Source organism: Schistocerca serialis, chromosome 7 (assembly GCF_023864345.2).
Source record: "Schistocerca serialis cubense isolate TAMUIC-IGC-003099 chromosome 7, iqSchSeri2.2, whole genome shotgun sequence".
In the NCBI taxonomy this organism is placed as follows: domain Eukaryota; kingdom Metazoa; phylum Arthropoda; class Insecta; order Orthoptera; family Acrididae; genus Schistocerca; species Schistocerca serialis.
In genome coordinates, this window is record NC_064644.1 from 194,809,311 (window position 1) to 194,953,489 (window position 144,179).

At 42.1% G+C, this 144,179-nt stretch overlaps 1 protein-coding gene across 1 annotated transcript; it reads right to left on the reverse strand.

Annotated features, from left to right (window-relative positions):
• Positions 1-283: 283 nt before the first annotated feature.
• Positions 284-76,433, reverse strand: LOC126412967 (lipase 3-like). The gene is made up of 8 exons (XM_050082859.1): positions 76,314-76,433; positions 66,754-66,949; positions 62,511-62,625; positions 55,663-55,909; positions 48,513-48,671; positions 38,361-38,445; positions 19,616-19,758; positions 284-436 (listed from the first exon to the last, which is right to left on the reverse strand). Exons 1-8 carry the CDS (start codon positions 76,431-76,433, stop codon positions 284-286), a joined length of 1,218 nt encoding a protein of 405 aa, XP_049938816.1.
• Positions 76,434-144,179: the final 67,746 nt, after the last annotated feature.

The window sequence follows — 144,179 nt, forward strand, 5'->3', positions numbered from 1 at the left end:
TAAAAATATATAAAATATATATGTAGTAATTTCTTTTGTATACGACGTAACGTGTGACACAAGACGTCACAGCACGTTACCACCCAGCTAAGCAGGCGGACAATCAAATGGATAAAACCAGTAGATGAAATGTAGAAATGAATTTAAATTCATTATGAATATTCGAACGGTAGAGGTTAAGACTTTATAATATTTATTGATACAGTTGGTTTACTCTTTTGACATATTTTTTTTAACACAGTATTTCCATCTTGATGAATTTGAAGAGAACACCCGCTACAGGTCACACGTAGCGGCTCATCAGACTGACAACTTTGTTGTACACCAGGTCCCTGGCGTGAATGGCCCACATGAAATCGAGGTGGCTAAACGTGTCCTGTGTAACGAGGAAGCGGCCGATGCAGTTTGGCAGCTGCTTGTACAGTCTGTCGACGTCCTGTAACAGAGGTAATAGGATTTCAGCAAGCGCGTAAAACCATGATACTGAAATGAGCGTCATAGCCTCCAGTTTTGGTCTGCTCTCAGGTTATCAGCTTCTTCTGTTGTGCATAATATATTTAAGAGTACTTTCTGTTTTGTTATAAATCAGAGGAATAAATAATGGTAATGTGATACATACTACTATGTTCATGTATTTATCTATCAGGTTCTATATGGCCATTACATTTGGCCATAGAACAAATCAGATCGCTGATTAGAAAATTTGTATAAGAAAGATTAACAACAAACGAAAAGGGGGTTGGGTTGTTGGGGGGAGGAGACCAGACAGCGAGGTCATCGGTCTCATTGGATTAGGGAAGGACGGGGAAGGAAGTCCGCCATGCCTCTCAAAAGAACCATCCCGGCATTTGCCTGGAGCGGTTTAGGGAAATCACGGAAAACCTAAATCAGGATGGCCGGGCGCGGGATTGAACCGTCGTCCTCCCGAATGCGAGTACAGTGTGCTAGCCACTGGGCCACCTCGCTCGGTAATAACAAACCAACACATTGTGATGGTGTATAAGAATAAATATCACATTACTGAAAAAAATTCTGCATCTATAGCTACACTCTGTGAAACACTGTGAAGTGTTTTTGAAAGATATAGCCGCCATTTTACTGTACAGCAGGTTTTATTCCACAATCTAGATTTCGGTCTTAAGCCATGATGAATTGTTACGGGTATTAAAAATCATTAAACTTGAGCAGAGCACAAGTCATCGTCACAACATGTATCTTCGGTTATATAAACGAATTTTGTCAAAAGTAAATGTCCACTGTGAAGTGCATGGCAGAGGGTATGTCCCACTGTAACAGTTATTAGGGTTTCTTCCCTCCCATTCACGTATGGAGCACGGGAAAAATGATTCTTAAAATGCCTCTGTGCGTACTATAATTAAACTTATCTTGTCCTCACGATCCCTACTGGAGCGATATGTATAGGGTTGCAGTATATTTCTGGAGTCATCAATTAAAGCCACTCCTTGAAGCTTTGTTAGTAGACTTTCTCGAGACAGTTTCCGCCTATCTTGAAGACTCTGCCAGTTCCGTTCTTTCAGCATCTCAGTGCCACTCTCCCGCGGGCCAAACAAACCTGTGGCTATTCGTGCAGCCCTCATTGTATACGTACAACATTCTCTGCTAGGCCTGTTTGGTATGGGTCCCAAACTCTTAAGCAGCATTATAGGATGGGTTGCACAAGTAATTTTTAAGCAATCTCGTTTGCAGACTGATTGCATTTCCCCAATATTCTACCAATAAACAGAAGTCACCTACCTGCTTTACTGACGACAGAGCCTATGTGATCGTTCCACTTCATGTCCCTACCAAGCGTTACACCTTAGTACTTGTGAGAGATGGCCGATTTCAACTGTGACTCACAAATATTATTAGGATGGTGCATAAGTTCGTAGTGTTTTTATTTTGCATGTTGGTATTTCGGTTGCTGTGGGTTCATTTATCGATTGACGTTTTTATTTGTAATTCACTATTGCTGTTTGAGTTAACATTACGTCATTTTGTCATTTCGAGCCTGTTGGTGGACCCGTAGACGCTACAAAATGGAGTGCCAAGTGGAGAAATCGACATATTCTTCTGACTGAGTTCAATAGAGGGGTGACAGCAGCGGAGAGCTAGAAACATTTGCGCCATGAAGGGGGATAATGCTTTTACACAGAGCACGGCAATAAAATGGTTTTCTCCTTTTAAGGGGAATCGTTTTGAAGTTAGTGACCTTAGGGATATGATGGAGCTCGTTTAAACGCATTAATCCACAATAATAGCGTCAGTGTGCTCGATAACTGGCAAATGTGATGAACTGTGATCATTCCCACTTCGTTCGACGTTTGAGTGCAATGGAGAAGATTCAGAAATCGAGTGTATGGGTACCACATACTCCACGCCAAAATCACAAAAATAAAATACTGAAAATTGCCATAATGAACGGTAAACCATTTTATTCGACAATGATTTCGGAGTTTTCACCAAATACAGACATAATCTCTTTACTTACGAGTGCTGTATTTTGACAAACCACTAAGAAGCAATCACGTTCCATTCTCATCTTCTTTCAGTCTGAATTTGAGCTGAGAAAGTGATCAGGAATGGCCGAATGCGAATTTTTCGGGAGAGCGCGATTATTACCTACAGGATTTTGAAATAAAGGGAGCTCTGTTCGACAGAGAACCTAAAACAATTTTTGCTGGGGAAAATGCAAAGGATCCTGAATCATTCAGCCTTACACTTTCCCAAATTTCCTCATTTAGGTAGACATCTGTCACTTCTTGCAATGTAAAAAGATCATTTCCCGCATTAAAGAATCTTCCGGAAGGCCAATGCAAGAGCCTGAATGAGGAGAACTTGGATTATTATTTATTTATGCTGTGGCTTTTAGTGCCGGGAGTCTCTGAAAATTTGTTCAGCTCGCCTTCGATCTAGCTTTCTTCATTTAAGCAGAGGTGCTGCACCTTTAAGGGAACTGGGTCAGTCACGGAAAAAAGGAATTCGGAAGGAACTGGCTGTGGCCTAGGGTAAGGGACAGACCTCGGCATTTGCCTAACTGAAATGGAAAAACCACACAAAGCCGTTTTCATGGTTGCTGGCGGATGGTTTCAAACCATCTCGATTCCCTAATCCATGGACTCCTAGCTCAACGGCTCAACGTGCAGGGCTACCCCGCTCAGTAAAGATTCTGGGAAAACTGGTTGTTGTACATTATTTTAAAATAAGATTAAGTGCATCGTAACAAAAGACTGAATTCTGACACTGCATGTTTTTCCATTAATTGTGAATGTTTAGTCATTTGATAGTAAATGAATACAGGCAATTTTAAAGTTGAATTGTACAGTTATTATAGCATTACAAGAGCGTAAATACATTTTCGACATGGAGGGGGGAATTCAGGGGGCAGCTGATCCGAACACATTCAAACAACCCGCTGAAAAAACCTTTTAGAAAGGAACGAACTGTAGAATGTGATGTCATCACATACCCCTTCCGCTCTTCACAAACCTCTCGCCATCTTTTCGTATCAGAAATGGTTTTCGTTGTAAGTAGGCTGTTTATATTTTCTTATTGGCAACGTTACGTAGCGCTCTGTATGAAAATCAATGGCTGTGCTGTGTGCAGTCTGTGGTTAGTTAGCATTGTTGTCTGCCATTGTAGTGTTGGGCAGCTGGATGTTAACAGCGCGTAGCGTTGCGCAGTTGGAGGTGAGCCGCCAGCAGTGGTGGATGTGCACGTGTGTTAACAATTCAGCAAGCGACTGGTTAACAGCATTGCTGGTTCTAAGGACAATTAAAAAAAAACTTTGTGAGTGCACAAGTGGTGGTTTATGGACTTGCTATAATGTCCGCAAGACTCTTCGATGGTGATTGTGCACCTGCACAGTTGCAACAGATGGCTGCTGGCCATCTCTACAAGGACTACAGTGGGTCTGCATCTTTGATGGCCCACCAATACCATTATTTCTACAAGGACTACAGTGGGTCTGCACTTTTGATGGCCCACCAATACCATTATTTCTACAAGGACTGCAGTGGGTCTGCACCTCTGGTGGCCCACCAATACCGTAATCTGTACCAGGACTACAGTGGGTCTGCTCTGTGATGACCTACATACCAATATTCTTCAAAACTTCGACTGACTCTGCTGTGGGTTTGCTCTGTTGTGGCCCATTACCTGTCTGCATGTCAAGAGTCAGCACTGTCTTTCCGTTGGAAGGACAACACTACTTCTTCAAGACTGCATGGAAATCCACTACTTCCGTGTGCATTCTCTTTTACTGCTCAGACTTTGAGAAAAAAAAACACTGCAATTTTACTGTGATGAATGATCAGGACTGTCTTTATGGATTGTGAGAAAATTTTAGCTCTTCACCAACATTGTATCAATAAGTGTGTGCATTTGATATCTTTGTTATTGTAATTATGAAAAATTTTATCAAATCATTATTGGCCACTGCCCAAAACAATTTGTAAAATTTTTTGTGGGGAGCATGGGAGCTATGTAAGTAGGCTGTTTATACACTCCTGGAAATGGAAAAAAGAACACATTGACACCGGTGTGTCAGACCCACCATACTTGCTCCGGACACTGCGAGAGGGCTGTACAAGCAATGATCACACGCACGGCACAGCGGACACACCAGGAACCGCGGTGTTGGCCGTCGAATGGCGCTAGCTGCGCAGCATTTGTGCACCGCCGCCGTCAGTGTCAGCCAGTTTGCCGTGGCATACGGAGCTCCATCGCGGTCTTTAACACTGGTAGCATGCCGCAACAGCGTGGACGTGAACCGTATGTGCAGTTGACGGACTTTGAGCGATGGCGTATAGTGGGCATGCGGGAGGCCGGGTGGACGTACCGCCGAATTGCTCAACACGTGGGGCGTGAGGTCTCCACAGTACATCGATGTTGTCGCCAGTGCTCGGTGGAAGGTGCACGTGCCCGTCGACCTGGGACCGGACCGCAGCGACGCACGGATGCACGCCAAGACCGTAGGATCCTACGCAGTGCCGTAGGGGACCGCACCGCCACTTCCCAGCAAATTAGGGACACTGTTGCTCCTGGGGTATCGGCGAGGACCATTCGCAACCGTCTCCATGAAGCTGGGCTACGGTCCCGCACACCGTTAGGCCGTCTTCCGCTCACGCCCCAACATCGTGCAGCCCACCTTCAGTGGTGTCGCGACAGGCGTGAATGGAGGGACGAATGGAGACGTGTCGTCTTCAGCGATGAGAGTCGCTTCTGCCTTGGTGCCAATGATGGTCGTATGCGTGTTTGGCGCCGTGCAGGTGAGCGCCACAATCAGGACTGCATACGACCGAGGCACACAGGGCCAACACCCGGCATCATGGTGTGGGGAGCGATCTCCTACACTGGCCGTACACCACTGGTGATCGTCGAGGGGACACTGAATAGTGCACGGTACATCCAAACCGTCATCGAACCCATCGTTCTACCATTCCTAGACCGGCAAGGGAACTTGCTGTTCCAACAGGACAATGCACGTCCGCATGTATCTCGTGCCACCCAACGTGCTCTAGAAGGTGTAAGTCAACTACCCTGGCCAGCAAGATCTCCGGATCTGTCCCCCATTGAGCATGTTTGGAACTGGATGAAGCGTCATCTCACGCGGTCTGCACGTCCAGCACGAACGCTGGTCCAACTGAGGCGCCAGGTGGAAATGGCATGGCAAACCGTTCCACAGGACTACATCCAGCATCTCTACGATCGTCTCCATGGGAGAATAGCAGCCTGCATTGCTGCGAAAGGTGGATATACACTGTACTAGTGCCGACATTGTGCATGCTCTGTTGCCCGTGTCTATGTGCCTGTGGTTCTGTCAGTGTGATCATGTGATGTATCTGACCCCAGGAATGTGTCAATAAAGTTTCCCCTTCCTGGGACAATGAATTCACGGTGTTCTTATTTCAATTTCCAGGAGTGTATTTTCTTATTGGCAACGTTACGTAGCGCTCTGTATGAAAATCAATGGCTGTGCTGTGTGCAGTCTGTGCTAGTTAGCATTGTTGTCTGCCATTGTAGTGTTGGGCAGCTGGATGTTAACAGCGCGTAGCGTTGCGCAGGTGGAGGTGAGCCGCCAGCAGTGGTGGATGTGGGGAGAGAGATGGCGGAGTTTGGAAATTTCTAAGACTGGATGTCATGAAATGTTATGTATATTATGATTTTACAACACTATTAAGGTAAATACATTGTTTGTTCGCTACTAAAATCTTTCATTTCCTGACTATGCCTATCAGTAGTTAGTGCCTTCCGTAGTTTGAATCTTTTATTTAGCTCGCAGTAGTGGCGCTCGCTGTATTGCAGTAGTTCCAGTAACGAAGATTTTTGTGAGGTAAGTGATTTGTGAAAGGTATAGGTTAATGTTAGTCAGGGCCATTCTCTCGTAGGGATTTTTTTGAAAGATTGCGTTGCGCTAACAAAATATTGTGTGTCAGTTTAAGCACAGTCATGTATAATTTTTCTAAGGGGATGTTTCATCGTAACTGAATACCGCATAGGTCACCAGATTGGCGATATTTTGCCATTTGAGCGACTAATGATAGAATATTTAGCAACTTTTTAAGGAAATACAGTTATTAACGTTTGGGCGATAGTTTTGTCGTTCAACGCGATTTTTGAGCTTCGCAGGCAAGTCCAAGTTTATTTTTATGCTCTGATACGTCCTTGAACGACCGCACCTTAATGAACATAGAACGTGATTTGCTTAGGGTCATTGATGTGACTAGTGTTATCTATAAATCTACCCAAATTAAATCGAGAAAAGTAATTTCGGAACGTGCTGTTTAATTTTATATCCTAAAGTTCGAGGCCTTAAGCAAATTAAGGGTTTCTTATTAGCAATCTGGCACTGCTACTCGTGGTTTCAATAAGATGACGCTGCCGCGCAAACAGGTAACAACATAATGAGTCTTCTCGAAGGGTTTTTGGAGAAAGTGTCATCTCAAAAAAAAACTATGGTCCCTTCGTCTACCGGACCTTATTCCACCAGATGTTTTTATCTGAGGAGCAGCAAACGCACTCTTTGTGAACTGAAAACTGAAATAACTGAGATACAAATCGTACTCAGATCTGCAGAAAGTGTTTTCCAATAAAATTAAGCGTGTTCCGATTTCCATAGCCGACCGTGGACGTTATTTCCAACATACGTTTCAACTGCACAGCAACGTTCCTGACACCTTGTATAAGTACAATAATTATCTTATTACACTGTTCGACATGGGTTCTATTTCTGATATTAAAGTATGTGCTTCTAGACCATTTTACCGTGGGAAATTCAAATATGTAAACAAAATATCGTTGTCAGGGATACTTTTTATGTAATATGTATATATATGTATATTCACAATTCATGGCAAACACAGAGACGTTATAGAGAAATACGGGTATGTTGCCACATCCAGTAGTGATATAACGTGATAATTTCTTTTGCAACAGCAGGTGGGAAGAATCAGACATCATTAGGTTGTCCCCCGCCACACCTATGTCATTAAGACCACCTGAAACATCTCATTAACTCGAACGGCGACAGCAGTAAAGCTTCACGCCTCCTAGGGGCAGGTGTATCGAGTTTACAACAGTGGTGTTAGCCGCAATTGTGTCAGTATTAACGAGTGGGTGTTTTGGCTGACAAGTAACTGTCTGTCATATTTCCGAGCACGGTTGAATTTTTTAGTTCCTGTGTGTAAACTGATTGAGCCTGGTGCTGAAGGTAAAACGACTACTTGTTTTTACACATCAGTGTTCCTCTAGTTCCCTACTATTAATTTAATACAGGTGTATTACCAAAGTGGTATTTTTAAATTTGCAGAAATGCCACGTCGTCGTGGATGTCTATATAAGCCGGACAACTTCTGCTACATCTGTGGGAAGTTCACTTTTGCCAGAAATAAGAAGAAAATTTCTTCAGTCATAAAGAGAGCATACAAACATTACTTTGGAGTAGAGGTAGGAGACCAAGATAAAGAATAGACACCACATTTCTGTTGTGCTACATGTTACTGCAAACTAATTCAGTGGTGGAAAAATAAAGAGAATGAGAATGTGGCGTTGTTTGCTGTTCCCATGGTGTGGAGAGAGCCTAAGGACCATGTTACTGATTGTTATTTCTGTCTAACAAAAATTCAGCGTTTTACAAACAAAGAGTCGAAGAGGCACATTGTTTACCCAGATCTGCCTTCAGCGAGAATACCAGTGCAGCATTCCGACAACCTTCCAGTACCTTCAAGAGCTCGAGGTCAAATTCCGAGTGACAGTGAAATAAGCAGTACTGAAGAAATCACAGATGATGATTCTTTATATCACTGCACAAGTGAGTCATCGCCACATTTGTTAACACAGGCAGATTTGAATGATTTAGTACGTGATCTAGGACTAAGTAAACAAAAGGCGCAGCTGCTTGGTTCAAGATTATAAGAGTGTAATCTACTGCACCGAAATACTAAAATCAGTGTGTTCAGGCACAGAGAACATGCCTTTATTTCTTATTTTTCAACTGACGAAGCACTGACATTTTGCAATGACGTTGCTGGCCTGATGAAAGTGCTGATCTTCCCTTATATTTCACAGGAGTGGAGACTTTTCATAGATGCATCGAAAACAAGTCTGAAGGGTGTTTTGCTCCATAACGGAAACAAAATACCCTCTGTTCCAGTAGCTTACGCTAGTTTGACAAAAGAGAATTACGAATTCATACAAAGGATGCTAAATTCATTAAAATACAATGAACACAAATGGAAAATATGTGCAGATTTCAAGGTAATTGCTGTGGTACTGGGAATGCAACAAGGCTACACAAAGTATGCCTGTTTCCTTTGCGTGTGGGATAGTCGAGACCGAAATTCTCACTACGTGAAAAAGAAATGGCCTAGGCGAAGATGGGAAGTTGGCGAAAAGAATGTACAACGTGAAAGTCTGGTAGCTCCTGAATATATACTACTTCCACCGCTTCACATCAAACTTGGCCTGATGAAACAATTCGTGAAGGCCATGGATCCAACAGGCTGTGGGTTTTCATATCTAGCTACCAAATTCCCCCGTCTTTCAGCTGCAAAAATAAAGGAAGGTGTTTTTGTGGGCCCACAAATCAGGGAGCTGCAGAAAGATACAAATTTTGAAGCATATTTGATAAAGAAAAAACCGCATGGGACTGTTTCAAGATGGTGTCGGAAAACTTCCTCGGAAGAAGAAGAACTACTGACTACAAAGCAATGGTGAAGGATATGATCAAAGCATATCAGGATTTGGGGTGCAATATGTCTTTGAAGGTACATATGATGGACTCTCATCTGGACTACTTCACAGAGAGTTGTAGTGACGTATCGGATGAACATGGGGAAAGATTCCATAAAGACATTTCTACCATAGAAAGGCGTTATGAAAGGAAGTGGGTACCTTCTATGTTAGCAGATTAGTGCTGGAATATCATTCGAGAGAAGAAAGATTCACAATACAAGAGAAAAAAGTGATGTGCATTACAAGGCAGTGGCTCATTGTTTGTCAATTTTCTGTAATTTCTCATGTCAAATAAATGCTTCAAAGTGTATACACAAAGGTTACTGTGTTATACGTTAGATCCCACCCTCCATTAATGGTATGAACTTATAACATCATAAAGATGTGCATTTGTTTGTCGAATTTCACCTCACGTTTGCTGCACTATATCAGAAACTGAAAAGAGAAATAAAATTGCGATTACTCATAAACTATCCCTGACAGAAAAAAACCAAGAACAGTTTTCAATTCAGCACTCAAAATACAACTAGGATCACAATATTTTTTTATCAGAAATAGAAAAAAAGTTTTTCTTGTAGAACAGTGTTATAAATCGACTTCAGATTCCTCTGAAGTAAATTCCTTCTCAGTTACTGTAAAAGTTGAGAAGATGTTTAATATGAACATTAGTGTCGATCAGAATTTATATCTGTGATTCTAAATACACTGATAAATTACAGAAGAAGTGACTAATAATGTGTTTTTTACTTTGTTGTACAACATGAATTTCCAATTTACTGTTTGTTGTCAAGCAGAGACCTATTACAGACTTCTACGCCAGAATAAAAAACTCGTTCCTGAACCGCAGACAGAGATGCATATGCTAAACGGAAATTATTTTTACGTCTGATATTGTTGTTATGGTTTTTACAGTTGGTTTTGAAGTCAGTCTTACTCTGAACCACAAAATCACTAAGGAGTAGGGTCTATATATTTTGGCGCTTAAGTGTAAGAAATCCTAGGTTTCGGAAGAGGGTTCTGCAAGATTTTCGGGTAAAAAATTTACACAATAGTCTTTCTACATGCTTCTGTAGAATAAATACTATTTCGACCTCAGATTAGCTGTGCCTAAGGATAGTACTCACTGTGAGTCAGAGTATGTAAAGTATGCCTGCAATCCTGAGTGCAAGTCAATGCAGTGAGACATACTCGTATTTCTAAGTAAAATGCATGCAGAATTGAGCGTTTTGATTGTTTTCAATGTGCTAGTGCCAGCTCAGTTTGTTATCTATATAGACGCCAACTTCACACATGTCAACCAACCCATGTTCACTATTTCTACTTCAGCTGCCTGTATATCATTTTTAGCTTTAGATCGAGAGGTGTATGGGGGACTCCCAAGTGTAAACATGTCTGTATCTGATGTCAGCCAGCGTATGCTCATTGATCTCTACTTCAGCTACCTGTCCATCATTTTTATTTGTTTCGGATTGGACGATATTAGTGTTTGTAACAGTAAGAGTTAAGCTATCTGCTTCCTACTAGTTGTGAGCCTGTTCCATTAGTTTTCCGGCTGAATCTTGTACAGCGAAAGATTTAAACAGAGTAAATTACTTCAAGTTTTGTAAGAAAATATTATATTGAACCAGAGATGGTCAAATGTAGTATCGATTGTGTAGCAGCGTCTCTGTTCAACAGCAATAGCTAATTCAAGGTGTTATGGGTAATGTGTTAGAGTAACAGTTAGAGTAACTTTAGATGGAGAGATGTATGGAGGACTCTCGAGTGTAAAGACGTGTTGTATCTGATGTTTCTGGGTCTATACTTACTCGCTATGGGCAATTATGATTCTTTTATTTGTAGGATCCTATGATGTTTGCTAACTGTAAATTTGCTAATTTTCATGTTCTACGGAGAACAACGAAGTATAAACTTGAGGGTAACATCCGTGTACTACAAACTCATTTATATGCTGTCACTAATCAATTCTTTCTCACCGTGCTGCATGAGTCTATGATTTTTCTACGTATGCTAGATACAAGTTTCAATTTGATTAGATAATATTTTATGAAGTGATAATAATGAAGACACAATGATGTTCAACTAATGATAATAATGATTATATTTGAATGATAAGGTAAAGAAAAGTGATGGCACAGAGGTCACACTGTTATAATGAGAAATGTTTTATGATAATTTGAAGTTAATGAAAATACAATAATGGATTAACAGAAGTACAAATACTATTTTAACTATTGTGTAAGAACATGAAATAACTTGGTGTACACATATATTAGTCCCTGTATTACAAAGAAAAGATTTGGTTTTGAGTGGTAGAGTAATCATGCCCATTCCGCTTGATATACTGCATTTTCATGAACTAATGATGCTTTTACATGATGTGTACATTGGCATTTAGCACTTGCTTATATTACTTTTGTTTGCAATAACTATGCCATTAACAATTCCAGCATAATAATTCCATCATGCTTTACAGGTACAATGAGCTATTTTCGATCACCCATTTTCTTTCTTTTACATGATTTGCAATCTACGCTTATACTGTATGCTTCTAGTTGTTAAGTCATTCTGATTTCTTTAACATTATCATGCCTATGCTTAGAGTAGTCTTGTTATCACACATGTTTATCTTGCTTTATTTTGACTGACAAGTTTGACGACTATGGACGATAATGATTTTCTTTTGCAGCAAAAGTTCTCTTTCCCTTGCCTTATTCCCACTTTTCCCAGTAGTTATGCGCATTCCTTACATCTGCTGTTATTATTTTATTTTCACTTCCCTATATGAGATATATTACTTATGTATAGCCAATATTTGCAACAAACGTCATTTTTAAATCTCATGTACTATAAAGGTATTCCACTATACTGGTCTTTCTTATGAGCTCTGACAGCATATAGACTGATTAATTATGAACTATGTATTTTGTCATTTATTACTGTCAATCTTTATGTACTATTTTCTGGAATTATTGCCTGTTTACGTTAAGTTTCCAAGTCTACAGGCACAGCCACAGCCACTGTTATTCTACATGTAACAACTACTATTCTGTGGACAGTCACTACCAGTAAATGTATTTATCACTAACTTACTTCTAGAATAGCTCAACTATAAGTCTGAAACGTACTCTATATATCATATTCTTAGATAATGAGCTATTATCACAATTTCTCACTTAAATATTGATGGTGCTCCCATAAATAATGCAGTTGTTATCTGCATAAGTTTAGGATTTTATGTTAATGTCCACTGCTGTCATACTTAGCAATCTTAAAAGCATTTAATGTCTTTTTAAGTCCCATTTTTCTTTATGCTATTGCTCTTCTCTATCTTATCCACTGAGATGATCGTGAAACATACAGTTATTTACTTGTCTGCAGCAATATAAATATATGAAAGCTTACTGATGTCGATGATAAGGCACTACAAATGAGAGAGCTATAATGGCACCTTTCAGTGCACTAACAACTGTACTAGGCAGCATTAAATATATAATTGGCTGAGTTGTCATTAGGTACCATATCTACTGCTGCCACCAATGAGTCTGCTCAGTGCCAAATCTCTCTACTTTGACGTAACTAGTGACGTTCAAAAATATTCGAGATAACATGACTCAAAAAGATAATACTCTCAGGAAGAAATATGAACCAATGTCCATGGATCCTCGATTTGCAGACCATCCAGGCTCTAACTTTGCCTCAACAATGCCATTATCCTTGCCTTTTTCACTTTTTATATTTTATACTCATGATGTAGTTACACTATGCTTCATGTAACAATACCTATGATTAGTCATAACTATGGAAATGAGCGTTATATTTGATCTCACATATTAGTGCACATAAGCACTATATTTCTTAACAAGTTTATAAATAATTAGTAATGTTTTTCTATAACTCTGTGTCGTGTAACTCAGGTTGTTTAATTCCCATGTACTTTGTAAAGAGCGATTTGCTCATACTATTGTGTTTTTCTTAGACATTAGGCTACATTTCAAAGTTTCATAGTGCACTTGAGCACTATCATGCCTCACTATCTGTACATTCATGATTCCTAACCACAGACGTTAGATGGTTAAAGAAAATGCTTCACAAATTACATTTATGCTATTCAGCCAGATGCTCACGTAGATTTGTATTTATTTATTAATTATCTCTTTTATGCTACATTCCCGAAATTTTATCAGCCTATGTGTATGTAATGTTAAGAATTTTGTTGTGTTATTATGGCCAATTGCCATAACAGCCCTGCCAAATTCTTAAGAAGGAGGCAGCAGGGTTATGAAAGGTATATATGAGGTGCAACAATAAAGTAATGAGACTGATTTTCTTTGCTAGATGTGGCAACCCTGTAGGCTTGCATAGGCACAATATCTTTGACCTTGGCCTATAAGCTGCTTCTAGTCCAAGCGGTACATCGATGCAACTGCTCAGTTGTGAGTTGTGCTGTAATAAGTTAACACATGTTTGTGTCTCTCGTCACGGAAATGGAACCACATAATATTGCACAACGGTATGCCATTTCTTTTTGCGTTAAATTGGGTGAAAACATGACGACAACTTATGGAAAGCTTCAGAAGGCTTTTGGAGCGGAGGTTATGCCAAGAGCTCAAGTTTTTTGTTGGCATAAAATGTTTAGTGAAGGCTGAACGAATGTTGAAGATGAAGACCGCAGTTGACGACCATCAACTTCACGGACATATGTCAGCTTGGCCAGGGTGTGTGAATTCATACGATCTGATTGAAGATTATCTGGGAAAAGGATTGCAGAAGAGCTGAACTTCATAAAGGAGTTCTTTGTGTCTGTGCCACTTTTCTGATAATTGGATTCTGCATCATGATAATGTGCCATCCCATACTGCTCTGTCAGTACAGCAATTTTTAACCTTGAAACAAATTTCAGTACTACCACAGCCATCTAATTCACCAGACATCGCTCCATGCTACTTTTTTCTATTTCCATGAGTCAAAACAACGGTCAAGGGACACCATTTTCAAACAGCACAAGACATCCAGAAAGCTGTGACGAGGGTCTTGGAGGATATTACAGAATATGAATTCCAGAAATGTTACTATAAATGGCAGAAACGCTGGAAAAAGTGTGTGCAGTCAGAAGGTAACTACTTTGAAGGAGACAACACTAAACTTGACTAAAACGGTAAGCAACATTTTTTTCGCATCAGTCTCATTGCTTTATTGTCGCACCTTGTATATAGGGTAAATTAATTCAAGTTCTGTAAGAAAATATTATACTGAACCAGAGATGTGCTAATGTAGTATCGATTGCGTAGTAGCTTCTCTGCTGAACAGCGGTTGCTGATTCAAGGTTTATGGATAATGTGTTAGAGTAACTTTAGATCGAGAGATATATGGAGGACTCTCGAGTGTAAAGACCTGCTGTTTCTGATGTATGCTGGATATACACTTACTCGCTACAGACACTAATGATTATTTTATTTGCAAGATACTATGGTGTTTGCTAACTGTAAAAGGAATATCAGCAGAAGTTGGCAATAATTAAGGTAAAGAAAGTTGTTTTGTTACTAACGCCATGAGCGTAGTCATAAGTGATGATGTATAGTACTCAAATCCAATGATTTTGTAAAGCTAATTGTTAATGTATAATGATTTTACTGAGTGTGTTGATTGTGTGCATCATTAATTTTCAAAGAGTCAAAATGCAAGTTCTAAAGTTAGTACCATATTGTTATTGACCAGAAGTCAATACTATGTCCCAGATCTATGTCATTTTTGATTAACTATTTTACTCAAGAAGTTATTGTCTCAGTCATATTCGATTTAACTAAAATGTACGCTAAGCAACAACCTTGCACAATAGCTGTTTACTATGTAATTTAAAGTATTAATAGAGAGCAGTGCGAAGAGTGTTATCATTGCACATATAAAGGTAAGAAATTTTATTATGCGAGGGATGGCATTTATTAAACACAGGGACCATTATTTTCAAACTGATAGAGTGTTAGTTTCTTATCAGGGCCAATTTCAGATTAATAGTGTTGCACCTGATTCAGTTTTTGGTGATACGTAAATTCAGGCAGTTTTAGTTTGGTTTAAAGTTATTGAGTTTACATTCTCGCAGCTAAATTAAATTTACATTCCAACAATCAAAAAAGTTCAGTACAGGACGAAACTCATAAGCAACGAGATAAAATACTCGTTCAGAAGCCATTCCTGTTGGGTTCCAGACTACTGTCAGTTAGGTAATTTCAATCAGATTTCAAATGCACATGTTTCAACGGATGCTTCTGGAGCCTTTCATCAATATATAATTGTGACATTTGCAAAAGTCATAGTCTATGAAGAATCTGCTAATGCTCCTAATAAATCATTAATGCATTAATTTCGAGAGTCAGTCGCGATTTTTGTAGCTCTGTCTTGAATTTTTTCAGAAGTAATTCCGGACGCATGTTTCTCCCCGGTTTAACAATTCTCAAGCGATTTATCCTCAGGCCCAGTATTAGGGGGTGGGGGGAGGGCAAATAGGATTATCTTCCCCGGCGGCAATTTTAGGGTGCGGCAGATTCATGTTCTTGGAGAAAATACCCTTGTTTCACAAAGCTCCTGGGTCAAGCGCACACTGGTCTTTCGATTATTCATATAATTTTGAAATGGATCCCTGATGGTTTTTGAAAATTTTTGAACCATTCTAAGTTTCTTTCTAAACGAATCATAAGTTGATTGTTGAATGTGCGCATAGTGTACGTGATGTCTCTGAAAGGGGAATCCCCATCGAATCAAGAAATAAAGAACTTTCCCGCAGACAAAAGGGGGCGGGGCTATACAAGCAGAGCCAAATAAACCTGAACGGATGAATACCAATCGCTGTTTTTTATGTGGTTTATTGTATATGCGAATGATAAGCGTTGTTATAATTATTAGTGAAAGCCATAGGTTCAACTACCAGAGTCGGAATAAATGACTAACAGGAATAAAAGATAAGAAAGATTACATGTAATCTTCTCAGTTTATCCAAGAAAATGAAATTCTGACAGAAAATTTTTGCCAAATCGCTAAACTCCTAAGGGTCAGTTGTACAGTCCCCAGTTAGCTGCTGCGTAGGTTCTATTCTCGGAACAGCGCGGAAAACGCGTTATACGAACACGTAATAACGCCTAGCCGGAAAATAAACGCGGAATAACTAAACCGGTGATCCTGGCAGGGTTAGTGAAGTTAACCAGAGAATAAGTTTTGACAATGGCAGCGATAGTTACAGAATTAGTGATGACAAGATTGTTTGTTAGAACGAGGGAGGAGAAGAAACAGGAACATTATACAAACTATATGGAAGAATATGTCGACTCCAAATTTATATAATAATTTCGCCCTACTACTTTACGATCTCATGCTTGAAAAATTGGAACTTACAAATAAATGTGAAACTACTTCCTAACAAAACTTTTTGCTTATAATATACCTAATAAGCATTTGATACTGATACTTCGTGAATTATATTCTGTCGTATTATTTATGTAAATGAGGTAGATAAAAATGGCCGTTCGTGCCAAAACAGTCTCGCTGTATATTAGAAAGGGCTATTTCGTTTTATGTAGCAGATAGAAAAAATGGTCTCAATCATATCCAGAAACCGCATCACTCTTCGGTACTATTTATTAACAACTTTTTCAGTATGAGAGAATGACTTTTTCCATGTAGTAAAACGTTTGACGAGCTTTGATGAAGTAACAGATTCCTTCGCAGAAAGGAAGGCATGCCGTAAAGGCTGTACCAAGATTAGAGAAAAAATAGTGGGACCTAAGAATTGAAGACATGTGTCCTGCCTTGCCTGTCTCTTATCTTTGCTAGTTTTATTTTTCCTATATTTAATTTTATATCACACAAAAGATAAAATTATTATCTAATAGTTAATAAAAAGTGCAGACTTTTGAAGGGTTGTTATTCTCTCGGTCTCAAACTATCCCACCCAGTGTTAATGAGAGCCCTTTTTTTAAGGGGTGTAGGACTGTGAGCAGGCACCAAAGGACATTTTCTACATCTACATCTACATGTTAACTCTGCAAATCATATTTAAGTGCCTGTCACAGAGTTCATTAAACCACCTTCACAATTCTCTGTTATTCCAATCTTAATTTCCACTGTCCTCAATATAGGTCTGATGGCTTCCATTACAAAATATACACGTTTGAATTCCACAGAGTGAAATGCAGTGACGTGCAATAGAAGAATGGTGTGTGAAGAGATGCGACACTATTCTTTGGCACAATTAACACCAAATAACATTTCCTCAAACATGTATGTTTTATACAACAAACTCTTAAGAAAAATGTGCGCTACAAAATGAACACATTTTTGAAAAATCGATTTTTTTTAAATTTTTGACGTCCTGTCTCAAACTCTCGAGTGGGAGGGAGGCAGAGCGCCACTATCAAGTTTTTGCCCCAGTTCGGAAATATCGTAGATCAACAGCTCTCAATTATGTATTTATTTAACCCATATCGATATATTTTATTAATAGTTTTATTTCAGTTGGCGAAACTTTTTGTCAAAGAGTTCGTACTCTTACTACAGATTACCCATTTACATTGTTAAGCACAAGACACAAAACTGGTTTCTATCAACATATCTCATCCGAAAGTGAGAAATTATGTTCTATTGTATTGTGTGCTGCATAATGTTACGCTATATTGCCTTAGTTAAGTTTAGTTATTCATCAAAGAAGCGCAAGTATTCCTTCAATGAACAACTGCAAAAACAATTTCCATTCATCAGTAATATCACAAGCTTAAATAAGCACACATCTGATTCAGGCCCACGGGTTACCAAAGGTTGCTCATGCCTGTTCTACAGAACCAAAGGCCTCTTATTACGGAAATTTACTTGTTTTACGGACCTATCCACAGCTTTTCACTATTACTTCACTCACTGTAAACTATGTTGTTATTTAAACACTGTTGGCACAACGATTTACCAAAAATTACTACCCGAGTACTGACAGATTCATGGAAAACCCATAGAACTATTGTGTGTTCCATACAACACTGTGAGAATTGATCAGATGTAATTACATTTTCCTGGAGTCATATTGAGTATCAACTTATCTGCTAAAAGGACAGAAGCTGAAGTAATGAACAAAATTTGTGCCAAGGCCAGAATTTGAACGTGGGTCTTTCGTTTATTGGGCAGACGTGTTATCCCCTACACTAGGTTGGCTATTTTAGCCACAAGGCCAGGGTGATGTTGTACGTAGCACACCCACCAAGTAAGCAGCAGACCCAGGCTCAAGCCGCAGCCTTGGCACAAAATTTTAATTCAATACTTCAGCTCCTATCCTTACCAAAGAACGCGCGGGGTAGACACACGGTCTCAGGCGCCTTGTCACGGTTCGCGCGGCTTCCCCCGTTTGAGGTTCGAGTCCTCCCTCGGGCATGGGTGTGTGTGTTGTCCTTAGCGTAAGTTAGTTTAAGTTAGATTAAGTAGTGTGGTAAGCCTAGGGACCGATGACCCCGGGAATTTGGTCCCATAGGAACTTACCACAAATTTCCAAATTACCACTACCGAAGATAAAGTTGAGACTCAATATGCCCCAGGAAAATTTAATTACATCAGATCAATAGATCACCTACCTGAGGTACTCCAGTATCGGAGAGCCTCGACAATACTGACGATTTAAGAAGGGGGAAAAGCAAGATGGGCTGGATAACACATCTACCTAGCAAGCAGGAGACTGCGTCCAAATTGCGGCATTGGCAGATATTTCAGTTCATTACTTTAGCTTTTATTCTTAACGAATGTGAGAACTGTTGTTTGGAAGATCATGAAGTTAATGTCTATTAGTCTGCGTAAAACGTTGACGTTTTCTAGGCACACAAGAGTGCTCTGCATTAGAAAATTAAGCAACTGGAAACTCTGCCTGGATCATATTACTAAATGGATAGACAGCTACTTGTTTGCAGGATTGCTACCAGAGCGGGCACCAGCGAATGAGCTTGTTCACGCCTCTTTTTCTGTCCATCGTACTCCTATGGCTCTGCTGCCTCAGGTGCCAGTTGGCACCGTCAGTTGCAGACGACGTTTGCGTCTGGTAATGCAACAATCGCGTCGTTACTCTATCAGGCGCTTCAGAGTGTCCTAAAACAGTTGCACAAAAAAGCGATAGGACTACTCCAACTCTGCTAAGCGTACCCAGTTTTACACGTTGTCGTGCAGCGTGTGAATGCATCCAGAACGGAAGCGTGTAACTGTTGCTGCCGCAGCCATATTGTGTGCGCAGATAAATGGAAACAGGCAACACCCCTTTCTCCAGTTTTCGACTGTCATTTTTTTTTGCTTATTAGTTTGTTTACTTCGCTTCGCTTACTATTTTTTTTTTATAGAGGAACAGGTGCGGATCGACGGCGCTTACCTGGACGTCGGCGCACCAGTCGTTGTTGCCGTAGTGCAGCACCACTTTAGCGGTCACCTTGCTGAGGTCGTAGTCCGGCGGGGCGATGCTGCCGTACCTCTGGATGTTCCCCATCATCCCGTAGTCGTACTGCCGGAAGTGTCCTGCAACAGTACGTGGCGTTCACGAATTTGTCTGGCCGTTGGCTAATTTATTTTTGGTGATAGAGAATGTACCAACCTGTTCTGCAGACACACTTACACTCCAAAAATCAATACTACCAGGGGTAGTAATAAAGTTTTAACTTTCGCCCTAAAAAATAAAGCTACACTATTACTTTTTGTTTATTTGTAGGTATGCGTCTGCATTCCGGGAACACACTGAAATACCCTCGCCTGGGTTTGCTAGGTCTAAAAATATTGCCGCGCGGTTCGAGGCCCAATGTCATTGACTGCGCGGACCCTCCCGCCGGAGGTTCGAGTCCTCCCTCGGGCATGATAGTTTAAGTAGTGCGTAAGTCTAGCGACCGCTGACCTCAACAGTTTGGTCCCTTAGTAATTCACACACATTTGAACCAAAAATATTGGGTTGGTCCATAAGTTCGTAGCGTTTTTCCATAGGTTACACATAAAAGAAACTTTAGTCAGCAACAATTCAGAGTGTTTCAGAAGTGATGGTCGATAATTCACACATGGAAAGTACAGGCCAAAAGTAGCTAAAAAGCTCGTAATAAACAAGGATCAGCAAATCAATCGTTATCGAGGTATCGCATTAATTCGAGTTGGAAACCAACTGTAAACGCCCCTGGACACCGCGGTATTTACGTTGGTATCTCAAAGTTTGGGATCGACTGTTTGTTTACGCAAGCGCACTACTTTCCTTTCCCCCTCCGTGCTCTGTGTCGTACCGGCCTCACAATCAGTTACGAACGTGAAGCCACCGTGGGCAGAGGTTACATCAATGAAGAGTACGCTCACATGCACTTTAAGTATGGCAAAGCGAATGGCAGTGCCCTTGAGGCTGCACGATTTTATGAAGAAGTATTTCCTCACCGCAAGCAGGGGTACCTTTAGCCGGCTACATTTACGAGTACGTGGATACTATGCAAATCATATTTAAGTGCCTGGCAGAGGGTTCATCGAACCACCTTCGCAATTCTCTATTGTTCCAACCTCGTATAGCACACGGAAAGAACGAACACCTACATCTTTCCGTACGAACTCTGATTTCCCTTATTTCATCTTGGTGATCGTTTCGCCCTTTGTAGGTCGGTGTCAACTAAATATTTTTGCATTCGGAGGAGAAAGTTGATGACTGGAATTCCGTGAGAAGATTCCGTCGCAACGAAAAACACCTTTCTTTTAATGGTGTCCACCCCAAATCTTGTATCAGTTCAGTGACACTCTCTCCCCTAGTTCGTGATAATACAAAACGTGCTGCCCTTCTTTGAACGTTTTCGATGTACTCCATCAGTCCTATCTGGTAAGGATCCCACACAGCGCAGCAGCATTCTAAAAGAGGATGGACAAGCATGGAGTAGGCAGTGTCCTTAGTAGATCTGTTACGTTTTCTAACTGTACTGCCAATAAAACGCAGTCTTTGGTTAGCCTTCCACACAACATTTTCTATGTGTTCCTTCCAATTTAAGTTCTTCGTAATTGTAATTCCTAGGTATTTAGTTGAATTTACGGCATTTGGATTTGACTGATTTATCGCGTAACCGAAGTTTAACGGATTCCTTTTATCACTCATGTGGATGACTTCACACTTTTCGTAATTTAGGGTCAGTTGCCAATTTGTACACCATACAGATATCTTTTCTAAATCGTTTTGCAATTTTCTTTTTTTTCTGAATTTCTACCGATGGGTGCAACAACAGTGTACCCTGAATCCCCTGTTTCTAAGCAGTACTCTGTTCACGGATGAGACTGGATTTACCCGTGACGGTTTTTATAACTACCATAACTGCCACATTTGGGCCGTTGTCAATCCCGATGCAACACACGTATCACAGCATCAGCAGCGTTATTGGTTGAACATCTGGGCAGGACTGGTTGGAGACCGCATAACTGGACCACACTTCCTACCACAGAGACTAACCGCACAGCAGTACATGCGTTTTCTGCGGACGGTACTTTCATCTGGAAGTACCACTGAACCAACGCCTGGACATGTGGTTCATGCATGACGGTGTTCCGGCACATTTTCATTTACGAGTGCTCAGGCTTCTAACTCGGACGTATGGTCAATACTGGATAGGTAGAGGAGGGCCTGTGCCATGGCCTCCAAGATCCCCAGATTTAAATCCCATGGATTCCTGTGTGTGGTGTCATGTCAAAAGCCTGGTCTACGCTCCCGAGGTCGACTTTCGTGAGGAATTACGTTGGCGGATTGAAGAAGCCTTCCACCACTTAAAGAATTCTCCAGGACTCCTGAGAGGATTCGCAGCTTATTTCAGAGACGAGGTCAATGTTACATTCAACCGCATGGACAACATTTCGAACACCTGATTCAACGTTTAGAGATACCATGTGATCCTAGATACTGAGGAACCGCAACAGAAGATGTGTTGTATCTCGACAACGGTAGATTTGTGGACCCATGTTTATTGGAGCTTTTTAGCTACTTTTGGTCTGTACTTTCCATGTGCGAATTACTGACCGTCGCCGGCCGGTGTGGCCAAGCGGTTCTAGGCGCTACATCCATGCCTCGGGCATGGATGTGTGTGATGTCCTTAGGTTAGTTAGGTTTAGGTAGTTCTAAGTTCTAGGTGACTGATGACCTCAGATGTTAAGTCCCATAGTGCTGAGAGCCATTAGAACCATTTTTACTGACTGTCACTTCCGAAACACCCTGTATTTTCTCCTTCACTAGTTACAACAGTCTGCCAACGCTGGGATAACTTTTCCATTTTTCGACTGTAGAAATCAAGTGGTTTTGAGGCGAAGAATTCGTCAATCCATTTTCGAAGTCCATCTTCATACGGAAAGGTGCTTGAAGGTTGTTCGATAAAGAGCGGAAAAGGTCAGTCTAGCAGAATGCGGGTGGGCGCTATCGAGGAACAACATCACTTCACGCAGTTTTCCTGGTCGTTGTGGCTTGCATTGCGTCTGCAAGACGTCTCATTTGTTGACAGTAAATGTCAACAGAGATGGATACACCTCGGGTAACCGACTCGCAATACACCACATCGTGGTTGTTCCACCCGATGCGTAACATTATCTGTTGTGGATGCTCGCAGGTCTTTGTACGGCGAGTTTCTGCTTTGTTTGGGTTCAACCATTTCTTTCTTTTCCTTATGTTACCGTAAAGACACCATTTCTTGTCACCAGTAATGATATAAGAGAGAAGTGGTAGGTGTTATTCATGAGACAATGGATGACAGGCAAGCAGACATGCATATGTGGCTACCCGCAGTTTTTTGTGATTTTCGCTTAGTGCATGTAGTAAACAGCACTCGATTTTTGAACCGTCCCCATTGCATGCAAATGTCACAAGAGGATGGAATGGTGACAGTTCACCATATTTGCCAGTTCTTGATCACAATGACTTGCTTCTTCCTGGATTAATCCTTTTAAACAATCTGAATCAAATCCCGAACGTCTTCCTGAATACAGAGCCATCAAAACGAATCTTCTTAAATCGAGAAATTGCAGTGCTCTGTCCAATGGCATTATCCTCATACAAGGCGCAAATGATTCTCGCTCTCCGCTGCTGTCGCTCCTCTATTGAACTCAGTCAGAAGAATATGTCGGAAATGTTTCCGATTCCTCCACTTGGCCTTCCATTTTCTAGTGGCCACAGCTCCATTCGCTATCTCAATATGACGAGATGATGATATGTAAACTTTACAGGTGTCATTTGAGGATTAATCGATTGCACAATAATGTCATATCTTTGCTCTCGAGCCGTTACATGTGAGCGAGCAGCGATGTTGTAAGCTTGTGAACTGTATCGCAGAGTAAGGTTATTATCTTTGATGTGTGCATAGACAGTAGCAGATAGTGTTTAGCTATGTGAAAGTGATGCCGGCCTGTGTGGCCGTGCGGTTCTAGGCGCTTCAGTCTGGAACCGCGCGACCGCGACGGTTGCAGATTCGAATCCTGCCTCGGGCATGGATGTGTGTGATGTACTTAGGTTAGTTAGGTTTAAGTAGTTCTAAGTTCCAGGGGACTGATGAACACAGATGTTAAGTCCCATAGTGCTCAGAGCCATTTGAACCTTTTTTTTATGAAAGTGAGGAAGCAGCTGTAATGTTATGTTTCAAATGTAAAGTCTCATTCTATCGATGTGTTTAATTAAGATGATTATGTAATGATAACTGATCTGAGGAGGAGGAAGTGTAATGGAAAGTTTTGTTTACGTGAAGAGGAATTTTAAGGTAATTTTTTTGAAGTGAATCTTTTATTTTTGCAGCGCCATTTTCACCTGCCTTTCTCTTACAATTTTTAATTGATCAAGGTTTTTTCAGAAGTAGAAAAGGAACCAAGTGTGTTCCTAAAATACTTCGATTTGCAACGAGTAGAGAACACATTGCACCTCACGAGTGTCTCAGTGTAGATACAGTAATTTGCAGCTCTATCATAGCGTCGCGCAAGACAGAGCAGTACTGCAACGCGTTACCCACATTTGCGCAGAATGGAGGTAAGGACTAAATATTTTGATGGTTTTTTTTTTTTATTCTATGAAATGAAATGTCGCGTAGCTAGGGCCTCCCGTCGGGTAGACCGGTCTCTTGGTGCAAGTCTTTTGAGTTGACGCCACTTCGGCGACTTGCGTGTCGATGGGGATGATATGATAGTGAAGACAACACAACACTCAGTCCCTGAACGGAGAAAATCTCCGACTCAGCCGGAAATCGAACCCGGGCACCATTGCGCAGCATACGGCCGCGCTGACAACTCAGCTATCCTTACCAGCTTTTGTCATTCAGAGACAGTTACATTTTTCTGTATTCTGTATCAGTTTTAGTTCTGGGATCCGGGATCAGTTCTGCAAAACCAGGTCGTAAGTTTCATGTCAAAGTTAATTACTCAGGCAGCTTATACCGTTCAAAATTCTTGCAGTCAGATTATTCACTTTACCAGTGCTTAAGGCTTGCCTACTTAGTACGACAGTTCAATTTTGTATTGCGATTATTATTGGAAACAGTATATCAGTCATATTTTCATTATTTAAGGAGAACTGTCAAACTCAAATAACAACAGTGAACTACAAACAAAAAATAACAATCGATAAATGAACCCACAGAAAACGTAATATCAACATTCAAAACAAAAACGCCACGAACTTAAGCACCAGCCTAGTAGAAAAGCCCAACTCGGCGTTATATTTAGCCAGATATTTTGCACTAACAGCCGGACTGTCTATGGAAATACAGTCAGTTGGTATTTTCAGTCGTTTATTAATTATCAGTAACAGTCAGTTTCTTGCGAGCTCAACTTTAAACGCAGTTAGTATACAGCTTTATAATTTGGCAACTAACTGCTGGGTTTTCTTAATTACTGTCTCCCTGCTAAGGCAGTTTATATCAAAATAAACTAAAAGATCTTCATGAACCAAAGTAAACAACTATCTATCATTCAGGGACGGAAAACGAAGAAGATATACGATAACTTTGGTCATTTCAGTTAGCCTTTTAAAGATAAAACAATAATCTGTACTTAAGTATTAATGAAATATTTCTCATTCGAGCCCACTTTAGCAAAAACATTATTTTTCTTGAAAATCAATTCGAGGAATTCTTCACAATATAATATTAAATTACACTATTCCCTCACCATCTGCGTCCGTTTTGGAATGTATTGCGTGCCATTGTCCATTGGGCATTCATGAAAGAGAATACCCTTTCGACGTTGGAGTTACGACCTAGAATTGTAAAGTTATATTCTGCCGGTTTCAATAATTCAGAATAAAACACTTCATTATGCACTTTCCTATCTCAACACTGGTACGAGTGAGACGTAAACGTAGCGGGTTGGCGTTGGCTGATAGGCTCACTCTACTTTGCCTCGCTCGCTCTGCGCTTAGTGTGGTTATGACACTGTGCGTTGGCTCGTTCTGCCTACGAAGAAATACATAGGACTCAGGCATAGGAATAGCACTGGTCGATATATCTGTATACCATTACAGTATTTCTTGTTACACATATTCCGCAGACTTAAGTCATTATCTCGGGACGGCCCTTTGTTGTACGTTCTGACTTCAACGCTAAAATGTCCAACAAAAGGCGGACAGTTCGGGCTTGTATATATCTGGCCGGACACAACCGTAAAAAGGTGAACATGTCCGGCTGAAGCAGCACACGTGTAATATGTTGTCCGACTCTTCCCTGAAAGTGCTCTCTCGAAATTTCAATAGAAAATCTCTCCGTGATGCACAACGCCTCTCATGTAATGTGTGCCACTGGAGTTTGCTGAGCATCTCAGTAACGCTCTTGCGCCGACCAAGCTACTTCTTCGACGAAACGCGCTGCTCTTCTTTGGATCTCCTCTGTAGCTTGTAACAGTCCTACATGATAAGGATCCCATATTGATGAGCAATACTCAAGAATCGGTCGAACAAGCTTCTTATAAGTCACTTCTTACACTGATAAGCTACATTTCCTTAAGAGTCTCCAACTGATTTTCAGTCTGGTATTTACTTTTCTTACTATTTGCATTATGTGGACATTCCACTTAAGGTGGCTCTGGATAATTACTTCTAGATACTTTATAATAGGTACTGTTTCTAGCAGTTTCTGATCAGTAGTGCAGTTGTAGAGTAGTGGCTTTCTTTTCCCACGTATGAGCAATATGTTACATTTATTTACGTTCAAGGTCAACTGCCAGAGCCTGCACCATTCATCAGTTCTTTGCATGTCATTCTGCAAATCGTTATTATGTTCTGCCTTTTCTACTTTTGTATAGACAACCACACCATCTACGAACAGCGTTAAAAGCATCCCACTTTCTACTATATATATATATTGCAAACTGTATCGGTCCGATTACACTTCCGTGGGATACTCTGGAAATTACCTTTACATCTGTCGATTTTGTTCCGTTAAGAGCGACTCATTGAGTTCTGTCTGCAAAGAAATCTTGAATCTAGCCGCAAATCTGTTCCTATACACGATAAGCTCGTATTCTTTTCACTAACGGGCAGTTGGTTGATTAGCTGGTTAATTTGGGGGAGAGGACCAAACAGCGAGGTCATCGGTCCCGTTGGATTAGGGACGGATGGGAAAGGGAGTCGGCCATGCCCTTCCCAAGGAACCATCTCGGCATTTGTCTAAAGCGATTTGGGGAAAATCACGGAAAACCTAAATCAGGATAGTCGGACGCGGATTTTAACCGTCGTCCAACCGAATGCGAGTAACCGACAGTGTGAAATGCTTTCCTGAAGTCAAAGAACACGGCCACAACCGTTGTCTCCGTCGCTATGGATCTCATGGGGAAACAGAGCGAGCTGAGTTCCGCAAGATTTCTGTTAGCGGAATCAGTGTTGATTTACAGAGATTTTCATTCTCCAAAAACATCATTGCCGACCGGGGTGGCCGAGCGGTTCTAGGCGCTACAGTCTGGAACCGCGCGACCGCTACGGTCGCAGGTTCGAATCCTGCCTAGGGCATGGATGTGTGTGATGTCCTTAGGTTAGTTAGGTTTAAGTAGTTCTACGTTCTAGGGGACTGATGACCTTAGAAGTTAAGTCCAATAGTGCTCAGAGCCATTTGAACCATTTTTTGAAAAACCTCATTTGTAAATAGATGAACTGCTGACTTACGTCTGGGACCTGTTAGGCTAGCGGTAAAGTGCGTGCTTCGAAGCTAAAAGGAACTGGGATCTAATCCTAGTTGGTTAACTAGGAGGAGTTTCCAGAAAGAACACGTGGTTAGAATTCAGCGTTTAACTGTATGTCCGCTTTCCCAGGCTGGATAACTGGGCTAGGTTAGGGACACGCAAGTTGCGAAATGGCATCCAATGGACAGACTTAAACCAGACCATTGAGCCACATAATAAAGTTTGCACCGAACCCTAGAGCGCGCGTCCTACTCTCTGTGTTTTTTAATCTCCTAATTACCACTTCACAGTTTTGTGTACTGCGTTCAGCAGAGGAACTGTAAGGAGACGATGGTTGTCCATACCAGCATTTCAGTACACCCTGGCATAAAGCAGTGTCTGTGAGGCTGTGGTTTGGGACAATAACATTCGTAAAATGGACTGATCTGCCCAGAGTCTGATATAAACCCAATAGAATACTTTTGGGATTAATTAGAACGGCGTCTTCGCTCCAGACCGCAGCGTACAAGCCCACTACTTTCTCCGGTTTCGGCTCTCGAGAAAGAAAGCTCTGTCATTTCTCCACAGTCAGTTAGGCAGCTCACTGAAGATGCCTCCTGCACAGTTCAAGCCACCACCAAAGGGAAGGGTGGACTCACCCTGTACTGGTGTCTACTAATGGGTGCCCAGACACTTTTGATCAGGTAGTGTACACACTCGAAGTCCACTGCTGGCCCAGCATGATATGGATCCCACACACTTATACAGTATTTAAGTAAGGGCTGCATTCAGTCTTTTTTGTAGAAAAACTGCGAATATAGTATTGTATTAAAATATGTGAGAATAGCAGCTTATAGAGGTATGAAGGGGAACTACCGAACAGCTCGATGGTGGGTAAAGTAAATGACAAGAAAAAGCTACATTCATTGGTAACTGTAACTCGTTAATCATACAGATACAAAATGATTTTGTTTCGTGACGAACAGCATTTTTCATGCTTTGCAGCAAGCTGATATTTCAGTGTCTGGACAGTAATTTCACGTATGTGTACACTGACTGCGGGAAGCTGTAACACAGACATTTGTCTAATTGTTTAACTATACTATTTTAGATGTATTATTTCGGATTGATTATATCAATGAAGAAATTAATTTAGTTCCATGGATTGATGTTCCATTTATAATCGCTATGTTACTTGTTAAATTCCCCCTAACTGCAGAAATTGAGACATTTACAACCTTCCTCTCAGAACATTGTCAACAAATCATTGGTAGGTTCGAACAATGACAATAAATCCCCGATACGATAGAGCATCGAACTTCCATGTATAAAAAAGCTTCACTCTTCCTTTAATAATGATTTAATGTGTTAAATATCTGACTTTAAGCACGTGAGCGAGAAAATGTTTAGATAAGGCTTAAAGCAAGGGGAAACTACAGCCGTAATTTTTCTCGAGTGCATGCAGCGTTACTGTATGGTTAAATGATGGCGTCCTCTTGGGTAAAATATTCCGGAGATAAAATAGTTCCTCATTCGGATCTTCGGGCTGGGACAACTCTGGAGGGAGAAAGAAAACTGCATTCTGCTGATCGGAGAGTGGAATGTCAGACCTCTTAATCGGGCAGGTAGGTTAGAAAATTTAAAAAGGGAAATGGATAGGTTAAAGTTAGATATAGTGGGAATTAGTGAAGTTCGGTGGCAGGAGGAACAAGACTTTTGGTCAGGTGATTACAGGGTTATAAATGCAAAATCAAATAGGGGTAAGGTAGGAGTAGCTTTAATCAAGAATACAAAATAGGAGCGCCGGTAAGCTACTACGAACAGCACAGTGCACGCATTATTGTAGCAACGATAGACACAAAGTCTACGCCTACCGTTGTAGTACAAGTTTATATGCCAACTAGCTCCGCAGATGATGAAGAGATTGAAGAAATGTATGATGCGATACAAGACATTATTCAGATAGTGGAGGGAGATGAAAATTTAACAGTCATAGGGGACTGGAAATCGATAGAAGGAAAAGGAAGAGGAGGAACAGTAGTAGGTGAATATGAGCTGGGGGTAAGGAATGAAAGAGAAAGCCACCTGGCAGAATTTTGCACAGAGCATAATTTAATCACAGCTAACACTTGGTTTAAGAATCATGAGAGAAGGTTGTATACATGGAAGAAGGCATGAGACACTGGAAGGTTTCAGATAGATTTTATAATGGTAAGACAAGGATTTAGAAACCAGGTTTTAAATTGTAAGACACTTCCAGGGGGTGATGTGGACTCTGACCACAATCTATTGGTTATGAACTGTAGATTAAAACTGAAGAAACTGCTAAAAGGTGGGAATTTAAGGAGATGGGACCTGGACAAACTGAAAGAACCAGAGTTTCTAGAGCGTTTCAGAGAGAGTATTAGGGAGCGATTGACAAGAATGGGGGAAAGAAATATGGCAGAACAAGAATGGGTAGCTTTGAGAGACGAAACACTGAAGGCAGCAGAGGATCAAGTAGGTAAAAAGGAGAAGGCTAGTAGAAATCCTTGGGTAACAGAAGAGATACTGAATTTAATTGATGAAAGGAGAAAGTATAAAAACGCAGTAATGAAGCAGGCGAAAAGGAAACAAACGCCTCAAAAACGAGATCGACAGAAAGTGCAAAATGGCTAAGCAGGGATTGCTAGAAGACAAAAGTAAGGATGTAGAGGCAAATATCACTAGGGGTAGGATAGATACCGATTACAGGAAAATTAAAGAGACCTTTGGAGACAAGAGAACCACCTGTACGACTATCAAGAGCTCAGATGGAAAACCAGTTCTAAGCAAAGAAGAGAAAACAGGGCCCCGGGAGCAGACAACATTCCATTAGAATTACTGACGGCCTTAGGAGAGCCAGTCCTGATAAAATTCTACCATCTGCTCAGCAAGACGTATGAGACAGGCGAAATACCCTCAGATTTCAAGAAAAATATAGTAATTCCAATCCCAAAGAAAGCAGGTGTTGACAGATGTGAAAATTACCGAACGATCAGTTTAATAAGTATGGCTGCAAAATGCTAACGCGAATTCTTTACCGACGAATGGAAAAACTAGTAGAAGCCGACCTGGGGAAGATCAGTTTGGAACCCCTAGAAATATTGGAACACGTGAGGCAATACTGACCCTACGACTTATCTTAGAAAAGAGATTAAGGAAAGGCAAACCTACGTTTCTAGCATTTGCAAACTTAGAGAAAGCTTTTGACAATGTTGACTGGAATATTCTCTTTCAAAATCTGAAGGTGGCAGGGGTAAAATACAGGGAGCGAAAGGCTATTTACAATTTGTACAGAAACCAGATGGCAGTTATAAGAGTCGAGGGACATGAAAGGGAAGCAGTAGATGGGAAGGGAGTGAGACAGGGTTGTAGCCTCTCCCCGATGTTATTCAATCTGTATATTGAGCAAGCAGTAAAGGAAGCAAAAGATAAATACGCAGTAGGAATTAAAATAAATGGAGAAGGAATAAAAACTTTGAGGTTCGCCGATGACATTGTAATTCTGTCAGAGACAGCAAAGGACTTGGAAAAGCAGTTGAACGACATGGACAGTGTCCTGAAAGGAGAATATAAGACGAACATCAACAAAGGAAAACGAGGATAATGGAATGTAGTCGAATTAAGTCGGGTGATGCTGAGGGAATTACATTAGGGAAAGAGACACTTAAAGTAGTAAAGGAGTTTTGCTATTTGGGAAGAAAAATAACTGATTATGGTCGAAGCAGAGAGGATATAAAATGTAGACTGGCAATGGCAAGGAAAGCGTTTCTGAAGAAGAGAAATTTGTTAACATCGAGTATAGATTTAAGTGTCTGGATGTCGTTTCTGAAAGTATTTGTATGGAGTGCAGCCATGTATGGAAGCGAAGCGTGGACGATAAATAGTTTGGACAAGAAGAGAATAGAAGCGTTCGAAACGTGGTGCTACAGACGAATGCTGAAGATTAGTTGGGTAGATCACATAACTAATGAGGGGGTATTGAATAGAATTGGGGAGAAGAGGAGTTTGTGGCACAACTTGACTAGAAGAAGGGATCGGTTGGTAGAACACGTTCTGAGACATCAAGGGATCACCAATTTGGTACTGGAGGGAAGCATGGAGGGTAAAAATCGTAGAGGGAAACCAAGGGATTAATATACTAAGCAGATTCAGAAGTATGTAAGTTGCATTAGTTACTCGGAGATGAAGAAGCTTGCACTGGTTGGAGTAGCATGGAGACCTGCATCAAAGTAGTCTCTGGACTGAAGAACACAACTACAACAAGGCTTGAAATTATGTTTACAATTTGTTGGACGTCGCTATGTCCTGTCATTATCAAACGGTGGACAAGTGTAGTATGGGTAATTTTTGCGCCACTTTAAGCAGAAGTTAGTTTTTCACGCATATCGATATTTACGACGTCATATCTCCTGACGTATGTATGTACAATACTATAATCTTACAGGTACATTCACCTGCGTATGTGGTTACTGCGTGCACAGTGTGGTGCGAATAGAGTCAGTAGTTAAGAAGCAATAAACTAAAACGTCGTGCCTGATGCGGCAGTTTTACTGCACGAACAGCAAACACGTCGTAAGGGCTAATCTTTTTTTTTCCTTTCAGCTATCTGTGGGGGATGTCAACAAGAAAAAGTTTCATAAAGTGTAAAGTTTGTTGCAAGTCCCTAAGTGCTCTGTTTCAAATAATGGATGAATACAGTCTGGTTATTTCCACAGCACGAGCTAGACTGATTCAAGACGTATACACAGTTTCTAAATTTTAGACTTGTCTTACTGTGTTAAACCTTTAACATATGATTTTGAATATTTATGAGTAGATTATGACAACAATATGAATTTGTAAATTCTGTCAATAATTACATGAAATCCTGAAATTTTTGTTGCCCCTAGGATCCGTTAGGTAGTGAACCTGCAAGTGGGACCGTACATCGTTGTTGTTGTTATGGTCTTCAGTCCTGAGACTGGTTTGATGCAGCTCTCCATGCTACTCTATCCTGTGCAAGCTTCTTCATCTCCCAGTAGCTACTGCAACCTACATCCTTCTGAATCTGCTTAGTGTATTCATCTCTTGGTCTCCCTCTACGATTTTTACCCTCCACGCTGCCCTCCAATACTAAATTGGTGATCCCTTGATGCTTCAGAACATGTCCTACCAACCGATCCCTTCTTCTGGTCAAGTTGTGCCACAAACTTCTCTTCTCCCCAATCCTATTCAATACTTCCTCATTAGTTATGTGATCTACCCATCTAATCTTCAGCATTCTTCTGTAACACCACATTTCGAAAGCTTCTATTCTCTTCTTGTCCAAACTATTTATCGTCCATGTTTCACTTTCATACATGGCTACACTCCATACGAATACTTTCAGAAATGACTTCCTGACACTTAAATCTATACTCGATGTTAACAAATTTCTCTTCTTCAGAAACGCTTTCCTTGCCATTGCCAGCCCACATTTTATATCCTCTCTACTTCGACCATCATCAGTTATTTTGCTCCCCAAATAGCAAAACTCCTTTACTACTTTAAGTGCCTCATTTCCTAATCTAATTCCCTCAGCATCACCCGATTTAATCTTACTACATTCCATTATCCTCGTTTTGCTTTTGTTGATGTTCATCTTATATCCTCCTTTCAAGACACTGTCCATTCCGTTCAACTGCTCTTCCAAGTCCTTTGCTGTCTCTGACAGAATGACAAAGTCATCGGCGAACCTCAACGTTTTTATTTCTTCTCCTTGAATTTTAATACCTACTCCGAATTTTTCTTTTGTTTCCTTTACTGCTTGCTCAATGTACAGATTGAATAACATCGGGGAGAGGCTACAACCCTGTCTCACTCCTTTCCCAACCACTGCTTCCCTTTCATGCCCCTCGACTCTTATAACTGCCATCTGGTTTCTGTACAAATTGTAAATAGCCTTTCGCTCCCTGTATTTTACCCCTGCCACCTTCAGAATGTGAAAGAGAGTATTCCAGTCAACATTGTCAAAAGCTTTCACTAAGTCTACAAATGCTAGAAACGTAGGTTTGCCTTTTCTTAATCTTTCTTCTAAGATAAGTCGTAAGCTTAGTATTGCCTCACGTGTTCCAACATTTCTACGGAATCCAAACTGATCTTCCCCGAGGTCGGCTTCTACCAGTTTTTCCATTCGTCTGTAAAGAATTCGCGTTAGTATTTTGCAGCTGTGACTTATTAAACTGATTGTTCGGTAATTTTCACATCTGTCAACACCTGCTTTCTTTGGGATTGGAATTATTATATTCTTCTTGAAGTCTGAGGGTATTTCACCTGTCTCATACATCTTGCTCACCAGATGGTAGAGTTTTGTCAGGACTGGCTCTCCCAAGGCTGTCAGTAGTTCCAATGGAATGTTGTCTACTCCCGGGGCCTTGTTTCGACTTAGGTCTTTCAGTGCTCTGTCAAACTCTTCACGCAGTATCGTATATCCCATTTCATCTTCATCTACATCCTCTTCCATTTCCATAATATTGTCCTCAAGAACATCGCCCTTGTATAAAACCTCTATATACTCCTTCCACCTTTCTGCCTTCCCTTCTTTGCTTAGAACTGGGTTGCCATCTGAGCTCTTGATATTCATACAAGTGGTTCTCTTCTCTCCAAAGGTCTCTTTAATTTTCCTGTAGGCAGTATCTATCTTACCCCTAGTCAGACAAGCCTCTACATCCTTACATTTGTCCTCTAGCCATCCCTGCTTAGCCATTTTGCACTTCCTGTCAATCTCATTTTTGAGACGTTTATATTCCTTTTTGCATGCTTCATTTACTGCATTTTTATATTTTCTCCTTTCATCATGAACCATGAAACCCACGAACCGGGTTAGCCGTTTAGCAAAGACGGGATCGTCGGTAACAGTCTGGAAAGCTTGAAGGTTATCGCAATGGAGGCTGTGGTGTTAAATAATTGTTCAGAAAAAAATTCGATACATTGCGTCGTTTCCGAGTTACTTAGCGTTGAAGTTACCCAGCCAGGCCATCGCAAGCGAAAAGCAGCCTGCCAGAGACAGTGTCGCCAAACATGTTCGTTTGGCTTCCTCAAACTGAACAAACTTGGCTTTTGCTCACCTAGCTTAAATTTATCACTTCGATGAAAGGTACGTTCTAACTGGTAATGAGCGCTTGAACGAGTGATAATTCAAGAACCCACAGACGTCTCTCCATCACAGCATTTTAGCTTGTGCAGGTGCTTTAATTCGCACACAATCTTTCCTTTTTTTTTTGGGCTTCTGCACCTCGGTCGGTAAAAAAGGAAACCATATAGGATCACTTTGTTCTCTGTCTTCCTGTCTGTCTCTCCGATTGTTAAAAACCCTTTTTGTCAGGAGAGGGTGGAAGTATTAAGTTGATGTTTATACATTATGCGATAAAAGTATCCGGACACACCCAAAAACATACGTTTTTCATATTAGGTGCATTGTGCTGCCTACTACCAGGTACTCAATATCAGCGACCTCAGTAGTCATTCGACATCGTGACAGAGCAGAATGGGGCACTCCGTAGAACTAAAGGACTTCGAACGTGTCATACGTCTGTACACGAGATTTCCACACTCCTAAACATCCACAGGTCCGCTGTTTCCGATGTGATAGTGAAGTGAAAACATGAAGGGCCACGTACAGCTCAAAAGTGTACAGGCCCAAATCGTCTGTTGACTGACAGAGACAGCCGACAGTTGAAGAGGGTCGTAATGTGTAATAGGCAGACATCTATCCAGACCATCACACAGGAATTCCAAACAGCATCAGGATCCCCTGCAAGTACTATGGAAGTTTGGCAAGGAGGTGAGAAAACATGGATTTCATGGTCGAGCGGCTGCTCATAAGCCACACATCAGGCCGGTAAATGCCAAACGACGCCTCGGTTGATGTAAGGAGCGCAAACATTGGACGATTAAACGGTGGAAAAACGTTGTGTGGAGTGACGAATCACGGTACACGATGTGGCGATCCGATGGCAGGGTGTGGATATGGCGAATGCCCAGTGAACGTCATCTGCCAGCGTGTGTAGTGCCAACAGTGAAATTTGGAGGCGATGGTGCTTTGGTGTGGTCATGTTTTTCATGGAGGGGCTTGCACTCCTTGTTGTTTTGCGTGGCACTATCACAGCACAAACCTACATTGATCTTTTAAGTACCTTCTTGCTTCCCACTGTTGAACAGCAATTCGGGAATGGCGATTCGCATCTTTCAACACAATCGAGCGTCTGTTCATAATGCACGGCCTGTGGCGGAGTGGTTACACAGCAATAACACCTCTGTATTGGACTGGCCTGTACAGAGTGCTGGCCTGAATCCTATAGAACATCTTTGGGATGTTTTGGATTGCCGACTTCGTGCCAGGTCTCACCGACCGACATCGATACCTCTCCTCAGTGCAGCACTCCTTGAAGAATGCGCTGCAATTCCCCAAGAAACCTTCCAGCACCTGATAGAACGTATGCCTGCGAGAGTGGAAACTGTCATCAAGGCTAAGGGTGGGCCAACACCATATTGAATTCCAGCATTACCGGTGGAGGGCGCCACTTGCAAGTCATTTTCAGCCAGGTGTTCGGATACTTTTGATCGCATAGTGTATCTTATACTAAGATGTATGGGCCCTTGGCGGTTAAAAAATTAAAGCTTCCAAGTCAGTGCAATCAAAAGATACGGCCATTTTGTCACATATTTTGATACTGGAAAATGCACTCATCAAAGCCTATAGGATACTTCCCACCGGCCTAGAATACTGAAATTTTGGAAGAAGCAAGGTTTCACACCAAAATTAATTGGAAACACCCAAAAGGTGTTAATTTGTAACTACAGCACAAGAAAAACATTTTTTTCCGTTTGTTATCTGTTTGTCCGTCGGTCTGTTAAGACCCCTTTTCTCAGGAACGGGTAGAGGTATCAAGCTGAAACTTTTGTCACGTACTAAGGTTTATGGTCCCTAGGCGGCATCGTATATGTAAGCTTCTAAGTCAATCCAGTAAGAAGATACTAGCATTTACGTCACATATTTTGATACTCGCAAACTCGCTCACCAAGACCTAAAGGATATCTCCAGATGGCCCAGAATACTCAAATTTGACAAGAAAAAAGGTTTCACAGCAAAATTACAGTAAAACTCCAGAAATTGCGAATCTATATGTACATCAGACAAAACAAAATTTGTCATTTGTTATCTGTCTGTCCGTCCGTCTGCCCCTTTTCCTCAGGAACGGATAGATCTATCAAGTTGAAATTTGTGTCACTTACGTTGGTCCATGGTTGTTTGGTGATGAAGAAAAGTTAAACTTGTGGTAAGTCATTGCAGTCAGAAGATACGGCCATTTATGTTACATAATTTGACACTCGCAAAGTCACTCATTACAATCAATAGGATATTTTCCGTTGACCAAGAATCATGAACTTTGGCAAGAACCGAGATTTCATAGTACAAGTAAATAAAGAAATCACATAAACGTTTATCTGTAATTATATCACACGAAAAAAATATTTATTTTGTCATTCGTTATCCGGGTTCAAAATGAAAATTAAAACAGTCTCGAAAGTATTTGAATTCCCGGACTGATATCTTGCCAGTATCATAACAGGAAAAAAACCGTCGAGGTTCTTGATTTCCAGCATTAATGAACTGTCTATATAAGTAATTAATGTTGATATCTGATATAATTGCCAATTTGTCGTTTTTAAGGAACTTCTGTAAAACTCGTTGCAGCTGATTTTCATGACTTTTGCTTTATTTTTTTTTATTTTAAGCACAGTAAATGAGTAATGCACCCGACTCTATATCACATGTCATATTTCTTACTTTCAAAAGTGTAACAATACAAGGCACTTTGAAAATGGCAATTACGTCGATATTGGCCTATTGTGAAGTATAGAACTCGCTAGTTTTTTTCTCAACAAAATATACCCTCGCATGAAAAACGATTGCATTGAAGCACATCCCTTAGCTAAATAAGGTAAGAGATTTCCTTGCACTTATTTCGTCGCCTGCTGGTCTGATGTCAAGCTCTTTGTTATTCAAACGTCTTCTTTTATCAACTTTCTACAACACCACATTCAAAAGGCTCTCCGTTTCTGTTTCTCTCTTTTCCTCACCGCCCAAGCGTACGGTGCCAGAATACTCTTCGTCGACTCTATTATTGGTTTATCTCTTGTTATACTTTACAGCAGTTAGTCGATTCTCTTCATGTGCCGTTTTGAAATACAGAGTTCCGTGAACCCTACGACCGAACGAGATGGCTCAGTGATTAGCTCACTAGACTGGCATTCGTGAGGACGACAGTTCAAATCCCCGTCCTAACATCCAGATATAGGTTTTTCCACGATTCCCCAAAATCGCTCGTGCCAAATGCTGGAATGATTACTTAGAAATAATATGGCAGATTTCCTTCCTCTTCCTTCATTAATTTGAGTTTGTGCTTCCTTCTCCAAATACCTCGATCCTAAGGACTTGGTTTCGCTGAATCAACAGAGCTGTAGGCTACAAATGACAAATCTCCTTCCCCCCCCCTAAATCTCTTTCTCCCCCCACTCCTCTCTCTCTCTCTCTCTCACACACACACACACACATACACAGAGAGAGAGAGAGACAGGCAGACACACACACACACACACACAGCCGGCCGAAGTGGCCGTGCTGTTAAAGGCGCTGCAGTCTGGAACCGCAAGACCGCTACGGTCGCAGGTTCAAATCCTGCCTCGGGCATGGATGTTTGGGATGTCCTTAGGTTAGTTAGGTTTAACTAGTTCTAAGTTCTAGGGGACTAATGACCTCAGCAGTTGAGTCCCATAGTGCTCAGAGCCAATTGAACCATTTGAACCACACACACACAAACACACACACACACACAGACACACACGCACACACACACACACACACACACACACACACACACACACACACACAGCAGACAGCCGAAGCAGTAACCTCAGTGCTCTATTTTCTGTTTGGGAGGACTCAAGTGTCACATACTCACCGCTCTTGATCTCCTGTCCGTAGTGAATCAGCTGTTTACTGGAGGCGCCTGCAGGTGTGTGAGCCAACAGCACAGGCAGCATCGTCTGCAACATACACACAACTAAACCTCAGCCGCACTACCCATCATTTTACATCACAATTTCCTGTGCAACTCCGCAGCAAAATACACTCCTGGAAATGGAAAAAAGAACACATTGACACCGGTGTGTCAGACCCACCATACTTGCTCCGGACACTCCGAGAGGGCTGTACAAGCAATGATCACACGCACGGCACAGCGGACACACCAGGAACCGCGGTGTTGGCCGTCGAATGGCGCTAGCTGCGCAGTATTTGTGCACCGCCGCCGTCAGTGTCAGCCAGTTTGCCGTGGCATACGGAGCTCCATCGCAGTCTTTAACATTGGTAGCATGCCGCGACAGCGTGGACGTGAACCGTATGTGCAGTTGACGGACTTTGAGCGAGGGCGTATAGTGGGCATGCGGGAGGCCGGGTGGACGTACCGCCGAATTGCTCAACACGTGGGGCGTGAGGTCTCCACAGTACATCGATGTTGTCGCCAGTGGTCGGCGGAAGGTGCACGTGCCCGTCGACCTGGGACCGGACCGCAGCGACGCACGGATGCACGCCAAGACCGTAGGATCCTACGCAGTGCCGTAGGGGACCGCACCGCCACTTCCCAGCAAATTAGGGACACTGTTGTTCCTGGGGTATCGGCGAGGACCATTCGCAACCGTCTCCATGAACCTGGGCTACGGTCCCGCACACCGTTAGGCCGTCTTCCGCTCACGCCCCAACATCGTGCAGCCCGCCTCCAGTGGTGTCGCGACAGGCGTGAATGGAGGGACGAATGGAGACGTGTCGTCTTCAGCGATGAGAGTCGCTTCTGCCTTGGTGCCAATGATGGTCGTATGCGTGTTTGGCGCCGTGCAGGTGAGCGCCACAATCAGGACTGCATACGACCGAGGCACACAGGGCCAACACCCGGCATCATGGTGTGGGGAGCGATCTCCTACACTGGCCGTACACCACTGGTGATCGTCGAGGGGACACTGAATAGTGCACGGTACATCCAAACCGTCATCGAACCCATCGTTCTACCATTCCTAGACCGGCAAGGGAACTTGCTGTTCCAACAGGACAATGCACGTCTGCATGTATCCCATGCCACCCAACGTGCTCTAGAAGGTGTAAGTCAACTACCCTGGCCAGCAAGATCTCCGGATCTGTCCCCCATTGAGCATGTTTGGGACTGGATGAAGCGTCGTCTCACGCGGTCTGCACGTCCAGCACGAACGCTGGTCCAACTGAGGCGCCAGGTGGAAATGGCATGGCAAGCCGTTCCACAGGACTACATCCAGCATCTCTACGATCGTCTCCATGGGAGAATAGCAGCCTGCATTGCTGCGAAAGTTGGATATACACTGTACTAGTGCCGACATTGTGCATGCTCTGTTGCCTGTGTCTATGTGCCTGTGGTTCTGTCAGTGTGATCATGTGATGTATCTGACCCCAGGAATGTGTCAATAAAGTTTCCCCTTCCTGGGACAATGAATTCACGGTGTTCTTATTTCAATTTCCAGGAGTGTATTATCAAAAGTAATTGACAAGAACTGAAAGAGTAACAACTTGCACATTTACAGCACCAAATTGAACTCTTCCCCCATGACAACCTCCTGTTCCCTGAAAGTTTACCTAGTGTCCATTTAGATGAGTTTTACCTGTTACTAATAACAATGAAATTTAGGACATATCTTACCTATGATTGCATTAATTGACTATTCCGTTGATTCTTGGTAGAACATTTCCACGTCATAATAATTTTGTGTTAGGCAAATGTGTGTTGTTAATCTTCTGTCATCTGTGGGAACTGGGAAACATTGGAATACACAAAATCATTTGCAGCCGTGGCAAATTCTATACAGACTACTCTGAAAGGCAATCCACATCCTTCAAGGAACACCGTAGCAGTTAAAAAACTTACAAAAGGAGAGTCTACTTCTGAGACCACCTGCTTAAAAGCCACAGTTACAATGTACTACATGAAGTCTTACATCACAACCACAAAGGAATGAAGATGAAGTAGCTTGAAAAAATAGGAATTAACAAAGATATGTCCACTTGACCAAATTTGGTACTGAATAAGCAGAGACAGTGCTACTCTTATTCGTCACTTCTGACGGCTATAATGTTTCCAGAATGAGATTTTCACACTGCAGCGAAGGGTGCGCTGATATGAAACTTCCTGGCAGATTAAAACTATGTGCCAGACCGAGATTCGAACTCGGGACCTTTGCCTTTCCGGGCAAGTGCTCTACCAACTGAGCTACCCAAGCACGACTCACACCCCCTTCTCACAGCTTTACTTCTGCCAGCACCTCGTCTCCTACCTTCCAAACTTTACAGAAGCTCTCCTGCGAACCTTGCAGAACTAGCACTCCTGAAAGAAAGGATATTGCGGAGACATGGCTTAGCCACAGCCTAGGGGATGTTTCCGGAATGAGATTTGTGGTGTCACCGCCAGACACCACACTTGCTAGGTGGTAGCTTAAATCGGCCGCGGTCCATTTAGTACATGTCGGACCCGCGTGTCGCCACTGTGTAATCGCAGACCTAGCGCCACCACCAAGGCAGGTCTCGTGATACGAGAGAGCACTCGCCCCAGTTGTACAATAACCTAGCTACCGACCAGATGTACGAAGCCTTTCTCTCTCATTAGCCGAGAGACAGAATAGCCATCAGCTAAGTTAATGGCTACGAACTAGCAAGGCGCCATTAGCCATACAGTGATTGTACTTAAAGTCTCCTGTGTATCGTCAAGATCGATGTACCACCATGATTGAGTAAAGTTAAGTATTAAACCTGCTCCGTACTTTTCTTCCTAACATTAATTACGTATCCTGTTCCAGTACTTCACGCCCGTCTGCGTTAGTCTAGCTTGCCTTTTCAGCCATCTCAACTTCACGGTGTCGGCTCAGCTACCGACACAACATTGGCGACGAGGGAAACGAGTTCTTTCTGATTGCTTACATTTAATTGTGTCATGGCTTCGCCACATTCTCCAGATGTACTGTCCGAATTTTATCGCTTGCAGAATCAGCAGACGCAGGCGTTACTGGATGCCCTTGGACAGCTCGTCCAGGGTCAACGTACCATTCAAACCGATGTGGCCGCCGCCGCTTCTTCGCTACCGCTGCCACTAAACGCTGTTGCACCTCCCTTTCGACCATACGTGGCAGCCGATGAGACCTGGCACGAGTGGTCTCGCCAGTTCAACTTTCATCTAGCAGCCTACAGAATTCAAGGTAAAGAGCGGCAGCCGTTTTTGCTTTCTTGTGTCGGTGTGTCCACATACCGTGTGATAGTGAAATTGTTTCCCCGACGCGACGTAGCAACTCTGTCCTACGAGGCAATTTTGTCTGCATTAGATGCCTATTTCAAAGAAACAGTTCATGTGGTTGCAAAACGGTATACGTTCTTTCGTACAAAACGTACGGCCGGTCAAACTAATAGGGAGTGGGTAGCAACATTGCAAGGACTTACTAGGGACTGTGCCTTTGAATGTGACTGTGGTCTTTCTTATTCAGATACAATGGTGCGTGATGCAATTGCACAGAACGTTTCTGATGTTCGCATACGGGAGCAAATTTTGAAACTAGTTAATCCCTCCCTTCAACAAGTGATAGACATATTGGATAGACAGGACACCCTTGACTGTGCTCAGGAATCTTTTGAAACTTCGCTAGCCGTGTGTAACATTAACCGGCCCGCTGGACGCGCTGCGCGGCCCGGTAACCGGGCCTTGCGCACGTCGACACAGCGACCGCCGCGTGCTAAGCCAGGTGTGCCGCGCCAGCCCACAAATGCAGTGAAATCATGCCCGCGGTGTGCTACTAGACATTCGCGTGAACATTGCCCGTCACGCCAGGCTATTTGCTTTTTCTGCAATAAGAAAGGACATGTTCAAAGTGTTTGCCAGAAAAAGCTCAGATCAGACAATCACAATCATTCCAGGCCCTTTGCTTCGCGCCGGAATCGAACCAAGGACACTCAGGCTCGTGGACCTTCGCCTATGGACATTCATGTCGTTAATTCCACTTCGTCCAGTGACACTTTCTCTAACAGTAACTGTGTTCGTCCCACAAAAACTGTGCGTCGACGTCGCCGGAAATCACGTCAATTAGCAAGTGATTCTGTACCAGTGTCTGTTCCAATTGCACAAAACAGTCGCTCTTGTCGTCAGCAGAACAATAAACTTTTTGTGGACTTAGACTTTGAAGGCAAAGTGATACCATTCCAGCTCGATACCGGAGCTGCAGTTTCATTGCTCAATCATGACACGTACAAACAACTGGGCAAACCTCCGTTGCGTTCCGCAAATGTTAAGCTAACTACATATTCCGGACAGAAAATTCCTGTGTTAGGACAGTGCAGCCTTCTTGCAACATACAAGGGACAAACAAAACTTGTGTCATTTTACGTTCTTCGTTCTTCTTCTGCAGTGAACTTGTTTGGTCTAGATTTGTTTCAGTTGTTTAACATGTCTATTGTAAATCAGGTCCTATCAGTGAATCAGACTGTGCCTACAGACAGTGTTTCTCGGCTGTGTGACGAATTTGCAGCCATTTTTGCACCGGGCTTAGGTTGCGCTAAAAACTATGAAGCACATTTGGAACTGGAAGGAAACGCGCAACCGAAATTTTTCCGAGCGCGCAATGTTCCCCACGCATTGCGTCAGGAGGTCGCAAGAACATTGCACAATGTAGAATCACAAGGTGTGAGTGAATGTGCGCAATGCCTCTTTCATTTCAGCTCCGCTTCATCGCTTACACCGTACAGGTGTTCCGTTTCTCTGGACGACGGAATGCGAACGCGCCTTTCGCCAGTTGAAATCGGCGTTGCTTTCTAATACTTGCCTTACGCCATTCGATCCCCAGAAACCCCTTTTGTTGATGGTAGATGCATCGGATTTCGGGATCGGTGCTGTGCTTGCGCACAAAGTTGGCTCCCATGATCGCCCTATTGCCTTTGCGTCCAAATTGCTCTCGTCTGCGCAAAGAAATTATTCACAGATAGAGAAAGAAGCTTTGGCTCTCGTGTTTGGTGTTACTAAGTTCCATGATTTCTTGTATGGTCGTCACTTTACCATCATCACAGACCACAAACCTTTGACATCGCTTTTTCATCCGACCAAGCCTGTACCTCCACGTACAGCGCAGAAATTCATTCGCTGGTCTATTTTCCTCTCGCAGTACCGCTACGATATCTTGTATCGGTCCACTGCTAAGCACGGAAACGCCGATGCATTGTCCCGTTTGCCTGTTGCTGAGGATAAAGCATTCGATTCTTCCGAACTTGCTTGCATGTTCATTGATTCGGAAACCGATGAAGTGGTCGAATCGTTTCCGATTGATTTTCGTCGTGTCGCTACAGCCACAGCTGCTGACCCTGTCCTTGCTACTGTTTTACGTTTTGTTGCTACGCAATGGCCTTTGTCAAAGTCTCGGATCGAGGATCCGTTGGTTCGCCGATTTTTTGCTCACAAGGAGAGACTTTTTGTTCGACGTGGTGTTTTGTTGTTGCGTTCTGATAATGATCAGTCCAGAGTCGTGGTCCCACGTTCGTTACAGTCCTCTGTTTTACGGCTTCTTCATCAAGGACATTGGGGTATAGTGCGAACGAAACAACTTGCTCGTCAGCACTGTACTTGGTTCGGAATCGATGCTGCGATTACGAATATGTGTTCTTCGTGCCCGGCGTGTGCCGAACAACAGTCCGCACCGCCGCGGAAAGTCTTTGCGTGGCCAAAAGCCACTTCCCCTTGGCAACGCTTGCACATTGATTTTGCTGGTCCATTCTGGAATGCTCGATGGTTGGTTCTGGTCGATGCCTTCAGTAATTTTCCTTTTGTTGTCCGGATGTCTTCCACGACGTCCTCCGCCACCATCCAAGCGTTGTCTGCTATCTTTTGCATTGAAGGTCTTCCGCAGACTATTGTTTCCGACAATGGCCCACAATTCATGTCCGCAGAATTTCAGTCATTCTGCCAGGCCAATGGTATTCAACATCTGACATCCGCGCCGTTTTCGCCTCGGTCCAACGGTGCCGCTGAACGATTGGTCCGGACTTTCAAGTCACAGATGTTGAAATTGAAAGAGTCGCATTCTCGGGGGGACGCATTGTTGCTCTTTTTGTCTTCGTATCGCTCTCAGCCCCGAGATGGTCGCTCGCCGGCTGAGTTGCTCCACGGTCGTCCTCATCGCACCTTGATGTCTTTGCTGCATCCGCCGCATCAGGTTCCTGTGCAGCGGCAGACTCCTGCTTTTGCTCCAGGCGACGTTGTATTTTATCGCAACTATCGAGGTTCACGGCGTTGGCTCGCAGGGCGCATTCTTCGCTGCCTCGGCCGCGCGATGTATTTGGTTTTGGGGGCCTCTGGTGAGGTGCGTCGGCATCTCAATCAGCTGCGCCTCTGTCGTCGCTCGGGTTCTGCCGCTCCCCGTCTGCTTTCAGCGACGGTGCCGTCCGGTCAGCGCCCTGGGGACCCATCTAATGGCTCGCCTCATCCCCAGGTGTTACCGACGATGCCTTCCATTTTGCCCCATGGCGACGCGCCGCCGCCGCCGCAGCAGCAGCAGCCGCCGCCGCCGCCGCTTGTTCTCCCGCCGGCGCCGCCCGCGTTCGACGCTTCGTTGCAGCCGCCAAGCGCCTCCCAGGGTCACACGCCGCCGATCGCTTCCCGTGACCAGCTGTCCTCCGCCATGGAACTCCCGCCCGCTCTGGACCACATGACGTCATTGCGCGTCGGCTAACCCGACGCAATGGAGGTTGATCCTTCGGTCCCTCCTGTCTCTTTACGGGCGCATACACCGCATGTTGACGTGCACCCTGGACTAGTTTTTCAGGCGTTTCCCAGCTCCCCTCGGACCGAATGGCCGGGTGCGGATGGCACAGCCTCGCCTGTTGTTAGGCTCCCCACCTCATCGCATACGTCAACATGTGGTCCTCCCCACGGCGGGCGGAAGCCTTATCACACGACCGTTCGCCGATTTGCGGGGGAGGAATGTGGTGTCACCGCCAGACACCACACTTGCTAGGTGGTAGCTTAAATCAGCCGCGGTCCATTTAGTACATGTCGGACCCGCGTGTCGCCACTGTGTAATCGCAGACCTAGCGCCACCACCAAGGCAGGTCTCGTGATACGAGAGAGCACTCGCCCCAGTTGTACGATAACCTAGCTACCGACCAGATGTACGAAGCCTTTCTCTCTCATTAGCCGAGAGACAGAATAGCCATCAGCTAAGTTAATGGCTACGAACTAGCAAGGCGCCATTAGCCATACAGTGATTGTACTTAAAGTCTCCTGTGTATCGTCAAGATCGATGTACCACCATGATTGAGTAAAGTTAAGTATTAAACCTGCTCCGTACTTTTCTTCCTAACATTAATTACGTATCCTGTTCCAGTACTTCACGCCCGTCTGCGTTAGTCTAGCTTGCCTTTTCAGCCATCTCAACTTCACGGTGTCGGCTCAGCTACCGACACAACAAGATTATTTTCACTCTGCAGCGGAGTGTGCGCTGATATGAAACTTCCTGGCAGATTAAAACTGTGCGCCAGACCGAGACTCGAACTCGGGACCTTTGCCTTTCGCGGGCAAGTGCTTTAGTGTTTGTGAAAAATATGATCTTAAAAAAAAAAAAAAAAAAAAAGTTGGTAGAGCACTTGCCCGCGAAAGGCAAAGGTCCCGAGTTCGAGTCTCGGTCTGGCTCACAGTTGTAATCTGCCAGGAAGTTTCGGCTATAATGTTAATCATTGCAACCAGACCACTCTATAAATTACCTCTCCTATTCATATGCACTGTTTTTCCTTTGTTTCAGTTCCTGTTGTTTGGCGTGCCCTGATAAAATTTTAGTTTGCGCAATTATAGTTATTTCATTGACCTGCTTAATCTCACTTGTCATATTCTACCTATTTGTAACACTGGGGCTTTTAAGGAGAAGATTATCTTGTACGATCACCCCCTTGGAACATGTCACCAAATTTTGCCACATATTGTGCAAATTATTTTCCCTCTCGGAATAATTGCTGTATTTTATCAAGTAGTTCATTATTTAATGTGTCACGCATGTTAGCTAATCTAAATCTTTTTGCATCGCATTTTTACTGAAATAAACCCTCAGCTGCTGAATCAAACATCAATAATTATCATCTTCGGAAACAAAATGAGATTCTTTGTAGTTGCTCTGTTTTAAAATCTTTAATTTCGAAAAAAGTCTTATAACCAAACATATTTATCTTAGTACCTGACGAAAGTCGATTTGTAAAGTAATAAATATTGGAAAATATTACATCAGTGACGTGTATTTTTTCATTCAAAATTTCTTATGGTTAGTACACTACTGATGTCAGTCTTTCTTATTTCGATTTTCCAAGACTTCCCTAAACGTGAATGCCAAAATGGTTCCTTAGAATGAGCCATTCTCTATTCATCATTATTAAGCTGAATTTAACGCCTCGTTCAGACATTATTATTGTAATTACTATCGTTGTCACTACCCTTAATTTTTATTCTTTTAATGTAGTGACGTGTTCTATGAAGATGTGCCATTTATAGCATCCCTTCGAAAATAAAATTAAAATAAATAGACACAACAATGTGCTGTACTGCGTTTTCCAAAGGATCTAGGACGAAATTTAAATGTACAGCACTGTAACATCTCTTTATAGCCTTCACTTTGCAGCAAGTGGTTCTTGTTTTTCCGATAAATATAAGAAACTCGTTTCCCTTATTACGGGCGTACACCATGGCTGCTATTACAATAAACCTTAGGTGCAGTAATTAAGAACTTTATCGTTCTCGTATAAAGAACTTACTACCAATAGGGCATGAGTAGCTTGAAAAGGATGAAGATGTCTGTACAAGTGATGTGTTTGATTTCTTAAAATAAGCTCTATCATAAAAATTGTTTTATTATAGTTGGAAGTTTATTCTGGCATGTTCCTTATTTTGGCGCCTCTAATTCTTAAGGCGTCTCTAAACGAGCAAACAATTTCCCAAACTTCACTAGCTTTGTCTAACATTTGGCAGCGTACGGCTGTATTTCACGTGTTTGATTAATAGTCGATCTGACAATATGGCGTACGTTGTTTGTGCTGATGCAACGCCGCCCATGTATAGCGAGAAAGAGTTCTTTTTATAATTTATCTCACTGTATCGTGAGTTTCCACAATTGTAGAAACTACGATCAAGGTAAAAACAAAAGAGCACTGGCAGTTACCAAAATGGTAGAGGTAGTGCTTCTTCCGCATACATATATTACGTAGGAAGACGTTAAGAAGAAAATGAACATTCTACGCACAACATAGGTACGGGAGTGCAATGAAACAAAAAGACCGTAGCTCCACTGTTCTTCCGCGGACGATGTAATGTTCCCACTTTGTGGCATTTTAATGAACTTTCATTACAGTACCAATTAGAAGTCAACAGATTTTCGCATAACTGTGTCTTCTTTTTCAAAGTGAGTCTGAAGTAATTCTAACAAGTCACTAAAAGTTTGGAGGTCCATACGGGGAAAGTTGGTGTAATCATCAAGTTTTCACTGTAGTATTTCCTCTAGTAGATTTTCATTGGTATATTTATGCCTCAGTTTCAGCCATTCTCTGGACCAGAGCCTTTCTTTTGTTTTGTTTCTTCATACACCGTGTATGAACATTTTGCGACACGATACACATAGCGTGGCAGTTGCTTCAAAAATGAGATTAAATTTGACAAATTTTGTTGGTGCGTCGGCGCGCTTGTTCGACAGCGCTGTGGACAATCAATAGCGAACTTGGCAATCAAGTTTAATCGTTACCAGGGGCCTTCAGATACGAGAATCGCGAGCTGGAAACTTACAGAAAAATCTTATCTCTCCATCTGAAAGCATGTTTTTTTTTTCATTCTTACCACAGCATTAATTTGCAAGTGTTGTTCTGTGCACATTGAAATATCAATTTCGCTGCAAACTATTTGCATTGGTTACAGTTGGAATACTGATTTTCGAAAAAAAAGGTGTGTTTCCGGAGACATATTTTTGTATACAGCTAATAAACACAAAATTAAACAGAAGAAATATTTACTTCCTCCTTATGGAGTTCTGGAACTTACCGTGTTCATCTCATCAGGGTTGTACCCGCCAATCAGGAACATGATATTGCTGCAGATGTCTTGGGTGAAAGCGTCATCGTTGCACATGATGTCTCCCACCATCTGTATGAACTCACTGTTTGGCAGGAATTCATTCAAGCCAATCAACTGAGTGAGGAACTGCAAACAGACAGATCCACAGGTGACGGATCTTCCAGAGAGCACATATCCAGAATTAGAATAACCAGAAATTATTCCTATAGGTTCAGAGAGGTACGGAATACGCTAAAGGAGTAAGACTGTGATTTTCGATTTTTAGTGTGGATAAGTCTGGTAGCGGCATTATATCCAGCTACATAGACAGATGATTCTGTAACTGATCAAAAGTATTTCTGGCTACATACTGAGCTCTCTTCTGTTTAGTAATAAGGAGCTTAGATCATTCTTTCGCCATGCAAGCTTATACAAAGACTAAACCCTATTACGGGCTAAAACTTCCGTTCTAGATGTAAAAACTGTTATCTATGAATGTACGGTATTGTACCAGCCGACGGGAATACGGGACACCGTTAGAAGGTGATATATCCTACACTCCTGTGTGAATCATGCCACGCTGACAGATAAATGGTGTTGGGTCATAATGCTCAAAAGAGTGACACTAGCTAAATTTCAATTAAACCAAACATTTCAAAAAAATGTCATGTAGAAAAATAGCCTATTTCAATCAAATTAATGCGATAGTGGATACAGACACATAAAAGAAGGGTCCACTGAAGAATGGGATAGAACTCGTCGGCTTTCATCAATGACGACATATCTTAGTCATAGATATTAATTTGTTTATTTTCGAGACATCGAAAATAAATTGGTTATCTTCTGTGGCGAAGCAGTATAATCGTGAATAAAAATAAACGAATGTGTTATTAAAGAGATATTGTCTACACTTTTGTTGCCTGTGGTAATTTTAAATAATTTGTGAATATTTTTGAATCATAGTCTGACAGCGAGTCGTTCCAATTACTGTTTCTTCTGCACTTGATTTGTATCTTGTTCTGCGTAAGGCATCTAAAGAATATGATACTAGTACTAGCGAAAGCAAAACAACCGTCGTACGTTACTCAGACATCCTGTGCCTCAGCTGAACTACGAAGGTTGTATCCTATTTTCCAGTTCACCTGTATAGGTCAGCTTAAGTACGGGATACAAATTTTACGTTCGTCAGGTTTTTTGACTTCACTAGTACTAGTATCCTAATCTCCAGTTGATCTATATAGGTCAAAGTACAGGAGACAAATTTCACGTTTGTCACTTTTTTTGCCTTCGCTAGTAGTAGTAACCTATTCTTCAGTTGACCTATATAGGTAAATTGAAGTGAAGGATACCAAATTTTACGTTTGTCCCTTTTTCGCCTTCGTTAGTACTAGTTAGTCTTCAGCTGACACATTAGGCAGAGAATTGTGCCTTGTACCACGCTCTAATTCCCGTGAAACAGAAATCACTAAGTATAAAAGACTGATAGCAATAGGGCAAGCGTTGTGCCCAGAATGCAGTGATCATAAGATTTAAGTGTGATTTTTGAGAGATTTAAAAATTCCACCATTATTCTACTGATCAGTAGAGGCAGGTGTTACTGAGTGATGAGCCATACCACATGTTGCATATAGGCTGGAGTGCATGACAGTGGCCGGCCGGTGTGGCCGTGCGGTTCTAGGCGCTACAGTCTGAAACCGCGCGATCGCTACGATTGCAGGTTCGAATCCTGCTTCGGGCATGGATGTGTGTGATGTCCTTAGGTTAGTTAGGTTTAAGTAGTTCTAAGTTCTAGGGGACTGATGACCTCAGTAGTTAAATCCCATAGCTCTCAGAGCCATTTGAACCATTTGCATGACAGTGAAAAATGCCGGATGAATGTTGTTTACGATATTAAGAGATGCTGCATCGCAGACATACGCGGCTCCATCCTAGGAATACGAAACTGCAACGCATCTGCGCCGGCTATAAGTCGCACAAACGAAAATTCTGCGCATTATAACCAACGCCCCACGCTACGCACGAACCTTAAACATCTAACATGAATTACGCCTCGAGTTCCTCACGGAAGTTTTCAAGAACATGTGATTCTAAAAGAATCCGAAATTTCGAATAACCACGTAACTCTCTATCTGGAAAGCTGGGATTACAACCCATAGGTGGAAAAACAACCGACCAAAAATATTGCTTTGAAGAAGTACCATCTAAGGCAAAAACACATCCCCATACAACAATCAACAAGATGAGGGAGAAGCCTCGGGGGTACATCAGCAAATCTGACTTGCTGTGTAACACCTAAAACGCAGACAGGACACATAAATAAAGTATTCTGAGAGGCCATTTCGTAATAAATTTGATTTCCCTGACGTCGAGTTTGTCGTGTTGCAGGAAGTACAGCGCTACATTCGCACAAGGAGACGTCTTCTATGCTTTGGAATAACAATAACTACACCGACATTAACATTTCCTTGTGCCCAATAAGTCTGTGTCAGATGGCAAGCGTAGCTGCCCCATTACGCACCGTGTGACAATAGCAGGGGGTTTTCTCCCAGGCTTAAGCCTAGTTTACACGACGACACTAGGTTGCACGCAACTGCGCTACCGGTCACTGCGCATGCAGTTGCGTAACGCGTCGGTGAAACTAAACAGTTTCGGCGTGTTGCAACTTTGGCGACACTAGTTGCATAAGTTTTGAGGTTGTGTACGTAGAGTGTAGATAAATTGAAATATGAAGTGGGAAACGGAGAATAATGTTCGCCTTTTGGATATCTATGCTTTGCATAGGTGTTTGCGGGATTTCAGTGATGCTGGTTGCAAAAATAGCAACATGTCGCTGCCCCTGAGACCGTCACGTGCGATTGGAACATAGGTAGTTTGACAATATATGAGCTGCAGGGCAAAATTTATTGAATTAGGAGTACATATACAACTGAATTAGAAAAAAATACAAACAAATGTAATTATAGCTGTACAAATGCTCTCGTCTACAAGACTAAAATCCCATCGTTTAAGTTGGCCCACTCTTTTTTTAAGGAATATTGTTGACAGAGGGAAGGCTACGCAAATCAAGAAGCTGCATTCTTTTTTCAGTATTCATCTATTTAAAACGTCGCAGCAGGGCTCCCCATTCACATATGTTAGAATTTTGAAGTATTGCCACTGTACAGATCTATCTTCAAGAGAGTAGTTTGCAGACCGTTCTCTTCTTATTGCAGCGTGCTTCGAATAATTACTGTTGTTAATGTTAATAATTATTACTGTTAATAATTATTGGTGTTAATGAAAAAGCGTCATCAACTAAAACCGCATCTTATAGTATGTCGTGTGTTCTCAATTGTAATGCATGCAATGTGATATGTCATTTCAGTTCTGGCGACAGTGCTTCATGCATTACAGTACCTTTATTCCTTATCACATAATTAACTCTATTTAGAGCAACGTGAACACTTCTGGTGACATTCTAAGATTAGTAAAAGAGCTTCTTAGGTCTTCCATTACAAATTATTTCAGCAGAGATGCTGAGCAACCGAGTTGACGTCTTATCTTCATCCAATCATGAATCGAAACACGTTTCTTATTTTTTTATCATGCAGCGATTCCACACAACAAGCTTTAACTCCATCACAACCTGTGCGACGTGCAGGTGCCAAACCTTTCATTTCAGACACCACTCAGGAACTCACAAAACAACGAAACTGAAGTATATACTGGTTTCGCCGTGTCTACAGTCAAATTTGAAACCATTTGTGTGCAACTCATTCCACGCAACGAGTGGCGCAACCCAATGTCGTTGTGTAAACTAGGCTTTACAGTAGCACTTTTTCTTTCTGTGTCCTGAAGGCTGCACCTCAAAAGCTTTCTGTCTACTATTTACTAGACAGGACCATCCAAACGCATGGACGACATTACAGATCCGCATCCTGTGTCTCCTAAACAGCAATTAAAGCCCCTTGGGGAGAGGACAGTAGAACTATTTGTCACGGTCATCATGCAAGTGCAGGGATCGAGCGGCCCCATTTCTTCACACAAAAATATTAAAATCAGTTCCCTTAAATTGCGATTCGAAGAAAGTCAAGTCAGTTTGGTATATTTAGCTTCTTGAAGTCGAATGGGAACAGATTCTTTGAAAGGCTTCTGTAAAGGCAGTTGTATACAAGATGCTAGTGCGACCGACTCCAGATTATCGTTCCAGCGTTTGGAGTCCTTATCAAGTATGCATTACAGCAAAAATTTAACAAATTCAGACACGTTGCTAGAACTGTTACAGCCCTTATAGTCCATCACCATTTCTCAACCGCCGTGTCGAGATACGTTGGTGTGTCGCGAGTACATGTCAAGTGTGCTGTGAGATTTTTAACGTCTTCTAATCTTCCGCAGATAAAATATGGTTCAAATGGTTCAAATGGCTCTGAGCACTATGGGACTCAACTGCTGTGGTCATAAGTCCCCTAGAACTTAGAACTACTTAAACCTAACTAACTAGGACAGCACACAACACCCAGCCATCACGAGGCAGAGAAAATCCCTGACCCCGCCGGGAATCGAACCCGGGAACCCGGGCGTGGGAAGCGAGAACGCTACCTCACGACCACGAGATGCGCGCAGATAAAATATCTGGAACATAAAAAAATTCACTGCACGCCATTTTTTTGTGTTCATATGTTCCTTTTCAAAAGTCATCATCGTTCCATCGTAAAAAAGTATTTATGTGCTCTGTGCTTTTGCTTTTTTTTTGCATCTAGGAAAAAAAATCACATGTAGAGGTGATGTGAATGTTTGAAAAGTAGTTTGTTGGACCACAAAGAAAAAATAAAGATATATTCAAATAGAATTCCGCACCGATGGTTCCGCACAAACTTAATTACGTACACAGATAGTTCAGCCATACTGTGAATCGAGAATCTCGACGATTTTTGTCTGTTACCGATGTCGATAATAGCAAGATATCGGCACCGGGAACTCCTAGACTCTCGAGATCAATCCAAGATAATTTGCGCTGTTTGTTCCCTAACTTATACTGCGAAACCTTGATTCTTGCCACATTTCATAATTGTAGGTCAACAGGAAGTACAATAAAGATTCTGATGAGTGTGTTTGTGAGTATCAAAATATGTGACATAAACAGCCGGATCCTTTGATTGCAGTCACTTGGAAGCTTAAATATTTTACACCGCCAATGGACAGTACATCTTAGCATGTGGCATAAATTTAAACCTGTTACCTTTAACCCGTTCCTGAGAAAAAGGGGTCTTTGCAGACAGTCAGAAAGTCAGGCGGAAAACAAATAACGAAAAAAATATTTTTCGTTGATATAATTACAAATTCACAATTTCGCATTTTTTACCTTACGTGTTTTGTGATATCTTGCTTTTTGTCAAATTTCTTGATTCTAAATCAACGGGAAGTACCCTGCAGGTTTTGATGAGTGAGTTTGCGAGTATCAAAATATGTGACATAAATGACCGTATTTTTTATTGATTTCATTCACTTGGAAACTTAGAGCTTTTACATTGCCGCTGTATCATAGACCTTAGTATGTGCCATAAATCTGAACTTGATACCTCAACCCGTTCCTGAGCAATAGGGGTCTAAATATGAAACTTCCCCTTAGAAAAATTTATACATGACTGTGCTTAAACTGACACACAATATTTTTAGCGCAACGCAATCTGACTTTCAAAAATCGCTACAAAAGAATGGCCCTGACTAACATTAACCTATACCTTTCACAAATCACTTACCTCACCAAAAATCTTCGTTACTCGGACTACTGCAATACAGCAAGCGCCACTACTGCCAGCTAAATAAAAGATTCAAACTACTGAAGGCACTAACTACTAATAGGCATAGTTAGCAAATGAAAGATTTTGATGGAGAACCAACAATGTATTTACGTCAATAGTGTTCAAAAGTCATAATGTATATAGCAGTTCATGACATCCAGTCTTACAAATTTCAAAACTCCGCCATCTCTCTCCCCACATCCACCACTGCTGGCGGCTCACCTCCAACTGCCGAACGCTATGCGCTGTTAACATCCAGCTGCCCAACACTACAATGGCAGACAACAATGCAAACTAGCCACAGACTGCACACAGCACAGCCAGTGATTTTCATACAGAGCGCTACGTGGCGTTACCAATAAGAAAACCTAAACAGCCTACATACAACCTCAACCCGTTCCTGAGCAATAGGGGTCTAAACAGCCAGACAGACAATAAAGAGATGCTAAAAGGGTTCCGTTTCTACCGAATGAGGACGGAGCCCTAAAAAGTTTGAGAAAAGGTGTCCACACGAGAGTGTTATGTAAATATTCGCGGATATTAAATGGAAATCTTTGGAAGGTGGAAAACGTGGTTCTCGTGAAACACTAATGGCTAAATGTGGAGAACCTGTATTCGAAGAAGACTGTGCGATTGTTCTGCTGTCATCATCGCATGTCTCGTGTAGAGTTGATGAGAATAAGATGAGAGAGACTGGGTCACTTACGGAGGCAGAAAGACAGTAATCATTCCCTCGCTCAATATGTGAACGGAACAGGACAAAAAATCGATAATGTTGGTTTGAAGTCCCCTCCATCACTCACTGTACAATGACACAGTGGCATGAGGAGTGTACATGTAAGTGTAAAAGCCCCAGCCTGAAATCAGTTCAAATGGTTCAAATGGCTCTGAGCACTATGGCACTTAATTTCTGAGGTCATCAGTCCCCTAGAACTACTTAAACCTAACTAACCTAAGAACATCACACACATGCCCGAAGCAGTATTCGAACCTGGGACCGTAGCGGTCGCGCGGTTCCAGACTGTAGCCTGAACTCAGTACAAGATCTTTGGGACGATATAGATTGGCAGCTAAAAGCCACAGTAGCTCCTCCAAAGATCAGGTATCGTCTTCCTTAAGAGTGATAAATAGTTGTCGAAGGAAACATTCTGATTTCAATGGTCATAGCTTAAATGGTCTGCCCGCCTCCCCCCTCCTCCATCCATTCTCGGACATTAAACGCAGTAATATTAGCAGGTAAGGTCATGCACACTATTAGTTTCATGGTTGCCACATTAGATACACGAAACAGTGAGTGTCTGGGGTCTCTGGCTACATAGTGACTCGTAACAGCTGTATTCTTAGAAGAAAGAACTCACCGAGATCTGGTCGACGAACTGCGCCACAACTTGCAGCAGAGGGCTGTCCAGGTTGTTCATGTAGGCGACTGGCGCCAGGCTGAACATGACGCGGATCTTGTCGTTGTACTCTGGACGCATGGAGGCCATCACGTAGAAGGAGGTGGTGCCTTGCGAGTGGCCGGCGTAGAATATGTCTGACTGACCCGTCTGGGCGAGGACGTGGTCGATCATCGCCGGCAGGTCGTAGTAGCCGATTTCGTGCCAGCTGTAAGAGTACGTAACAGCACGATACAGAAAAAACACCGCGAAAAACTAATCTGACGAATATTTACTTCTGAGCAGGTAAGGTGTTTGTAGAAACAGAAAGGTTTCTGCATGTAAGTGCAGGAAGATGACAAATACGAGGCTTGTTGTTTTAAGTAAGATCAGTTTTGTCGTAGACACTAGTAGTTCGGCCGCATACCGCAATGAGCGCATGCGTCGTGTCCCGACATGCCTCGGGAACAACCGCGCTCAGTTTCAGCTCTGTTGCTAACCTGTACAGTTCTGTTTTGTGCTTTCAGAATGTATAAGACTATCAACTCACCCGCCGCGTGTGAGGTTCGCTCAGTGATACGGTTTTTGTCAGCAAGAAACCTGTCTGCTGCAGAAACTCATCGACAGATTTGCGAAGTGTACAGTGATACTGTTATGAGTGAAAGCAAAGTGCGTAAGTGGGCACGAGAATTCAAAGATGACAGTGACAACGTCCATGATGAGGACTGCTCCGGTCGCCCTTCTTTGATTACAGACGATTTGGTGGCTTCAGTTGAAGTGAGGATTCGTGAGAACAGGCGTTTCACAATGACAGGTCTCTCAAACGAATTTCCTAACGTGTCGAGATCAGTGCTTTACTACATTGTTTCTGAACATCTACAGGTTTAGGAAACTGTGCTCCAGTTGGGCCCTGAAACTCCTAACAGAGGACCACAAAAACAAAAGATTTGAGTGTGAAATGAAGTTCCTGATTCACAAAGAAGGTGACTGCTTCTTGAGTCAGATCGTAACTGGAGACGAAACAAGGGTTTCGCATATCACGCCCGAATCGAAGAAGCAGAGCATGGAATGGAGACACACGCACTCCCTTGTAAAGGTGAAGGCCAGACAGACTCTGTCCCAGCGCAAAGTCATGACGTCGGTGTTCTGGGATAGGCATGGTATTTTGTTGGTCGACTTCATGCAACGAGGAACCACTATCAATGCAGAAGCATACTGCCAAACCCTGAGAAAGCTACGCAGAGCGATTCAGAACAAAAGATGCGGCATGCTGACAAAGGGAATTGTCCTTCTCCATGACAATGCAAGACCTCACACAGCATGTCAGACCCGCGATTTATTGGACAGTTTTGGCTGGGAAGTTTTAGACCACCCACCCTACAGTCCTGATCTTGCGCCGAGCGATTACCATCTGTTCCTCCAACTCAAACAGCACCTCAGTGGCAGCCGTTACAATGATGACTACGACGTGAAAACGGCAGTGAACTCTTGGTTATCGGAACAGGCGGCAATTTCTTATGAAGAGCGCATTTTAAAATTGGTTTAGAGGTATGATAGATGTTTGAACAAACTTGTCAACTATATCGAAAAATAGAGTGCAGTATGTACTTTCTGAAAATAAATTTCCTTTTTTGAAATAACCTTTCGTTGTGTACTTATGTTCAAACAGACCTTACTTAAAAAACACTTATGTTCAAACAGACCTTACTTAAAAAACACGCATCGTATATACAAAGTAAGGCCGACACTGGCAGAAAAAATTGGCGTACTTGTCACATTCTTGTAAGTGTGAATGCAATCATCACTAATAATCCTTTTGTGGGAATGCTGTACCACGTCAGTCCAAAAAGTATTGAGACTGGATTATTACAAACCAGAGAAAAGTTAAGATCGTGGTTTTAATACTTCAGGTGTTCTAAGCTGTCTCTCCTCACTTGAGTACAACGCACAGAATGTTCATACAACCGCGTGAAACCATTAGAAGAGTCCTTTGGGATTCTGTTCAATTCGCGTGTCACATTAGCACCTCCTTCGATCTGCGATTTGTCGTTTTGTGGTACTTTGGTACTGACAACACCCAGTCTCGTCATCTATGATGATCTTTCCAGAAGAGAACTGGCCACGTGTTTCGTTTTAATCAAGCCATGGAGGCGTCCACGTGTCGATGTTGTTGTTCGGGAGTGAAGGTGAGTGAAACAAACTTTCCACACACACTTTTCTCTTCTTCGTAATGTTCTGCAGAATGTCTTGAACACTTAATGTAGAGATGTTGCTCCAACGCGATTTGTGACACAGCGTTGACAAACGGCTGCACGTCCACTACTTAACACGGTCTGTTCACGACTGATTAATTGAATGCACATCTTTTGTTTACAGTTGTTGGTTCAAGCTTCATCCGTAATTAGTCTGCTGAAGTTGCCTATACGCCAGCAATAAAATCAATCTCAAAACTTTCTGGTGGGATGGTGTACATCTCTTACAGTAAATTGTGGAGAAAAATGAAATTATGTAGCAAGTAATAATTGTAGTACTAGGCATGTTCAGAAGGTAAATGTGCTACATGCTTGTATTTTATTAGGAAGTTTTTATTTCAAAAAATTACAGGGTATTGTTGATACACTAATTGATTATTTTTCTACATGATCGCCATCCCGTTCAGTTCATGTGGTGAGCCGTGGCACGAATTTCTTTATGTCCTCCTTGAAGAACTATCCCGCCAACTTTTTCTTCCACTTCAGAACCTCTTTTTGCACCTGCTCATCGGGTGAAAACTTCACTTATATGTACCTTCAGGGAGGTGCAAAGATGTAATCTGAAGGATCCAAGTCAGGGGAAAGCAGCGTTGATTCAAAATAGGAATTAAAGCTTCATAATGTTATCACTGAACCAGACCACGACGCATTATGCTTCTCTTGTAGCGCCTGCCACTGGAGCTTGATGAGCTCTTCATACCGCCCCCACACTTACTAAATGAATCCGTGACGAAACACGCTGTTATTCTTTGGATATTTTCTATTCAGCAGTCCTACCCAATATTGGTCCCAGACTGAGGAACACTACTGACATTCGAGTTTTACACTAAATTTTTTGAAAAGGTTTCTTAGTTCGTACGAGATCTGGCCATCGAAATACACTTGACTTCTACTGTTTTTATCATTTGATGTTGCTTCTCTACAACATAACGTAAGTAGTGCATTATTTCTGTGCTTGTGCTACACATATACAAGCATTGTTTCTCATCTCCCATTATAAAAACAAAAATATCTATATGACCATCATATTATATAGTATTATAATTCGTCAGTTTCAGAGAAATTTGATAATTACATAACGGCCGAAATCGGACGTGTGACTTTAATAAAGTTCTAAAAAAAGCAACTGGAGTGGGTTTTAATTAACATTTGTATGTATTAAGAGTCGATTACCAATCAACCCTTCAGACTCTTCTTGTATATTTTCACTACAATTTTACAGGTGTTGCGACTACTCTATATACAACAGCATCATCCGTGAGCAGCCTCATAGAGCTTCCAATGATATCCACAAAGTCATTTACACATACTGTGAACAGTAACTGTCCTACATTACTCACTTTTGATTTGGTCGAAGCTACTTCTACGTTTGAAGATGTCTCTCCATTAAAAACGACATGCTCCTTTCTGTTTGCTAGTAACTTGTCAACACTATCACGAAGCTGGTCTGATGTACCCTAAGCTCGTATTTTGTTCATTATTTGACAGTGAGAAGTTGTATAGCAGGGCATCCAGAAGTCAAGGAACGCAGCATCAACCTTGGCGCCGATCTTTGTTGCTTTCTTGGTCTTGTGGACCAAAAGAGCGAACTGTTTGATGAAATAGTTTCAGTGTCGATGCTCAACCAACGTCAGACTTCCTACGGCGGTCAGAAAAACGCGAGTAGAGGGTTAATGGGCTTATATCGTTGCGGTGCGGTGAGCGGGAAGTTGTGAATTTGATTCTGATGCAGAGTGCGTTCGTATGGCCGATACGGTTAAGGAAATCGTTCTAGAGAAGTGAGGCATCTGGTCTCGTGTCCAAAAGGGGCACAATTTTCAGCTCTCCCCATTGTATTGCTGCCAATGCCCAGTGCAGGTGGAGGCTTATTTCCTTCCTATCTCTTTCACCATCCCGTTTCCTTTACATTCCTATCATCCTCAAATATTCATGACATTTGACCAGAGCAAATCCTACCAACAACAATGCATTTTATTGAATCTTCAAAGTGAAGCTGCTTTGAAACGGCATACTTTCATAACACACTAGTTAGAGTAAGTAAATACGAATATTCTTTAACCGCAAATACAACGTTTTTCGTCATGTTATTGCAACATATAGTACCAATAAAGACGCGTTTTCGAGAGATCCTCAATGAGCTGATGCTTTGAAACTGTGTACACTGATGGCAAAAAAATCGCTACACCAAAACCTAATTAACGTAGAGTAATGAAATTTTGGGAATACATTTATCTAAGTAACATGTTTTAATGATTAACACTGGAAGATCACGGGTTACTGTAAGCGTCAGACAAGCCACTGAAAATGTGAAATGCTGGTACTTTGATAAGCGGTGTAGCCGCCAGATTGTTGAATACAAGCAAGCAGAAAACATACACTGTGTTGTACAGGTGTCGGATGTCAGTTTGTGAGATGGAGCTCGCTGCCTGTTGCAATTTGTCGGTCAATACAGGGAGTATTCATGTTGTTTGTGGATAACGCTGGAGTTGTCGTCCGATGTGCCCCATAAATGCTCGACTGGAGACAGACAGGGTGATCGAGCAGTCCAAGGCAAAAACGTCGACACTCTGTACAGAAAGTTGGGTTACAACAGCGGTATGTGGGCGAGCTTTATCCTGTTGGAAAAAAAACCGGAATGCTGTTCACGAATGACCGTACAACAGGCCGAATCACCAGACTGATGTACAAATTTACAGTCAAAGAGCACAGGATAAAGACGAGAGATCTCTTCCTGTCATGCTAAATCGCACCACCAGACGGTAACTTCAGGTGTAGATCCAGTGTGTCTAGCACGCCCACAGGTTGGCTGCAGGCCGTCAGCTGGCCTCCTTCTAACACACGCACAGCAATCACTGTCACCGAGGCAGAACCAGCTTTCATCAGAAAACACAACAGACCTACACTCTGTCCTCCAATGAGCTCTCGCTGCACAGCGCTGAAGACGAAAAGGCGGTGGTTTGGGGTCGGTGGAATGCACGCTATAGGGCGTCTGGCTCGGAGCAGTCCTTGAAGCAACCGATTTTTAACATTTCGTTGGGTCACTGTGGTGCCAACTGCTGTTCAAATTGCTCCCGCAGCCGTACGCCGAATACGACAGTCTTCCCTATCGGTAGTGCCACGTGGCCGTCTGGAGCCTGGTTCTCTTGCCACCGTACATTCTCGTGACCACCGATGCCAGCAGTCATGCACAGTGGCTACATTCCTGCCATGTCTTTTTGCAATATCATAGAAGAAACACTCAGCTTCTCATATCCCTATTACACTACGTCGTTCAAGCTGAGATGTTGATAATGGCGTCTTTGTAGCCCTAAACGCATTCTTGACTAACGTCAGCTCACCACGTCCAATCTCAAAGACAACGAACGCTCACGATCCTTGCATTGTGTATTTAAAGCATACATGATTTTTGTCCTCATAGCGAAGCTACTAGCGTCACTCTTACGCGACTGCCGCAGAATTTGCATAGACATCCTCTTTGAGATGTAGAAACGCGACTAAAAACTTTCGTGTGTAGCACACTCCTTTTTGGTGTCGCGATTTTTTTCGCCTCCAGTGTGTATTAATAAGACGTTAGTTATAATACCCACCAAGTGTGAACTTTGACTGAAAAACGACGAAATCCAATATGGCGTCTCCAAGGCTTTGGTTGTCCTGTAGAGATCCCTCTCACCTCTTATTTGCCCAACGTTTCGTAACACATTGCAAAAATATCTCAGAACTTATTTTGTATTTCAAGCATGGCAGGAAGTGGCGTCACGAAACATGCAACTCCATGTCCACTTCAGCTTTTAGGTCGTGCGTGTGGACAGCTTAGATACTGCTACAGGACGCGCCTGAGCTACCACGTTTACGACACTGACAACTAAGGAAACAACTTTGTTGTAGCCGTTACCGAATGCTTTGTGTACTCAGTTATGCTCTGTGTTGTTCGTTTGTTGTTTTTTTTCTCTTATTATGACTGAGTGAAAAGACTAATTGGTGATTCTTATGAGCATGTCAGTTATGCATTTGCAGATGCACAGAACATCGACGTAGGCTACCAACCCCAGAGGGAGATGAAACTTGTTCCCCCACACAGCTACTGACTCTTTGGACCGTCTCTCGTTTGTTTACACTATCCGCCCCGATACCTGAGTGGTCAGCGTGACGGACTGCCATCCTACAGGCCCGGGTTCGATTCCCGGCTGGGTCGGGGAATTTCTCCGCTCAGGGACTGGGTGTAGTGTTGTCTTCATCATCGTTTCATCGCCATCCGGCGCGCAGGTCGACCAATGGGGCTTCGAATGTAATAAGAACTGCACCAAGGCGGCCGGACCTGGTCCATGACGCCAAACGCTCATTTCCATTTCCATTTGCTTGCACTCGCAGCAGACCGTGTCTGTACTCTACTGTTTGATGTGTGGTGGAGGTGTTGTGGACGTACATATGTGTACGAACGGAGCAACATAAGTGGAACGGTAACTGGAAATTTGTATGTAGTGCTTCAAGTGTAACACACATGTTTATTGCTGTACGAGTCCTACTCAGATACTAGGTATATTAGTAAGCAGAATGTCTGGCACGAGCTCTGCGCCTCACCTGAACTGCCAGAACTCGCTGCTGTTGGGGTCGAACGAGGTGTGGTTCCTGGAGTAGGTGTTCCCGCGGGCGTTGCCCAGCCACACGTCGTAGCCGGCGTCCGCAAGCACGTACGCTGTGGGGGCAGAACACATGAACACTGTAACTGCGCGTAGGAAACACTTCGATGTTTCAGACATATACAGGCTTTGCTGGTGATGACAGTAGTAGTTTCATAAAATTACGCTGGTTGTGTGTCATCAGCAGAGTGCCAATAACAATGATGTAATAACAATAAAACGCTACGCATAAGATAGGAGCAAAATACCACAGAATAGTGTATCGTTATTTTTGCATGCCACACCGTTTTTTTAACTTCCAACATTTTGCCACTAAATAGAGTTGTGAATGTGTAAGAATGCACTCGTGTGACGAGCGTAATCGGTCGAAATAAATCAAATAACATGCAACCTGTCAATCTGGGGACGTGTTCAGGACACAAGTCATTGGGCCTCCATCAGGCGATTCCTGCATTCGTTATATATGTGCTTCTTCTTGGTCCTAAACTCTGTAGGCTATACTGAGAGGAGGAAGACGGCTTTGCCCAGCAGATAGACTGTCATGGAGAGCGACTCTCTCTCATCCCAGCCCTGCCTTCCCCCTTTTTGCTGTCTCTCTCTCTCTCTCTCTCTCTCTCCCTCCCTCCCTCCCTGCCTCTCTCCCTCCCCCCCCCCTCCTCTCTCTCTCTCTCTCTCTCTCTGTCCCTCTAATTTTACCCTTATCTCATGTAGAGAAAAACAGGTTGTAAATACTCCAGGAGTAATCCAAGATCGAAACGAATTTCTGATTTACGATCTGTGCGCTGTTAATCTCTACTCATTTTTCTTTATAAATCGCATCATTATGAAAGATTCTGTCATAAAGCACTTTTATTTTACTCTCGAAATTTTACAGGAAAGGTTATTTAATTGGCGACATTTGACTACCATAAGCAGATAAATTATTGCCTACTGCTAAAACCTTAGTTAATGCTACAAGCAAATGTTCATTTTCTGTTCCATTAACCGACTGTGCACCTTAGAAACTCTACTGTCAGAATTAGACAAATCTTTAGATGTCTTAAATTAGTGCTGTCTGGCTTCAGAGCATGACTTAAAAATTGATTCACTATAATATTATACTATCTGCAATATCCTGATAAAATTCAAAACGTTTCTTGTCGATGTCTGATTCTCAACCCCTACTACTACAAACATCAAAAGAAGTTTTTCATCATCCAGGTTCCCAGAACTCCTGAAGATACATATTGACTGTGGATATTGTATCCCAAACACAGTTCCTTAGACTGTTCAGAGATGTCACTAAACCAGTTCAAAGATGTAAACAACCAAGCATGAGCAGCACCTATTAGACGGAGGGGGTCCGACAGCCTATCAGTTCCAGTCATTCCACCAGGAAGGAGGTATACGGCTCGTGTTGTCTGTAGTTCAACCATACCTAGACGATCAATACCGCGGTTCGATGGCGTCCACATTGTTACTTCGTGCCCGGAAAGCCTCTCAACAAGGGAAGTGTGCAGGCGTCTCGGAGTGAACCACAGCGGTGTTGTTCGGACATGGAGGCGATACAAAGAGACAGGAACTGTCGATGACATGCCTCGCTCAGGCCGCCTAAGCCCCTACTGCAGTGGATGACAGCAACCTATGGATTATGGCTCGGAGGAACCCTGAGAGCAACGCCACCATGTTCAATAATGCTTTTCGTGCAGCCACAGGACGTCATGTTACGACTCAAACTGTGAGCAATAGGCTGCATGATGCGCAACTTCACTCCCGACGTCCACGGCGAGGTCCATATTTGCAACCACGACACCATGCAGCGCGGTACAGATGGGCCCAACAACATGCCGAATGGACCGCTGAGGATTGGCGCCACGTTCTCTTCACCGATGAGTGTCGCATATGCCTTCAGCCAGACAATCGTCGGAGACGTGTTTGGAGGCAACCCGGTCAGGCTGAGCGCCTTAGACACGCTGTCCAGCGAGTGCAGCAAGGTGGAGGTTCCTTGCTGTTTTGGGGTGGCATTATGTGGGGCCGACGCACTCCGCTGGTGGTCATGGAAGGCACCGTAACGGCTGTACGATACGTGAATATCATCCGCCGAGCGATAGCGAGCCCTATCAGCAGCATATTGACGAGGTATTCGTCTTCATGGATGACAATTCGCGCCCCTGTCGTGCACATCTTGTGAATGACTTCCTTCAGGATAACGACATCGCTCGACAAGAGTGGCCAGCATTTCCTCCTTACATGAACCCTATTGAACATTCCTGGGATAGATTAAAATGGGCTGTTTATGGACGACGTGACCCACCAACCACTCTGACGGATCTACGCCGAATCGCCGTTGAGGAGTGGCACAATCTCGACCAACAATGCCTTGATGAACTTGTGGATAGTATGCCAAGACGAACAAAGGCGTGCATCAAGGCAAGAGGGTATTAGAGGTACCGGCGTGTACAGCAATCTGGACCACCACTTCTGAAGGTCTCGCTGTATGGTGGACATGAATGTTTGGTTTTCATGAGCAGTAAAAAGGGCGGAAATGCTGTTTATGTTGATCTCTATTCGAATTTTCTGTACACGCTCCGGAACTCTCGGAACCGAGGTGATGGAAAACTTTTTTTGATGTGTGTGTTTTACGTCGATATGTCGATACTTCTTTCGATTTATTGATCGCTGTAACGACATTCTTAAATATCGGTATATTTAATTACCGCTATTTTTAGAAATAGCCACTCTAGTGTATACCGTGATTCATTAATCCATATCTCTCGTTTCCAGTCATCGACCGTCCAGTGCCGTCGCTCTTTACTCCACCTCAAGCCTCGCTTAGTATTGACGACAGATATGTGTGGCTTCTGAAGAGGTGCTACACCGTTGTAACCTAATCTTTTTAATTCTCTGTGCACAGTCATTGTACTAGATGGACCGCTCGTAGCACTTTTTAACTCACGAGCGATTCTTTCCGTTGATTTCATGTGCGATGTTACAGCCACCTTCCACAATATTCGGTTGCCCTTGGGCGTTAGTCTGTCAGGCCTGCCTGGTCTTGGTTTAACTGTTCCTTCGCGGTTCCACTTCACAGTCACATCACTGTCGACTTGGGCAGGCTTTAGGAGGGTGAATATGTCCCCGATGGATCTGTTCCTCAGGTGGCAACCAATGACTAGTCCATGTTGGAAGTGACTGAGCTACTCTGAGTGACCCGTTCCACTGTTGCTGCTTCTCTACTGACAACGGACAGCGCCGTCTCCCCCCCCCCCCCCCTCCCCTCCCTCCTTCCTTTCCTTCCTTTGATACCGACAGGTTCGCCTCTCGTGACATCTAGCGGTCAATTCCGAATGAAATAGGGGTTCCAGATAGTTTTGGTCAGATAGTGAACTTGGGTAAGCCAGTTTGACGACTTCACGCCAAGGGATGAGCTGTTTATGGTACTTACTGCAGAATCTGGTAGTCATTTGAGGAAACAGTAGTGTGACTGTAGACTAAAATAAACAAATTTTTTTATAATGTCCAGTACCCTTGTAAAAGTAACATATGTATGAGTAAAATTACTACTACTACTACTTCTGCATTGCGTATAATATCATGAGGTAGCTCTGGGCAGAGAAAGAGCGGCAGGGCACCGTGTTGATGAAAGTTGCTTACATGTGGCTACAGAGACGGGATGAACAGTTTTAGTCGAGACGGCGTAACAAGAACCCCGATAATTCGTAGCGCTTTTGCCGGCTTCAACTCCAAAGCGCTATCGGCCGCTGGCGAAAACAGCAGCTGTCTACAGAGATGTTGCAGCACTGAGGCGTTGCCATAGAGACATTTACAAAATCGCGTTACATTATTAGTTGAAGTAGGCGCGCGAAGCTCCCACGCCTGGCCTACTGAAACTGTCATCGATCAACTTACGCCGATCCAACTATAGCATGTTGCCAAGTTTTACTATGTTGTGCTGCGTGCAACAATTGACGTATGACGACATTAAAGTCTGGAGGAGAGCATTTATGACCGTCCACCTCTACTCAAGGCGAGGCATCTGAAGGTAGACAACTTCTCACCGGTTGCTGAGTGTTACTAGAGGGGGATGAGCAGAACAGCTCAAAGGTGGGCTGCCTCCAGACGTTACGAACACCGTACAACTCCCAATTGTGACAAATTGCAGGGTATTGTTTTCCTGTGAGTGCCTAAACACTGCAGGTAGAGCTTACCGAAAGCCTCGCCGGGCCCCATGACGACCCAATCTGCAGAGCTGGACAGTAGTCCGTGCATCACGAGGATGGGGAAGCCGGAGCCCCCACTCGCCTTGGGGCTGGACGGCACGCGGAACATGCGCAGGATGTAGCCGTCCCCCGTCGTCACGAAGTGCTCTTCCACCGGGTAGCCGTACTTCCTCAGGAGCTGCGCCTGTCAACACACACATCACACGCGCGTGCTCGTTATGACACCTCAAGTTACCGTCGCTGGATGTTCGTAATGACTCTGTCACGCTTTGTTTTCTTCCAGCCAGAGCACACAGTATTTTGTTCAAGGGATGTACGATATACTATGTCTGAAATGGGAGCTAGCTCATTTACAAGTCCTCTATGCAAATTCTATCAGACACTTGTTAATTGTTTAAGGATGTTCCTACAGATAGTGGTTTCTCAGTTATCTGTATTACTAAGCGACCATCCCGGGATCGAAATTTGCAGGTTGCGTATCTAACGCCGTCCAGGGGCAACGAAAATAGGATTTTCAGTATTTCATATAAATAGTGACCTGCACTACTGGCCATTAAAAATGCTACACCACGAAGAGAACGTGCTATAGACGCGAAATTTAACCGACAGGAAGAAGATGCTGTGATATGCAAATGATTAGCTTTTAAAAGCATTCACACAAGGTTGGCGCCGGTGGCGACACCTACAACGTGCCGACATGAGGAAAGTTTCCAACCGATTTCTCATACACAAACAGCAGTTCACCGGCGTTGCCTGGTGAAACGTTGTTGTGATGCCTCGTGTAAGGAGGAGAAATGCGCACCATCAAATTTACGACTTTGATAAAGGTCGGATTGTAGCCTATCGCGATTGCGGTTTATCGTATCGCGACATTGCTGCTGGCGTTGGTCGAGATCCAATGACTGTTAGCAGAATATGGAATCGGTGGTTTCAGGGCAGTAATACGGAACGCCGAGCTGGATCCCAACGGCCTCGTATCACTAGCAGTCGAGATAACAGGCATCTTATTCGCATGGCTGTAACGGATCGTGCAGCTACGTCTCGATCTCTGAGTCAACAGATGGGGACGTTTGCAAGACAACAAACATCTGCACGAACAGTTCGACGACGTTTGCAGCAGCATGGACTATTAGCTCGGAGACTATGGCTGCGGTTACCCTTGACGCTGCATCACAGACAGGAGTGCCTGCGATGGTGTACTCAACGACGAACCAGGGTGCACGAATGGCAGTACGTCATTTTTTCGGATGAATCCGGGTTCTGTTTACAGCATCATAATGGTCGCATCCGTGTTTGGCGACATCGCGGTGAACGCACATTGGAAGCGTGTATTCGTCATCGCCATACTGGCATATCACCCAGCGCCATGATATGGGGTGCCATTGGTTACACGTCTCGGTCACCTCTTGTCCGCATTGACGGCACTTTGAACAGTGGACGTTACATTTCAGATGTGTGACGACCCGTGGCTCTACCCTTTATTCCATCCCTGCGAAACCCTGCATTTCAGCAGGATAATGCACGATCGCATGTTGAAGGTCCTGTACGGGCCTCTCTGGATAGAGAAAATGTTCGACGGCTGCCCTGGCCAGCAGATTCTCCCGATCTCTCACCAATTGAAAATGTCTGGTCAATGATGGTCGAGCAACTGGCTCGTCACAATACCCCATTCACTACTCTTGATGAACTGTGGTATCGTGTTAGAAGCTGCATGGGCAGCTGTACCTGTACACGCCATCCAAGCTCTGTTTGACTCAATGCTCAGGCGTATCAGGGCCGTTATTACGGCCAGAGGTGGTCGTTTTGGGTACTGATTTCTCAGGATCTATGGCCCCAAATTGCGTGAAAATGTAATCACATGTCAGTTCTAGTATAATATATTTTTCCAATGAATACCTGTTTATCATCTGCATTTCTTCCTGATGTAGCTATTTTAATGGCCAGTAGTGTATATATTACGACTTTGAACACTATTAAGGTAAATACATTGTTTGTTCTCTATCAAAATCTTTCATTTGCTAACTATGCCTATCAGTAGTTAGTGCCTTCAGTAATTAGAATCTTTTATTTAGCTGGCAGTATTGGCGCTCGCTGTATCGCAGTAGTTCGGGTAATGAAGATTTTTGTGAGGAAAGTGATCCGTGAAAGGTATGGGTTATTGTTATTCAGGGCCATTCTTTTGTAGGGATTATTGGAAGTCAGACTGCGTTGCGCTAAAATAACGTAGAAGTTTACCAGCACAGTCATTATTAAGCTTCAAAAGGTTCAACACGGCAAGACAACTGCTGTAGTTATAAAATGTGTGAACGTCTTGAGGCAGCGTAACTCTACCCCTGCAAATTCCCAGACTTACTTAATCAAATAATTGATCAGTCAGAAGAATCTATTACATGCAAGCAGTTCTGTGCTAAACCATACTCAATTTTTCAGTGTTCGGACACTAGGAAATCTTACTTGGTGAGTTATGTAACTTTAGCCTACACGAGTGAGTTATACGTTTTTCCATCTGTCGCTATCTGCAACAGTTATCATTTTTATGCATTTTCTGAAACTATTAGTCTCCATTCATATTGAATATGATGCTTTCTTTCCAAAATATCTTAAAGAGATAATATATTACTTTTTTAAACGTAACTGAAAGAATATAACGAACATTTGATACAGTTGAGATCTATTTTATTTACTCATAATCTTTTCTATAGTCGGTTATTAGATAATCATCTCATCTGAATGGTGACGGAAGTTCATTAACGGTTGCTTATCAAAAATGCAGCTCTTGTTTTTGGTGCCAGCTCTGCAATACCCTCCAAGCTGTACGGAATCGCTTCAGTGATTCACTGGTTTGGGGTCATTGTGGATCATCAGAGTAGTGTTTCCGAACAATAGCTTAGGTCTTTTCGACTGAAGTAAGTCTTTATATCGATTTAATGTCTGTCTCTTTACTTTAAAGTTACACTTTTGTTGATTATCGCATTGGTCCAACAACGGTATTTATTCGAAAACAGCTACAATCTCTACAGTCGACTGCGGTAACGAGCTGCTTAATTTTGTGGAAAAGTGCATTCACTGAATCTTACGGTATATTTAAAAATTACAATATCAAGTTGACAATATTACAAAAATCATAAAATAAACAAAACCACCTAACCAATTAACTGCATAAAGTCTCTCATCATTACCGTCGTATGGAGAGTAACTTAGAAAGTATTGTTTCCATGATAACGTTGTGGTATGCTTTGTCAGCGTACAAACCAATAAAAAACTTCAGTGAAATAATGGTTTCCCTGATTACAGCTGTAGCAGACATCTAAAATCATAATGACAGATTACTAATTGCAAAAGCAACATGAACTGATGTGAAACTTCCTAGCAGATTAAAACTGTGTGCCGGACCGAGACTCGAACTCCGGACCTTTGACTTTCGCGGGCAAGTGCTCTATCAACTGAGTTACCCAAGCACGACTCACGCCCCGTCCTCACAGCTTTACTTCTGCCAGTACCTCGTCTCCTACTGTGAGTCGTGCTTGGGTAGCTCAGTTGGTAGAGCACTTGCCCGCGAAAGGCAAAGGTCCCGAGTTCGAGTCTCGCTCCGGCACACAGTTTTAATCTGCTAGGAAGTTTCATATCAGCGCACATTTCGCTGTAGAGTGAAAATTTCATTCTATGAACTGATGTGCCTAATGTTTTGTTGCCAGCTGGATTCTTAAATCAACGGGTGAAACAAACAGAAAAATCGTCAGAGGAAAAGTGTTATCGAAGATAAGCGTGGAAATAATTGCGTTGCTGGTATCACATTGGATTCAAGTGCTTTTTAATTTCTGGGCCTCGCAGATGAAATTTATCGTAGATTAACTTGTAGGTCTTGCGAAAACAAACCACTTATATCTTTTTGCCGACTCATCTGTTTATCAACTAGCTCCACACATCTGTTTGCCACAGGTTCATTAATGTGTTATCGAATATTACTTCCTGTCACAAATATTCCTTTTGTTCTGTAACACAAAGGAAAGAGCCGTAGGACGACAAATGCTGGGATGGGATTCCGAATAATACACATAAGCAAGGCAAGCACTGAATTTTAAAGATTTAGACTCTACCAGTAACTCCACCCTGATTCTTTAAGGACTCGAAATCCCATGAAGAGTTTCAGACCTCTGTCTGATTACTTTACAAATGAGTTAATGCGTTAAACATTCGATGTTAAGTACGTGAAACCCTTATGGATGAAGATTCAAAACCATAATTATGCTAAATAAAAGTAACGTATCTTTTCCTCCTAAACTATCTGTCGTACACTTATACAATTGTCCAGGTGCATTCAGTAGTATATGTAGGTACTGTCTGCAAAATGTTTGTTAGTAACGTTAGTACTAGGAAAGAAATACATTAAAATTTCATGCATGACACTGCCGTTTTACTTCATGAACATTGAAAATACCATAAGCAATAAACATCTTTCCTTTCATTACTTTGTGCAGTGTGTAGTAAGAAAAAGTTTCGGAAAGGTTTGATATTATGCGTAACGTTTGTTGGAATTCGCTAAGTGCCCTCTTTCTGGACTAATGGAAGAATGCTGGGTGGGTAATTTGCTTGCCGTTAGACATTAATACGAGGGTTGGAACTTTAATAGTGGCAACTATTTATTTACAGCTCGTACAAAATAGATACGCGTTTCAAAGTTTTACTGACCTTCAAAGTAGTCACCACCATTGTATATAATAACCCGTTGCCAGCGACGTGGAAGTCGTAGGATACTCTTAGCAGTGCCAGTTGTGTTGACAGTTCGAGCGGCGCTGTCTATTGCCCGACGAATTTGTAGCAGTTCTGAAGCGAATGCCGTGAAGTGTATCCTTGAGTTTAGAAATCGAGTTGAACTTACGAGGGCTTAATTCAGGGGAGTGCAGTAGGTGGTATGGCGTTTAGCAGCCCCATCATTCAAACAAATCAATAACAGCTTGCACTGTACTTGCTTGAGCATTGTCCTGCAAAATGATGATCAGGTCCTGCAGAAAGTGTCATCACTTCTGTCTCGAAGTTGGTCGTAGGTTGTGTTCCAACACTGTCGTAACAGATAGGCTACATGATCAAAAGTACGCGGATATTTGGCTGAAAATGACTTACGAGTTCGTGGCGCCCTCCATCGGTAATGCAGCAATTCAATATGGTCTTGGCCCACCCTTAGCCTTGATGACAGCTTCCACTCTCGCAGGCATACGTTCAATCAGGTGCTGGAAGATTTCTTGGGGAATGGCAGCCATTCTTCACGAAGTGCTTTGCTGAGGGGAGGTATCGATGTAGGTCGGTGAGGCCTGGTACGAAGTCGGCAATCCAAAACATCCCAAAGGTGTTCTACAGGATTCAGGCCAGGACTCTGTGCAGACAAGTCCATTACAGGGCTGTTATTGTCGTGTAACCACTCCTCCACAGGCCGTGCATTATGAACATGTGATCGATCGTGTTGAAAGATGCAGTCGCCATCCCTGAATCGCTCTTCAAGAATGGGAAGCAAGAAGGTGCTTAAAACATCAATGTAGGCCTGTGCTGGGATAGTGCCACGCAAAACAACAAGGGGTGCAAGCCCCTCCATGAAAAACACGACGACACCATAACGCCACCGTCTCCGAATTTTACTGTTGGTACTACACACGCTGGCAGATGTTCATCGAGCATTCGCCATACCCACACCCTGCCATCGAATCGTCACATTGTGCAACTTGATTCGTCACTCCACTCAATGTTTTTCCCATGTTCAATCGTCTAATGTTTACGCTCCTTACACCAAGCGAGGCGTCGTTTGGCATTTACCGGCTTGATGCGTGACTTCTAAGTAGCCGCTTGACCATGAAATCCAAGTTTTCTCACCTCCTGCCTAACTGTCATAGTACTTGCAGGGGACCCTGATACAGTTTGGATTTCCTGCGTGATGGTCTGGATACATGTCTACCTATTACACATTACGACCCTCATCAATGGTCGGTGGTCTCTGTCAGTCAACAGACGAGGTCGGCCTGTACGCTTTTGTGTTGTACGTGTCCCTTCACGTTTCCACTTCACTATTACATCGGAAACAGTGGACCTAGGGATGTTTACAAGTGTGGAAATATCAGGTACAGTCGTATGACACAAATGAGACCCAATCACCTGACCACGTTGAAGTCCGTTAGTTCTATGGAGCGCCCCATTTTGCTCTCTCACGATGTCTAATGACTATTGAGGTCGCTGATATGGAGAACCTGGCAGTAGGTGGCAGCATAATGCACCTAATATGAAAAACGTATGTTTTTGAGGGTGTCCGTTCGTCGTGATTTCAACTGTTATTGGCCCCTCCCGCCGGAGATTCGAGTCCTCCCTCGGGCATGAGTGTGTGCGTTGTTCTTAGCACAAGTTAGTTTAAGTAGCGTGTGAGTCTAGGGACGAATGACCTCAGTAGTTTGGTCCCTTAGGAATTCATACACATTTGAACGTTTTCAACTGTTATTTCACGCCGTGTTGCTTGTCTGTTAGCACTGACAACTCCACGCAAACGCCGCTGCTGTTGGCCGTTAGCTGAACACCGTTGGCCACTGCGATGTGCGTGGTGAGAGGTTTTTCCTGAAATTTGATATTCCCAGGACACTCTCAACAGTGTGGATCTTGGAATATTGAATACCCTAACGATTTCCGAAATGGAATGTCACATGCGTCTAGCTCCAACTACCGTTCAGCGCTCGAAGTCTGTTAATACCCGTCGTGGGGCCATACTCATGACGGAAATGTGTTCACATGAATCATCTGAGTATAAATGACAGCTTCGCCAACGTATTGCCCTGTTAAATCTTGTGTACGCGATACTACAGCCATCTGTATAAGTGCATATCGCTATCCCGTGAGTTTTATCTCCTCAGTTAAAATTAAATGATCGTACGGCTTTGTTGAGCGGGAGCCCTATCCGGTGAAGTTCGGCCGCTGGGCTGCAAATCATGACAGGTGACGCCAGCCTGGGTGGCTTGCGCGTCGGTGACGATGAGGAAAACGCAGGACCCGTCCACGAGCAGAGGAAACCTCCAACGCGGCCGGGAATCGAAGCCGGGACCGCTGTATGGTAGGCAAACACGTTACCACTCAGTTAAGCAGACGGATAGCTCCGCCTTCTATTATATAATCAACATTTGGAAAAAAAATTATCCTCGTTGCGGTTGTTATAAGTCACGCAAAGTGATATCTGTAGGATAACTAACGTTTCTGACGAAAAACTTTTCCATTCAAAGATACAACTCTTATTTCAATTATGTTTGCTCAATAATTAGGAAAAGTATAGAATTTCCGTAAATACTTTAGTATAACCTGTTAGCCCAGTAGATATGAATCCTACACTTTATAACTGTTGTTAGAATGAATACTGACGAAAAAAAAAAAAAGAAAACAGATAAGATCACAGTTTTTGGTAAACTTACGGTGGTATCGGAAACTATACTTGACATGGAAATCCCATAATTTTCGTTTGTTATACTCTCAGGTGGTAGTACGGTGATGTGGTTTTTCAATAGGACAATGTTCGTCCACACCTTGCAAGTGTTCCTATGAACTGTCTGCGTGATGCTGAGGTACTGACGTGGTTAGGAAGATTCCCATACTTGTCCCCAATAGAAAATATGTGGGACTAGAAGGGACGTCATCTTCGTCCTAGTGCCAGTATATGTAGGACCAGTTGCAGTTTTGGGCTGCTTACCTCAGGAGAGGATGCAACAACGGTTTTATGAGACCCTGCGCGACGAATTAGTGGGTTCATCCAGACCACAGGGGGTGCAACGTCATACGGATAAGTGGACTCATAATGACAAGTTCCTTACAAATTTGACTCGATTTTGTACTCCTTGAAATAACATGTCGTACCCTCTCAACTTGTGAAGCTTCATTTCGTTTCATCCTCGCCTTACAGGTGCTTCACTTTTGTTGTCAGGCAGTGTAATTGCACTACTGGCCATTAAAATTGCTACACCGCGAAAATGACGTGCTACAGAGGGGAAATTTAACCGACAGGAAGAAGATTCTGTGATATGCAAATGATTAGCTTTTCAGAGCATTCACACAAGGTTGGCGCCGGTGGCGACACCTACAACGTGCCGACATGAGGAAAGTTTCCAACCGATTTCTCATAACCAAACAGCAGTTGACCGGCGCTGCCTGGTGAAACGTTGTTGTGATGCCTCGTGTAAGGAAGTGAAATGCATACCATCACGTTTCCGACTTTGATATAGGTCAGATTGTAGCCTATCGCGATTGCAGTTAATCGTATCGCGACATTGATGCTGGCGTTGGTCGAGATCCAATGACTGTTAGCAGAATCTGGAATCTGTGGGTTCAGAAGGGTAATACGGAACGCATTGCTGGATCCCAACGGCCTCGTATTACTAGAAGTCGAGATGACAGGCATCTTATCCGTATGACTGTAACGGATCGTGCAGCCACGTCTCGTTCCCCGAGTCAACAGATGGGGACGTTTGCAAGACAACAAACATCTGCACGAACAGTTCGACGACGTTTGCAGCAGCATGGACTATTAGCTCGGAGACTATGGCTGCGGTTAATCTTGACGCTGCATCACAGACAGGAGCGCCTGCGATGGTGTACTCAACGACGAACCTGGGTGCACGAGTGGCAAAACGTCATTTTTTCGGATGAATCCAGGTTCTGTTTACAGCATCACGATGGTTGCATCCGTGTTTGGCGACATCGCGGTGAATTCACATTGGAAGCGTGTATTCTTCATTGCCATACTGGCGTATAACCCGGCGTGACGGTATGGGGTGCCATTGTTTACACGTCTCGGTCACCTCTTGTTCGCATTGACGGCACTCCGAACATTGGACGTTACATTTCATATGTGTTACGACTCTTTGCTCTACCCTTCATTCGATCCCTGCGAAACCCTTCATTTCAGCAGGATAATGCACGACCGCATTTTGCAGATCCTGTACGGGCCTTTCTGGATACAGAAAAAGTTCGACTGCTGCCCTGGCCAGCACATTCTCCAGATCTCTCACCAATTGAAAACGTCTGGTCAATGGCGGCCGAGCAACTGGCTCGTCACAAAACGTCAGTCACTACTCTTGATGAACTGTGGTATCGCGTTGAAGCTGCATGGGCAGCTGTACCTGTACACGTCATGAAAGCTCTGTTTGACTCAATGCACAGGCGTATCAAGGCCGTTATTACGGCCAGAGGTGGTTGTTCTGGGTGCTGATTTCTCAGGATCTATGGCCCCAAACTGCGTGAAAATGTAATCACATGTCAGTTCTAGTATAATATATTTGTCCAATGAATACCAGGTTATTATCTGTATTTCTTCTTGGTGTAGCAATTTTAATGGCCAGTAGTGTAATTTCGTGAGGGTTATTTCGTATCTGTTGTCTTTCAGGTTAAGCCTACACACGTTCGCGGATATGCAGTGCTACATATTCAACGAAATAGCTGTTCACACTTCGCAGTTTAAAAGTTACTTGTTCGCTGACTGGGCTGAGTCCACAGACCGCGTGTGGCTGGGCACTTTCCGCCGGCCTGCGACTTACCGTGTCCAGGTCGGCGTCCTCCATGTGGTAGGGCACAGCCCCGCGGACAGCAGCGGCTGCCGTGGTAGCGGCGGTCGCCACCAGCAGCAGCAGGATCGCGGGGGAGGCGGCGCCGGTCATGGTGGGCGGTGGTGGTGTCTGGGCCTGCTCGCCAAGTGCCGCGGCCGGCGGGCCGGCCACTTTAAGTACCCGCCCGCTTATCTGGACTTCGTCTCTGAGGGGGCATCTCGATTGCCCACCGCTGATTGCGCAGTCACGTGTGAGAAGCACTTTCTATGATCCAGAAAGGTCATTCTGGAAGCAGGTCCCCGGGCTATGGATAAGCCAAGTAACTGCGATACCCTTTCTTTCGGGGGTGCTAGTCCCGCAAGGTAAGGAGAACGTCTCTGAAGTCTGTAGGACTTACGGGTGGAAGTAAAGCTGTGAGGGCGGGTTGTGAGTCGTCGTTGAATATCTCAGTCGGTAGAGCATTTCATCTACATCTACATTTATACTCCGCAAGCCACCCAACGGTGTGTGGCGGAGGGCACTTTACGTGCCACTGTCATTACCTCCCTTTCCTGTTCCGTCACGTATGGTTCGCGGGAAGAACGACTGCCGTAAAGCCTCCGTGCACGCTCCAATCTCTCTAATTTTACATTCGTGATCTCCTAGGGAGGTATAAGTAGGGGTAAGCAATATATTCGATACCTCATCCAGAAACGCACCCTCTCGAAACCTGGACAGCAAGCTACACCGCGATGCAGAACACCTCTCTTGCAGAGTCTGTCACTTGAGTTTGCTAAACATCTCCGTAACGCTATCACGCTTACCAAATAACCCTGTGACGAAACGCGCCGCTCTTCTTTGGATCTTCTCTATCTCTTCTCTATCTCCTCTACCTTGTTTACGTGAGGCAAAGATATTAAATGAAACTATACGCTTCCAGAGAGCTTTTCAAGCCTCAAACATCTGTTATGCATACATGCAGACTGAAGCGACGAATGAAACTTTGTACGAAGGCTGGGATTCGAAACTAGGTCTCCTGCTCAATGGGCAGATGCGCTATCCATTACACCACCCTGGCACAGTGGCTTTGGACAACTGCACGGACTATCCCAGCACGGCTCCCTCCTCAGTCCACCTGGGTTCGAATCTCGGCCTTTATACAAATTTTCATTAGTTAGATCCGTCTGCGTATACAAGGTGTTCGGGGAGGAAAGGTCAATATTTTACACAGTGATTGTATAAGTAATTCTGAACAAAAAATACTATATGAACATAGGTCCGCAAATGCTTCGTTAGGGAGGTATGGGTATTGAATGGAACTTCAATTCTGCGAAACTGATGTGCACAACGTGAACATATACGCGGTATAACTGGACCGTAACGTGATGTTCTTGAAAACAATGTTACAGAGAAGCACAGTTATGTTACACATTTTGACATAATATTTATTTACTTTGCATTTAGTACATAATGCATTACAACATGCATGTTACATGTATTCAGTTGAAAAAGACGAACCACGTCCTTTACAAACGGCTTTAACACTTATCGTACAGATGTTGTACAGTTCACAGAACAGGTCCGAATATCCCACCACGAACGTCAGCGCACTTCTGCGCTCTAGCGATAACATGTCGTATTGCTTGTTCAATAGTCTGTGGTTGGTTCCTAATCAATTCAGCAGGATCCATGATGCAACGAAGCAGTTGATCTCGTGTATTTACCTTCACTTTGTTCACTTCTTATCTCATCCAACACCATAAACAGAAGTCTAAAGGTGTAAGGTCAGGTGATATTTGAGGCCAGTTAATAGCACCGCCACGGCCAATCCAGCCATTAGGGTAGGTGCGGTTGAGATGATCCCTCACACGTAAGGTAACATGTGGAGGGGCACAGTCATGTTGAAAGTACATTCCAGTTCGCTTGGCTAAAGGAGCGTCTTCCAATAATTCCACAAATGAATTTTCCTATAAATGCAGGAACCTCTCTCCCGTCAATCGCTGATTGATAATAAATTGACCTACCAAAAGGCTACCGACCATGATGCACCAATCATTATGGCAAAACGAATTTGGAAATTGCTGTCCACTAAAGCGTTTGTATTCTCCCGTGACCATCGATAATTATTGCGTGTGTTGTTTATTCCATGTCGTGAAAACTGGGCTTGGTGAGTGAATAGTATGTATGGAAGCAAATGACTATTCTCAATTACCCAGAGAGAGTATTGAAGTCGTTGGGCATTGTCGCCAATGTGGACATTTTGGACACGCTGTATGTGAAATAGATACGGGTTTTCCACATGTAATGTTTCCCACACACGTGTCTGTGGCCCGCATCTCGTGGTCGTGCGGTAGCGTTCTCGCTTCCCACGCCCGGGTTCCCGGGTTCGATTCCCGGCGGGGTCAGGGATTTTCTCTGCCTCGTGATGGCTGGGTGTTGTGTGCTGTCCTTAGATTAGTTAGGTTTAAGTAGTTCTAAGTTCTAGGTGACTGATGACCATAGATGTTAAGTCCCATAGTGCTCAGAGGCAATTGTCTGTGGGACATTCATACGCATGAACATCATTCGTATGCTAGTACTGGGACTTCGCTCAACATTTGCGATAATTTCTTACTGTTCTTGCAAAGTTTGTTGACATGTGCGCTGGGACGAAAAATGTCTACTTGGAAGGGAGCCTGTTGCACGCAAAGTGATAAGCACATTGGTAAACACCCTGCGATCAGGTTCAAAATGTTCAATGTGTGTGATATCTTATGGGACTTAAACTGCTAAGGTAATCAGTCCCTAAGCTTACACACTACTTAACCTAAATTATCCTAAGGACAAACACACACACCCATGCCCGAGGGAGGACCCTAACCTCCGCCGGGACCAGCCGCACAGTCCATGACTTGCGATAAGGTAATCGTTGAGTCGGAAAGCGCCTGTGATATTCTTCTCTTGCAGTGGCAGCACTATCGTCGCAGAAGCCATAAACATACACCATATCTGCGTATTCCTCATTACTGTAGACTTGTGGCATTGTTAGCAGCGCTTGTACGAACACAGTTAACACCATACACTACACAGCTAACCGATCCGTAGCCGGTACACTACACAATGCGGCTTGCAGGACACAATTGTGCAAACAGTGAATGATTGTACTACGTACGTCACATGACCACAATACGTGGTAGGTTGCATAGAGTAAACATGGCATGTACCCGTGCATTGTTTGCAAGAAAATCACGTTACCGTCCAGTTGTATTGCGTATACGTTCACGTTGTGCACATCAGTTTAGTAGAATTAAAGTTCCTTTCAATACCTATACCTACCTAACGAAGCGTTTGTGGACCTATATTCATATAACATTTTTGTTCGTAATTGCTTATACCATCACTGTTTAAAATATTGATCTTTCCTCCCCAAACACCCTTATACAGCAAAGGTGTCAGTTTTATATCCCAGTCCGGAACTGGTAGGAATTTTCGTGTAGAAAGTTGTACACGTCGATCAGGGGCATAAGTACAGTCGTGGGAGCCACGTATGGTGGGGCTTTCTCCCTCTCCTTCATGTCAACCCACTCCATCTAACTCACCAAAACATTGTCCACACTTCGTCTTTGACAGCCAGCAGTCAGCAGTCAGTAGTCACCCCACTCGCTTTCCTCTCACATACACACATTACAGAACACCAGTATCCTTGTCGCTCTCCTCCCCTTGAGATAAAAGGTAAAATAAGTAAGGAAAGCTTTAAAAAAGCAGTCTATTTCATTTCAAATACTTTGGTGAACTGAAATACCATCTCAACAATTTTCGCCGATTTTTCCACACATAAAAGAGCTGTTCGTCCCTGTATCATTGCATATAACAAATGCTGCACAGTATCCAAAGTGCACTTTAATTAAATATAAAACTAAACTGCTTCTAATGAGAATCTTTATTTAACTAGTAACAGTCTTCTTGCGTTCAGAATAAAAACATAAAATACTTCTTAATTAAAAAACTGAATAATGGCACAGAAGTGAAATAATATCTAATACTGTACTGCAAGACAAAAAAAGAACGAAACGTCAAAGAAACACATAATCTGGAACATCCGTGAAAAATACAGGATGCTCCAAGAGGAATGGTTAGTGTTCAGGAAAATGACAGGAGCGATCGCTTGAAGCAAGAATGTCCAGTAAACATGGGCTCTAAATGCACATCTTAAGAGCTATGAGCACTTCTTCATCTTCGATACAGTGAAACAAATCTCTTCTACTGCAACCTCTTTGCTTTCCATGTTTTGTTCAGAAGAAGAGATACGTTTCACAGTAGCGAAAATGAACAAATGCTCATAGCTTTGAAGGTATGCACATTACAGCCCATGTTTACTGGACATCTCTTTCTTGTTTTGGTCTATAGTACCACATCTCAAAACATGACAAGAGAGCTTGTAGATTCAAATCATGACGGGAGAAGCTTGTAAAAGAAGTGGAGGAACAAAGTGGCTTTAGAAGAGGCAGGTCATGTGTAGATAATATCCTTAACGTAAGCCAGAGCATGGAGAAGAGATGCAAAGGAATCTAAGCAGTCATATGGTTTTCATAGATCTTGAGAAGGCATTTGACACAGTGCCACTAAAGCTATTGCCCGACGTGCTGTGCTCAGGGAACATGCCAAAACTTTATGTAAGAAGTATCATAAATCTCTACAGGTCAGCAGATTGTGTCATTAAAGTAGGGAAAGAAATTTCTAGAGAAGCCTTCAGAATAACTAAAGGATTGGAGCAATGATGCTATCTGTTTCCTACACTCTTTAAGGTTGTATGTGCTGAAGGCACTGTCTGTGGTGTAGAAAGTGCATTTGGTATCGAGACTGAAATAGGGAACGAGTGTATATATACACTTTTCTATGCTGATGATCAGTTCGGTGAAGAGAATGTATCTTACATGCTTAAGAAGTTACTGGAAGAGTATGAAAAGTGGAGTTTGAAAATTTATTTTGAGGAGACAGAATATCTGTATGGCAGAGAAGAGGGAAGTACTCTGGACTGTGACCTCATTAAAGTGTGTAAAGAGTACCTGGATATTATCCTGTCGCATGGTGGAAGAGGTGACAGAGATAACCAACAACGGATCAGGCAGGGAAGGGCGGCTATCCAAATTTTAAGCCTGTACTTTGGTCCTCAAGAAAGAGTTTAAGGGTTTAAATTCGTTTGTACAAATCCCCATCGTTGAGCAAATACCAAGCTGTGGACGTGAGTGCCCGGAACTCACAGAAGGAAATAAAAATGCGTTGGAGTTTTAGAAACTGACTACTTGAGAAGAGCCTGTAGAATTTTCGACTTGACTGCGTGAGAAATGAGGAAATAAGAGAAAAGACACAGACTAATTGTAGCATTACGTATAAAATAGAAGAAAGACAGATAGGGTGGTTTGGGCATGTCAAAAGAATGGATGAAGACATGTGGCCGGACAGAGTACTTTCATGGCAAACTCCTGGATGGAGAAGAAGTGGAAGACCACGGGAAATGTGACCAAATAGTCTACAAGAAGGGATGGAGAGAAGAGGAATTTAAGAGATGGAATAGGATGAGGAAGAATGGTAAGATCAAGGCATTTAACGACAGAGATGGGAAATGAGGCAACAGCTGTAGGATCTCTGAAACGAGAAGAAGAAAGAGCTTGCAGCAAAAGAGGTTTCTTTCTCAGTATCGAAGATGAAAAAGTGCTCACCTCTTAAGGAATGCTTCTTAGAGCCCATGTTTACTACACTTCTTTCCTTCAAGTGATCGTTCCTGTCATATCCCTGCATACTGACCATTCCTCCTGGGACGCCCTGTATAATCAACTAAATAAATTAATTTCCTTAGAGACCTAAATTCTTGTCTTACTTAAAGGAGTTTTTCTTCGTTCTTGTATGTGCAAATGCTCCGTTAGTTTAGAAAAATCGACATTTATTTTCGTATTATTTTCTATATGAGTTGTGTAACTACACCTTAATCTGTACGGGAGAGTGTTCTACCTAGAGGATAGTGTACCTAGGAACTCACTATATTTTTTAGTTCGTACTTCAGTCTAGTGACTGATTTGAGAACCACATCAAGAAATGCATAGGGACCGCCAAAAGCATTTTTCGATATGTTCTATAGTTTTTGCCGTTGTTAGACATGAGGTTGTGTTTTGTGCAGCAGTTGTGAATATTTCTAGTTCTACAGATTTAAGATACAGAATTTGATTGTGATTAAAATTCTATACATTTTTTGAACTATTTATGTAATGTGGACAGTTAACGTACACTTGTCGGTCTTGCGCCATCTTGTATCTTGAAACAGAAGAAGGCCTTTTTCCATGGAACATGCGGTAGTTGCAAATGAATTGGGTTTCTTTAATGTCTCAACAATTTCCCCTGTCTTGAAAATGGAAATTTGTGTTAGTTTTCAAGAGCATCTATTTCAAAAAGTGTGCAACTTATAAGACGATTTTGATAATATTTCTTCTTAATTTGATTGCACTTACTGGTCATTGATGTGAAGTAAGTTAATAATGTAATAGTCAGACTGTTGAATAAAGAGTTGACAAGATTTTCTCGACCCCAACGCTTTTAAAACTTAACAGAATATTTGTTCCTATGTACATGACCACGTTGTAACTTGAAACATGTCTTCACGTTTGGAAAAATTCTTAACTTTCCGGAGTAATTTTTCTAATTTCTGAAAAAGACTGCAGCACATAAAAACCGAATGCCATCATTAAAAAACGGAATAAGAAAATATATTAAACTTCTCGTACAGTGCCGGCTAGAGGCGAAAGCCTAACACTCCCATGCTCTGTGTATTACCGTATATTGCGTAGCAGAGTATTCTTTTTACTGAACGACGAATTACAGTCTGTTTCTCTTGCAACGTCGCGGTTACTACGAGGCGTGTTTTTTAAGTAAGTACAGTTTTGCCACGCCGCGGCCGCAGTGCTGCGGTCGGCGTTCTGCGCATGCGCACTGGGTACCTACATTTGTTGTCTACTCAGTGACGCCATTACAGTCTGATTCTTCCTTGTTTACGTTGTGTACTGAGTGTTTAAAATACCTCCGATAATCGTGAGTCCCGCCGATTGTGAAGTATAAGATTTCTTAGCGCTAAAGGCCTAAAAGCGATCTATATTCATCGTGAGATCTGTGCAGTTTACAGAGAAAACATTATGATTGATGGAATGGTAAGAAAGTGGGTGAGAGCATTTAAAGATGGCCGCACAAATGTTCATGATGAACAGCGGAGTGGGCGTCCTTCGGTCGTTAATGAAAGTTTGGTGCAGGAAGTGGACAATAAGGTGAGAGAAAACAGACGCTTTACGATTTCCTCCTTGTGGGATGACTTTCCTAATGTTTCTCATAGTGTTTTGTACGGCATTGTGACCGAGCATTTGAATTACCGAAATTATGCGCACGTTGGGTACCGAAAATGTTGACGGATGTGCACAAAACCAAACGTTTAGACAGTGCATTGACTTTCCTTGAGCGGTACCACAACGACAGTGATAATTTCTTAAGCCAAATTGTTATGGGTGATGAAACATGGGTGGCCTACGTCACACCAGAGTCAAAGCAACAGTCCATGGAATAGCTCAGAAAAGTGAAGTTTAAGCAAACAATTTCTGCCCAGAAAATCATGTGCATAGTTTTTTTGGGACAGAAAAGGAGTATCGCTTGTGGAATTTCTGCCTCATAATGAGACAATCAATGTAGCAGCTTACTCTAAGACATTGCACAATCTGCGCCATTCAATTCAGAACAAAAGATGTGGCAAGTTGAGCAAGGACAACGTTTTGTTGTAAGACAATACTCGTCCGCATGTGGTGAATCAGACGAAAGATATCATCACATATTTTCGATGGGAAACTCTATATCGTCCTCCGTACAACCTAATCTTGTGCCCATTGACTACCATCTGTTCCTGCACTTGAAGAAACACCTGGGCGGTCAGCATCTTCAAGACGATGACGAAGTCAAAACAGTGGTGATGTAGTGATTAAGAAGTCAGGTGGCAGACTTCTGTGAGGAAGTATTCAAAAACTGGTACAACGTTATGACAAGTGCCTCAGTATTGACGGAAATAATGTAGGAAAGTAGATTAAGTTACAGGCTTTCATGTAAAAATAAAATTATTGAGATATCTTAGCACGTCTTTTTTTAATTTCAAAACGGTACTTACGTAAAAAAAACACGCCTCGTATGTGCTCGCCCTACAGAAATAGTGTTCACTTACATTGCGGTGATTTCTTCTTCTTGCAGTCCGGTCCATATGCCTGCACTGATGAAAACGAATAATGTGTCTCACCTGGAAAAGCTGTAGTAAAACCAGTAGCATTACACCCGTCCACCGCGTGCAAGCGTTATGTTAGTATCGGGTTATCTGCACTATTAAACGATGGATACTTTGTGAGCGACAACTTCAACAGATTGTCATTTGATTCACAGAAAACAACGTCATGTCCATGCCAATCTGAAGTTACAACTCCGGCACACACACACACGCAATCACAGTCACTCATCACTGCCAGCTTATGATACTTAACTGACTCCATTGCCAGAAGGATTACCAAGCGAATTACCTGTGACGGAATGTCCGCTCAAATATTGCAAAATTTGACCTCTACAAACGTTCAACTTGCGGTCACGACGTGTATAATATGCCACATCGGTTATTCAAAAGTCAGAGTGTACATATAAAAATCGGAATTTATCTTGTTCATTTTCCTCACACGTTTGCATCCATTTTGCGGCATTCCACCGTCAAGTTTTTTTCATTATTCTGCAGAATTATCAGACCTGTACAGAGCTCTTTATATCCGCATCCGAACATGTTGATGCCTGACTTCCTAACTAACTTTTTAGACTTCACGAAGAAATTCCTTAGCCCACAGAATACGCTTGAACGAACTGTACTCCGACTGGCTAATACACGTCATAGCCAATCCGATGTTAGTGTTAAACCGTGCAGTCCCACGACTTTTACATTCAACTACTCACAACGTAATAGCCCTTATTTAACATATGAGCGATATGAAGCGCTGCGCCTCACTCTTTCGTTCGCATGTGGAGCGTACAACGAATGAATGCTTCTGCACCTCTGTGTGAGCTGCTATTTCCGCAATGTTGCCTGCACCGTCTCTATGGGACTGACACAGGGGGAGCTGAACAACGTTCGTGGGTTCCAAGATGAATCTTGGAGTTTACGAAGTCCGTTCTTAACGGATGTAGGACGTACTGCTTAGATTTCTACCAGTTCAGGTTTTTTTTAATATTTCTGTTACGCTTTCTCCAGACAAACAAGCACATGGCTATTCGCACCATCTTTCTCCTATAGATTCACTAGCCTGCATTTTAAAACTTTTTGTCAGACGACTTGTTGAAAGTAGGTGTTCTTGAATCAATGTTTTATGCTGACTGTAGAACTAACTACCGTTTTTGTTTGTGACATCAGGTTTTTTCACAAAATAAGATGTAATATTTTGCCGATTTTCACTTGTGCACCCACAAATATATCCTGACACTATTTCACACAAGGTGATTTTTTAATCAAAACACATTTAATAAATGAAATACATTTAAATAAACTCCTCAGAAATCCACTAATTTGTTTCGTGACTACATTGTATAAAAACAAGAAGTCAACAGTGTTCCATAATTTTTTTTAATTTTCTCTTCTCTGACTTCCTTGTAGATCCCTGTATATGATGACTGTCCCTCGTCAACATGCAACATAGCTGCTGTCCAGTGCCGCTGGTACCTCCTCTTAATATCTCAGTGAAAACGTTCACTCTGCCCTTCAATATACTGTCCCAAATTCCCGGAAAGTAGTCGATATGTGAGTGTAGAATGTGGACTTTCACACTCATTTAACAACCCATCTTCTTGAGATTTTGCAACTTTTTTCAACAATGACCTTTTAATTAGGATCTTTGTTATTCCATAGAACGTTCTCAGTAACTGATCGGAAGGCGGTCATGCACCTTTTCCTCTTTCCTTCATTGTCTTCTCAGAATCTTCATACTTCATCAGTTTCTTTACTTGAGGACTGAGAGATTCCAGCTTTCAATTTGTCTCATGTGATGAAGAGAAATTTCTTGGAAAGTTACTTGAAGCAGGGTCCATCTTGTGGCAGTACCTTTACAAATTACTTCATCAAGCCCAATATTATTTGCAGAGGTAGAAGCAAGACTTTTATGTCATACAAGCGGTTCGTTCACGATATTTTTAGTTACAGGTTTAATTATCGACAGTACGTATTTCCTTATCAGATAACCGTTCATAGCTCATTGTGGAACTTAAGTACTTTATCATTTTAGCCTGAAGAAAAAAACACTCGGTTTTTGTAATAGCCATGAGTCCTGTTAGATACATCTGCAAGGCTTTAAATGTAGTTGTGATCAAAGTTACGTGTGCTGAAAACAGAAGAGAATTATCATGACAAAATGTCATGGAAAAACTTCAGCGACTCATTTTTAAGATCCTCGTCAAAGGCGGTAGTTAAAATTTAGAAAATCTGCGATGGAAGTAGTTGAAAACTAATAGACAAGATCAAAATTTTTGTGTATAGAACTGAAATAGAAAAGGCAAATTTGACTGTTGCACGAAAGAGAAATATTCTATTCATGTAGGCTTTAATTCCAAACGTTATTCAGTACACCGACTGACAATTTTCCATGCTTAAAAACATTATTTTAAATACTTTTAGATTTTAAATTAACAAAAGTTTTTTTTTTCAAAATAGAACCTAGAACTATAGTTGACAGTCCACACAATCTTTCTTTAAAAACTGTTGACGTAACGTACGTCCTTATCAAACCGAATTTCGAGAAACTCCTTTCATTCCTAGCTACAGATATTGCCAAGGTGAGGAGAATTTATAAGCTTACCAAAGTGTTGAAAAAAAAACAATAAACTTTCTGTCTCTAAGATAATGAACTTTGTGGAAGTTCGCTAAGATTAAAACTGATGAATTTTGAGCCCCATCAGATGGAGAGTCAACCGAGAAGTTTACGTCTCAGTTACGTTTATACTAACTAGGATGTGGCGTTCGCAACCACACGTCCGCAGATGGCTTGCTTTCGAACCAATGTTTACTGTAACGTAATTACTTCTAGTATTATAAAGGATGATACTGCGATGAAATTACAAACATTCAGGGGTAATGGAAAATGGGTAAACGTATCAATCTGTGGTAAGGGACCCCGCTCCGTAAATGACTGACTCGAAAGTTATATGCGAAAACCGTTCTTATACCTCTGATAGTGAAACGCATGTTCCGGTACTTCGTTGTTAAGATTTTAAGGTAGGCGTCTTTCGGAGGTGGCAGCATGGACCAAATCAAGGAAAAATCTGTCTAGTAAACATGGGCTTTAAAATACGTATCTTATGAGCTATCAGCGCTTGATCAACTTCGATACTGTGAAATACATCTTTTCTAAAGCAATGCTCTTTGGTTTCCATGTTTTTGGATCAAGTAGCATGGATCAAAACAAGAAAACAATATCTAGTAATTATGGGCTCTGAAATGCATACCTAAGGATCTATGATCTCTTGTTCATCTTCGCTAGTGTCAAACTCATCTCCTTTGCTGAACAAGTGCTCATACCTCTTAAGGAATGCCTTTTAGAGCACATACACTGAAGTGACAAGTCATGGAATACCTCCTTATCCTTTAGGACCTGCTTTTGCCCGGCATAGTTCAGCAGCTCGACGTAGCACTGACTCAACAAGTCGTTCGAAGTCCCCTGCAGAAATATTGAGCCATGCTGCCTCTATAGCCGTACATGGTTGCCAAAGTGTTTGCGATGTAGGATGTTGTGCACGATCACGTCCCATAAATGTTCGATGCGATTCATGTCTGGAGATCTGTATGGCCAAATCATTCGTTCGAACTGTCCGGAATGTTCTTGAAACAAGTCGTGAACATCTGTGGTCCGAACCGAGCGAGGTGGCGCAGTGGTTAGCACACTGGACTCGCATTCGGGAGGACGACGGTTCAATCCCGTCTCCAGCAATCCTGATTTAGGTTTTCCGTGATTTCCCTAAATCGTTTCAGGCAAATGCCGGGATGGTTCCTTTGAAAGGGCACGGCCGATTTCCTTCCCATCCTTCCCTAACACGAGCTTGCGCTCCGTCTCTAATGACCTCGTTGTCGACGGGACGTTAAAAAACACTAACCTAACCTAACCTCTGTGGTCCGATGACATGGCATCTTTGTTTGCGAACATGAAGTCCATGAATGGCTGCAAATGGTCTCCAAGTAGCAGAAGATAACTATTTACAACCAGTGATCGGTTCAGTTGGTCCAGAGGACCCAGTCCATTCCACGTAAACACAGCCCACATCATTACGGCGCCACCACAAGCTTGGATCCAGGGTTTCGTGGGGTCTGCGCCACACTTGAACTTCATCAGCTCGTAACAACTGAAATGGCAACTCATCTGACCAGGTCACGGTTTTCCAATAGTCCAGTTTCCAAGCGATACAGTCATGAGCGTAGGAAAGGTGCTGCAGAGGACGTCGCGCAATTAGCAAAGGCACTCACATTGGTCGTCTGCTGCCGTAGCCCATTATCGCCAGATTGCGCCCCGCTGTGCTAACAAATAAATTCGTCGTACGCCCCACATTGATTTCTGCGGCTATTTCACCCAGTGTTGCTTGTCTGTTAGCACTGACAATTCTACGCCAACACCGCTACTCTCGGTCTGCGTTGTCTGTGAAGAGAGGTAATGCTTGAAATTTGATATTCTCGACACAGTCTTGACACTGTGGATATCGTACAATTCCCTAACGATTTCCGAAATACAATGTCCCATGCGTCCTAGCTCCAACTACTATTCCGCGTTCAAAGTTTGTTAATTCCGTCGTGCGGCCGTCACCACGTCGCAAACGTTTTCACGTGAATCACGTGAGTACAAATGACAGCTCCGTCAATACACTGCCCTTTTATACTAGTGTGCACGACACTACCGCCATCTGCATATGTGCATATCACTGTCCGATGACTTTTGTCACCTCAGTGAATTCACTGAATATCTTTTCCTTGTTTTGGTTCATACTACCTTCTCCAAAAATTTGGAAACCAAAGAGCTTGGAGTAGAAGATATGTATTTCACAGAATCAAAGAACAAGTGTTCGTAGCTCTGAAGAAATGAATTTTAGAATAAATGTTTACTAGACATTTTTCCTTGTTTTGGTCCATACTACCACCTCTGAAAGTTGTCTGTCCTGTAGTGTTAAAAACAACAATACCGGTGCATATATTTCACTGCCAAAGGCATCAGATTCATCTTCGTTTATAGCTTTCGACTCGGTCGTTTTCTGACCAGGGTCCCTTACCTCAATTTCGCGTTGCAAGAAAACTTTCACATACAAAGAGCCATTGCAATGGAAAAGAAGGTACTCAACGACTAAATCCATATAAGCAAATACTCTCATCATGCTAGCCACCAAAACAATAATAAACCGAAATGTAACCAGGATAAATAATTAATGAATCTTCTTCCGTCTTCTCTCTCCCCCCCCCCCAACAAACACACACACACACACACACACACACATATATATATATATATATATATATATATATATATATATATATACAAATATCAATTTAAAAAAACACACATTTACACAAAACAAAATACACACACACGAATATCCATACAAAAATCACCCTCTCAAGAAAGAATTACACACAGGAAATACGCACACACAACAAATGAAAAATATCAAACCACAAGACAAAGAAAAGACAAACACACAACAACAGTTGGCAACACTACACAATGAGAACACACATATGTTGATCACAAAGTGGGAAGTGCAAGTGACATATGCGATGTGACAAATGTGGGTGAAAGAACGCCAGAAATCGGTCAATTGGAGTACATAAACTAACGAATACGCCTCCAGGACGACACACATGAGTTAACTATGCTGGAAATCATAACACCGAACGAAATTTGTACTACAAAAATTGATTTTAACCAAAAAAGCAAGAGAAAAACACGACAAAATGTAATATAGAAGCATGTTATATCTAACATATAATACGTTTATTGTATGTATAAAAGGAAACATGTATTACAAGCCACTGATGGTGTTTCCCAAATAGAATAAGCGAAAAGCGTATGAAAATAAACAAAGTTCCTTCAATTAATTGCACAGAGGGTAAACACCTCTAAGAATTTAAAGCAACTAAGGAAAATATGGAAAACAGAAAAAAATCATCGCTGGAAGTTTGTAATGTCATCATGGAATAACGCTGTATAATTCCACTAGCGTCAGTTTTCGTTGTTGATTATCATACACACTTTATTGTGTAGATATTTTGCACTTGGCCACCCTTTGCGCCCCTCTCAGCTTGGTGCCTCAAACGCTCGCTTGCACTGGTTCGGCCTTAAACCGGTCGTGATAAAACTATTAAGTGAGCAATGTATGGCAGTAAAAATAGCACCAGAGGAAAACAGTTGCAATGGCTAAGTGATGTAGGTTACTGAATGGAGCATTTTATGTGTCACTAGTAAACCCAACAACGCTTCGCATTTGCTAAATATGTATGGGAATTGCACATACATCCTAAATTCCTTGCCCCCGCTCTCTCTGCCCATCTTCTCATCCTCCTCCTCTCTCTCTCTCTCTCTCTCTCTCTGTACATCTCCTCCTCCTCCTCCTCCCCCCCCCCCCCCATGTTTCTGTGCAAAGCCCTCTCCCTCCTCTCTCTGTCGATCTCCTCCTCCCCTCCCCCCTCTCTATGTCCACTTCTGTCTGCATCTTGACTGGAATATCGTGTAAAAATTGGAAGTAAATCGCTCAAGAACTTTTCGACACTTGTGGTAACTTCGCTTCCCCTTTATATATTACCTTTATATATTAAATATATATATTTCAGAAATACAGAGCCTGTGTCCGTCTGAATGTTCATTAGTGTAAAAATTTGTACAAAATCGGTCAATAACTTTTCGAGATTTTCGGTAACAACGTTTCCCCTTTATAAATTACACATATATGTATATATCACACTCATCAACAGTGATTTTGTTGCCAATTATTTACAGTGAATTTAAGGTAACTTTATGGCCCTGAATCCGAAAATGTCGCTTGTTTTGCTAGATTGGCTCTATTTATTGCTGTAACGTACAGTATGTGGATAAACAAACAAACAAAAATTCAAAATATTAACTGAGATACATTGTGCACACAGTCAAATGAAAATGAAAGAAAGCATATGAAAAGGATCACAAAAATCCAGTTTCATTTTTGATTCAGCATGTAATAGAAGAAGAAAGGAAAAACAGACAGTCTTTCAAAAGCATTACAATGAGCATATCGAAAAACTCCGCCTGTGTGATTTTCTCTTGTGTTAATCGTCAGGACAGTCACTCTGAAGATTCCAGTAGTAGTCTGGCATCATGTGCTTGTCCCATCTACCTTGATATCGTTCTTCCATCACCTGAAAAACTTGATGGACTCTTTCGCCTTGTTCTTCGCTCTAGTCAGCAAGATTGCCTGGAAATCTATTAAGATGGCTATGGAGGTAGTGAATCTTAATGCTCATATTATCCCCCAAGCTTTTGAAGTTCTGAGCATGTTTTGCACCAGTTTCCATAATTATGTGCTTTGTGGTTACGCAAGAAATTCTTGGCAACACGGACGAAACTGCTCCAGCCAAATGCTTCAATGTAATTCATATCTTCCTAATCATGTATAAACTTCGGAGCTTGGGGACCATCGAATATACCAGCTTTTAATTTTTCATTGCTAAATACAGGGAATGTTTGCATATATATTTAAAACAGTTATTATTTTTGTCCAATGCTTTCACAAATTGCTTCATTAGACCAAATTTGATATGAAATGGTGCAAGAATGATTTTGTCCCTGTCAACTAATGGTTCTTTTGCTGATTTTAGATGGGGATATTCCCACTTATGCTTCTTGCAGCGATTGAAGCCTTTTGCATTGACAATGCAAAAATAACAATCATTATGGTGGTTTTTTGGCTCTCGCGACACCATTGGGGCTCCAAAGTTTAAATCCCTTCGTTTACCATTAATCCATAGTCGTAATGACACAGCTTATGCAAACTTTATGAGGAGCCCAATGTTTATCTTGGTCTCCCAGTTTAATCCCAAAATACGAAAGAGAGGCCTGTTTCACAAAGTCAGTGACGTTCTTCCATTGTTCTTGCACAGTGTATTCTCCACAAATATAGCAGAACACATCAGGAGAGTTGAAACAACCTCTACGTGAAGAACTCATGTTTATCTATGAAAAGAATAAAGTAAAATAAATATTATATTTGCAAATATATATAATATTATAAGTATGATAAGGTGGAACTAATAAGACAATATCTATTACAATATGATCTATTACTTATATTTAACTAACTATAATGTAATAACTAATCGTGGTATACCTTTTTCTTGATACAATGAACGAGAAATTCTTCACAGCTTTTACACCAATCGCCTCCTTTGACACGCTCTTTCCTCGCTCGACTGCCGCTCTGAACACAGACAAGGGGGTGGGCGACCCTGACCTTCAACGCAGCAGTGTGACCAACTGACTCTCCTTGAAATTGTGAGACACAAGAGGGTGTCTCAAATTACTACCACGTCACATAATCTCACCTTCTCTTCTATAACGTGTAACATATGAGATATTACATTTGTACAAATACAGTCACAAAATATAAAATGAATAGTCATACAGAATTATGGAATTCACTGCCGATTTACTGATAATTTAACGATTAAACGCTACAGGTCATAGATAGCATGTATCTAAGAAAATAGAGCCAATTGGGGAAATCCGTTTTCAGATTCAGATTCAGCATACCAAACATACCGGAGTACACGTTCAAATACCCCTTGCAACAAGAATTTTTTTTGTAGAGCTGTGTTATATACTGTATGTTGTTGTTGTTCTGGCCTTCAGTCTGAAGACTGATTTGATGCAGCTCTCCATGCTGCACTATCCTGTGCGACCCTCTTCAGCTACGAATAACTACTGAATAATTACTGAATCTGCTTATTGTACTCATCTCTTGGTTTCTCTCTACGATTTTTACCCCCATACTTCCTCCCAGTACTAAATTGGTGATCCCTTGTCTCAGAATGTGTCCCAATGACCTATCCTTTCTTTTGGTCCAGTTGTGCCCCTAATTTCTTGCCTCCCCAGTTCTATTCAGTATCTCCTCATTAGTTACGCGATTACGTGATCTACCAATCTAATCTTTAGCATTCTTCTGTAGTAGCACATTTCAAAAGCTTTTATTGTCTTCTTGTCTAAACTGCTTATCAACCACGTTTCACTTGGCTCCATAAAAATTTTTGCAGATAAGAATTCCTCACACTTAAATCTGTATTCGGTGTCAACAAATTTCTCTACTTCAAAAACGCTTTTCTTGCCATTAATAGTCTACTTTTTATATCCTCTCTATTTCAGCCATCATCAGTTATTTTTCTGACCAAATAGCTAAACTCATCTACTACTTTAAGTGTCTCGTTTCCTGGTCTAATTTCCTTAGCATCACCGGATTTAATTCGATTACATTCCATTACCCTTGTGTTGCTTTTGTTGACGTTCATCTTATAGCCTCCTTTACCGTCAAACTGACTTCGTTTGTTATAAAAACACATGACAGCAGAACTGTCAAACTGAAAGCAATTTTTTTTCTTTTTCATACCATAAATACCATTACTACCCATAATTACGAAGACAACTAAAAATCAAATAAATCGGTCGAGCCGTTCTCAAGTGATTGATTTGAATTTATGACTTTTCCGGTTGATTTTCCAAAAATTTTCTTTCATACAAACTTTCTCCTAACAATTATGAACTCAGCAAATACAAAAACCAACCAAATCTGTCGAGCCATTCATAATTGACGATATTTCACATAGGCGACAATTGCTGTTAATTTCCGACTTCACCACTGGATTTTCTAAAAAAAAAAATATCTATACAAACCTTGTCCTGACAATAACAAACACAACCAAAAAAGCCAACCAAATCAGTCAAGCCGTTCTAAGCTGATGATCTTCCATACATGCGACAACTTACTTATGTAGATTAAGGAACTTTCCACTTCCTAGGTGTCCGATTACAGAAGGGAAACAGTTTCTTATCATCGATAAACGTCGCGCGACGAAAGGGCCCCTACGGAACACCTGCGCGCAAGCACTATCATCATTCTCGAAGTATGTCGACAGATGGTACTGATGAACACTTGAATCAGAGACAGCAGATGTGTCCACTCGTCTCGTGAGAGTGGCACGTGATAGTAATGCCGTCAGGCGGTATGCTGGCCGAGACAGAAACAGCCTCGAAGAGAGCGGACAAGATGCAACACATATTATCATGGTCACGCCATCAGCGCACCGCGCCTGCGACAGATCATTTTCGTAGCTGCGGATGTAGTGAGCTTCTCATGGAACACCGTGACGGTGGTTTAACTAAGCCAACTAGAGCAATTGTTAAAGGCTGGATATGCTTTCAGGAAGAAAAGGTTTCAGAGCACCTCCTTGATACCTTTATTTAAGTTTTCTACGGTTTCCTGAATTAACTTAAAGAGAACGGCGGAACAGTTCTTTCAATAGAAAACAACACTTCCTTCTGCTATACACTGAGGTGAAGAAAGTGATGCGATAGCCATATGCACATATAGTGGAAAAATGGTTCAAATGGCTCTGAGCACTATGTGACTTAACATCTGAGGTCATCAGTCCCTTAGACCTTATAACTACTTAAACCCAACTAACCTAAGGATATCACACGCATCCATGCCCGAGGCAGGATTCGAACCTGCGACCGTAGCGGTCGCGCGTTTCCAGACTGAAGCGTCTAGAACCACTCGGTCACAACGGCCGGCTATAGTGGAAAGTCGGAAAAGAGTGTGCACTTAGTATAAAGCTCACATGCCTAGTAAATTGAGAAGCTTAAAAAACTTTTCTTGTAATAAATTAACGCTGGATTGTTTGGGAACAACACATATCTGTTACAGCTGCATAACTTTTAACATAAACCTCAAATCTCAACATACTTAAGATACAGCTTGTTCGTGTGTGAAGTCTTATGGGACTTAACTGCTAAGGTCATCAGTTCCTAAGCCTACATACTACTTAACCTAAATTATCCTAAGGACAAACACACACACCCATGCCCGAGGGGGACTCGAACCTCCGCCGGGACCAGCCGCACAGTCCATGACCGCAGCGCCTGAGACCGCTCGGCTAATCCCGCGCGGCAGGCTTGTTCGTACTCTTAGCCACATCGTCTCGTAAGAATACGTGACATGTAGTCAAAGAGTATGCGCTAACATAAACCACAAGAAAACTCACCATGTTCTTCATAATCTGTGCATTCTTCATGCCACCATTAGGAGCTATCATCACACTTACTCCAGTCCCCGTGACAGACTCCTTGTAGACCTCACCACAGCCTGGGCAGCTCAAGGCATGAGATCACTCCTTGGATTTGGACTTGGTTATTCCTGAAGATGACGGCGCAGTTAAGTCCAGATTAGCCTCAGAGATTCTGTGTTGTTGGTACCAGTATTTAGTCTCTTCTTGGTTTTGTCTGGTTTAGCTTGTTAGTCTAAGAATGCATTTTTCTCGGATTTTTTGACAGTTTCTTCTTTGTCGTGTGTTGACCATACTTTTTCAGTGGATAAATACTGGATAGCCCTACAACTGTTCGACAATTAGCTCTCTGAACTTCATTTGTGTTACATTCTTGGTTTTTGTTCAAATGTGTGTGAATTCCTAAGGGACCAAACTGCTGAGGTCATCGGTCCCTAGACTTACTCACTACTCAAACTAACTTATGCTAACAATAACACACACACCCGTGCCCAAGAGCGGACTCGAACATCCGGCAGGAGGGACGAAGTGATCCGTGACATGGCGCCCTAAACCACGCGGCCACTCTGCGCGGCTTTTGGTTTTTCCTGATGGCTGCATAGACAAATCATCTGACACTGAGAAGCAGCATTTGTCTATATGAATCTGTTAAATGCCTTTACCTTCTTGCGTTGTTGAAAATTCGGCTATCTCAGTGCTTTCTGATGGAGCAATGTCTTCTGCTATGGTGACATCTGTACTGAACTTGAACATGCCCGTTCACTCGAAGGATTTCTCAGCTGTTTGGATTGCGGCTGCTCTAGAACATGCAACTCTAAACAAAAGCATTCACGTCTGTCTGTCTAATGGGTCTTCCTGGATTAGTAGATATTTGAAACTAAGAGGGGAAGGGGGGGGGGGGCGGAGGTTAAGAGTGCGCGTGTAGTCTTTCCCGCTATCTTACAGCGTACCCTTAACCGATGAGCCACAGAGTTCAAAAAAATATCGCAAATGGCAGCTTCTGCTTTGTTCCGCTGTTTGTCGAGCTGTGGTTGATTCTTTTGGCAGATAAAGGGTGTAAATAAAGTCCGAGAACACTTTCAATTATTTATTGCACAAGAACTAAAGATTGTACAGATGTCATACATATTGAACTGTGAAGAGAAACTCTGAAAGTTTTTTTGTTACAAACATTCGATATGCGAAACATGAGTGACCCGGCAGACGTCAATACGGTAATCGAATTCTTGCCATACCCGTCACAGCACGGCATCGTCGACTGTGGCAGTCGCTTCCCGTTTCCTCTCCCGGAGCTCTGCGACATCACGTGGTAGAGATCTTTAATGTGTCCTCACAGAAAAAAGCCACACGGAGTGATCTCTGGCGTTTTTGTCGAACTCCAACTCACAGAAAGCTCGCTCCGTATCTGAATTCGTCATGTTTGCAACTAGCGCTGACTATCGCAAATTAACAAACAACGGTGTGGTGGTATATATGAAAAAATGTTTCTCGGTTTCTCTTCAAAATGACATATATGCGTTATCTCTTTAATGTTTGGCTCTTGTGCAATAAATAATTGAAAGTGTTCCCGGACTTCATGTACACCCCATAATTTAATTTTCTAGTGCATACCTAGCCAGTGCTACTGCTTCCAATATACAACTTAAAGGTTACGCAATTTGAAATAAAAACTTGTATTTACGTGCTACAGCCAATAAATCTGGCAGGGCTCCTCAAGATTGCTAGTGATGGATTCAATATACAACCATTGCAGTTTTCCGTTATTGGTCATTGTTGCCAATGTAGAAAAAATGGCACTGTGAACTCTTGCCAGATGCATACTCTTAGCCGACCTTACCCTACAGATGGCTGTAGTGTCGCGTATACAAGTTATAAATGGCCAGTGGATTGGCGGAGCTGTCGTACACTCAGGTGATTCAAGTGAATAGGTGTCCGACTTGATTATGTCCACATGACAGGAATTTACAGACTTTGAACGCAGATTTATAGTTGGAGCTACACGCATGGTACATTCCATTTCGGAAATCGTTAGGGAATTCAATTCACAGGATGAAGAGTGTGCCGCATTTCAGGCATTACCTCTCACCACGGACAACATAAAAAAAAAGTTAAAATGGCTCTGAGCACTATGGGACTTAACATCTGAGGTCATCAGTCCCTTAGAACTTAGAACTATTTAATCCTAACTAACCTAAGGACATCACACATATCCATGCCCGACGCAGGATTCGAACCTGCGACAGTAGTGGTCGCGCGGTTCCGGACCGAAGCGCCTAGAACCGCTCGGCCACAGTGGCCGGCTTGTCAGTGCTTAACAGACAAGCAACACTGTGTGATATAGTAGCAGAAAACAATGTGGGACGTACGACGAAAGTATCCGTTAGAGCAGTGTGGCATAATTTGGCGTTAATAGGCTACGGCAGTTGATGACCGACCCAAGTGCCTTTGGTAACATCGCGACATCGCCTGCAGCATCTCTCCTGGGCTCGTGAGCGTATCCGTTGGATCCTAGGCATCTGGAAAACGGTGATCTGGTCAGATGAGTCCAGACTTCAGTTGTTAAGAGCTGATGGCAGGGTTCGAGCGTGGAGCAGACTCCACGAAGCCATGGACCCAAGTACTCAACAAGGCACTGTCCAAGCTGGTGGTTCCATAATGGTGTGGGCTTCGTTTAAATGGAATGGACTGAGTCTTGTGTCCCAACGGAACCGCTTGTTTTTTGTTCGGTTACTTGGAGACCATTTGCAGCCGCTCATTGACTTCACGTTCCCAAACAACGATGGAATTTTTATGGGTAACAGTGCGCCATGTCACCGGGCCATAACTGTTTGCTAATAGTTTGTAGAAAATTCTGAACAGTTCGAGTGAATGATTTGGCCACCCAAATCGCCCGACATGGGACATAATCGAGAGATCAGTTCGTGAGATGACTGGGTGTTTGTGTTGTCCTCATCATTTCATCATCATTCATGAAAGTGTCAAGATTGGACTGAGCAAAGGTTGGGAATTTGTACGGACGCTGATAACCGCGCTGTTGATCGCCCCGCAAACCTAACATCATCATCATCAGGTCAGTTCGTGCACGAACTCCTGCAGCGGCAACTCTTTCACAACTATTAACGGCTATGAGACGGCATGGCTGCAGGAGACTTGCAACAACTTCTGGAGTCCATACCATGTCGGGCACAATGCCGGGCAAAAGGAGGTCCAACACGCTATCAGAAACGTAAATTAGTTACAAACTAGGGAGTGCATGCGCTTTATTCAACATGTAAACGTCACTATAGGTGGTCGGATTTAGGTTATGATGTGTTCGATATGCATGTCATCATAGGCGATGATGTGGCGTAGACGATTAGCGAAATTCTGCATGACCAGCTAACGTGTTGGGACATCGATGCTGTCGATGACCTCCTGAATGACTGTCCTCAGCTCAGCAGTGTTTTGAGGTTACTGCTGTACACCTTGTCCTTAATATAGCCCCGAAATAGGAACCGCATGTATTCAGGTCAGGAGAATATGGCGCCAATCGAGGGACATGCCAGTGGTCTCTGGGTACCCCAGAGCCAGAGCGCGATCCCCAAAGTGCTCCTCCAGGACATCAAACACTCTCCTGCATCGATGGGATCCAGCACCGTCTTGGATGATCCACATCTTTTCGAAATAAGGGTCACTTTGGATAATGGGGATGAAACCATCTTCCAAAACCTTCATGCACCCATTATTCCGTGAGTGGACATTGCACACCTCACAGTCACCTGTTGAGGGTGAAGAGGGTATTGCATCGCGAAATGCGGGTTCTCAGTTTCCGAAATGCGACAATTTTGCTTGTTGACGAACCCATCCAAATAGAAGTGGGCTTCGTCACTAAACCGAAACAGGCATGCGCCTATTAATTCCCATCATGCCCTGTCGCCAACCATGCAGTTTGAAGGTCCTAATGCAAACCGTTGAGAAGTTGTTACGATGTTCTTTCATGCAGTTCAATAATTGTCATCGTGTAGAATCGATGGGTTCATGAGGGCCATACTCGACGCAATGAAGTATTTGAACAGCGCCACGTGACTAGCGCCTGAGAGGACAGATTTATTGTTTTCTCTTCCTCGCTATGTCGTATAGCTACGTCACGTTACTCGAGTCAGGATATGTTTGCAGCAAGACAAGTATCCTCAACAGACAGTGCTGCAACGTCTGGAGCACCGATGACTGTCAACACAGTAACCATTGTTGCAGCTCTTCTTAAGGCCCCTCATAAACGATCAAACTTGTTGGTCAAATTCACTCTTTCCCATGAACAGGTTTGTCAGACAAACCCGCGGACTTCCAACAATGTTTCCAAATTTAACTCTACTTTCGAAGTAGACGCTGTTTGTGCCGCGAAGTATTTTGACACAAGTGAGAATGGCTACCTATGCATTGACTTTACTAAACAAGTAAAAGGAAACAAGACGCTGGTCCAGGGACTGGTTGAAGCTGAGAGAGACAAACTGGTGACAAAAGTCATGCAAATCCTCAGAACACGTCAAAATATCGTGCCATACCTTCTTTCGCCCGGTATAGTGGCGTAACTCAACGTTTCATGGATTCAACAAGTCGTTGGAAGTCCCCTGAAGAAATATTGAGCCATTCTGCCTCTGTGGCCGCCCATAATTACGAAAAAGTTTTCTGTGCAAGATTTTGTGTACGATCTGGTCTCTCGAGTATGTCCCATAAATGTTCGATGGGATTTATATCGGGCGATCTGGGTGGCCAGGTTTCTCGCTCTAATTGTCCAGAATGTTCTTCAAACCAGTCGTGAACAACTGCGGCCAGTCATGCATAAAAATTTCATCGTGGTTTCTGCTGGAAATGGTCTCCAAGTAACCGAAAGTAACCATTCCCAGTCAATGATCGGTTGAGTTGGACCATGTAAACACATCCCACACCATTATGGAGCCACCAGGTGCTTGTGCACTGCCTCTTTGACAAATTGGGTACATGGCTTCGTGGGGTCTCCGCGACATTCTAACCCTGCTATCAGCTCTTACCAACTGAAACCGGGACTCTTCTGACCAGGCTATGGTTTTCCAGTCGTCTCGTGGCCAACCGATACGATCGCGAGGCCAGGATGGCCGCTGCAGGCTATGTCGTGCTATTAGCATAGGCACTCGCGTCGGTCGTCTGCTGCCATAGCCCATTACTACCACATTTCGCAACACTGTCCTAACGAATACGTTCAGTGTAGGTTCCACGTTTATTTCTACGGTTATTTCACGAAGTGTTGCTTGTCTGTTAGCACTGACAATTATACGCAATGGTCACTGTTCTCGGTTGTTAAGAGAAGGCTCTCGGCCACTTCGTAGTCCATGGTGAGAGATAATGCCTGAAATTCTGACTCTCAGTACACTCTTGGCACTATGAATCTCGGAATATTGAATTCCTTAACTATTTCCGACATTGAGTGTCCCCATCCCCTAACTTCTACTTCCATCCCGTGTTCAGAGTCTGTTAGTTACCGTCGTGTGCTCATAATTACGTCGGGCACCTTTTCGCATGAATCACATAAGTAAAAATGACAGCTCCGCCAAGGCACTGCCCTTTTACACCTTGCGTACGTGATACCACCGCTATCTATATATGTGCGTATCGGTATCCCATGTCTTTTGTCGCCTCAGTGTAAGTATACCCAAGATAACCTGCTAAAGGATATACAGTATTACACTTAGAATATGATCATTACATCAATTTTCTCCGAAAGGACAGTCAGACGTTTAACAACTTGTTACAGTTACTTCACCCAGAATGGCGGAAGAAGACACAAGTATGCGAAAATGTGTTCTCTTATTCTTGGTCCTCTAATGTCAGTTCATTGAAATATCATAACATGAGAAAATATACATTGTCCGTGGAAGAACCGGAAAGCTTCAATATTTTTATTCTATTGCACTCCAACTAGTATGTTGTGCGTAGGATATTGATTCTCTTCTTAACTTCTGCCTGCATGTTATATGCCTGGGGAAGACCCAACATCTTCACCATTTTGGCATTTGCCAGTGTACTTTTTCCCATCCTTGATTGTACTTTTCTTAATTTGAAATTTTGATACCATCAGTGTGTATACTATCAGACCACTGTGCAATACATGGTGGAGGAAGCTACATTCCAATATTAACGATTTTCTGTCCTTTTCCATTCGCGTATGGAGCGAGGCATTCCTCAGCATACACCTTAATTTCTCTTATCTTACTCTAACAATAACTAAGCGCAACAGACAGGAAAACAGCAGAATGTTTGTACAGCCTCCTCTGAATATCGGTTCTGTAAATTTACACAGCAGGGTTTCGCGTGAAAATTTTGCTTTTCTTCCCGATATTCCCATTTCAGTACCATAAGCATCTCAGTTGCACTTTCGTATGGACTGTACTTACCTTTGACGGTCCTAGCAGCGGTTCTCTAAATTCGGCATCGGTTGTGAGTGTACTTGACGACAGTACCAAAACTGGTCGCAGTAGCGTCTTGCACACGGTTTTCTGTACTCCTACACCACACTTTCCCAGAGTCCTACAGACAAGTTGAGTCTTCGTCACGCCCTTCAGTGTACTACCCATAAATGTGTAAGTCATGAGACGGGGATCATGAGTTAACCATTACACTTATAACTGGATGCTACCTATCTCCGTATCTTTATCACGAAAATCACACTAGAGCTGCCGTCCTGTAAACGAAATGCCAATACAGCCCAAGCCATTCTACATTTTCTTGCGATTATATAGCTTTGATCTTTCGACTAGACAGCACAATCGTCAGTCATCATCTTACTGCTGCTGATACTATCTGATAAAGCATTATTCATTTCGAGAAGATTGGCGGTACCGTAAAGCAATGCTGTGGCTGAAGACTCACGCAGGAACTGGTTGCTCACACGGTGGAGTAGGTGTGGTGTACATCTGTGGGCTTTTTAACAAAGAGGAACCCCTTAATAAACCCAATGAGCAATTACATGTTGTATCCAGGGAGAGCAGTGGATCAGCCAGTGGGCAGCATTCATAACATCAATTCTGAAAGAGATACTATTACGATATTAGTTAGTTAGAGAAGCTTCCCTGTTTAGGCCTGATTAGTCTTGTTTAGTAATATCAACAGTGCCCATATTATACTAGAAGCGGAATTTTAGCTGTAAATAGAACTGATTAGAATCTTATGATGTAATCAAGACGAACATAAACTATGAAATTTACGATATCAGTGGGTATGGATCTCTTCACATTAATGTAAGTAGCAAATGTCCACAAAAATCAATCCATATACAGCTTGTGAACTACATTTTCACTGAACAGATATTTAACGTCTCTGCAATTAAATTAACTAAAACACAATAAAACACAATTAACTAAAACACAAATATCCTCCTCAGGGGACACCACCTTAACGTAGCACTGTCCGTGCGGGCGAGGAGGTTTGCGTGCTCCGGATCCGGAGGGCTATGCCGGCAGTAGCGTAGCTACCAGCAGGGTCACCCATGCCGGACAGGCCAAAGGGGAGGAGCCAGACAAAGTGTGTCCCACAACGATCTGTCGCTCCCCTTTCCTATCCCAAACCTGTCCTCACCATTTCCTTTTCCTGTCATTCCCTGGTATATGTACAAAAGGGCAGAAAGACCTCTATAGGCGTGGAGAAGCCAATCTTTCTACGGGAGAAAACCCCGAATGAAAAATCCTGGTCCTCCAGGTTGGGGGTTGGCGACGGGCTACCAACCCGTCCTGGAAAAAATAATCACCGGTACTAACATCACAGAAGAGCCTCGGATAGGACTGATCTCTGTAAAACGACCTAAGCAAGAACAAGGACTACGGAAGGAAATACAACTAGGGACCTGGAATGTCAGAAGCCTATACCAACCTGGGGCAGAAAAATGTGTAGTAAGAGAGGCAGATAAGTATCAAATTGATCTATTGGCCCTGCAAGAAACAAGGTGGACAGAAACCGGAGCTACAGAAATGGAAAACTATGTCATATTCCATGGAGCCTCAGAAACAAACCACGCACTAGGAACTGGTTTTGCAGTGAAGAAATCACTCTGTACCACTCTCATAGATTTTAAATCAATCAACCCCAGAATCTCACTCCTAATCATAGACCCGGGAAAACACAAACTCACATATATAAATTGTCATGCCCCAACCGAAGAAAGCGATGACATCAAAAAAGATATTTTCTACGAGGAATTAGAAACGGTTTTAGACAATGTACCAAGTGAACATTACAAAATTATCCTTGGAGATTTTAATGCAAAAATAGGGAAAGAAGCAGCCTTCATGGGGACCATCGGAAAGCACAGTTTACGTGATGTGAGCAGTGATAACGGCACTAGGCTGGTTAGCTTTGCGACTGCAAAAGGCTTGTTTATAAGTAGTACTGATTTCGACAGGAAGAGAATATATAAAGGAACCTGGGTGTCCAGATGGGAAAACAGTGAACCAAATTGACCACCTAATTGTATAGAAGAGAATAAAGAAGTGGATACAAAATGTTAGAACGGCAAGAGGTGCGGAATGTGGATCAGACCACTTCCTTGTCAGAGGAAGGATGAAAACAATATGGAGAGCCAGGAAGCACAAGAGAATGCAAAGAGTCACTCGATATGACCATGAGAGTCTGACTGAAGATAATATAAGAAGAACTTTCAAGATAGCACTAACAAACCGTTTTGAGGCTTTGAATGAAGAGGAAGGAGATACTGTGGTAGATCAGAACTGGAAGGCGATTGCAGAGACCATTAAAGGAACAACCCAAGAAGTAATCCCAAAGCGAACTAGGGGAAAAAGGGTGTGGTTCAATGAGGAGTGTGAGGGAGCTATCAGGGAGAGATAACGGGCCAAACTACTGTGGATACATAGCAATATGCAAGAAGAGGAAAAATCGAAGTTTGAAGAAACACGACGGCAGACCCAAGCCACATTGAAGAAAGCAAAGAGAAAATATGTTAAAAGTGTCATGGAGGAAGCTGAACAAGACTTTCATGGAAATAGGTATAAAGAACTTTATAGAAAAGTGAAAAGTTTTAAAGGAGGGACATACCATCAACACAGATTTATAAAAGATGCCAATGGAAGAATGTTAACAGAAGATCAAAAAATTGGAAGAAGATGGATGGAATACTTCAGAGAATTACTAAACTCTGATGAACCAACCGAACTACTTGAGTTTGATGAACCAGTAACAGTAGACCCAGAATATCCTCCACCCACCATTGAAGAGATAAGGAACCAGATTAAAAACCTTAAGAACGGTAAAAGTCCAGGTGAGGACGGTATTCCTGCTGAACTTCTCAAGGCTGGAGACGAAATCCTCTGTTTCAAAATCCACAAGCTAATCGAGCAAATTCGGGTAAAACATGAAATACCAGAGGAATGGAAGGTAGCTGTTATGTGCTCCATATATAAAAAGAAAGACAAATCCGTATGTGACAACTACAGGGGCATAGCGCTACTCAACACCTGTTATAAGATCTTCTCCAACTGCCTATTAGAACGAATAAAATCTATAGCAACAGACATAATTGGAGAATACCAAGGAGGTTTCCAGGCAGGGCAATCAACCACGGACCAGATTTTTGTCCTAAAACAGGTCTTTGAAAAAATGTACGAATACGGACGAGAGATACATCTCCTGTTTGTAGACTTCAAGAAGGCTTACGATAGTATACATAGACCTAGCCTGATTAGAACTATGACAGAGTTTGGTATACCAAAGAAGTTGGTCAAACTGGTAGAGGTATGCCTAAATGACACAAAACTTAAGGTTAAGGTAGGCAATCAAATGACAGAAAGCTTCCAAGTTGTAACAGGATTACGCCAAGGAGATGGGCTATCACCTGTCCTCTTCAACCTGGCACTTGAGAAGGTAATGCGGGATTTCAACAAAGAAAACATCAAGGGCATTCAAATTGGTAATGAACACATTACATATATGGCCTATGCAGACGACATTGCACTATTAGCATGCACACAAGAAGATCTGAAGAGAAGTATCCAGACCTTGGAGTTACTGGCAGCTAGGATCGGTCTACAAATTAGCTCTGAAAAGACAGAGTATGTGACCATAGGAAGAAAGATCCAGAACTCTCAAGATTTAATTGTGAACAACATCAGGTATAAACATGTGAAAGAGTTCAAATACCTTGGATCATTTTTTACAGAAGTAACATCAACTGAAGCAGAGATAAAAGCACGACTGCAGGCGGGAAACAGATACTATCATTCTCTAGACCCTATATTAAAATGTAGAAGTGTCTCGCAACAACTAAAGCTACGGTTGTATAAGACATTAATAATGCCAGTAGTACTTTATGGTTCTCAAACCTGGAGCACTCGAAAACAAGACCTTAAGCGACTGCTAACATTTGAAAGGAAAGTCCTCAGGAAAATATTTGGACCAGTCAGAGATCAGACTACTGGAGAATGGAGAAGACGCCATAACACTGAATTAGAAGAGCTGTACAAGGAGCCTAACATCTTGGGAGTGATGCAATGGGCTGGACATGTTGTTAGAATGGAGGCAACAAGATGGCCCAAAATCACAATGGACTGGATCCCGTCAGGCAGCAGACCAGTAAGGAAGACCTAGAAAGAGGTGGATCGATGGAGTGAGAGAAGACCTGTTGCAGCTGGGAGTCACGGAAAACTGGAGACAGATAGCAGAAGACGGATGGAGAGCTCTAACTGTGGTGGCGCGCGGTCCTCTGGGCCTGATCGCGTGATGATGATGAAAACACAAATATATTAGCGTTGTAAAACCATCTCCACAAATGTTACGCAAACTTTTGTAATACTTAAATGTCAATTTCTGTAAAAGCAATGTAACATTTACACGTAATATCTTTGACAACGACTAAATTCTTAGTTACGTGTGTATGTTTATGTGTATCTTTGTCCTTCTTCTTGTTTGCACTTTCGAGAAGCGTTGTTTCATGACGGAGTGTTGGAAAGACAGTTGTAAATAGTACTCATGTTTGGTTGTTGATGTGAAACCTTTTGTGAGAAGTATTTTGTGAGCCAACCATCTAAGAATTTTGAATGCAGAAGCCTCGATGAAGAAACTGTTTTATTTGGTAGTTAGCAAACCATCGAGTCGAGCCGGCCGGAGTGGCCGAGCGGTTCTAGGCGCTACAGACTGGAACCGCGCGACCGCTACGGTCGCAGGTTCGAATCCTGCCTCGGGCATGGATATGTGTGATGTCCTTAGTTAGGTTTAAGTAGTTCTAAGTTCTAGGGCACTGATGACCTCAGATGTTAAGTCCCATACTGCTCAGCGGTCGCGCGGTTCCATCGTGCCGAAAATCTGTAAACAGCATATTTCTTCGTACAATTAAATCCAGAGATCGAAGTCATACCTCTGAAAAGAAGATAATGTGCCTCACTTCACGACAATCAGCCAGGTAAGAGATTTATACATATTTCAGGAAAATGAACATGTCATGCAATGAGACTTGTTTCAGTAAATATGACGAAAGTCTTTTAAAAGGATACGTCATTGTTCATAGACGTTACTGAAGACGCGTGCTACAATACTTGTCTTAAGGAAAAGCTGGACTCCAGTGGGGCATGGTCACACCGAGGATAGGCCCCGCCAGGACGCGGGCACACGGGAGGCGCAAAAGCTAACCGAAAAAAAAAAATAGTAAACCAATCAGATAAGGAAAACTATTTGAGATCTGACTGACGGAGGTACACGAGTTCTTCTACCCCTCGTGTTCCTGTCTTCTACCTACGGGAAGAACGCTTCCCCCCAGCTGGCAGTGGAAAATGCCACGCCCTTGTCACAGTGTCGTTTCTACAGCACCATTTCATCCAGGCAGCGTGATAAACAAACCACTACCATATAACAGATGTCCACCGCCAATATGGTTTATGTGGGAACAGTGCGTTTGGCTCACATAGCTGCAATGTCTCGTGTACCGAGTTTCACCACATTAATGATAATAAAAACTTCGGGTTGAAAATGGATGAAAGCAGACTGTCAAATTTAGCTGTCTTGTCGACAGAGTACGACACAGCTGCTGAAAGTGACTAAAATGACATAAATCAGGAATTCTCTTCACTCAAGAAAGGAAATGCAAAGTAAAATTACAATAATATACGATTCCTAGAAAGAAGTATTTTTTCAGCCCTTATTTTACTCTTTTTAGAGTTCCGTCCCTCAATATGTACAAACGGTGTCACAGGATCGCTTTGTTGCCCGTCTGTCTTCATGTCTGTCTGTCCGACTGTTTTCCTCAGGAACGGGCAGACGTATCACCTTCAAATTGATATCACATATTAAAGTCTATAGTCCCTTGGCACTGTAAAAATTTTAAACTGTTAAGTCAATGCAGTCAAACGATTCGGCTATTTATGTCACATACTTGAATACTCGCAAGCTCACTCATCAAAACTTCCCGTTGACGTAAAATCATGAAATTTTGCAAGAAGCAATGTTGCAAGATACAAGTAAATTTAAAAAAACTACAAATTGTTAAAATGGAATTGCATCACATGAAAATAATATCTTATTGCCATTTGAACATACATTACACTCACCATCCATCAAATGATAATAGATGGACATTACTACATGCAGATATAAAAATTATGTCAGTTACTATAGGTTATCTGTCTTGAGCTGACTGTAATGTGATTAAAGTGAATTACACCAGACGCTTTTCGCTTTTATTTACAAAATATCTTCTGTGGTTATTCTGTAAACTGGATACAAACGTTCGTACATTTTTAAAACTTTTTTATTGTTGTAGGTTAAAAACAGAGTCTTCTTTATCAAGTTCGTCTGCAGTCCACTTACGGTGTTTCTTTACATAATCTGCTCCTTCCCCTCTTGCTAGCAGTGATTGGTGTCGACAGGCTTCATTTCACATCTACACTTGGCAGTTTTTGGCATTCTGCGCTACTTCTTGTGCTGAACTATTTGCAATTGACTTTCTTAACTGTTTTTCATTCTTCACTGCCACAATGTTTATGTCTATTCGCTTGTTTTTGTTCACGTTTTGAGTGCTGCCAACCTATGAAACGGTTGTGTGTGTGTGTGTGTGTGTGTGGTGTAATTCTATTCAATCAGACTGTATGTGTGTGTGGTGCAATTCTGTTTAATCAGACTGCAGTCAGCTCGAGACGCATAACCTATAATAACAGATGTTAACAACTGTTGCAAACAAACGTTTAAAAATTATGTTTCAGTCATGTTTTAGTAAGTAAATGGAAAATGTTTTATTAAACCTTCTCTCTCTACATATATAAACGGAAGTTTCCTGCTCTCTTCTTTTTGTACCTCCGGGGTAGTTTGTGGAACTACTGTAGAGATTTCTACGGTCCTGGAATTCCCGGGGCCAATATCTTGCCAGTATCAGTATCGACAACAGATAGAAACCGTTGAGAATTTCGATTCCCAGGTTGGATGAACTGTATATACACATATTTAAATTTGTATGGCATCCTCAGTGCGCAAATCCTACTCCCATTTAGCCAGTTTTTATTTCTATTATTTTCAGTTAAAAATGCATCCCTCACAATTCAATTATGGGCAAGAAACAAAATCTGTTCTTCACTTTAAATCACATAAAAACCATTGTGCAGTAGGTGCCATAAGATACGTACTTCGTTTTACTCTCAACGTCTTTATAAAGTGTGTATAATTTGTAATTTATTTACTACAAGTGGTAGTGTGCAAAGTTTTTTCACTAATATAGTAAACAAAAGTCAAATTCTTCAGTGAGATCTAATTTTTATTAAACGGTTTTCAAAGTTTATAACATTGGCCACATCTGAAAAAAAGAGGAAATTGAAGGATACTTTTATGGGAGGGGGAAGACAATTTTTGTAGTAGTAGTAGTACAGGATCATCCTCCGTACGGCACCATAATGGCAGTGGTATATCGATTACCGTAAAAAAACCGATAATATGCTTCATAATCTTAGTGAAGCTAAACTTCCAAGCTGGATCAAATATGATAATATAATACTTTTATAGGCCATCTGTCTCACAAACTGCAGTGACAGAACTCTCCACGGAAAATTAGGAAAATATCGTGAGGTAATATCCTGATCAGTACTAGCAATAGACCAGGAGAGTTGCAATATTAAAAGAGTTGCCACGGACAAGGATTTGCGTAAGTTGATCTACTAACTACATAGAGCTCCAACTTTTAGATTGAGTTAACGCAGAGTATTGAATCAGTGACCATGAGGTTGTTGCGGCATCAGTCATTATGGATGTTGAAGACGTATCTTGAGAACAGCAGAAAAATATATTTTCTTTTCTAGTGTGACTGGAAACAGATCGCACTTTGTTTGAGCTGCCAACCTGAAACTTTCGACCCTTGGACGGGAAACGTCGGCACTCAACGTATATCCTGTGCAGATCTCGCTTCTATTGACTACAATAATCTGGCGTTGCAACGTCCCTACAGGGTTTTCCAGACAAAGTATTCGTCTCTGTAACATACGGAATAATAAGTGGGAGGAATATTTGGTTAGGTAAAGGTGAGATGTGTTACTCTTTCTGTGGATTTAAGAATGTACAGGGTGAGTCAAAAAGGACTTTTCAACTTTGGAATGATATCGAAATTTGAAGTGTATAGTTTCAAAAGTCGACATCTGACATTTTGCTCGAAAATGAGGTACGGCCATTTCCTATTTCTTTATCTTGAAATATGTCTAGAAAGCCCAAGCGTACTTTCCAGAACCCTTCCTCTCTTATATAGAACAAGCATTGAAATTCAGAGTTATTTCCAAAACTCGACATATTCTCGTAAGACAGTGATCTATGCAGTTAATTCCAAAATCAAATGTAAAGTCAGAAATATTCATTTACATTGTGCACCGTGAAAGCATGTAATGCTCCAGAACCCGACACCTTTTCACACGACGTGTGTTGCTTTAAAATACGTGATATTTGTTTTACACAAGTTCTTAACAAACGTCTTTATTGCATGCTTTCAGTGGAGGAAACGTTAACGATGCAGCATTAGCTCACTGCCATATTTTGGTGCACTATTGCCACACCCGCACTTGTCTATCTTTATTCAAAGTCACTTGCTATGTTATCTTGAGCTTAAAATATGGAATCTCATGTACAAGTGGTGTCACCAGTAGAGCCAGGACGTGGAAGGAAGAGAGTCCGCGATACGACAAAATGGACAAGATACAGAAAACAAATAGAAAGGTATGTGCCAGGTATTTTGTATTATTGTATTTTTGACTTGTTTACTTATGACTACCACACTACATGTTTGTTTATTTTCTAAGTGTGCTTTTATTCATCATGTAGGCGCTCAGTGAAAAGCAGTCCCAGAGCTCCAGTTTGTAACCATAAAACAGAAGCTTTCCAACGCAGTCTTTTATTCATATGTAATAAAAAGCATTTTCATGAAGTGTTTATAGTATTCCTAAAAAGATGGTTCAGGATGCAATCATTCTGAAATACACAGCATCTGATCATCCAGAAGAAAGACGAAAAAGACTACAGGTAACAAAAAGCAAAAAACTGTCTCCATTAAGTATTTTGTAAAATGAGCAGTGAGAAATCCAGGGATGTCTGTCCCTACGTGCCAGCAAACTTTCTTAAGAATCTTGCAAGTCTCAAAGACTCGAGTAGAAACGGGTTACCACCAACAGGAAAATGAGGTGATACACGTAGCAAGAAATATGAGATCAAAAAGGTGGCTATGAAAAATTTCAGCGAATTGTTAGGTAAAGTAAGTGAACTCCACTTCCGCAGAGGTCAGATTAAAGGCCTCCAGTACTTTAAAAGTGGTCTGAATATTACCAAGCTCTGGAAAATGTTCAATGAATCGGTCGCACCTGATATTAGAGTAGGCAAGACTTATTACCGACACTATTTTTGTACGAATAACGATCTAGGCTTTGGAAGCCCATCGACTGATATTTGTTCCACCTGTCTGATGCTGGAAGAAAACACCCCTAGGCATATTAAATGTGATGACAACTCTAAGCGTACATAAGTTAAAAGCCCAAACTTTCTAATGGCATTTTGCGAAAGGAAAAGATCGATGAATTCATTCTTGGTTATGATTGCCAAAAGAATTTGGTACCGCCGAAATTCCTGATCAGGCAGCTTATTACTCTCGGCAGTTGTATTTGTACAGTTTCACTGTTTTTGTGATTCATCTCATGATCCCCAAGACAAGGACAACACTTTCATGTATATTTGGCTAGAATCATGTCGCACTATATCATCCAACAAAACCGCGACGGCACTTTATGGCAGATTAAACAAGCTCGATCTCTCTGCTATAAGAAATATTAAGCTAATTGCCGACGGCTGCGCAGGACAAAACAAAAACAGCACAATTATTTGCATGATTTCCTACTGGATGAGAAATGAAGCACCACAGAATATCGATGAGGTTCACTTGGTCTTTCCAATTTTGGCCACTCTTTTATCCTGCCCGACCGAGTATTCGGAAAAACTGAAAAGGAGATGAAGAAAATGGGCATTATTAAACCGGAAGAATATTACATTATATTCAACAACTATGGTTCCCAAAAAAATTAGATGTGGACTGTCCAGTTCGTCGTTGGAAAACAAGCATACAAAGTGTTTTCAAACCAACAACTGGCTGGATTTTAAAAATGAAATTTTGCAATAGAATTATGATAAAAAGGTCACAAAATGCAGTTGTAGTAAGAGGTGAGCAGTACTGCAGAAGCGACCTGAATGTATACAGAGGAATACTAAAACGTAAAAACACAGCTTCTAAAATGGAAAAAACGGAACCTCCCACACATGCCTCCATCAACTCAAAAAGAAAAGCCGCGTGATGTTGAGCGATTACTTGGGAAACATTTGAAGATGGCAGGAGACAGGTGGAATTCCTTGTGTATTACAGGAATATACTCGTAATAGATCGTGTTTATGAGGAAGAGGAGGACAATATGCATTCAGATCCAGACTGTGTTATCTGTGAACCACAGGAAGATGAATATATTCTGAGCATATAAATATTGTACAACTTGTTACTAACTAGTACAAACATAAAGAAGAGTCTAAATGAGGAGATTAACTTTATGCACAATATTCTGAATATAATGAAAATTCTTAACTGAAATAGGGCATATGGCTTTATTATAAGTTCCAAAGTTCGACGCATTCACTGCTGTTGGTTCCAAAAGACGACATATTCAATAATTAGTTCCAAAACACATCTCCATATCTAAGGACCTTATAACTCATAAAATAGGTACTTTATTTTATTCGCGTTTACGTATTTTATACTTGGAGGTATTTTTAATGGCAATAGAATATTATTTCCATTTATAGGAACACTGTTAACATTGTAAACACTTTTTTCATTTTTCTAAGAATGACTTAGGAAGCAGATGTCGACTTTTGGAACCATACATCTCCTTTTATTGAGATAACTTACAGAATCGGTAGATGTTTCATTTTGTAGCAAAAAACCTTAAGTTTCACATAAAAGTGTCAAGTGTTACTTTGGTTCGATGTGACTACCATTTGTGATGAGGTAAACATTCCACCGGTAATAAATTTCTTCTCACACTCGTTACAGCAAATCGTGCTTAACTTGTGCCAAGGCAGCGTAGATTCGGTTTTTCAGGTCTGCTAAATTGTTTGATAGGGAAGGAGCATAACACGGTCTTCAATGAAAACCCAGAGAAAGAAATGCAGTGGTATCAAGTGCGGAGAGCGAGGTGGCCATGCGATTGGCGCTTCACGGCCAATCCACCGACCTGGGAAGCGAAAAATGGTTTAAATGGCTCTGAGTACTATGGGACTTAACATTTGAGGTCATCTGTCCCCAAGACTTAGAACTACTTAAACCTAACTAAGCTAAGGACATCACACACATCCATGCCCGAGGCAGGATTCGAACCTGTGACCGTAGCAGCAGCGCGGTTCCGGACTGAAGCGCCTAGGACCTCTCGGCCACAACGGCCGGCCTTAGGAAGAGCTTACCGTGAAAACCTCAAAGTGAGGAAATGAGATGGGGCTCCATCTTGCTGGTAGTAAACCATTCCACATCGGTCACCTTCATCGATCAGCGGAATTAACAAGTTTTTAAGTATATCCAGATACGCAATACCAGTGACAGTTTTCTCCACGAAGAAGAAAGGGCCATACACTTTCAATTTGCTAAGGTCACAAAACATTAACTCTGGGGCTGTCCCAGCGCCGCGAGTGGATTTTCGCTGCCCCATATTCTGCAGTTGTGGGTGTTCTCGATGCCACTGATATGAAATGTTGACTCATCGCTGAAGATTATTGTGTTCAGGAACGTGTCGTCGTCCGCTATATGATGCAACACTTCCGCACAGAATTCCCCACGAGCAAAGAATTCCCCACGAGCAACCTTATCTGCATCATTAATGTGCTGTGCCATTGTGAGATGTATGGTTTCAAGTATAAACGTCTACGCAGTACTCATCAAACAAACAGTCTTTTGTGGAAATGCCAGTTTCGCGAGATGTACATCGTGTTGATTTCTGAGGATTGCGGGCAACTTAACTATCAACACGCAGCTGGCCTGCTTATTTATCATGTCGCAGTAAACAAGCCATCTCAACAAAGTTCTTGTGTCAAAACTAAATTTCAGACTTCCTTAGATGTTCTTCCGCGTGTTCGGTGCGAAATTTACACCGAATAGTTGTTGCAGAATACGTCTCATGAAACCAAAACACGCAGCCAGCACGCTCCGCATCAAGTAGTCATTCTAATGGCGCACTACACTGCGCTCCTGGTGGCGGAACGGGATACTGATGCACTAGGTGAATCAAACTTGAGGCGTCCGCTACAAAATGACGTATCTACCGATTCTGTAAGTTATCTCAATAAATATCTGTTTCATTATGAAGTTGTCAACCCGTAGTTTATTTAGTTATTTTCCAGGGAGTTACAGCAACGAGTCATAATTTTTTAAATAGATTTTTTTTCTGTCATGTAGATGTATTTAATCTGTGAACAAATCATTTTAAGTCAAATTTCTATGAGTTTTATTTAGGGAGCTATAAACGTTCGAAGTTTTAGGCGTGGATGCAGCATGCTTCATGTAACTGCTTTTGTTCAGGTGGATGTTACGGTGATGTGATGTTCATTCAAGTGAGGTGTTGAAACGTGTATCACCACTGTTCTTGCTCCAGAAAAAAAAAAGAGAAACTGTTAACCAAAGCATCATAGACTTTTAAGAGACGCTAACCTCTATATACAAGGTGCTCGGAAATTCCCGTTACAAACTTCCAGGACTTGTTGAGGGGTGTGAGTACATAATATTTTGAACAGGAACCCATGTCCGTAAAAATACCATTTCCGTATTGCAGGCGGTTGAAAACAAATTTACTAGGTAGGTATGCAACGGAGTAGTCATGGGTAGGGGGTGCTTACGTCGGATCGGCTGATGTCATTGACATTTATCCTACCTCAGTGACCTTGATCGAGTGTCATTCACATGTCCATAAGTGTTATAGCAACATAGTTGAGTACAAGCTTGCAGAAGCTCACGGTAATGGGGGAGTTGCTCGTCGCCTTTGTCCAGATCATTATCCATAACGTCCGACTCCATCGCATACCCTTTGTGATACAATTACGCAACGGCTTCGAGAAAGGGGTACCTCACCCACAGCAGGTGTAACTGTGGTGCTCCAGGGGGACGCTGCACAACCAAATTGGAAGAGTGTTTGCGAAAATATTTAAGTTTCCGTTTTGTTTCTTTGGGTTTTATTTATTCAAAATATTATGTACCCATTCTCCTGTGCAAGTCCTAGAAGTTTGAAACGGGAATTTTCGAAAACCCTGTATATGAGTTTATTCCCATGGAGAACTTCTGTACCATCTCACGAACTGTTAAAGCGTATCTCTACATAATGGGAACTATCATGTAACCAGATGATTACACCAAAACATCACTTCAGAATAAATTAGTATACTTGAACTCTCCTTTACTATTTTTTACCTAAATTACTGCAACTTCGACGGTTTTCCGCGATTTATTGCACAATTTGCTAAATCGTACAGTCGCTGATGTCATTCCTTTCAGAAAGCTGGAAATCAGTAAAATAACAGTATTTGTTGCCATATACCATCAAGTGTTAATTGTGATCTGTTATCAATTACAATACGGTGCGTACACTAAAAGCCAATTAAAAAAATAAAAACTTTATTGCGTTACGTCCATACTACATGAAGAACTACTACCTCTTAGAATGTTATCTATCCACTAGCATATCAGTGCAGATAATCTGTAATTAAGAAATTTATTTACTGACTGAGAGTATTGAATTGCACCTAAAACTTTCTGAAAATCAAGAAATGCTACATGAACCGGAGCACAACCTTCTTGGTTTTGTGAGCGAATATTTTTGGCTCGTTTCCTCACAAGTCCTGCGTCCAGAACATGTGGTGATTCTTATAAAGGTTCTGTTAGAAAAAGTCCTCACGGGACGAAGTCTGTGCCGGTACTGGTATCGCCGGCCGCTGTGGTCGAGCGGTTCTAGGCGCTTCAGTCCGGAACCGAACAGCTGCTACAGTCGCAGGTTCGAATCCTGCCTCGGGCATGGATGTGTGTGATGTCCTTAGGTTAGTTAGGTTTAAGTAGTTCTGAGTCTAGGGGACTGATGACCTCAGACATTGAGCCCCATAGAGCTTAGAGCCATTTGGTACTGGTATCCTCCGTCCTTTATTCCTACTTATTTGAGGATCCTGCCTATTCCTTCGCCTGTTATACGTGTGTCTTACATGTTTTTATTTATTTTGCTTGTCTTTCCAGCTCTTTTACGTACTACGTAAATAGCATTTGCCCAAGGAATCATGGCTGATTATTAATTTTGGCACTCTAGCCCTTGTTCATTCTTCCAGTGGTCTCTGTGTAATTTAATGTTCCTATTAGCACCTTTATCTCTGTACTAGGTGAGTACCCGACATTGCCCGGATATGTATTTGTTCCAGTTCTATTAGTCCATCTCCTCCTTCCCCCTCTTTCTCTCATTCTCTTCTGTTTCCCTCTCTGTCCATCTTCTCCCGCCGCTCTCTCTGCCCATCTGCTACCTTCCCTTTTCCTGTCCATCTGCTCCTTCCCCTCTGCCCCTCTCCTCCTCCCCGTCAAAGTCCATCTCTTCCACACCTCTCTCTCTGTCTCTTTCTCTGTCCCTTTCATATTCCCAGTCTCTGTCTTCCTCCACCTCCCCCTCTTTCTCTGTCAATTTTCTCCTTTTTTCCTTCCGCTGTCCATCTCCTTCTCTTTCCTTTCTCTGTCCGTTTCCCCTCTCCCTCTCTCTGTCCATCGCCTCCTCACCCATATCTGTGACCAAAATCCTTCCCTATCTCTGTCTCTCCATCTATTCCTCCCGCCTTTCTGTCTCCACATTATCACCCCCACCATAACATGAGGCTGCTGGTTCTTACCCCCACAGTATTTCTTTCCAGATAGTGAGTAATATTTGTACCAAGTTTGGTTGAAATCGATCCAAGGGTTTAGGAGCAGGTTTTTATCCCTCTCTTTGCACACATATCCAAATTTCACGTATATTTTACATATGTTGTTACATTTCACACTTATTTGTTCACATGTTTCACCTGTATTTCTAGTGAAGTTCACCCTGCAGTTTCGTTTTCATACAACTCAAAGTTTATGACGTCATATCTATTGAACTATGTATGGTATAATGAAACAGGTTTGGAGGTACATTCAGCGACATATACTCTACGTGATCAAAAGTATCCGGACACCTGGCTGAAAATAACTTACAAGTTCGTGGCGCCCTCCATCGCTAATGCTGGAATTTAATACGGTGTTGGCCCACCCTTAACCTTGATGACAGCTTCCACTCTCCCAGGCGTACATTCAGTCAGGTGCCGGAAGATTTCTTGGGGAATGGTAGCCCATTCTTCACGGAGTGCTGCACTGAGAAGAGTTGTAGATGTCGGTCGGTGAGGCCTGGCGCGAAGTAGGCGTTCCAACCCATCCCAAAGGTGTTCTATAGGATTCAGGTCAGGACTCTGTGCAGGCCAGTTCATTACAGGAATGTTATTGTTGTGTAACCACTCCGCCACCGGCCGAGCGTTATGAACAGGTGCTCGATTGTGTTGAAAGAGAGCAATCGCCATCGCCGAATTGCTCTTCAACAGTGGGAAACAAGAAGGTGCTTAAGACATCAGTATAGGCCTGTGCCATGACAGTACCACACAAAACAACAAGGGGTGCAAGCCCCCTCCATGAAAAACACGACCACACCATAACACCACCTCCGAATTTTACTGTTGGCACTACACATGCTGGCAGACAACGTTCACTGGGCATTCGCCATACCCACACCCTACCATCGGATCGCCACGTTGTGTACCGTGATTCGTCACTCGACACAACTTTTTCCACTGTTCAATCGTCCAATGTTTACGCTCCTTACACCAAGCGAGACGTTGTTTGACATTTACCGGCGTGATGTGAGGCTTATGAGCAGCCGCTCGACCATGAAATACAAGTTTTCTCACCTGCCGCGTAACTGTCATAGTACTTGCAGGGGATCCTGATGCTGTTTGGAATTCCTGTGGGATGGTCTGGATAGATGCCTGCCTATTACACTTTACGACCCTCTTCAACTGTCGGCGGTCTCTGTGAGTCAACAGACGAGGTCGGCCTGTACGCTTTTGTGCTGTACGTGTCCCTTCACGTTTCCACTTCACTATCACATCGTAAACAGTGGACCTAATGACTACTGAGGTCGCTGATAGGGAGTAAATGGCAGCAGGTGGCAGCACAGTGCACCTAATATGAAAAACGTATGTTTTGGGGGTGTCCGGATACTTTTGATCACGTAGTGTATGAATACTGTCTGTGAAAGGTGTTTCGTATACAGTTAGTAGTAAAGACGTAATAAATTTAAACGTCATACATGATGCGGCTGTTTTTCACAAATCTCAGTATTTATGACCTCATATTTCCTGAACTATGCGTTATACAGTAATGTAAATTTTCAGACGCATTCCGTGGTGTATGTGAATAGTCTGAAAATTGTGTCGCGAACACATTAAGTGATGAAGAAGTAATAAATTGACGCGGCAGTTTTGCTGCATAAAGGCGAAACTGTACTAAGCAAGAACTTTTTTTTCCTTTCTTCATTTTGTGGGCGTTGTCAGAGAGAAAAAGTTTTGTAGACGTTTCAAATTATGCGTAAAGTTTATTGCAGTCACTAAGTGCTCTCATTCTCAAATACTGGCTGAATAAAGTCTGGGCATTCGCGAGTCGTGGGCTACACTTCTTTTTCGCCCCCACCCCCATCCCTTTGACAGGTAGATGGTTTTTACATCCACAGTGATTCTTTCCAGACGGTAAATGATGTGTGTACCAAGTTTGGTTGATACCTGTAGTGGTTTACGAAGAGCTGTGGGACCTACATATACACATATTTATCATCCACGTACTGCTTTCCGCGAAGTGCATCCTTAATTGGGCCATACAGATGGAAGTCGGAAGCTGCGAGATCCGGGCTGTACGGTGGATGAGGAAGTCCAGTCCAATAAAGTTTTGTGATTTCCTCTCGGGTGTGCAGACTTGAGTAACGTCTTGAATTGTCCTGGAGAGCCGGCCGAGGTCGCCGAGCGGTTCTAGGCGCTACAGTCTGGAATCGCGCGACCGCTACGGTCGCAGGTTCGAATCCTGCCTCGGGCATGGATGTGTGTGATGTCCTTAGTTTAGTTAGGTTGAAGTAGTTCTAAGTTCTAGGGACTGATGACCTCAGAAGTTAAGTCCCATAGTGCTCAGAGCCATTTGAACCATTTGTCCTGGAGAAGGATAAGTTCGTTTGCATTTTTGTGTGACATACATACCAGGTACGTTCGGTAAGTAATGCAACATATTTTCTTTTTGAAAACTGTTTGGTTTTATTCAGGGTTACAATACATCGTATCATTCCCCACTCTTTTCGCTGCAAAACCCCGTTTTTCAACATAATCTGCGTTCAAAGCGACGACCTTAAGCCCCTTTACTGGGAGGGCCTGTATCCCGCATGGTACCACTCTACTGGTCGACGTCGGAACCAACGCCCTGCTGCATCAGTAACCTCCCTATCATCCTCGTACTGCTTCCCGCGCAGTGCATCCTTCATTTGGCCAAACAGATGGAAGTCGGAAGATGCGGGATACGGGCTGTACGGTGGATGAGGAAGAACAGTCCAGTGAAGTTTTGTGAGCTGCTCTCGGGTGTGCGGACTTCCGTGAGGCCTTGAATTGTCCGGAGAAGGATAAGTTCGTTTGCATTTTTGTGTGACAAACACGCCGAAGTCGTTTCTTCGATTTCCTGATGGTGGCACAATACACTTCAGAGTTGATCGTTGCACCAAGAGAGAGGAAATCAAACAGAACAACAGCTTCAGAGTCCCAGAAGACCGTCGCCTTAACTTTACTGGTTTAGGGTACGGCTTTTAACTTTTTCTTCGGAATAAAATGAAACACCTGCAGCCGTCGTTTGGATGCTGTTTTATTATATGACAACCAGTTTCGGTGACTCAATATACCATCTGCAGGCCTGTATGCATAAACTCGCCAGCTTAGCGACCATGCAAATAAAAAGACAGGTTAGAAACAGTCAATTAATTAAATATTCCTTGGTTAGAAATTGGTCAGTTAGGTAATACACTAAACTGCAAAATCCTTAAGTAACCTACCTGTATACAAAAATAGTTGTAGAAAATGATAGATATAGGAAAGAAACTACAGAAACATCAGTACTAAGTAAACCAAAGAAATATCCATCTACGTAGAAGTAGTCCTTGCAATAGGACATCAACAATATCTAGATGTTAGTCCAGATAAAGACATCAAAATGACAGTATAAATATATCTATATGTCTTATCAAAGTTATTAAATGTAGAGGTGAAACCGTACGTCGACATATTTATGTCATACACATAAAATGAATGCCTAAGAACTTTACGTAACTATAGGGGCTGAACTGAGAATATTCCACGATGTTCCACAACTTCAGCATTTTGTTTTCAACCGAAATTGACGGCGAAAATAACTGTATTGCATTGCTCAGTGAACGCCTCCTGTACGACCATTTTTACAATACTTATGTATCCCTCTCTCTGATTCATTTTCACCATATTACAGAAAATGATCTTTCAAGCCTCATTCCCATACAGTCTTCTGAGTTCATTTCCAGATAGTAACGTTCAGTTGTCGTTGCCATGTTTACTTCACGGATAGGATGTCATGGCCTCATAAAAAATACGTTTCTGTTATATAATCGAAAATCATATTACTGTCGAATCCGTAGTCTTTGGGGCAGCTACACTGTTTGGTGAGAACCTCAGTAACTTTAAACTCCTAGGTGTGGATGTTGGTGGTAGGAAGGGGCTACCCGTAATGTATAACTTGAGAATGCCTGGAGCAATTTCAGCAAAACTTGTATGAACATGACTTACTGTCTGTATGAAATAACTAAGTGAGGGGGGCGGGGGGCTATAGAGCACCCTCTCACCAGAAGGAGGTGATATGTTACAATAATTGGAAACAATTGTTGTTGCTATTGAATCTATACGTTTTCGTGTTCCTAGATTGTTTGGTAATAGCTCCAATGACTTTTCACCCCTACGAGTTTGGTTGGGGTGGGAAAGTGCTGATATTAGTCTAATATCCAAATACCTTCAGCCTAGTTAGCAGATTGATGTTCTTCTCGATAGCGCTCCACTCCTCCAGATGGGGTAGCGGTGAGAATGGCTTGACTTACAAATAAGTAACTGGACATCTCCATCATATTGCCACGTCGTAAACACAATCGAGGCCAGCTCTGAAAGTAATATCGTCACTAAAATACAGCGCTTAGCGATGAAAGCACGTTTAATACAGACAATAATTATAGCCAGAGCACAACTGACAGGGAGTGCTGCTACTGGTGTCTAGGCAAACACAGGATGTACCAAAATATTCAAGTGTCACAAACATAAAAAGTTACAAGAACTTCATAGAATTGATAAAACCAAATAAAAAATAATTGCTGGTGATTGGATTTGAACCAGTAACGCTAACATCTACTCCACAAGGCATTCAGCACCGCCCGAGGCCCTGCTCCCTCTCCAGAAGAAAAACGACCTGCTGTTTCAGAGTTTCTCAGTCGAACCGAGTACACCACGCTGGAACTACACGGCGCAACAGAACTTTTTCGAAACCCCGGAATTGCCTCCCATTGCGATGAATAAGTTTGAAATTGGCCTTAAAGGTGTCTACAGCCTTCCTCTGTAAGAGTGCAAAATCGTAGCGCCCTGCGATGTCACCCTGAGGCTCGGTGATGGTTCAAAAGTTCAAATGTGTGCGAATTTCTAAGGGACCAAACTGCTGAGGTCATCGGTCCTTAGACTTACACACTGCTTAAACTAACTTACACTACTGGCCATTAAAAATGCTACACCAAGAAGAAATGCAGATGATAAACGGGTATCCATTGAATAAATATATTATACTAGAACTGACATGTGATTACATTTTCACGCAATTTGGGTGCATAGATCCTGAGAAATCAGTACCCAGAACAACCACCTCTGGCCGTGATAACGGCTTGGATAGGCCTGGGCATTGAGTCAAACAGAACTTGGATGGCGTGTACAGGTACAGCTGCCCATGTAGCTTCAACACGATACCACAGTTCATCAAGAGTAGTGACTGGCGTATTGTGACGAGCCAGTTGCTCGTCCACCATTGACCAGACGTTTTTAATTGGTGAGAGATCTGGAGAATGTGCTGGCCAGGGTAGCAGTCGAACATTTTCTGTATCCAGAAAGGCCCGTACAGGACCTGCAACATGGGGTCATGCATTACCCTGCTGAAATGTAGGGTTTGCGGGAATCGAATCAAGAGTAGAGTCACGGGTGATAACACATCTGAAATGTAACGTCCACTGTTCAATGTGCCGTCAATGCGAACAAGAGGTGACCGAGACGTGTAACCAATGGCACCCCATACCATCACGCCGGGTGATACGCCAGTACGGCGATGACGAATACACGCTTCCAATGTGCGTTCACCGCGATGTCGCCGAACGCGAGTGCGACCATCATGATGCTGTAAGCAGAACCTGGATTCAACCGAAAAAATGACGTTTTGCCATTCGTGCACCCAGGTTCGTCGTTGAGTACACCATCGCAGGCGCTCCTGTCTGTGATGCAGCGTCAAGTGTAACCGCAACCATGGTCTCCGAGTTCATACTCCATGCTGCTGCAAACGACGTCGAACTGTTCGTGCAGATGGTTGTTGTCTTGCAAACGTCCCCATCTGTTGACTCGGGGATCGAGACGTGGCTGCACGTTCCGTTACAGCCATGCAGATAAGATGCCTGTCATGTCGACTGCTAGTGATACGAGGCCGTTGGGATCCAGCACGGCGTTCCGTATTACCCTCCTGAACCCACCGATTTCATATTCTGCTTACAGTCATTGGATCTCGACCAACGCGAGCAGCAATGTCGCGATACGATAAACCGCAATCGCGATAGGCTACAATCCGACCTTTATCAAAGTCGGAAATGTGATGGTACGCATTTCTCCTCCTTACACGAGGCATCACAACAACGTTTCACCAGGGAACGCCGGTCAACTGCTGTTTGTGTATGAGAAATCGGTTGGAAACTTTCCTCATGTCAGCACGTTGTAGGTGTCGCCACCGGCACCAACCTTGTGTGAATGCTCTGAAAAGCTGATCATTTGCATATCACATCATCTTCATCCTATCGGTTACATTTCGCGTCTCTAGCACGTAATCTTCGTTGTGTAACAATTTTAATGGTCCGTAGTGTATGTTCAGAACAACACACACACCCATGCCCCAGGGAGTGGCCGCCCAGTCCGTGACGTGCCGCCTCAAACCTCGCGGCCACTCCGCACGGCTGGTGATGCTTCAAACAGAAAGGTGTGACACGTACGAAAAAAGGGCCACAGCTCAAACCTCATGTGAGCCGTAAGGGGGGCTAATGACGTCACAATGTTACCAAATTTTACCACAATTCATCCCAACGCCACCGTGGACGTGTCGCACGATGCGAAGGTCGTCACAGTCCCTCTTAACCACATTTCACCCCTCCTATTGGGTCTCTGCCGTGGAAATCGGAACCGCGACACCCAGCGGTGAGATCACGCGATTTTCTCATGGGTGGCCGAGGGAAACATTTCAGACACAGAGCCGCTCAGAGTCTACACGAAAAGGGCTAGTCAATGAAACCACCGCTTCCCTTGTCTCGCGTCCATCGGCCGTCGTAATTTAATTTATTATTTATTGGTGATTTTTATTGTTGCCGACTTACGTGGTGGGCCTTAATCAAAAATGGCTCTGAGCACTATGGGACTTAACTGCTGAGGTCATCAGTCCCCTAGCCTTAGAACTACTTAAACCTAACTAACCTAAGGACATCACACACATCCACGCCCGAGGCAGGATTCGAACCTGCGACCGTAGCGGTCGCGCGGTTCCAGACTGTAGCCCCTATAACCTCTCGGGCACTCCGGCCGGCGGACCTTAATCAAAACATTTCATTCAATTTTGATTTACAATTAAATACTTCTGTGAAGTTCTCCTTTTTAACAATATTAATCTTAAATTATTTGTTACGTTAATGGATGTTAGACTCGCTGATTCTTAGAACATGAGCATATAAGTTGAGCAATGGAATAAACTTTTCATGTTAATTTCCTCGGCTAGTCAGTTCACTTTAAAGCAAAAAATCTTTAGTTATTAATTACAATTGCGGCCCACACACGTGCGAGAGTATTTCTTCTTACCTCCGTTAACCATTGCATTGTAGTCGGAGTCCTGGCTCTGGCTCTCGGCTGTGGTACTGAAAATAAGAATCTTAAAGCTAAGTATTTTCTGCAGCGTCGGGCGGCTGTGGAGAAAAATGAGTATTATGTTAATAGCGGGCGAGTTTTTCGCTTCCACTAATTTTTTATAAGTTAATATCGCCAAGTAATGGCGTCGTTGGCTGCATCGGCCGCTGCGATTGTTGCACTGTGAATTACTCGAATGCAGGTTAATTCAAGGAAGGAGGACACGAAATCGGGATCACCTCTTACTAATTAAAAGTGCACAATAACATTAAATCAATATATTACCTGCTTAATTAGTACAAATATGCTTACATTTGCCAGCACTCGCAAGATGTCCGTCTACACGCAACCAAGACAAGAGAAGAAGTGAAGACGACTAAAAAATTAACGAAAGTGCGTATCTTGTCGTCTCTTTAGATCACTTTATTATATTTCTTTGCCCTAGAAACTTACACAGAGAAATTATTATAATACGGATACATGAGAAAAATGTATATTATTCAATTTTTAAAAGTCTCTTCTATATAAATACTGTTTTTTTTAAGTCTTTTCGTATTATTTCACTGGGGCGCTATACTTGGTGCGGTCATTCTCATACATTGCACCGGTCGAAAAGGACAGATCGGAGTGCGGTAAACAACTGGGAGACGTTCTTAACAACCTTTGACACTGCTGACAACTTTGGACGTTTCAACACTTTAACGACATTGCTGTGCTGCATCCCTGTGGAACGTGATCGCACCCTTTGGAGTCCAGCGCGACCGCAGTTTTTGCTCTCATGTGCTGATTGAAACAACTAGGGGCCGTTAACAACCGTTCGGCAAAATCTGAATATGATCCGAAGCACCAAACGATATTTATGCTTTTTTAACCCTCCTGTTTGGCCCTCGTGAGGCACGATCACGTGGGGGTGCAACATTAACATGGGCGTGAATAGAATGGCAAAGGGTCCATCTAAAGCCCTCTATTTCGGCAACACCCTCGGTGCCACCCACGCAACTTTGTTGAGCACGTTACAAATGTACCTAACAGGAACTTCGACACTAAATCAACCAGATGGCTGCTTTAGAGCCTGAAGATATGCAAGCCGCACCGAAGGGGTGACAAAGGGATTGCATAGCCCTCAGGTGCTAGAGCAGTCGCCAGCCTGATTTGGTATCGAAATTTCGAAAGGTACATTCCTAACGTGTTCAACAAACTTGCATGGCAACGAGTTCTTTTGTTCATGCACATGTTAGTGTTGCACTCCCACGTGATCACGTCACAGGAGGGCGGAAAACAGGAAGGTTGAAAAAGAATAAGTACTTGATGCTGACGGCCACTGTAGCCGAGCGGTTCTAGGCGCTTCAGTCGGGAACCGCACTGCTGCTACGGTCGCAGGTTCAAATCCTGCCTCGGGCATGGATGTGTGTGATGTCCTTAGGTTAATTAGGTATAAGTAGTGAAACACGTATGTAACGTAGCAGCGATGGTGAGGCATGATAAAATCTTTGACCAGAGAGCCTTTTATCGTGGTTAGTCTGCACTTGACCGCTCGAGAGTTGCGAGCAGCACTCTGTCGGTAGCAGTAGCTCAGTTCAGTTGCGTCTAGTAGTCGGTCGGTAGTAGTCGTGCAGTACAGTTGCGAGCAGTCTGTCAGTGGGCAGTCTGTGAGCAGTACAGTATGTTGGTAGTAGCAGTCGAGTGCAGTTGTGTGTGAGGAGTCGGCGGGCGTCGGCATGGCATTCTGGTCAAGATTCAGGATGAGGTATATTATTTTTAAATGCGCTCAGCTAATAATGCAAATCAACTGTAACTAATTTGTGCAATAATCGCCCCAATAATAATCTTGATTTCAAAGCAATTTTTACAAAAGAACCTTTTAATTGAACCAACGATCTCCTTCCATTTCCTTTAAAGAAAAATTTCAGTTAAATTTCAAAAAAAAAAATATTATTATTTGCAATGCATTTCCTCCAAGCCGTGGCCAACAATAAGAGCAGAAACCTGACATGCAGTTATACTGACGTAAGAAATTAATTCTGATTTTTGCACAGGGCCAAAGACCGATATATCGGTTTAATTGAGTTATCATTATCACTGAAGTTTCATTAGCATTAAATTGTCTCTCATTATTTTTTGTGGTAGCTTACACCTTGAGTCAGATTGCGATTCTCATTTTTATTGTTGTCATTAAATTTAATTGCTAGGGAGGTTATGTTTGGCTCCCATTTCTATTAAAATAATATTCTTTTAAAAATTCTCCGAGAGGTTACACTTGGCGACACCCAGTCCAGGACTGAATTTCGTTGAGAGTCTTTTGAAAAACAGTCAGATATCTGCTCTTATTTGCTTAAATATAATTAACATTTGGCGCAACGCTATTACTAATCTTGTGACTTTCTTTCTACAGGTCAACGGCAATTCGTTGCTCTGTTGTATTTGTGTGTTGTTTTTGCATTGTGCTTATTTGTTTTGTGAATAATTTTGACTATTGTAAAAATGCCGCGAAAGACTGTGAATAGTGTATCGCGAGGTATTATGAACGAAATTACCGACTTATACAACGTGACCGATAGTAATTGTGACACGCAGTGTAATGATGACAATCCTGCGTTCACTGACAATCAGTGCGTTCCAACCATTAATAATGATGTAGACCTTAATGATGAACAAACGAACTCGATTGTGTCTTGTGTTGATTTGACGACAATTGATGACGCGGGGCGCACTATTGTAATGAGCGCTGCCCAGCTTAACACAACCGGTTTACTAAATTCACGTGACGAACAGACAAATTTGTCTAATGAAAATGAACAGATTACACAAAGTAGGACGGATTTATTTAATTCCGAAATAATGTCTGACAGTGTACATCCGACTGACAAACCTTTTTATGAATCTCAGAATAACCAAATGGTTACGGAAAGCGAGACAATTCCAGGTACACCACTAAACAACACGAAGAATAGAAATGATAATTTTGTGTCGGATCCAATCGGGGCATTATTGCTACAAATTCTTGAATCAAACAAACAACAGAGTGAAGATTTCAAACAACAATTTAGTGAACAGGACAAAAAATTTAATAAAATTAATGAAAAACTAGACAATAATGATGTAAATTCCAAACAACTTAGTGAACAGGTCAAACAAGATAACGAAAAACTCAAACAACACTTAAATGAAAAATTAGACAACAGTTCCAGACAGTTAAATGAAAAATTGGACAACAGTTCCAGACAGCTCAGTGAACAAATTAGAGACGTTGCCGCGCAGTGTCACGATACTAAGGAACAGTTGCGCGAGGAAATTGAGGCTTGTTCAAAAAAAAGTAGCGAGGAAATTAGGTCTGTTGCTCAGGAATTAAGGGAAATGCAAACAGCTGCAACAGAAATACTCAGAGACGAAATTAGCGGAGTCGCTAAACAATGCTCTGAAAAAGCTACACAATTACGGGACGAGTTTAAAGCAACGACAGCAGAACTTTCGCGCACAATGGATGAAAAGATCGACGCGAAATTCGACCAACAGAACACTCAGATTGACGAACGCTTTAATCTTCACATACAAAACAGTGATACGCGTTTCTGCAAATTTATTCAGGATCAAAATAAAGTCAAACGTCAAGTCATGGAAACAATCACTGCTCAGAGACAAGAAGACAAACGTAAAATGTTCGCGAAAGCGAAGACATACGTAGACAACAATATTGCCACAGTGTCCGGCGAAATTAATTCCATCAAACAGTCGAACACAGAATTACGTGACGAAATTTCTGATCTTAAATCGAAAACAGACACATACACAACCGATTTTCAAACAGTGACCGACAGACTCGAACAATTAGAACTAACGTAGGATTCCGATGTCGTCAAAGCTGACGTTAAAAAACTGAACGAAACTACACGTAAGTTGCAAAAACAGATTAATGTGTCTGATTCTAAAACCGATAATCAGGTTAAAATACTGACTGAAAAATGTGATGAATTGGCCAGTCGTATTGATGTTATCGAAAATACTAATGACAATAAATCAGACGATACTGCACCGGTTTCGTTTAACCAAACACCAGAATTTCAAAATTTACAGCAGACAATTAATGAGATCGATTCATCTAACAACACTTTACGTAGGAAGTTGTCAAGTTTACAACAAGAAGTAACAGAAATGAAAAGCATTTCAGTTAATAACACATCACAGCAGACGCCACTTTGCGAACATTTGTCAGACTCGCGCAACGCGTATAATTTGAGTAATCTACAGAGAGTACGGGACTTAGATTCCGAACAACCACAGTTCAATAGATTCTCTTACGATCCTGAACCTGTTCCATCACACAGAGATGATAATTTCGATTACAAACATTTTCTGTCAGTGAGAAAGTTTAAAGTACTTAAAAACGATAGAACGCAGATTCACCCACTGGATTGGATTCAACAATTTAGCTTTGCTCTTCCACCGACTTGGCCTGTAACGCATAAACTTGAATTTATTTGCAGTTTTTTGGAAGGCGAACCGGCAACTCGTATGAGACCGATCGCGAGGCAATGCTACTCAGTAGAGGAATTTCAGAATGCTTTTCTATCAGCGTACTGGTCGAAGACGACACAGCGCGGAATTAAAGATCAACTAATTAGTTTGCCAAATTATGAGAACTCCAATTTTCCGAGTGTCACGCAGTTTTTTGAGCATATGGTGCAACAGAACTAGTACCTAAGTGAACCGTACAGTGAATCTGCACTTATACAATTATGCATCTCTAAATTACCACGGTCATTAAGGGTGTCACTTCTAACGGGCCAGCAAAAGGAAAACATTTCAGCATTCAGAGATCTTTTACAGCTTTTAGAAGTGCAGCAATCAGACTATTCTTTCGTAAACAAAAACTTCACATATAACAACCAAGGCCAACAAACGTACAGCAATTATGATCAGACGCGTAATTTTAATAGAAAAGGTAACAGACACTTTAGGAACGATAACTACCAAAACTTTAATAACAGCCAAAATTCTAATTATCAATGTCGTCGAAATTTTCAGCAACAGGAACCACACTTTAGTAACAATAGAGATGTTTCACAACAACAACATCAAAACCAGCCGGTTAGCATACCTAACCAACAATGGAATGCACAAGGTCAACCAGGCTTTAATGTTCAGCCGCGTGCACGTATAGTCCCTGGTCCAACAAATAGTAACGCACGGCAGCAAGGAAACAACTACGTACAAAGAAGACAGTATTTCAATTCCTATCGCAATGCACCGTATAGGAATGACTTTCACGACAGACGTAAAAACGATGAGCACAATTATCAGCGTACATCTAACAACAGTCGGTCATACCAACAGCAGAATTATCCGCAAGAACCTATTCTCATGAATGAACCCGACAGTAGGTATCATCCAGAGCGTAATACGTCTGGAAGAAGTAATAGAACTGTTCAAATAGTAGAAATGCCACAGCATCCTCCTTATAACAATAACACGTCAGATAGAATCTGACTAGATACTGTACAGATCGCATCTTCCAGTAATACGAGCACTACTTTAGACACGCAGAATGTTGTTCACGAAAATGTAATTACCTTTGACGACATCAGAGACACTCTTTTGCAGGAAAGACCAGTCGTTCAGAAATCTATTTCACATCCTGTTATCGAAATTAAAATTGGTTCATCGAAATTCTCAGCAGTAATTGATTCCGGATCACCTATATCAGTAATAAATGAAGAAACTTTTAACGAGTGCAACAAAGCGAATACTTATCCGACATTACCTTTAGGCAAAACAAAAGTGAAAGGAGCGGTACCGAGTAAAGGAGTAGACGTTAAATTACAGACGCATTTATCATTTTGTATCGCAGGTCACACATTTCACTCAAATTTTTGGATTGTTCCTTTATTGACGACAGACGTAATTTTAGGTACTAATTTTCTCGTACAACACGATGCAGTGGTTGATTTTCAGAATTCTTATTTAATGTTAAAGGATGATAACGTACAACTTGCTTTAGAATTTCAGCACTCACTATCTGCGGAAGAACAAACAATTAACCGCACAGAGGTCATTTCCGCAACACGTAACATAGACGGTAATTCTACATTGTTCACAGATACGTACGTACACAACTATAATACTCCAGACGAAGCTGACTACGACGTAATACAGATGATTTCTGACAAGGTTAAAGAGAGCAGTGCAAATACAGAAGACGAACGCACGCAACTACGCAAAATTCTTTTACAGCAAGCTCCAGTTTTCGACAACATTCCTGGTACTATGTCCGGATTTATGTATGAATTTCAGGTGAAACAGCACGACACATTTAAAGCAAAGCATTATCCCATTCCATATATCCACAGAGAACAGGTTAAAAAAGAATTGCAGGATATGCTTGACCAAGGAATTATTGAACCGGCAGTTAGTCCGTACATAAACCCGCTGCATATTGTTAAGAAAAAAGATGGCTCACTTCGCCTTGTACTTGATTCACGTCACATTAATGACATTATTATTAATGAAACTGATCGACCACAGACATTAGAGGAACTTTTACAGAAATTTCACGGTACAGCTATTTATTCCACATTAGATTTGAAATCGGGATTTTGGCAAATTCAGCTTCATCCGAATTGCAAAAAATATACAACTTTTCTTTGTTTTGGCGACTGTTATCAATTTTGCAAATTACCATTCGGCTTAACTATTTCTTCTGCAGCTTTTATTCGCGGTTTGAACACAATACTTCCGACAGAACTTAAGGACAGAATTACGACGTATGTAGACGACATTCTTATTGCAGAAGCTAACTGGTCTGAACACAATCTGATTCTTGAACAACTGTTACAAACTTTTCATGCACGAGGACTTACAGTTAACCTTAGTAAATCGCACTTTGGCAAAACTTCTATAAAATTTCTTGGACACGTAATTTCAGCAGAAGGCATTGCACCTGATCCGGAAAAACTTCAAGCTCTACGTGACATTACTGTTCCTACGACAAAGAAGCAATTACGCAGTTTTTTGGGCTTAATTAACTTTTTTCGTAAATGTATTCATCACTCTGCTTTAGACACACCCAGATTATGCCAATTAACAGGTAAAAACACTATTTGGTCCTGGAATAAGCAAGCACATTCTGAATTCATGAACCTGAAACATGCTTTGTTGAATGCTCCACTTTTATCGCACCCAGATCTTACCAGAAATTTTTCCATTGCCACCGACAGTTCTAACACGGCTTTAGGCGTACATATTTTCCAGGAAATTGAAGAAGATGGTTCAATAGTAATTAAAAACATCGCATTTGCAAGTCGCATTCTGTCACCTGCTGAACGAAATTATTCCGTTACAGAATTGGAAACACTATGTGTTGTTGTATGGGCATTTACGAGATTTCGGCACTTTCTTTATGGCAGACATACCACCGTTTACACAGACCACAGAGCAATACAATTTTTACTTTCGGCTAAATTCACTCACGACAGATTAAGCAGATGGAAACTTTATTTACAAGAATTTAATTTTACAATAGTTCACATTCCCGGTACACAAAATGTTATAGCAGACGCACTATCGCGTTCTCTGAGCAACAATCAGCAAGACGTAGCAACCAACTTCTGCAAAGCAAATTTCAGTGTCATGTACATTCAGCAAGTTGCATTTGAAAACTTTATTTCATCGTCATTACAGGACATACCACAAGAACAAAATAAAGACAACGTGTGGAAAGAAATTAAACACCTTTGGCAAGATAAGAATAATGTTACGATTAGAAACCATTACACTGTACGCAATGACATTCTGTTTCGCCGCTCTCATCCTGACAGCAACAATTGGTTATTATGCATTCCTGACGAACTGGTTAACAAACTAATCTGATACACTCATTTAAGTTATGCACATTACGGAGCACGAAAATGTTTTCTTATACTGAGACAGAACTGTTATTTTACCAACATGGAGAAACGTATACGACGAGTTTTAGCGTCTTCTAAAATTTGCCAGAAAGCTAAATCAGACACCACTTCACATATTCCTCCTTTATATCCCATTGTACCTGTTAAATTAAGACATATGGCCGCAGTAGACATTTTTGGTCCAATTCCGAGAACTAACAGAGGTTTTTGCTACATCTTTGTCGCTGTTGAGCTCACTTCAAAATTTGTTACTTACACTCCGTTACGCAAAGCTACTGCTAAAACTGTTTCGAAAGCATTTGTAAAACATTTTCTATTTCATGTAGGGCATGTGATGAAAGTAATTTCTGACAATGGATCTCAATTTCGTTCTGGCATAAGGACACGCATGTTACGAGCTAGAAACATTTCTCCGATTTATATATCCAAGTACCATGCTTCTTCGAACCCCTGTGAAAGATTAATGAAAGAAATTGGTAAGCTGTGCCGAATATACTGCCACAAAAGACATATTGATTGGGATACACACATACTCTCATTCCAAGATGTAATTAATTCCATTCCAAATGAATCCACTATGCTATCTCCGTCTGTTATACTGAAAAACGTTGAACCACCAAACAAAATTAAAGAATTAGTAAACTTCCCTAAATGTCGTCGACTAAGACACCACGAAATAATTGACATCGCGCTGAACAACATCAAACGTGCCGCAGAGCGCCGGAGAAGACAGCAAAAACAGGTTTGTACACGCCGCGACTTTCACGTTGGACAGAAGATATTAGTGCGTACACACTATTTATCCAGCAAATTAAAAGGTAAGTGCAGTAAATTTGAACTTCTATACGCAGGTCCATATCGGATTCGCAGCATCCCTCACCCCAATGTTGTACACGTCGAAACTTTGAGAACCAGAAAATCGAAAGGCAACCACCATTGGTCAAATATTAAACCCTTTATTGAATGAAGACACTGTATGATTCAACACACTATGATGCCATTTACTAATGCAATTATATTCATATGACTAATTACTGATGATTATCGTATTTTTTCTTGGCAAGTGCCCGACAAGGTAAGGTTAGCAGGTCGCTTTTCTTGTCGTTACACATCAGACCGTGCACATTTTCCATTTTTTGTGTATATGATTGTATTCCAGTTTTGTTTGTATGCACTGTGAAATAGTTAAGATATAACACACACCAGTTGACTTTGACATTTTTGTTGCCCTATGATATCTCAACATCGTGACTGTTTTACATTTTTCCTTTTGCTGCTGCATTGTATTATTCTGTCTACATTTTTGCATCTGAACACTGTCAATGTCTTTGACATATTACGTTTTCTGTCATGTTATGCTGTATGGTTAATTATGTCACCATAAACCAGTCATTATTTAGTGGGTATATGATTTAAATGCAAGACATTAATCTTTGTTCATCAATTTCAGAAAGAAATGATGCGTGTAAGAAATAAATTCAACAGAAATGGGAATTTCACCTACGGAATAAACGAAAGAAGATGCAATAACTTTATGAGGAAGAGTAAATGGATCAGGATTAACAAGCATTAACAAGAATATACTATACTCATCATAGAATAGCAGTCTTAACTAATTTTTTCTTTCAGAATACAAGGTGATTGATGCAGGCTGTCAGACAGAACTACACATCTTAGTTTTAGCGATGAAATATGCTAGAGATAAGGAATAGTTGTGTAATGAGTAATGAAGTGATTTTTTTGCAGATGATAATGAATGCTGATGAATAATGATGAAGGATATGCTGTTATGAATAATGAAGTTTTTCTTTATAGGTGATGATAATAATGAAGTTATGATAATATGGATAATGAAGTGATTGATAATGAAGTTTTTTCTTTACAGATGAGGATAATGTTGAAGTTATGTATTTATGCTATGTAGTTATTTAAGTATTTGTTGCAGTTTGCTTTGACAGCAGGTGTTATATTGCATAGTAGGATGACGGAAAGTTTTGGAAAGGACAGCTATGGAACACAATTTTATACACATTTCACTACCTGTTAATTCGAAATTCACTACTTTTCAGCATAGTATGTGTTTCTTCTTTCAGGTCAATAATCCATTTTGTATTTTTTTTTTTTTTTTTTTTCAGGAGAAGCTTTTCATGATACTTACTAAACCTGTTACTTATTATACCTGTTCTAGTACTTGCATTTTTATTTTTTTTTTACCCATTTGTGTCTATCATTTATAAATGTGATCACATATACTGCCTTGTTACATAACCTTGCTACAGCTGACTCATGACGAATGACGTTACCTATCCTCATTTGCAGCAATAGGTCAAAAGCAAATAGTGTTATGCCTCAACAATTAATTATCGATCCCAACGCAATGAATTGCTAACAAAAAAAAATGTATTACCAGTCCCACATAATGTCACTAGTTTATGATAATTCTGAATAATACTGATTAGCTCTGAATAGTATGTCACTTGAGTAATGACTTCTTAATGGGACAAAAAATATATATATATAAAATAATGCTTTGTAACTGGCTAATAACTGCCACTGTTTATTGTAATGAGACTACTTATAATGCCACTGATTATTAATGCTATGATTGTAATTAGCTGATTTTTAATAATGACTTCTTAATGATCTGAATAATACTGAATGAGGAACAATGTTTTATTGTAATGAGACTACTTATAATGTCCATGATTATTAATGCTATGATTGTAATTAGCTGATTTTTAATAATGACTTCTTAATGATCTGAATAATACTGAATGAGGAACAATGTTTTATACTATTCGATACTTGCTGGCCACTGAGTGCCAATAATTAGTGTCACTTAATGAATTATATATTAATTATGTCATCAATTAGCTCCTGTTTTCAATTATGACATTTCATGTTTTGGTCACTGGCCAATGAGTGCCAATAATTTGTATCACTCAATGTATTATGTTAATGCTAGGCCAATAATTGACTCTCCTTTTCAATTAAGACGTCTGATGAACATTATTCTGTCATACTAAATATGCTTTGTAACTGGCCAAGGACTGCCCCTGTTTATTGTAATACGATTACCCATGATGCCAATAATTTAATTTTATGAACATTATTCTGTAATACTAAAGACATGGTACAGAAATGTTCAATAACTAGGCTATGAATGCCGCAAACTACTACTGTAATTATCAATATTATGTGACTTAATGTCCTTCACCTTATGAGCTAACTACCCTGAATTACTGGAATGTCGATTTGTCCTGTCCATCCTTGTGATCATGGAGCACTATATTTGGTTTTTGCACTAATTGTACGTGGTGTGCCTTGTAAGAGCATGGTGTTGACACGACATGCTGTCCACCACCGTGAGCAATGAAGATGTTATTATGGTCCCACTGTTTGGTGTACCTAGTGTACTGCCAAAATGAAAACATGGAACATTACTACGACAGTTCAGTGTCTTGGGTACGCTGATAAATGCTGATGGGAAAAGAACTTCAAATTGTGTCACTTGGTGTTGTACTTCTGTGGAAAGATATGGACTTTCAGAACAGCTGTGTGCAATCTAAAGTGCTACAACCATGATGCAATCCTTCCCTTTCCTATCCTAATAGTGAAAATCATTTTTTTGCTAACATCATTTATGTTCATGGGTTATACATTTTTTTCGATTCGCTGAACTCCAGTGCGAGTACACTTACGGCACTTGTCGACATGATTTTTTGCCATTATGTTTATTTGTTGTAAAAATGCTAAAGACATTTTTTTTTCGATTTGTTCTGAAGTACAGTATATGTACACTCTTGTCTTTTATATTGTATATACATTTTTATTTTGATGATATGTTCTGAACTACAGTGCATGTGCACTTAGGTTATGTGTTAATATGTTTTCTACTGAACTTCAGTGCCTGTGCACTTTTCTCATTTTTCAATATGATTTGTACTCATTCTGTATACCTTTTATGATTTCCTGATATGTTCATTAAGTACACTTATGTCACTTGTCAACATGATTTTCTGCCATTCTGTTTATTTTTTCTGAAAATGCTAAAGAATTTTTTCAGTGCGTATGCACTCTGTTATCTGTCAAATAATTTGCATATACATTTTTCTGATTTGCTACTATGTTTTGTACTCACATTTTGTCTTTGTCTGATATATTTTGTACTTGGTGCGTGTGCACCACATTTAATTTATGTACTACATTTGAGTATTCTGCAAATTGTAAAAATTTCTTGCGATGGCAAGTCCAAATGACTCACCATTGCTGCCAAATTTTTGCCCCCCCCAGTGGAGGGTTATGAAACACGTATGTAACGTAGCAGCGATGGTGAGGCATGATAAAATCTTTGACCAGAGAGCCTTTTATCGTGGTTAGTCTGCGCTTGACCACGCGAGAGTTGCGAGCAGCACTCTGTCAGTAGCAGTAGCTCAGTTCAGTTGCGTCTAGTAGTCGGTCGGTAGTAGTCGTGCAGTACAGTTGCGAGCAGTCTGTCAGTGGGCAGTCTGTGAGCAGTACAGTATGTCGGTAGTAGCAGTCGAGTGCAGTTGTGTGTGAGGAGTCGGCGAGCGTCGGCATGGCATTCTGGTCAAGATTCAGGATGAGGTATATTATTTTTAAATGCGCTCAGCTAATAATGCAAATCAACTGTAACTAATTTGTGCAATAATCGCCCCAATAATAATCTTGATTTCAAAGCAATTTTTACAAAAGAACCTTTTAATTGAACCAACGATCTCCTTCCATTTCCTTTAAAGAAAAATTTCAGTTAAATTTCAAAAAAAAAAAAATATTATTATTTGCAATGCATTTCCTCCAAGCCGTGGCCAACAATAAGAGCAGAAACCTGACATGCAGTTATACTGACGTAAGAAATTAATTCTGATTTTTGCACATGGCCAAAGACCGATATTTCGGTTTAATTGAGTTATCATTATCACTGAAGTTTCATTAGCATTAAATTGTCTCTCATTATTTTTTGTGGTAGCTTACTCCTTGAGTCAGATTGCGATTCTCATTTTTATTGTTCTCATTAAATTTAATTGCTAGGGAGGTTATGTTTGGCTCCCATTTCTATTAAAATAATATTCTTTTAAAAATTCTCCGGGGAGGTTACAGTAGTTCTAAGTCTAGGGAACTGATGATCTCAGATGTTAAGTCCCATAGTGCTCAGAGACATTAGAACCATTTTGAACCCTTTGATGGTTCGGATCGTGTTCAATTTTCGCCGAATGGTTTTGAACGGTCCCTGGTGGTTCCAGCCCGTAAACGAAAGCAAACATTGCGGTCGCGCTGCACTTCAAAGATGTGTGCTTAAGCTCAATCCAGAGGCAGCCCCACAATATCCTTAGGTTTCAAACGGCCGAGAATTTCAGCAGTGTCATAGGTTGTCAAGAACATCTTCCAATTGTTCATCACACAGCGAACTGTCGTTTCTGACCGTTAAATATGTTGGAACAAATACCCCAAGGGAAGGGGTGGTTTCATTTACTCCATGTATGACACCCCCTGACGGAATTTCGAGTTGATTCCGAGTGTTAGTGTGTCCAAAATATTTTCCTCTGCCACTCATAACAAAACCGTATGATTTCAATTCAATACCAGGTATTGTGGTTCTCGCCTCCATCGTAGAGACGTCAAAACATGGGGTGAAATGTGAGCAAGAGGGGCTGTGACGACCTTCTCATCGAGTTACACGTCCACTGTGGCGTTGGGCAGAATTGCGGTGAAATTTGGCGCCAATGTGACATCAGTAAGCCACCTTACAGCTCAAGTTAACTTTTGAGCTGTGGTTATTTTCTCGCATACCTCGACACCTATCTGTCTGAAGCATGGCCGAGCCCGAGGGTAATGTTGCGGGCGCCACGCTTCTCCACCATTACAGAGGAAGGCTGTAGGCACCGCTGAACCAAATTTCAAACTTATGCCTCACAATGGAAGGCAATCATGTGGTTTCGAAAATGTGATTCTTTAATTCTGTTGCACAGAGTAGGTCTTGTCAGGGGTCCTCTGTACGTCAGTGCTGGGGGATCCTCAAGTTCTGGTTGTGTTGTCATATACTTTTCACCACGATGAACATCGAAAGTAGCCAGCCTGCCGAAACTTCGTGATCATTGAGAGGGTCTTCAGATTTCTTGACCGCGATGTCCCCATCATCGAGATGCGTCTCAGGACTGTAATAGGGTTTTGTATGGAGAGCTTGGATGATGTCTCTGTGACTTTGTCTTCTTGATGACGGCTCATAATCCTTGACTTCGATGGTAAGCGATGAAAGATAAGATTTGGCCCAAACTAGATAGTCCCACTTCCCGCATAGGTGTAAAAAACCATACCAAGTCTCCTGAGCTGTCTCCGGTACTTAGCCGGCCGCTGTGGCCGAGCGGTTCTAGGCGCTTCAGTCACGAACCGCGCTGCTGCTACGGTCGCAGGTTCGAATCCTGCCTCGGGCATGGATGTGTGTGATGTCCTTAGGTTAGTTAAGTTTAAGTAGTTCTAAGTTCTAAGGGACTGATGACCTCAGAAGTTAAGTCACATATTGCTCAGAGCCATTTGAACCACTTTTTGTCCGGTACTTAGAGTTGTGGCGCTTTCGTTCTTTTTCTAGCGTCCAGGGTACATACGCGAGTCAGCTGTCTTCCTTCTTCGGTCCTGGTGATGAGGTGTTTCACGTAATAATCCTGAGTATTGTCCAATTAAAACAGGAACATTGTATCCACTGTCGTTTCAGCCCTGTGGCTGTGGAGCAGAAAGAACAGTATAAAGTCCTTAGTGTCTTGCTTCTCTGTGATATATTTGATTGACATGACTGGCGCTGTTGTATCCTAATCTCTTTGTTTGACATGAGCGTACATCAAGAACATATCTGCCAAGGTCTTATTAAAATGTTCTGTGAGGCCACTCGTCTGGTGGTAAGCTGTTATTATTCTGTTGGTGATGTTACAATCTGAAATTACTTCTGATGCTAGTCTCAACTAGAAAACTTTTCCACAGCCAAAGATCATCTCTCGGTGTGCTCTGTACTTCAAAACGATGTCTCCTACAAGGAATCTTGCAATTTCCAGAGCTTCAGCAGTAAGCACAGCTTTGGTGACAGCATAGCTTATGAGGTACTTGGTGCAGACTATGGTCCATCGATTCTCTTTTGTCGATTTTGGGAACCTCCACAAAAGGTCAGTTCCAGTCCAGTGGAACTGTACTGCTGCTGGATACATATTTTCACAGTGGTAACTGAGTCACTTGCTTCCATGCTGACATTCCTTACAGTGACTCACTCAGTCTCTAAAGGATCAGTAGAGACCTGGCCAGTGATCTGTTTTTGAGTATCACTGTGACGTCATACTCTCGAAGTCTCAGTGTCCATCTCGCCAGCTGACCCGATTAATCCTTCAGACTAGTCAGCCAACATAGAGAAAGAGGGTTCTTTCACAACGGTGAATCGTTTGGCATATAGGGCCAGAACTTGTTCATGGCCCAAACAACTGCAAGGTTCTCTTTCTCGCTTGTAGAGGAGTTCATCCCGTGCATGGACAGTACTCTGGAAGTATACACTATCACTTTCTTGGGACCTTTCTGAATTCGTACGAGAAATGCATCTATCCCAGACCCAAGATCGTTGGTGTGAAATTCTGTCTCAGCATTCTCATGATACAACTCTAGGGCTGGAGAAGATGTTAGCTCCTCGTTACGCACAATGAAAGATCTTCCTTGCTCCTCAGTCCAGGAAAATTTGGCGTGCCCCTTGCTGTAGTTCTTGTACAGGATATGCAAGGGATATGCCTTGGCACAGAAATTCTTTATGAATCGCTGGTGGAATGAGCACATTTCAAGTAAACTTCCCACACCACGAATGTGCTAGGAACTCTCAAAGTCAGTGACTGACTTATTTTCTCTGGATCAGGACGGTCTTCATCGCCATCCACTAGGTGTCCAAGATTTTATTTTTTGGGCACGAAGAGGCACTTTTCCAGATTCAGGCAGAGACATATAGTCTGAATACACTTACACACACTTTTTCAGATGATTTTGATGTTTTTCAAACGTGATCCAGAGAGTAAGGACAAATAGCCAATTTAAAGTATAGGACCAGGCTGCCCATCATACACTCGAAGATGGCTGGTGCGTTACATAGTCCAAATGATTTAAATTTGAACTCATATAGGCCATCTGGTGTTATGACGGCAATCATTTCCTAGTCGGCCTCGTCAACCTCAATTTGTCAGTAGCCTGAGTACATGTCAATAGCTGAGAAATATTTTGCCCATTTCAGATAGTCTAGGTTGTCATAACAGCACGGTAATAGGTAGACGTCTCTTTTGTCATTTTGCTCAGACGTCAGAAGTCGGTACAGAAATACCATGTGCCATCCTCCTCCTTCACAAGTACCACAGAAGAGGGCCGAAGACTCTCTTAAGTTTTAGTGACCTAATCTTGCAGCATCTTCTCCACCTCCTCCAAAATCGTGTGTCATTCATCCAGCGCCACTCTGTGCAAACAATATCTGATTGGTTTATGATCCCCAGTGCTGTCACAGTGTTTTATCGTGTGCTACTTAGTCTGTCTTTTCTCAGCTCCAGTTTTGAAAGCATCCAAAAATTGGCACAGAACGGCTAACTTTCGCCGCTGTTCCTCAGCCAGGCCGAATCATATTGGCAGTTTGATAGCAGCTTCCTCCACTGCGTTGTCTGTAGTGATAGCGGAGCATGATACTTTGTTGATGGCACTGAGCTGACCATGCTGGTGTACATGGTAACAGGTAATAATGGTAAAAAAATGTTGTATTCTGCTTCCATCATTTTTAACTTAGCCTCAGGCAGTGGTGTGAGCATTACGTAAACTACTCCGCAGTACTTATGGCCAGCTCCAACACTACTAGGGACGCCACCACTGTATTCTTGAGTGAGAGATGCCAACTTTCTGCCACAAACCCGCCAATAGGAGGATTGGGTGCCGTCACTGAGTCAGCGAGGCAGTGACCACGACAGCGGGTCGCTCTCTTGTCTGCCAGTTTTCTTACACTCTGGACATCCTATTGAGTGCGAAATGCTCTTTTCGTAACATGTGCGGTTCACTCCGCGGACGTTGCCAGTTTTCGTGAACATTGTACCCCTTAGTACTAGTTCTTGGGAATAAAACCCATTTTTCTCTGAATCCCGGCATTTCTCATTTTATGTGTAGGAAAAACACCACCTGACAAGTACACTGGACTGGTTCAGCTGTTCTGAGGCACATACCTTTAGGGATGAGTTGTGGCTGCTCATTAGAGTTAGCGATTCAAAGTTCGCCTTGAACTGCTGCAGTTCTTATTACAGCAAATCGCTGTGTTCATAATGTCAGTGATCCGATCACTTTGAGTTTTTCGTGATGAATAAATCTGCTCCAGTTGTAATTGACAAATACTTTATTTAGAGAAAGTCGTACACAAGTATGATTTTCTCCAAATAAAGGATTTCTTGTGTAGAACTGGAGCGGATTTATTCATCATGAAAATTTTAGCGACAGCTGTAGAAGTCCCGCAAAGAGTATATTAGAGACTCGGTTATCCGACCTAATTTGTACGGATTCGCTATTATGGTTCAAATGGCTCTGAGCACTATGGGGCTTAACATCTGAGGTCATCAGTCCCCTAGAACTTAGAATTATTTAAACCTAATTAACCTAAGGACAACACACACATCCATGCCCAAGGCAGGATTCGAACCTGCGATCGTAGCGGACGCGCGGTTCCAGACTGTAGCACCTAGAACCGCTTGGCCACTTCGGCCGGCGATTCGCTATTATCTGGATTGTCAACTGCCAGAAAATCTGTGTGTGAACGGACGTGCCGAGCTGACACTACCCAATGTATGTGTATCACTGTATGTGTATTCATACTCTCGAAGTTTCAGCGCCCCCGAGTGACCTCTGCCCCCCGCATTTCATTATTGTTTGAGTTAGACATTGGGCATTCCATTATTGTTTGAGTTAGTTGCCACTCGCTGTGCCGTGGTGTGTCTGTGCTTCAAAATGTCAAATCATGTGACTGGTGTTATCTCTCAAAGATTAAAAACATTATTGATTCATTACAAAAAGGAAGAAACTGATCGTAAGTTAGCTGATAAGTGATAAGTGATAAAAAGAATACAGATTCAGTTATCCGTATCTTCGATTATCCGAATGACTTACAACAGTCAGTCTGGTTAATCGAGTTTCTACTGTACGTCATTTTCAGTTTCTAGCCCAACTTCTTTCTACATTTGATTTCTGCTCATCATTTGCTTAAAAATGACGTACCTTGTTACCTCTTTCGCTTTGTGATTGTCTTCACGTAAAACGCATTTTCTTTCCTCTGTAATTTTACTTATAATAATAATGTTGTTTAAGTTCATTTACGTTTTTATTTAGAAGCAGTTGTTCCATATTTCCGCACTAGTGATGTATACAGTGTATGTTTGTATTTCAGCTGTTTAACCATGTTAGGAAGTGATTGGTTTGGCAATGTGTCCATTACGCACCACTGACGGGCTATAATTTAAATATTTCCATGCACGTTTGGCTTATGGAATCATCTTTTGGGGCAACCAGCCCTTGGCAAAAAAAGTTTTTATTGCTCAGAAGAGAGCTATATGTATCGTGAGTGATGTGCAACCAAGGCATTCATGCCGGAATCTGTTTAGGAAACTACATGTATTTACAATGATATCTCTGTACATACACTCCCTTGTATGTTTTATTAATAAAAACCACCCTCTCTTCAAAACCAATAGTGAATATCATGGTCACAAGGTTAAAAAAGGCTTTTTGTAGTAACCAGTCGAACTACACCCGTGTACAGAAAGGAGTAAATTATAAAGGCATCAAAATTTACAATGCTCTACCCAGTGTCATCAAAAGTCTTGATCCAGAAACACCAAAGTTCAAGAGCAGACTGAAGGAATATCTGATACAAAAGTCATTGTATACAATTAGTGAATTTTTTAGTACATATCAGTAAGTTTTTATTATACAACTGAGTTAGCCATGCAGTGTAAGCGTAAATGAAACTATTTGTTGCTGTGATGTTATATAGTTCCTCAAATGCTTTGATACTGTTAATCTGAAAGTGTACACATATGTGTTAATTCTGATGTATGTAGTATGTTTTTATTTCTTCTAGTGCCTCATGTCATTACACTGAGTTTTGTCATGAATTAACCATATTGTGTGCTGCTGTATTGTTAACATTGTAGAAATACTGACTCGTTCCATATCCTTGCAACTCCATTGCTATCAGGATCAATGGAACTCACAACAAAATAAAAATAAATAAATAAATACTTCAGACATTAGTCGAGTCCATGCCATGCCGTGTTGCTGCACCTCTGCATGCTCGTGAGGGTGCTACACAATATTAGGCAGGTGTACCAGTTTCTTTGGCTCTTCAGTGTAGATTTCTTTAATGATTCTGAGTAGCTTTTTACAATTAGCAAACACTTCACAGTTTAACTGAGCATCTACATTGATAATTGGAAGTAATCTCATTCTTGATAATGGGATAACAGCACCCTCAGTGGCAAACAACCACCCAGATCAATCACTGTTATGTGTGCACGTTGGGACAGCTGCATCAGTCAGGAGCTCTGATCTTCTATAATCTGCCACTGGTTGTGGCAACTGCTGGAAATGTCATCTCAGAATACCATCATGACTATATTCTATTAAAATGACAAAGGCTGTGTTCTGCTTGTGATAGTTATTCTTGCAATACGTGTTCCTATCACCTGTAAGTACTCCCCATTTGCGACCTTCAGTACAATCAGTTTTGTGTCACGGGACAGTCTTCTTTGG

What these genes read in the sequence shown, in the direction of transcription:
- LOC126412967 (XM_050082859.1), bottom strand. Translation starts at nt 76,433, where the DNA reads ATGACCGGCGCCGCCTCCCCCGCGATCCTGCTGCTGCTGGTGGCGACC. An exon ending in AGGACGCCGACCTGGACACG is followed by an intron (nt 66,950 to 76,313) that starts GTAAGTCGCAGG and finishes GTGTGTTGACAG; the next exon opens with GCGCAGCTCCTGAGGAAGTA. An exon ending in AGCGAGTTCTGGCAGTTCAG is followed by an intron (nt 55,910 to 62,510) that starts GTGAGGCGCAGA and finishes GTACTCTTACAG; the next exon opens with CTGGCACGAAATCGGCTACT.